Raw genomic sequence first — 144,179 nt, 5'->3', positions numbered from 1 at the left:
TCTAGGTATACTATGGGCAATTAAACATTTTTAATTAATTTAGCACTATTCACTGTTACTATTTTCTAGTACTGTTCATTAGTACCATTAATTTCATATTAATAAGACATTAGTCCCAATTTACATATTCATATCATTTTTAATATTTAATTTTCCTTATGAGTATTTTAATTATCATATATAGCATTTTTCCCATGAACCTTTTTTTAGGTTCATGTTATCTTTATCTAGGAATTTGACTAGGTTAGGATGTCTATTTAGTCACACTTTCTTCATAACAATTGCTCCTCTATGTTTAAACTTGAATTTCAGTTTTTGAATCACTGAATTTGGAGTTATAGAACTCAAGTTATGGTCAAAATACCATAACTGGTCCCTTTGCCTCTAAGCTGTCCAGAATTTACAATTCCTGGTCAATAAACTTTGACCAGTCATTTGATCATTTTATGGTCATTTTTAGACTTAGGTTCCTCCACAAGATATGTTCCTCTATGTCTTAGGGACTCCGAGGTACAATTTCATAATTTTTCAAGCTTGGTATAGTGAGTTATAGTCAGTGTATTAACCTGGACTCTCAGTCCTATAAGGGCAATAACCAACTTCAGGGCAGTATGTTTGACCCTCTTTTTAGGGTCTTTACACTTAGAATTTGGCAAAGGTGTCTAAATCAATATTGTAGCCCTAAGTATCATATTTCTAAATTATATTGGACATCTCAAATGGAATTTCCTAGTGGGAGTTATGGCCAAATGAACACACAGGTATCAAATGGCATTCTTGGTTCAACTTAACATTTTCTAGATTTCAATTCCTAACTTTGGCTAATATTTTCCCTAGGATGCAATGGTTTCTAAAGCTTGGTTAAAACATAAAAATTGTTGTGCTATGTCTTATAAAACTTTTGGCACTAGTTTCACTCAATTTTCAGCTTTGGAGACCAAGTTATGGCATTTTTGCCAAAACTGGTCAAGCATACCAAAGGAACAGTATTTTGGACAATTTCCGGGTTGGCAGTTTTAGTGACTCAACTTGTGCTAACAATTTTAATTGGTTAAAGGCAAAACTGGGTTAAGTGGTCTTCATGAAATGTGTAGCCCTATGTCTAAACTTTTCATGGGTAAAATTTTAGGTCATTTGGACAGTATAGAGAGAGTTATGACCAAATATACACGTACTGTTCATTTGGTCATTTTCTGGGATGGCAGTTTCAGTGACCCAATTTGTGCTAACAATTTGAATTTGTTAAAGGAAAAACTGGGTTTAGTGGTCTTCATGAAAAGTGTAGCCCTATGTCTAAACTTTCCATGGGTAAAATTTTAGGTCATTTGGACCAGTATAGAGAGAGTTATGACCAAATGAACACGTACTGTTTATTTGGTCATTTTCTGGGTTGGCAGTTTCAGTGACCCAACTTGTGCTAACAATTTGAATTTGTTAAAGGCAAAACTGGGTTTAGTGGTCTTCATGAAAAGTGCAGCCCTATGTCTAAAATTTCCATGGGTAAAAGTTTAGGTCATTTGGACTAGTATAGAGAGAGTTATGACCAAATGAACACGTACTGTTCATTTGGTCATTTTCTGGGTTGGGTTGCAGGGAAATCCGAATTTGGATAGTATTTAGGTCAAGTTTTGGACAGAATTTGAGCATGGTTTCTTCGTGGAAAATGGGCTATTTTGGGTCTAGTTTCACATCCAATTGGCCTGATACCAATTGGGATCACACAATTTTATTTATGGCCTAAAATGTACACTGCCCTCAACAAACACAACCTGCAGAAAATTTGACACTTCCAAAACTCAATCTCCTCCAACTTCCTTACTTCAATTTGCATGCAATACACTTCTATAAGCAACAATCTCATCCCAATAGATCAATTTCAACATTTTACACAAAGTCCTCAATATTTACACAAACCCTAGTTTTCAAAGTTTCAAATTTACACAAACACTATACAATCAAACACCCAAACATTTCCACTAATTACACATTCTCATGGAACCATTTTTCATCACTTAAAAGCAATAAACTTCAAGTTCCATGGCAGCCAAAAATTCAAGGGTCCTTTCCTCTAGATTTTCTTTTTGTTTTAATGGTATTTATGCTTAACTAAACATGCTTTTCATGTTTAATAAAGAGAAGAAGAGGGATTAATGCACTAACCTTACTTGAGCTTCCCAAACCTCAACTTTCTTGCTTCTTATGGGTATCTATGGCTTCCTTATGGAGTGGGGAGTATTTTTTGTGAAGGGTGCTAAAGGTTTTGATGGGTAGAAGCTTGGGAAATCAAGCTTGGAAGCTTGATAACAATGGTGGGGAGGGAGAGACCAAGGGAAACGGCAAGGAGAGAGAGGGAAGAGGAAGAAGAAGATGGTTGGTGGGGTTTTGTCTCTTGTGGTTATTTATATATATACATTTATGTGTACTTTATTATTTTTAAATTTCATAAATCTATTTCCTTTCTTTTCTTTTCTTTCCTTTTCTTTCCTTTTCTTCTCTTTTCTTTTCTTCTTCTTTCTCTTCTCATTTTTCAAATTCAAATTCATAAAATTAATTTATGGTAATTATTCTATTTCCAAATTTTAATTTGACATTTAAGTCAAAATTCACCTCTAGAGGTGAAATGACCAAAATGCCTTTCATAGTGCTCATCAGATTATTTTTATTTTTTATACCAATTAATAAATTCTCTAAATTTTATTTTATTTCTCAAAATTTTTCCTATATTTTTTTAATATTTATTTCATTAATTTATGCCTCCTCACTATAGTTTAAGTGTAGTTCCAAACATCCTGACTGTCCGAATAGATATTAGTCATCGGAACAGTAAAATGTACGGATTACCTGTGGTGAGGGCGTTACAATTATTCTCATGAAAAGGGTGGCAGTGTTTGGTTCATTGGCTAGGTAACAATGAGGGTTTTCAAGAAAATTTAGGTGTAATGTAGGCTTAAAGGGGTTTGCAAAGGTTAATTTTAAATGAAAGGAGAGCCAAAAGTTTAAAATAAGAAGGTTTTAATCAGAGGATGCCTAATTATTTCTCTTTCAAGTAAAAGCTGGTATTTTGCCTTGAAAGGTTTAGAAAACTTATTCTAAGATTGGTGAGACATCACTTGACTAACTTTTATCCTATAGCTCTCTCTAAACACTTCAATCTCTAAATAACTAATTGGGTGACTCTTTGACTAAGAAGATATAGGCAAAGGTAAACATTTCAAAACTTTGCACCTCTTAGGAACTTTCAATCCTCAAACCCAACTAGAGGTAGGCTAAATCACTCTACTAAGTAGCTCTCATTACTCAAGGGACCTGGCAAAAATTTTATTTCATGAATGCATGATTCCTAAAAATGAGCAATGCATTAACTAAATAAAAGAAATCTATATGCAAATTTCTATATCTTTACTGTATGATGTATGGTATGTATGTATATGTAAAATATTTACATTGTGAATATATGATATATGTATGGTAGGAAATGAAATGCACTTAAACTAAAATTCCTAAAAAAGACTTTTTAAGCTAAAATAAGAAAAAATCTTATATACACCCTCAAACTAAAAGCAGACGTTATCCCCAATGTCAAAATAAATACCAAGGTGGGATGGAATATAAGAAGTTGGTGCATAAAAGTGCAATAAATTTATGAAATACAAGTAAGTGCTAAAATAAATAATTCTAGAGAATGAGCAGTAAGGCTTACTTGTAATTGCAAGAATTGAAAAATGCATTGTATAAATAGAATAGAAAATTGTAAGGGTTTACCTTGAATGGAGAATGGATAATTTTGAGGTAATCGAAATAAAAAGATCCCTCAACAATACTATTAAAAAGAATGAATATCATAGAAAAAGTGGTGTTGTACAGGTTAGGATGCATAGGCAGTGAGGAGTTGCTGTGAAGAGCAAATTCTGCAGAATTTCTACAGAAATGTTCACTGTGAACAGTAAATTCTACAAAACTAGCTCTGCAGTAATAAAACTACATAAGCTATGCACCAAGCTGTGCAGTTTTTAGTAGAATGAACAAAAAGGCATAAACAGTGCCACAAACTTAAAAAGAAGTGCATTCCAAAAAAGATGTTGGTGCCTAAAACTCAATTGAAATGAAAAATATCAGTTGCATGAACTTCATTAACACCAAAATTAAGACTAAACATGAACAAATACATTATTTGTGGAAAGTAAAAACACCAAATTCTGTTGTGAACAATAATTTCTGAACAAATATGCATATGAATAATATCAATTTCTGCAAAATTACTCTGTGAACAGTAAATATGTATAATTCTACATATTCTCATTTTTTTTTATTGAGCAAATATCATTAACACATTAAGAACCATCTAAAAAAAATTTCAGCATACTCTCATTGAAAATATACACTCCAAAACGTAAAAAAAGAATCTCCATATAAGAATTTGCAATAGGAAATATCCATCTCCAAAAGCTAAATTCAAGCCCAACACATCAAAATCAAAATTCACACACCAACTCAATTCTCAATTGCATAATTAAACAAGCATTCAATTCTTCAATCCGAACACACCCTCTCACATGAAAAATCAATATTAAGGAAATAAACTTGCTATATCACCTCAACCACTTATCATAATAAAAAAACAAGAGATGAACTCCTTTAAATGTTATCCTAATGTAGAATGTAAGTTCTTGACAACAACTCTCCTTTTTGCTAATTTGACAAAATATGTTGCATAATAAGCACAAATTAAATTTAGAGTCAAATCAATTATGCAACCTAATAAGCAAATATTAAAAGAATAGAATACTTCCTCAAATTGCATTTTTGCATTTGCCATCTTATAAGCATTTGTACAAAGTAAAATTAGATAATTGTCAAAAATTGAATCTAAGGGTGATTGAAAACAAAGCAAAACAAAACAAATAAAGTAAAATTAACCAAAACAAAACAAAAGAACTTGGGGTGCCTCCCAAGAACGCTAAGTTAAGGTCATTAGCTTGACCCTTATCATGTTTCATGGTGGCTAAAATTAGAATTTGTTGCCTCTATTCCCAATAGGTGCTTCAATGAATCTATACTTCATTTTCTTTCCATTGCATTAGAAGATTCCTATCGATTTATCTAAAAGTCCAACCATTTCTTTCTTGACAATCTTTGGTGCATCTTTTTCTTTGAGAGATTGTTGCTTAACTGCGCTTTCTCCACTTGCTTAATTTGAAAAACCAGTGCCATTGGAAAAGGTGGATTACTCTTCAATTGTTGTGCAAAGGTTGCCACTTTTAGTTTTTCATCATTAATACTTCCTTCATGGACAAGACAATTTTCAAAGGGATCCTTCGGAACTCTTTTTAAAGTTATCTTTCACTAACTCGTCAACTATATGAATTCTCAGGTAAGAGTCTATATCTTGATGTTGCTTCTTCTTGGCATTGCCAATGTTGAAAACTAATCATCCTCTCCAACTCTAAGAATGAGCTCTTCACCTTTGATGTAACAACCCGAAATTTTAAATTATAAATAAAATAAAAAGAAATTATTATGTTATTAATATTATGGGATTTATTTGAATTGAATTTGAAATAAAAGAAGATAATTAAAAAAGAAAATAAATAAATAAAAAATAAAAATGAAAATATAATATATATATATATATATATATATATATATATATATATATATATATATATATATATATATATATATATAAAGATAGTTAGATTATATTATATTGTGGGTTATAGTATTTTAATATTAAATATTTTGAAAGTTTAATAATAATAATAATAATAATAATAATAATAAAAGAAAAAAAAGAGACATCTTTAAAGTCGTCTCATGTACAACCCCACACACACACACACTCTCTCTCTCTCTCTCTCTCTCTCTCTCTCTCTCTCTCTCTCTCTCTCTCTCTCTCTCTCCTTTTCATTTTCTTTTTTCTTCCTTTTCGTTTTCTAGCCATAACTTCTTCCTTCGATCATCGTTTTTAGCGTTCTTAGTATCAAAATATTCCTCCCTTCATGGCATCATATAGATATTAAGTTTGTGTGGTATCATTTCCTAGTTTGTGCGAATCAAGCTTCAGAAGTTTTAGCCCATTTTAACTTCTAGGCTAGATCTCTTTCAAACCATAAATTCTATCAAAAATCTGAGACCACCAGCATTCTCCACTTGTCGAGGGCTTCGCGATGACACTAATTTGAAATTTTTTCGACACCATTTTCTAATGGGTCTCATGGAACTTTGCAGTGTTTTTTCGGACATTAAATGAGCTTAATAAATTTCATAAAAATTATGTACTAACCCCCATATTATGGGCTTCACGTAGGTACATTAGATTTGTGGAAATGCGACTGTTGATCGGGTTTACATTTTCGAACTGAACAGACAAGAGACCGAAGCTAATTTAGAACCAGGTCAAAATTATAGGCTATCACATCATTTTCAGACGTCCCGAATACGTTTCTAGTATTAGAATTGGCGTAAGTAAGACAGAACCCTAAGTTTCCTTCATTATTTTATTTCGAGTTTAGATTAAAAATCCATAAAATATTCATGGGTAGTTAGAAAATTATAATTCCTTTTGTATTAGCGTATTAATATTGCTAAGGACCACGGCGCAAAATTTTAGAATTTTTAGAGCTCATTTGGATAGTTTTTTCAAAAATGGTTAGTTGTAGGGACTAAATGATAATTTTCCAAAATTGTGATGTTGACTGTTTAGGTGGCCCCATGAGGGGCCATGTGATATGATCGAGATATGGTTGTATGACTTGTGGATATAGAAGTGTATTTTGAGCCTTTTTGCAGGTTGGGTAGGTCATAGGTATAGGGTGAACTCTGCTAGATTTTCAGTACGACTTAGGGTGTCTTTGGTTCTTTTAAACTTGCATTGAGTCAGTTATATTAAATAATTATAATGTAATTGTCAGGTGAGCTGGGACAACCTTCCTCCTATACCCAGCCATCACAATGACCCCGATTTACGTCTGTGAGTAAAATATTAATTTTAATTATAATTTCAATATTATTATATATTCAGGCATGCCCATGCATCACTTACAAATATATATCTATATATTTAAATACTAGGTACATTTTATATTGCATTCTTAATTGATGAAATGCTATGGATGTTGTTTTATGATAATTTAGAGCAGTGTGCGTGTGTTAGCGTGTAACGCGCTCACCGTAGGTAGTCCGTACATTTTACTGTTCCGACGACTAATGTCTGTTCGGACAATCAGGATATCTGGAACTACACTTAAACTATAGTGAGGAGGCATAAATTAATGAAATAAATATTAAAAAAATATAGAAAATATTTTGAGAAATAAAATAAAATTTAGAAAATTTATTAATTGGTATAAAAAATAAAAATAATCCGATGAGCACCATGAAAGGCATTTTGGTCATTTCACCTCTAGAGGTGAATTTTGACTTAAATGTTAAATTAAAATTTGGAAATAGAATAATTAACATAAATTAATTTTATGAATTTGAATTTGAAAAATGAGAAGAGAAAGAAGAAGAAAAGAAAAGAAAAGAAAAGGAAAGAAAAGGAAAGAAAAGAAAAGAAAGGAAATAGATTTATGAATTTAAAAATAATAAAGTACACATAAATGTATATATATAAATAACCACAAGAGACAAAACCCCACCAACCATCTTCTTCTTCCTCTTCCCTCTCTCTCCTTGCCGTCTCCCTTGGTCTCTCCCTCCCCACCATTGTTATCAAGCTTAAAGCTTGATTTCCCAAGCTTTCACTCACCAAAACCCATAGTCCCCTTCATTAAAAATTTAGCCCACATCATAAGGAAGCTCTAGGTACCCATAGGAAGAAGGAAAGTTGAAGTTTTGGGAAAATTTCCAAGTTGGGTCACAAGAGGTTAGTGCTTTTCTCCCTTCCTTCTTCTTTAATACTTGAAAGTGACTTGAGATAAGTGGAAATTTCAAGAAATTAACAAGAAATTCATGAACCCATGATGTCCCCAAATTTTGGCAGCCATGAAATATGTTGGGCTTTATTGTGTTCAAATAATGTAAATGAGTTTAGAGATGATGATTGATATGATTATATGTATGAGAAGTGAAAAGGGATTGAATTGATTGAGTTTGAAACTTGGAAATTAGGGTTTGTGTACATGACTTGGAGATTTTGTGTAAATGCTTGAAATTTGACCTAATTGGGATGATATTGTTGCTTATAGAAGTGTAATGCATGCAAATTGAAGTAAGGAAGTTGGAGGAGATTGAGTTTTGGAAGTGTCAATTTTCTGCAGGTTGTGTTTGTTGAGAGCAATGTACATTTTAGGCCATAAATGAAATTGTGTGACCCCAATTGGTATGAGGCCAATTGAAGGTGAAACTAGACCCAAAATAGCCCATTTTCCGTGAAGAAACCATGCCTAAATTCTGTCCAAAACTTGACCTAAATACTGCCTAATATTCGGATTTCCCTGCACCCAACCCAGAAAATGACCAAATGAACAGTATGTGTTCATTTGGTCATAACTCTCTCTATACTGGTCCAAATGACATAAAATTTTGCCCATGGAAAGTTTAGACATAGGGCTACACTTTTCATGAAGACCACTTAACCCAGTTTTGCCTTTAACAAATTCAAATTGTTAGCACAAGTTGGGTCACTGAAACTGCCAACCCAGAAAATGACCAAATGAACAGTACGTGTTCATTTGGTCATAACTCTCTCTATACTGGTCCAAATGACCTAAACTTTTACCCATGGAAATTTTAGACATAGGGCTACACTTTTCATGAAGGACACTTAACCCAGTTTTGCCTTTAACCAATTCAAATTGTTAGCAAAAGTTGAGTCACGAAAACTGCCAACCCGGAAATTGTCCAAAATACTGTTCCTTTGGTATGCTTGACCAGTTTTGGCAAAAATGCCATAACTTGGTCTCCAAAGCTGAAAATTGACTGAAACTAGTGCCAAAAGTTTTATAAGACATAGCACAACAATTTTTATGTTTTGACCAAGCTCTAGAAACCATTGCATCCTAGGGAAAATATGAGCCAAAGTTAGGAATTGAAATCTAGAAAATGTTAAGTTGAACCCAAAATGTCATTTGATACCTGTGTGTTCATTTGGCCATAACTCCCACTAGGAAATTCCATTTGAGATGTCCAATATGATCTGGAAACATGACACTTAGGGCTACAACATTGATTTAAACACCTTTGCCAAGTTCTAAGTGTAAAGACCCTAAAAAGAGGGTCAAACATACTGCCCTGAAGTTGGTTATTGCCCTTATAGGACTGAGAGTCCAGGTTAATACACTGACTATAACTCACTATACCAAGCTTGAAAAATTATGAAATTGTACCTCGGAGTCCCTAAGACATAGAGAAACATATCTTATGAAGGAATATAAGTCTAAAAATGACCATAAAATGATCAAATGGCTGGTCAAAATTTATTAACCAGGAATTGTAAATTCTGGACAGCTTAGAGGCAAAGGGACCGGTTATGGTATTTTGACCATAACTTGAGTTCTATAACTCCAAATTCAGTGATTCAAAAACTGAAATTCAAGTTTAAACATAGAGGAGAAATTTTTATGAAGAAAGTGTGACTAAATAGACATCCTAACCTAGTCAAATTCCTAGATAAAGATAACACATCAACATGAACCTAAAGAAAGGTTCATGGGAAAAAAGCTATATATGATAATTAAAATACTCATAAGGAAAATTAAATATTAAAAATGATATGAATATATAAATTGGGACTAATGTCCTATTAATATGAAATTAATGGTACTAATGAACAGTACTAGAAAATAGTAACAGTGAATAGTGCTAAATTAATTAAAAATGTTTAATTGCCCATAGTATACCTAGACTTATTTATTTAGTTTGGATAAATTGGTATACCAATTAAGGACTTTAGATAGCAGTACTGCCTACCGAGAAAATCATGAACTGACAATATATGTCTGGTATGATTGTTCTACAGGCTATATGCCTACTTACTAGCCATTGTGCCTACTTTATTTCTGGCTTTACAAGCCTGACAGCGGGTCTCGTGCCCGACAGCTGGCCTCGTGCCTGACAGATGTATACAGGGTAGACATATGGCTGTCTAACCCATATACTCCCGTGTATCCAGCTTTTATAATTTGTTATAGGTTTCTTAGCCATTGATAATAATTAATTAATACTGAATATACAATAAGTAAATAGGAAAGATCCCAATAATTTTAATTGTTTCCAAAGTGTAATAAAAAAAAATATAAAAGACCCAGAATTTATGATTTGTAAATATTAATTCAATTGTTTAATTATTGTTATTATAAATTATGCACCACTAAGCGTTATGCTTAGCTCGTTGGTTTTCCATCGCGTAGGTACTGAAGATCAGCAGTCGCCACAGTAGTATTTGGACAGAGTTTCGACCAGATCTGCCACCGATCAGAATCACCTCACCAGTCTTTTGTATTTTAGTAGGGCCCATGTGTAGACTAGTAATTTGGTTCATTATGTCTAGTCATGATGTAATTACTAGTTTATGATGTATTTTATTTTGGACTTGAAATGAAAACTTATAATTTATTATCTATGAATTTCAATATGAATGCAATAGATGACACTTCATTTTGAGATCTCATAAATAGTTGCGAATGATATGATAAAAGAGAATATGATATGGAAATGTGTGAAATGAATATGGACATGTTAACAGGTGATTAGTGGAACCCGCCAGATGCTAATAAAATAAGGGAGGCTCTATCCGGGTCTCCACAGAAATAAGATATAAAAAAAAAAATTACACATAGAATACATGTTTTAAATAACATTAAAAGTTTACAATAGATATGATAAAACAAGATAGGGTGCTCCGGCACCGAATGTGGCACTTCTTGCTCAGCTATACGGTAGACGGGTAAGGGGTGTCACATAGCGTGTGTGTGGTGTGGCGTATTGGATATGGACAAGACGGGTAGACGAGGCTGAAGCTTTACTCGCTGGGACCCGATCCTTTTATGGATAAGTTGGGGTAGGCATGGTGAGAGATGATCTCACTGGCCCCCGCATTTGGTCTATTAAGCGAAAGTTCGGCTTGAGATGTACTCGCTGGCAGAGGTTGGATTAAGAGAGCTGTATAGAGGATCAGCTCTCATATATGTACTGTTTGAATATTATATGGGTGTGTGAGTGCTCCAAATTACCTTTTTGTTGTTTATGATGTGATTTGTATGAAAATTATGAAGGTGTTGCATTCCACTCTTCAGGATGTATTAGCCTTAGATAGCTATAGTGTAACAGCCCGATCCTTCTCCGGTTAGTATTGTTCGCTTTGGCCCATAGGCTTCACGGATTTGTCCCTTGGGAGGTTTCATTCCCAAAAGCGCGCTGACCAGGTGAGGAAGACTTCCACATATATGGCCCAAATCTTTTCTTCCCGTTTCCGATGTGGGACACGAAGTTTCCACCCCAGTGCGTAGCTGGTTGAACAAGCATGTCCCAACCCCATCCCTGGGTCATGACAAGCCCACCAGCTTCCGCCTGGTGCGTCCTCGCACCACACACCATACTAGAGGGAGTCCAGCTCTGATACCAACTTGTAACAGCCCGATCCTTCTCCGGTTAGTATTGTCCGTTTTGGCCCATAGGCCTCACGGATTTGTCCCTTGGGAGGTTTCATTCCCAAAAGCGCGCTGACCAGGTGAGGAAGACTCCCACATATATGGCCCAAATCTTTTCTTCCCGTTTCCGATGTGGGACATGAAGTTTCCACCCCAGTGCGTAGCTGGTTGAACAAGCATGTCCCAACCCCATCCCTGGGTCATGACATATAGAAATTGTACTTAAAATCAGTATTTTACTCTCTGAGTGGAACGTTCACTCCTGTTCACCTTATTTTTTCAGGATACAGGAGATTTTTTGTTGAGTTCTAACCTGTCTCTCTCCTTCACAGGTCATCTATTAATGTCTTTTATGTTTTGTATAATTTTACTAAATCCTAGAACTTCGCATGTATTAGAAGTATTTTATTTGATTTGGGTCTATAATATAATATCGTGTTGGATCTATAAATTTATTAGAGGCATGTATGATTGGATTGGATGAGGGAGCTAAGCTCCCATTTGATTTTATGACATGATTATTATGTGAAGGGGTAGAAAGAAAAGAAGGGGTAGAAAAATCCTTGATGAATCTATTGTAAAATCCAACATGCCCTAGTAAACTCCTCACTCCTTTCACAGATGTCAGGGGTGGCATTTTCTTAATAATTTGTACCTTTACTTTGTCCGCCTCAATACCCCTGTTTGACATAAGATGTCCCAAAACAATTCGTTCTTGTACTATAAAATGGCACTTTTCCCAATTCAAAACTAAATTAAACTCTTCACATCTCTGTAACATTTTAGACAAGTTAGATAAGCATTCATCGAAAGATTTACCATACACAGAAAAATCATCCATGAACACTTCCATAATATCCTCAATCATGTCAGAAAATATGGACATCATACATCTTTGAAATGTAGCTGGGGCATTACATAATCCAAATGGCATCCTTCGATATGCAAAGGTACCATAGGGACATGTGAATGTAGTTTTATCCTGATCATCTGGGTGAGTAGGGATCTGAAAGAATCCTGAATAGCCATCCAAATAGCAAAAATAAGAATGATGAGCTAATCTCTTAAGCATATGATCTATAAATGGTAATGGAAAATGGTCCTTTCTAGTTGCATTATTCAGCTTCCTATAGTCTATACACATTCTCCATCCAGTTACAGTCCTAGTAGGTATTAGTTTATCATTTTCATTTTTCACTAATGTAATGCCCCCCTTTTTGGGTACAACATGAACTGGACTTACCCAATTGCTATCAGAAACAGGGTAAATGATACCTACATCAAGCAATTTCAAGATTTCCTTTTTCATAACCTCTTTCATATTTGGATTCAATCTCCTCTGTGACTCTCTGGAGGCTTTATGATTATTTTCCAACAAAATTCTATGCATGCACACAGAAGGATGTATTCCTTTAATATCATCAATGGTATAACCAATTATCCTTCTATGCTTTCTAAGAACTCTTAATAATTTTTCAACTTCATAATCATTCAGTTTAGCACTAACAATCATAGGATATGTAGAATTTTGACCAAGAAAAGCATACCTGAGATTTGTTGGAAGAGGTTTCAACTCTACCTTCGATGCTTCACTTTTTTCAAGCATTGATGATGAAGTTGTATCTTGCTTCAAATCTCCAATCTTCTCAATACTAGCCATAGACAAAGGTGGATTTCCTTCCAAGATTTTAGCATATTCTGCAGCTTCTTCAATCTCATCCCCCTTTTTGATGTTGTAAACCAAACAAGCTTCTAAGGGATCTTTAGGATGTTGCTTTTTAAGCACTTCTTTGACCACTTCATCTATCACATCAATTCTCAAGCATGAATTTGAATCATCTTTCTTTTTCATTGCTTGAAACAAATTAAATTCAACTTTTTCTTCCCCAACTTCTAAAGTAAGCCTTCCATTTTTTACATCAATCACAGCCCCAGCAGTAGCAAGGAAAGTTCTACCAAGAATAATAGGAATGTGTACATCCTCCTCCATCTCCAATACTACAAAATCTACCGATATGAAAAATTTTCCAACTTTCAGAGGAACATTCTCAATTACCCCAATTGGAAATTTAATAGACCTATTAGCTAACTGTAGTGAAATGGTGGTAGGATTTATTTCTCCAATCTTCATTTTCTCATAGATAGACAATGGCATTAGACTAACACTAACTCCAAGATCACATAAAGCCTTATCTATACTGATATCCCCAATGTGACATGGTATGAAAAAACTACCAGGATCTTTCAGTTTGGGTGGAAGCGTATCTTATAAAATAGCACTGCTTTCTTCTGTGAGAGCTACGGTCTCAAATTCTTCCAACTTTTTCTTGTTAGAAAAAATCTCCTTCAAAAATTTAGCATATGAAGGCATTTGTGCTAAGGCATCAGTGAAAGGAATAGTCACATGCAAAGACTTCAATACCTCCAAAAACTTCCCAAATTGTTTATCCAACTTTACTTTCTGAAACCTTTGTGGGAATGGTAAAGATGGCATGTAGGCTTTAGGTGCTGCATATTTAGGTTCTTCCTCTTTACTCTTTCTCTCTCTTTACTTCCTTTTTCTTCCACTGAACTCTCTTTCTCAGCTTCAATTCTAACTTCAACTTCAATTTTTTCATCTCCTTCTCTGTTTTTCTCTTCTTCAATTTTCTCTTCAATCTTTTTATCTCCACTCTCCAATATTTTTCCACTTCTTAATTTAATAGCCTTGCAATGCTCCCTTGAATTTTCTAGTTGGCTAGGGAGCTTCCTAAATGCTTTGTTGTTTGAAGAGCTAGCTTATTGAGCTATTTGATTCTCTAACATCTTATTGTGTGTTACTATTTGATCTACTTTAGATGCTAATTGAGAAATCATATCTTGTTGACTTTGATGGCTCACAAGTAGAGTCTCAATCATAGCTTCCAATCTAGCTGTCTTGTCTGGTTGTACTTGTTGTGGTGGAGGTTGTTGTGGTTATGGTGGAGCAGGTGCATTTTGAGGTTCAGGAATTCCAAGAAGAGGACCTCTATTGTGCTGAAAATTCTGATGTTGTTGATACCCAGAAGGTTGCTGAAAATTTTGGTATTGTCCTTGTCTACCTCCCCAAGAGAAATTTGGGTGGTTTCTCCATGCTGGATGATAAGTTGCAGAAAATGGATTACCGCCTAGTCTTTGATTGTAGTGCCCCACATAATCCACTTGCTCACTTGAAAAATCTTGACTAAGTGCAGAAAAATCAGCTGTACAATTGACATTTGCAGCTCTAACTTCTACTGAATTACTAGAACCTCCAATTGAAGAATCTACTTTCATACTTAGCTTATCCATTTTCCTTGTCAAAGCATCAAACTTAGCATTAATCATATTCATGGCATCAAGCTCAAACATACCAGCTAGTTTCTTGATATCATTCCTCTCACAACTCCACTGGTAATTGTTATAAGCAATTTTATCAAGAGAAGAAAAAGCTTCATCTTCAGATTTCTCCATAAGATCACCTCTAGAAGATGCATCAATTGTACTTCTAATACCTGGTGAAACTCCATTGCAAAAGTATTGAATAAACATCCAATTAGGAATCCCATGATGTGGACATCTTCTTTGCAAATCCTTGTACCTCTCCCATGCTTTATATAAGCTCTCATCATCTCTAGGTTTAAAAGAAGTCAGCTCATTTCTTAGCTTAGCTGTCTTGCTTGGTGGAAAATATTGAGCTAAAAATGCTTGAGAAAGTTCATCCCATGTTGTGATAGAACTCGGTGGCAAAGAATATAACTGCTCCCTAGCTCGGTCCTTCAAAGAAAAAGGAAATAATCTTTGACAAAGAATGTAACTACTTGGCCTTTGCATCATCAGGCAATTCTCCATGCTTGTTCATGTTTAAAACACTTAATAAATTAATATTACATTCAATTTTGATAGGAATTGCTTCACTCATACTTCCTAGAGGGAGAACTGTGGCACATAGTACATTTGATATACTCAACACTAGGCCTTTGCAATATTATTAGACTTGTGGTAACACAATTAAGAAGGCACATCATTTAAGGAAATATAATCAACGGCAACAATAAGCTAGCAACAAACTATTAATTCCAATAATTAACATGACTTCCACTGAAACAAAATGGCCCTTCATTCCCAACAACCAATTCAAGCAAACTTATTGTTTTTCCTATGTATCCCTAGGATTATGGATTTAATGCAGCACATAATTGACAAGAAACAAATTTATGAAGTGACCATGAGTTGTCCAGAAGGTAAGGATGGAATGTACATAGTATTATGAGTTTCTTTGAGATAATTTGAATGAATTTGAAAGTTTACTAAAGGTGCAAATGCATGGATCTATAATCTCATTATGTGAAAAAGAATCTGATAGTAATTTTCACTTCTATTATATGAGCAATTGCAAGTTATCATTGAACTGGATTAAACAAGCGGAGGCGAATGAGTGGGTCGAGATAAGAATTTGTGAAGTGTGAGATACTGAGATGAGCTCACTTGGACTTAGACTAAGCATTGCTAATGTAACACCCTAGGCAAATCCCACATCGGCAAAACACAAGAGAGATGCTGGGTTCATAAGTTGGAGGTTCGTAACCCCTATTGACGCGTTTTAAAACCGTGAGGGTTTCGGCCTAGAGCGGACAATATCACTAATGGGCCAGGCCATTACATTGTGGTATCAGAGCCGCTCCGCGTGCAACCTTGAACGATGGTGGGGCAAACCTCAGTGAGGACGCTGAGTCCCATAAGGGGGGTGGATTGTAACACCCTAGGCAAATCCCACATCGATAAAACACGGGAGAGATGCTGGGTTTATAAGTTGGTGGTTCGTAACCCCTAGCGACGAGCGGACAAATCACTAGTGGGCTGGGCCGTTGCATTTGTGGTATCAGAGCCGCTCCACGTGTAACCTTGAGCGATGGTGGGGCAAACCTCAGCAAAGATGCTGTAACACCCTAGGCAAATCCCACATCGACAAAACACGGGAGAGATGCTGGGTTTATAAGTTGGTGGTTCATAACCCCTATTGACGCATTTTAAAACCGTGAGGGCTTCAGCGCAGAGTGGACAATATCACTAGTGGGCCAGGCCGTTACATTTGTGGTATCAGAGCCGCTTCGCGTGCAACCTTGAACGATGGTGGGGCAAACCTCAGCGAGGACGCTGAGTCCCATAAGGGGGGTGGATTGTAACACCCTAGGCAAATCCCACATCGACAAAACACGGGAGAGATGCTGGGTTTATAAGTTGGTGGTTCGTAACCCCTATTGACGCGTTTTAAAACTGTGAGGGCTTCAGCCCAGAGCGGACAATATCACTAGTGGGCCGGGCCATTACAGATGCTGAGTCCCATAAGGGGGGTGGATTGTAACACCCTAGGCAAATCCTACATCGGAAAAACACGGGAGAGATGCTGGGTTTATAAGTTGGCGGTTCGTAACCCCTATTGACGCGTTTTAAAACCGTGAGGGTTTCGGCCCAGAGCGGACAATATCACTAGTGGGCCGGGCCGTTATAGCTAAAATATTAGAACTAGCTATTAGTTGGCCATTCACCCTTGTAAGTGAACCTTGACACTTGAATTGAATTAAACAATACATATTCTGATACCATATTATTGAACTGAATTGAACAAGCGGAGGCGAATGAGTGGGTCGAGACAAGAATCCATGAAGTATGAGATGAGCTTACTTGGACTTGTAACAGCCATTGTAACACCCTAGGCAAATCCCACATCGACAAAACACGGGAGAGATGCTGGGTTTATAAGTTGATGGTTCGTAACCCCTATTGACGCGTTTTAAAACCGTGAGGGCTTCGGTCCAGAGCGGACAATATCACTAGTGGGCCGGGCCATTACATTTGTGGTATCAGAGCCGCTCCGCGTGCAACCTTGAACGATGGTGGGGCAAACCTCAGCGAGGACGCTGAGTCCCATAAGAGGGGTGGATTGTAACACCCTAGGCAAATCCCACATCGACAAAACACGGGAGAGATGCTGGGTTTATAAGTTGATGGTTCGTAACCCCTATTGACGAGTTTTAAAACCGTGAGGGCTTCAGTCCAGAGCGGAAAATATCACTAGTGGGCCGGGCTGAAGCCCTCACGGTTTTAAAACCCGTCAATAGGGGTTAGGAACCTCCATCTTATGAACCCAGCATCTCTCCCGTGTTTTGTCGATGTGGGATTTGCCTAGGGTGTTACAGCCATTGCTAAAAGGTTAGAACTAGCTAATTAGTTGGTCGCCCATCCTTATAAAGAAACCTTGACATTTGATTTGAATCAGGCTAGACCTGTTTTGATACCATATCACTGAACTGAATTATTAAACAAGTGGAGGCGAATAAGTGGGTTGAGATAAGAGTTTGTAAAGGGTAAGACTTAGGCTTGGACCAATCAGGTAATCATTATTAAAAGGTTAGAACTAACCAATTAGTTAACTGGCCATTCAACTTTATATAAGCCCTTTAAACCCCTTTAAACCTCTAACCAATTAGTCACAAGCATCGAAAAGAGGAAGCTCTATAAATCATATCAATTCAGCTCACAATACATGAATAATACTTAACTAGTATTATCAAAAAATCTAAAAACACTAAATTAAATAATAATTTTATTTTTTATTTTTTTATCATATCTATTCTATAAGATTGGTGTTAATAAAAAGAAAGTTTCATAAATTTATTATTTTTCTTTAATATGCTGTTAATTTTTTTTATCAATTAAATTTAAAAACATAATATATAACTAAAATTTAGAACATTGATTTTTTCGTTTTACAGTTTGTTTGTCTTAACTTATAAGTTAGTGAAACCAACTTACAAGCTCTAAAAATAAATTTATCTGTTTGCTTATAATATTTTTTAACAAGCTAAGCTTACAAGCTAAAAGAAAAAAAAAAAAAGTTGGCGAGGACTAACTTCCCATTTTGATACTTATATTTGACCAAGTATTTTAGTATATTATTTTTATTTAATTTTTAAAATTTCATTTCTAATCTCATTTAATATACTTTTTAGTTATTTTAATAATAAATATGCTTATAAGCTATACCAAATACATCAACTGTTTATCAATCACTTATAAGTAATTCAACCAAACACATAACTGTTTAAAATTTTAAATGCTTGTAAACTTGAATTAGCTTATAAGTATTAAGTATTTATAAATTAATCTTCATAAATTAAGTCAAATACTCTCTTAAACCCACATTGTAAGCCCCCACCCAAGCGGCAAGGCTATCTACTCATTGCCCAAGAGACTTCATACATAAATAATCTCTAAAAATATAAAGTAATATTAAAAGAATGAAAATATGAATTGAATGTGACAATATGAATTGAATTGAATTAAAAAAAAAAGTAAATTGATTTTATTTTGATTTATTGATTTACATTACATTCTGTAGGTTTGGAACTTCCTAATATTACAGATGTGGTCAGGAGGGGTACATGTCTAGGGAGTGTCCTAACATGGAAAGGATGGCTTCATAACAATAGACTGAGTCAAGTAGTATGGCTCAATCGGTAGCGAGACTGACTTCGGTGGGTCCCTCATCAAGAAGGGGATAGGTTGGGGGATGAGGTTCTTCTTCCTCTATGGCAGGCTCTCATGGAAAGGGTTCAACAGCACCAGCACGGATCTTTATCATGATAGGTGTCAGGTAACCATTGCATTGGATGTTTCGATGTACATGTTTTGATTGATCTTAGTGCATCCCATTCTTTTATTAACCCCGAAGCGGTTTTGAGATTGGGTTTAGTTGTTTTGTGTCTATAATGTCCATTGCTTATTAGTGGGCCTAAGTGGGATCCTTTGGTGACAAAGATGATCTGTATGCCTATCCAGTGATAGTAGATGATAAATGTTTTTCAGCGAACTTGGTGGTCCTATAATTGATAGATTTTGATGTCATTCTTGGGACGGATTGGCTCTCAGCCAATTATGCCACCTTAGACTATAGAAATAAAGTAGTAAAGTTCAAAGGACCAGATGGGTCAGAGATAGTTTTCTAGGGAGATTAGACATCATTAGTGAAGGGGATGATCTACGTAACACAAGCCAATAAGATGCTCCAAAAAGGATGTAGAGGGTTTCTAGCCCTTGTTAAAGAGGTTATGGAGAACAAAAGTGGACCAGAATAAGTTTTTATGGTAAGAGAGTTTTCAAATGTATTTCCTGAGGAACTATCCAGCCTGCCATGTGAAAGGAAGATAGATTTTGAAATTGATCTAGTGCCTAGTACTAGACCCATGTCTATTCCTCCTTATAGGATGGCTCTTGCAGAGTTAAAAGAATTAAAAGAATAGCTGCAAGAATTGGAGGATAAGGGATTCATCTGATCGAGTACTTCTCCTTGGGGTGCTCTAGTACTGTTTCTAAAGAAGAAGGATAGATCCTTGAGGCTGTGCATTGATTATAGACAGTCGAACAAGATAATTACCAAGAACAAGTACCCTCTGCCCCATATTGGTGACTTGTTTGATCAAATGGCTGGAACCAGTTGCTTTTCAAAGATAGATTTGAGGTTTGAATATCACTAGTTGGGGATTAAGGAGTCAGATATTCCAAAGACTGCCTTTCTGAATAGATACTGGCATTATTAGTTTTTTGTGATGTTGTTTGGTTTAACAAATGCCCCAGTTACATTCATGGATCTCATGAATAGTGTATTTGGACAGTCTTTGGATCACTTTGCAATTGTCTTTATTGATAATATTTTGGTATATTCCAAAAGTATAGAAGAGCATGCATAGTACCTAAGAATAGTTCTTCAGACACTGAAGGAGCATCAGTTGCATGCCAAGTTCTCCAAGTGTGAGTTCTGACTGAAGAATATATCTTTCTTAGGGCTTATAGTGTTAGAGAATAGAATCAAAGTGGATTCTAAGAAGTTAGAAGCAGTGGCGGATTGGCCAAAGCCAGCCACAGTGATAGAGATCAAGAGTCTCCTAGGTTTGGCTGGCTATTATAGGATATTTGTACCTAATTTCTCCAAGATAGCTACTCCAATAACTAAGTTAACTTATAAGAATAAGAAGTTTGAATAGAGTAATGAATATGAAAAGAGCTTTCAGAAGCTTATGTACACATTCAAGTGTTAAAAATTATAAAGCATTCATATTTTTTTTTGAATTATTTGTGTCAGATTTTTTTTATATAATATTTATTTGATATTACATCAACATATTATACGTATTTGTATATATTAAAAAAATATCAAAATTAAAAAACTTTTGATATATTTGATAAGTATGATTTTTATTTATATTAATTATATCTTATATGTACTACTTATAAAATAAATGATTAATTTTTTAAAAAATATATAGTTCTTTAATTTTATATATATATATATATATATATTAGATGTTAATATTTAGAAAATTAAATTTCAAAAATTTAATTAAATTCAGAATAATTGTTGAAAATTTAAAAATTAAAAATTTAATTGAGTTTAAAATTAATTTAAACGTAAAATTAAATATTAAAATAAAATTTAAAAGAGAAAAATATGCTATTATATTTTGATGAAGTTGAATCAAACCTGCATAAACTAAGATTAAGTAAATTGAATTTGTAATCCAATATAAGTATTATTATTTTAAAAAAATATATATAATTATAAAATACAATCAAATAAATTAAAGACAATTATATTTTAATAAAAATATAATACTCACAATTATAAATTTTTTAAAAAATAATTAAAACTAAAATTAATGTACAGGCAATGTATTTATATATACAAGTGGGAGGGAGGGACATTGAAACTGCCAAAAATACCCTTAATCATTTACATTATTTACAACATTATAAATTTTAATGCAACTCTAATATTAATCTATCCATAAAAATATAATTAACTGAAAAATGTATATTATTAGTTGTTGAAATAATAAGAGGGGAAAAAAAATAGAAGTTTTGCTTTAACTATAATTCTTTTCTTACATAGAAAGTAATGTAAAAGTATTTAAAAGTTTCTATTTGAAAATCTAAGTCTATTTTTTCAAATTGAATATTTCAATACTTATACTTTTAAACTAAGTAAAACTTTTTTTTTGTAAAAAATAAAATTTATTTTCGCACATTTAAACATGTTATTACTTAGTTTAACATTTTTTTTAAACTTAATTTAACATGTTATTAAGAAATAAACATGAGTAAACCATTAAAATGCTACTATAATTATTTATGTTAATTGCATTTTAATTGAAATACCGGACAACAATACTGAAATGGTGAAAAATGTAAAAAAGAAATTAAATAGAAATAATAAAATCGGAGAACTGTTAGATTTCATATAAGAAATTAAACTTTACTTTAATTGATATTATTTATATGTAAGAAAGACGGAATAATTTTAACATTATAAAATTATATGCTTCAAACTATTATTTTAATTTAGATATAAATATTAAATCTAATATGATATATATATATATATATATATATATATATATATATATATATATATATATATATATATATATATTAAACTAATAACATACAAGGACACAATATTAGATTAGTTAAACTTCAAATTCAGATAAATCTCTCTCATAATTAGATTTATTTCACATAATTAGATTTAAAAAAAGCTAAAAATTAAAGACTTCTTAATTTTTAATAAGAAAAACAAATAGAATTTAAACATTCATATTAATTACTATTAACAGAAGTTATTATTATTATTATTATTATTATTATTATTATTATTATTATTATAAAATCATCATGAATAAAAAATACGAAACATATATATATACTTTATAAATTAATATTTTATTTAAAAATATAAGTAAAAAATTATAAATCGGTAATAATAACAAAATTTATTATCTATAAGAGAAGACGATAAAGTAATAAAACACATAATTACATATTAATTTTTTTTATTGATAATTATAAAGTTCCTATACATATATAGAGTCTATATGAAAAATTAAAATCTAATTAATTTATAATTTTTCTAGAATATTTATTATTTATAAATAAAATTCCCCAGTATCATGCTCAAAATAGTTAGGATTTTCAAAAGAAAATGCCATTCTTTTGATGAGAAATAAAATGAAATATTTAATTGTATTTAATCTTTATTAGTATTTATTCATTCTTTATTTTTATTTATTTGATAGTAAAAAATACATTAACTAAATATTATATGTTAATAAATCATAAAGAATAATATATATTGTATGTGAGAAAAATATAAAATAAAATACTTCATATTATATATAAATAAAATTTTAATTTACATTTTATTAATCTATTTAGGCGTAAATTAATTACTGTTGATCAATATTAAATATTGATAATGTTCAATATATTTTACATTATAGTGAACTTAAATATTTTTATGTTAATAATAAATTATAAATGCACTTGAAACATGTGTATTAAAATAAATAGTTCATATAAATGTATTTATATAGCAGCATCCAATATATAAAACCCGAAGTTAAATCAAACTTGATATAAAAATTATTTTTTTAAGTGTTTTTTATTCTAATTTGGTTCTAGTTTCAATTTTGATTTCGATTCTGATTTGGCTCGATTATTTGTTTTTACATTTAAAATTGCAACTTGATTATATTCCTTTTAACAAAATAAAAACAATTATATATTTATAACATCAAATTATCAATAAAAAAATAATAATACCAAATCAAAATGACATAAAAATACTATTCAATTCTAATTAATTACATTATCCTAATTAATTGTCCCACATAAAATAAATCAATTGAACATAAAAGGCCAATTACTTTCGTTAATTGGTAATTATATTTAAATTTTTTAATTTTGGATCACATATCGTAATAGCCAAACTTCAAAATCAATTTTGAGGATATTTGAAACACAGCTCACTCAGTTTATATATATATATATATATAATTTATATATAATCTTATTAAAACTAATAAAATAAGGAAAAATTTAGCAAAATAAGCCAGACTAAACCATGGGCAATAGACCAACCCACTACGCCCAGACTAAGGGACAGCTCGCTCAGTTTATTTTGATGTTTCCTCCACAACACAACAAATGCAGTTCCTCAATCCATTCTTACATTGAAAATGGATCAACCAATAATTTTGTGGCATAATCTTTCACACTTGATGGGTTGGTGTAGAAATCAAGGAATTTGTAAAGAAATTCTGGCATGCGTCCAAAGTTGAGAAAATAATTGAGAATAACATTTGAGAGGAAAATTATTCAATAGATTTAGTGTGTCACTGGATAATGTGATACACTCAATCAATAATAATAATATGATGCATTATTTATATTATTTAATAAAAAATTTAATAAATAAAAATAATATATTTAATATTTTCATTCACTCCGTTAATATTAAAACTCTATCGGTAACTTAAAATTCACTTTCTTATTTAAAAAAATAAACAAAAGCTGATAGTTAGCTTTTACATTCTCTCATTTAGCACGACACATGTTTTTAAAACTTTTTCATAACAGCACATAACCTAAATATGCATAACAATAAAACAAAAAACATAGGGAACTAAAAATCTAACCACTGCAAAATCAGATTCTTAAGTGCAGGTGTTTTCTTATTAGTGGAAGCTTTCTCAAATCATAATATAGACAAACAAAAAGGCATGCCTCCATATAAACTTGTATATAAATTTTGATTATATATTAGCCGTCGGTATTAATTACATAAATGATCTCACTTTTATTGATTATTTATATGCTTACATTTTAAGAATTGAAACAAAAAAGAAGAGCTCTGTACTATGATGGTACTCTTAATATGAATATATAGTCAAAGAAAATAACATCTCAAAATATAATTTTGAAGTCCAAGCTATGTTTAATTAATGAATTAGAAATTTTGCATTAGGAGAAAGTGGAATTATGATGGTAATATCTGAAAAAATTTTAATAATAAAATGAAAATATACTCAATATGGTTTGGTGTGAATTAATTTTTTATTAATCCTCATGCCAATCTATTATAAATAATTAGTATATTTAGATTATGGTAATAATAGTATATATGGAATTAGTAATGTGAAAACATGTTGATATTTAATTCTTAGCATCTAAGAGATATCAAAATTGACAGTTAAGTGTTTGTGGGCTTTTGTTAGTTTTGTGCGATGCATGGAAAAGGAAAATCAACAAACATGTGCTTTGAGAAATTATTTTTTAGTATTATTTTTTAATTGCTTGTTTTAACAAGATTCAAAATTTGAATATAATCATTAATAATTTAGTTTTGTTTAGATCCATCTAAAGTTCTGATATTTCAAAATATATTTATAATTACTTGACTAACTCATTATTAATCCCTTTTAAAACTTAAATTATGTTGTCAATAGAGGATGTTTTCACTTGACTGCTGTTACTTTTTAAGTCTTCCTTTTTCAGTTTTGTCCTATGTAGAACTAATATATAGGCCTAGTCATGGATAATCATCATCATATTAGTATAGGCCTAGTTATGATTTATTTATTATAGAATTTGTATTAATATATTTATTATGATCTGATTATTATATGGATGCAGGTATAATTATTGAAAGTGATTGTGAAGTAGAAAAGGATAAGAATGATATTGTTAAAATTGATGAAGATCTTTTTATAAAACGACAAGTGAGCAATGATGATAATTTACTTGGAAGAGTGGTTTCTAATGAAAGGAAGTATTTGCTTTATACAACAATTTTGCATTGGGAATCGATTTCAGCATTCGTAAAGGGAAAGTTAGATATAGTGTTGGATCAAAGAATATGAAACAACATGAATATGTTTGCTCGAAACAAGGTTTTAAGTTAGATGATATTTCTTCAGAAAATAAAATGGTGAATAGGTTGGATACTAGAATTGGTTGTGAAGCTTTTATTCGTTTTACATGTAATGGTCAGGCTCCAGCAATGTAGACAATTAGTGACCTGTGGCCATGTCTTGTCAGTAAAATCCAATCAGGTAGATAAATACTGTGTAAAAAAGTAAATAATATTGATTAAAGTTCATAAGATTTTAACTACTTCTGTTACACAGGCCTTAAGGCAGTACCCCAGTGATTCCATTGGACGTGGCGAAGAAGCTCCTGAAAGATGGAAAATACGTCCCACATCAGAATGGGAGTGTAAAGAGAAGATATATAAAATGAGGTAACTAATCATTAGAAGCGCCTTTTGGTGGAATGGAATGGAGAGTTGAAAGAACTCCAGGGTTAAACGTGCTCGCTTGAGAGAAATCCTAGGATGGTTGACCTCTTGGAAAGATATGTGGAAGGTTACTCATTTTATCCCAAATTCTTGAGCTGTTGAATTTGAAATTTTGGGAGTTTCAGTTGAGCAGAATCTTTACCATTGCCGTGACTTATAAGAGGTCTCACAGGCAGTGGAATATTTTATTTGTAAATTTCATCAATAATTAATTTTATAAAAATTAAAAAAAAAATGAATAAATGCTTACTTTTGTATATATCAATCTATGCTGCATAAATTTGGAGAGGGAATGTTGCCTTTTCCTCTTTGGCATTCAATTTGATTATAATTATATTCTTTTATTTAAATTAATATTAAAATTTATATATATTTAAATTTTTAATTTTATAGAGTTTATATAAACTTAAAAGTTTTAGTTAAATTTATACTAATTTTAATTAAATATAAAATTTTATAAATAATAATTAATTAAGATAAGAAATTAATAAATAAAAAATAAAAATAAAATTACTATAATCCATATTTATTTATTTATTTATTTGTAATCTATAATATATATAAATGTGAGAAGGAGGACATTGATATTACTAAAAATGTTTGTGGTGATTAATAAAAGACAAAATTTAATTTTTTTTATTAAAAATTAATTTATTTTAAATTTTTTTATTTAAATCTATATTATTTTTATATAAAAATGTATGAAGGGTAGGGAGAATATTAATTTTATTCAAATTATTATTTATTTTTAAAATTAATTATAATTATATTTTTATTATTTAAATAATTAATTAAACTAAAAAAATAAAAAATAAAAATATTATTAATTTACCTATTATTTCGTAGCAAATAATATATATTAATAATAATAACCTATCGCTAAGTTAATATTATTTAGCAAGAAAAAATATATCACTAATTAGTAATTAGTGACTTCTTGCCCATTCAACAATATTCAATATTATAATAATAACTTTTAACAATAAAATATTTATCATTAAATATTTAATAATTTTAATTTTTATCATTTAATAATTAATTAAACTATAAGTATTATTAATTTATAAAAAAAATTATTTAATTTATTTTAATAAAAATAATAAAAAGCATTAAATATGAAATATTATTCTTATTAATTTTTTTAATTGTTTTAAATATCTATAAAATTATAATTTAAAAATTTTATTAATTTTCAATATATATATATATATATATATACACACACACACACTTAAAAGGAAGGAAAAATTTGGAAGAATAAAAATATCTTTAATATAATTATAAAAATATTATTAAAAAATAAATATTTAATTAAATAAAAATTTAAGGTTAACTAAATATTAAAATCAAGAACTTGAAATTTTAAATCAATTTAAATAGAACAACCACATTATTGATTATAAATTTATAATTTTTTTAAAATTATTTATATTGATAAAAATATAACTTTAATCAAACTTAAAATTTATTTTTATATATAAACAAATTTTCATTTATTTCATTTTTATTAAGAAAAAATAATAAATAATTTTATATTTTCAAATTATTGTTGAATATAATAAATTAAAAAATACTTTTATTAAAAATTTTAATGAAATTATTATAATTGCATTTCAATTTTTATAATAAAACTAACATTAATTTTACAATTTTAATAAAATCAATTAAAATTTTAAATAAAATTAGTGCTTAGAATTTTTTTTATTAATTAATCATATTTTTAAATTAATTTTATTCTTTACATCAACAAAATATTATAATTTATAAAGATATTAAAAAAATTTTACAAAATACTATTCATAAAAAAATAAATATAGTATTTATAATATTATAATAATATTATGTCATATATAAAAATAATAAAAAATTACATATGAAAAATTAAATCTTGAATTTGTATAGTGAACACATAACATGTGTTACACGTTAAAAATAATAATTAATTTTAAAGTTTATATAAATGTAAAATTTTTAATTTATTTGTATTTATATTTTATTTAATTAAAAATTTTAATTAAGAATGTAAATTTAATACATTATGTATTTGTATATACAATATCTCTTGACTGTGAGTAAGAAACACAAATGGTATACGACTTGTTATTGGATATGTGGTTGAGGCCGATTGAGTAGTTTGACATCATTTTCATATTTAACATACCTAGTAAATGACAATGATATTTATTAGGTTTATTTAAAAAAATTGTCACACCTTACCCTTTCGTAAGGCATAAAATTATTTCATACTTAATAAAAATTAACCTAAAATTACTTTATATATATATATATATATATATATATATATATATATATATATATATTTGTTTTCTAATTTTAATTAATTGTAAAAAATAAAAATATTTTTTTTATATTTTCAATTATAATTAATTATAAATTTTTAATTTTGTTTAATTATAAGAAAATATAAAATATATTTTTTGCATTTTTAATTTAAATAATTAAAATTAATTATAGTCATAATTTTTTAATTTTAATAATTTATATCAAAATATAAAATAATACTTTATATTTTTAATTATTATAATTATTTTTCATTTTAATTTTAATTTTTAATTAATTATATGAAAGAATAAAATAATATTTATTATTATTATTTCACTTTTTAATTTTAATTAATTATATAAAAATACAATATATTATTTTAATTAATGATATGAAAAATATCAAAATTGAAATATCTAATAATGGATGAAATTGAGCATTTAACTTTTAACATGATAATCAATTTCATTTCTCACTTTTGATTCCTAGATTAAAAATGGAAATGATGATTCTCTTAATTGTGAGAATTGAATTATCTAAATTGTGAGAATAAAAATGAAAAAAAAACAAATTCAAACATCTACAAAAGGAATGAAATTCATTCATTACCATTCTTGGATCATTTTTAGTAAACTAAACAAGCCTTAAAATTATCCTTTCTATAGGGGCAACGATGGATAAAAATATTGATTTAATTTGATACAGGAAAGGTTCAGCACCAATGTTCGTCCAATCCAACAAGTAGATTTAACTAGCAATTTTTATTTTTGGCATTTCTTCTTATTTAAGTAGAGTATTTTTTTTTTTTTCTTGTCTTGGCACTTATAAAGGCCAAATACTTTCATTAATTGATAATTATATCTAAATTTTTTAATATTGGACCATATATTCCGATGTTAAACTACAAAATCAATTTTGAAGAAATTTAAACTTTTTTTTTTAAGCTAAGAGAACAATTTATAGCTTGTAGACAACAAAATGAACCCTAAAATCTATATTTTATTGTTGTAAAATTTGAAATTTGGATATAATTGGTCTCGATTTTAAAGATTGTGCTTCAAAATTATTGAATAATGATTGTCCAATGGTTAATTTGAAACATTATTAATAAATAGATTTTTACATTACAGAATAAACACTAGGCCATTGAGCAATGGATGCCAATGGTTGCAAACATTCTTATTAATAAACAGAATCAGCATATCAACTATAAACAACATGCTTGAATTGAGAGACATTTCTCTTACTCAGTTGAAAGTGAACACACATGACACAGCTCACTCGGTTATTTTTTTTTTTAATTCATAATCTTATTAAAACTAATAAAACAAGAAAAAACTTAGCAAAATAAGCCAGACTAAACTATGGGCAATAGACTAACCCACAATACCCAGATTAAGGGACAGCTCTCTCAGTTTATTTTGATGTTTTCTCCACAACACAACAAATATAGTTCCTCAATCCATTCTTATATTGAAAATGGATCAACCAATAATTTTGTGACATAATCTTTCATACTTGATGGATTGGTGTAGAAATCAAGGAACTTGTAAAGAAATTCTGACATGCGTCCAGAGTTGAGAAAATACTTGAGAATAATCTTTGAAACACGTCTTGGCTGAAGAAGTAGTTCCTCATTTATGTCCTTCAATGCATTTACAAATATTTTATCAATCTCTTTAACAGCCTTCTCTTTTGACACACCAAATTCCTTCATGTAGCACTCCACACTTGAAGGAGAGTCTCCCCGCTTTTGCTCCTCCTTTATTATGCATATAATATTATTTCAGTTAAAAAAAAAATCAGATCAGGAGAATATGTTTTTTAGTGCTTAGATGCATGCTAGAATTTTCCTATATATATATATATATATATATATATGAAATTAATAATACCTCGTGGCCTGCTATGTCATTCTTCAAAGTTCCAAGTAACTTGGCAGAGTTAACAATTTTTGGGTTACTTCGTATCCATACCATTTCCTTAATCCCTACATCCTTCATTCCAAGGAGGAATGCTGAAGCAAGGACATCACAAGTGCTTACGATTAATCCATTCTGTACATAATCATCGAATGCTGGCACATACCCATTTTTGGCCCACTGTGCCTCAATTATGTAGCCTCTTGTCAGTTCTTTAAACTAATAACAGAAGGGGAAAAAGAAAGAAATCAGTTACATATGTTAAATGGGGAAAAAGAAAAATTAAAGCCATTCAACTTGAGAAAATTTTCTTTAAACAATGAAGGCAATTACGCAAACTCTTTTCCAATAAACATTAAACTAATTGCTCAAAATCAAGGGTCAACCAATGTCTATAAGCGTACTAGCCATCAAAAACTATCAAACTAATTAATTAAATGGAAAATAGTATCCAGCAAATCTTACCATCTCCTTGGCATAAGAGGTTTTCAAAGAGCTTCCTTCATTGCCATCATTCTCCGTCTCTTCAAAAAGTTTCAAAAAATCCTTGTAAAGATATTTCATGTACCCAGGTAGGTGATCATCAATGCCATCAACATTGCACCTGAAAATTTGCAGGAAAAAAATATGGTTGGGTTATATTCACTTTTGTATATATGGTGATTGAAATTTTGTTATGTATTCCAAGTCAAGTTCCTATAACCTTTCAAATGCAGCTGTAAAACGATAGAGCTCATCCAGTGTTCCATATGCGTCGTATGTGTCATCTAGCACTGTCACCATTTGCACATACTTAGCAATCTTCAACCGAGAAGCACCAAACTGAGGTTCGCAAATGCATCCAAGTGCCCATACATAGGCCTCCACAATTCTATCTCTTGTATAAGGATACTTGTGCATAACATTCAAGTCTCTCGACCACCTGATAATTTAACATAATTCAATTCATGTTAAATTAATTAATCTATACCCTGTGTGTGCATGTGAAACAAAATTTACCTTGAGAGAATGGCCATCTCTTGTCTATATAATAATTGAATTCGATTGTAGTCCAACTCTGCAAACTTCAGCAGAGTTTCATTGCGAGACTCCTCTTTTTCGTAAAAGGATATATATTGGTGAATCTTTAGTCTTTCCATGCTTTGATGGATTGGCCACACCAGAGAATTCTTTATATGTTCAGCAAGATGGGGGCTTGCCTGCTCAGCTAGAGTTTCCAGGTATGGCTTTGTAAAAGCAAGGGCTTCATCTAAAATATCTTCTCCATGCACACTTAGAAAGCTAGCTTCGTATAAGCCAAGGAGGCTTTTCACATCATTGGTGATGGATTTCTTGAACCCTCCATCATTGTCTTTGAATTTGTTAAAAACGTCTAATTCATGATGATCACCCACATCACATATTAATCTTCTTAATATTGACAATATTTATATACAGACACTTACCACAAGTCACTTTATGACCATGTTGTCTTAAGATCCGAAATAGAAGCGCCGCAACGTGAAGGTCATAGTCATTTTCATGGAGGAAAGTGGGAAGAGCAATGAAAATATGGTTTAATTGTTCTTCAATTTCATTCTCAAAATAATATGACACTCCAAGGCAGCATAATATATCAATAAATTCAATATTTTCGATTAATCCTCTTGTAGATTGCATTAATATATCTTTCACCTTTTCTTTAAATATTTCCACCTCTTTACAAAGTGATTCAAACTCCTGCACAGACAGTTGTTAAATGCCAATTTAACATCATGATTAAATAGAAAAATACTCAATTTAAAGAATTTTTAACATCAACATCAATAATAAATTTATCATGAACCCAAAACATAGATACCCGAATTCAGTCTATTTTACATATGTTATATCTTGGATACATAATATACTAGATCTAAATTAGAATTTTCCATATTATCTATTAATTATAAATATGATAGAGATATACCGAATCTTGGAAGGATAGGGAAGCAAAAGAGCAACCCCAAACGCTAGAGGGAAAGTTTGCCGATGGACGAAAATTGTCTTGCTCACTTTTGGCTTGAGTGGTCATTTTCCTGCAAAGCACCTGCTTGCTAATTAAAACAATTGATCTCTTGCTTGTACCTGCCCTAAACGGAGAAAAGCAAAGCTATTTATAGAGAGAATGCCAGCATTTTTAAGTCATTTGTCCGCCCATAGCTGTCATTGTCTGTTTTTAGTTTTTCTTTTCTTTTAATCGTTTTAAACATTATATATATATATATATATATATATATATTGAAATTGTGGGAATTAAACAATTAAGTTAAAAGGTTAAAGTGGAAATTACAAAAAAATATCATGTGGTTTCGCTCATTTTTACTTCAAGATCCATAGTTCATTTTATGACAAAGTGGTACCTTGAGGTTTTACACTATTAGCAAATCAAGTGAATTATTTAACTTTTTAAAATAATTAGTGTAACACCCCCGTTGTATAGCCTGGTATATTTCACTGTTCCGGTGACCGGTGTCGGTCCGGACAAATAAAGAGATTAGAGTCACACCTAAGACAACTTGAGAAGCCATAAACATAAATAATTAGTAATGTTTAATTAGTTAACTACAAATAAGAAAAACAGAACATAAGAGGTTAAACGAGCCGAGAGTCACAGCGATGAGTGACCTCCTGAACGCAGCTGAAGTCGTTTTAAACTCAAATTCGAACCGTAAAGTGACTGCGGTCCTTAGGACCCTTATGAACACAGTGGAAAAGAGAAAATCATGAAAAAGAACTGTTAAGTCAGTCAAATAATTAGGTCAGGGAGCCGGAAGAAATATTGGATTATTTGCAAACCGGGATGAACCGGCGAGGGGCAATTTGGTCAATTGACCCCGAGAGCTGACTCCTGACCTAACTGTCGAATAAAATCAGAGAAAAGAAAATTTCGGAATCGAGAATTAAATTAAAGAACTAATAGAAAAATAAAAAAAAAAAGAGAAAAGGAAAGAGGTTGGAAAAGTCAAAAGTTATGACATCATGCATGATGTCATAACTAAATTAATAAATTGAATTAATTAATTTGGATTTAGGGGTCTTCCATAAGCAAAAAAAAACGTGTAAAAGGAAAACAAAGGAAAAAAATTTAGGGTTTTCTTCTTCTTCACCTCTCTCTTTGCCATCCCATTTTCCCCAAAATCCTCCATGAATGGTTCTTCATTTAAGCTTACTTTAAGCTTGAATTTCTTCATCCAATCAACATCACTCCCCTAGAAACTTCATTAGACCTTGCAATCTCAACCTAGGAACAAGAAAGAAAGAGGAAAGGAAGAGAGAAAGTGAAGAATTGGCATTTAAAGTTAAGGTTAGTATGTTAAACTTCTTATTTCTTCACTTAAATGCATGATTAATGGTTGAAATGAACTTAGGATTAAGGAAATGAAATAAAAATATGGGGGAAGGACAAACTAGAATTTCAGCCAGCCATGGATGTGGGAGAGTTTGATGTATTTTGAATGAATTAAATGTGTTAGTAAGCTTGCATGAGAATGGTAGTAAGTTGGAAATGCATAAATGGGAGTAAATGCAACATTTTAGTGTAGTTAGGGTTTGAATATTAGGGTTTGTAAACCAAAAATTTGGAGAAATGCATAAATGATATTTTTGACCAATTGTGGACTGAAAAATGGTCAATAATGACCAAATGAATTGTGTGGGAATGGTGGAAAATTTAGCTAAATTCGTAGGTCAATGGTCATGCTGCTGGCAGCATGACCAAACCTACTTTGAAGGACCAAAACTCAAATTTTACAAGCCTAATGGATATGCCACCAATTGGAGATGAAAATAGACATAAAAGAGCACAATTTTCATTGAGGAACCATTGCCAAAAACTGACCAAAACTTGGTGAAACAATTGACCAAAGTGAGTTGATAGCAGGCTGCCACTGCACTAAACTGACCAAATGAACAGTAACTGTTCATTTGGTCATAACTCGAGCTAGGTAGGTCAAATTGACCTGAAATTTTACCAGCAATTAGATATGATATAGACCTAAAACTTTCATGAAGAACACCAACCCAAATTAGGCCATTAACTCATTCAAATCATTGAGCAAAGTTAAAATTTCTGTACTGAAATTCTGCAGATTTTTAGTTGAGCAGCAAAGTTTGGATAGCTATAACTCTCTCTAGAAAACTCGGATTTAGGCGACTCTTGAACCGATGGAAACCTAAGACATAGTACAACATTTCATATGAAGAAAGTGAGACCAATTATGAACTTAACTTGATCAAATAATTGACCAAAGTTGGACCAAAAACCTGTCAGCACCTAAATTGCAGTATGAACAGTGCACGTGAACAGTAAACTTATTTTGGCCATAACTTGAGCTACAAAACTCCGATTGAGGTGATCCAAAAATGAGAATACACTTAAGACAATAAGGAACATTTTCTATGAAGGAAGTTTTGTCAAATTCCAACAGTAGATCGACCAATGGAATAGTGCAACTTCGGAAAACCAAAACCGAAAATTGGCAATTTTGCCAAAATGACCTAAGCTTTAAACAAATGACCAAAACCAACAAGTTTGGTGACCAAAATGTGGTATGTGGGTGAAGTTGGAGTTCCCATACCTATTAAGTCTTAGAAAGTCAATAATTTGACTTGAATAGTGTAGTGAATAGTAACCCGAAACACAAAATTTCGAGAACGTCGAATTTAACACGTTAGAGTTAGGTAAATGTGAAGCTAAGTTTATTTTGAATTTATTTTAAGTTCTAGTACTGAAACATTGTAAAATTGTGTGTTTCAGTTGAAAAGAATATCGGGAAGGAACCCGAGGAACCGAGTCGAGGCTAAAGGACGACTCGTTTGAGGTTTGTGCACAATATTACTATGCTTTAAAAAAATTCATTGATTAAATGAATGAAATATGCATTTTATTGTCGCTTTGAATTGTTGAAAGTATTGTGACCTTACTTATGATGTTTTGATTCAAATTGTGAAATTTATTGTGTATATTTGAAATGACAATGTTTAGCAAATTGTTAAGATAAGTTTTAAAACCACAGTATCATGACCATATGTTTGAACACCTCACTAGCACGACTTGTGGGGGTAATTAGTTTCGAATTTTGATTCCTTCTCTGGAGAAGTGTTGAGGTGTGCTAGTAGAAGAGGATGTGAATGGATATCCATATATTTGAGCTAGCTAGCCTTGTGACATGTTTTCTCTTTAGCCTCTGGCTATCGAGATTCATGTGATTTCTCTTAGCCTCTGGCTATTGAGATTCTATTTGTTTCGAATGGCATGATTTAACTGTGGGTTTTATGAAATGTGTTTTGATACTTTGAAATAAACTTGGTTTACATGTAAAATCTTACAATGCATGATTGTATTTAATTTTCATGTTTAGTCAAATTTTTGAATGAATGTGCTTTAAGTTTTGCATAAAGATTATTTTAGTATATTGTGCACCACTGAGTCTTAGTACTCAGTGATAGCTTTTATTGCTATCGCAGATACAGAAATTAGAGGATCAGCAGACTGAGCTGCTGAGGTGTGTGAAGTCATCAGCTTGAAGTCTTCGGGTATAATTTATACCCTAACTATAAATATTTCTTTTGATGTATATATTGCACATAAATGTATGGACATGTACATGGGTCTTGAGCAGCTTGTACAAAGTTTGTATAAAAGTTGTAATAAATTTTAGTTTGGACTTCCTGAATGTAAATTTTAGTATGATGAATATATAAATTGTTTATCTTGAATGGAATATGAATAAATGATATTGATGGACAGTATTTTGAAGAAATTATTGAACTTGTGAATTTGAGAAATTGTTTGAGATTGAGTTTGAAATTGAAGTAGTGGTTGAGAAAAACTTTTAGAAGTGCTTTTTACAGGTATTCGAAGAACGGTTTTCTCAAAATACAGAGTAAACTCTGTCAAAATTTTTATAAAATTTGCGGAAAACTAAAATGGCCAAAAATATTAATTAGTTTTAATTTCAACTAAATGTTTTAAATACTTATTTGAAATGCTCACCACTTGTCAAAGATAAGAAAATTGTTTTAAAATCCCTTGCAAGGTACTTAATGAGTTATCGGTAGGTGAAGTTCGGTAGTTCATTAGGTATTCTACGGGATCATGTTATGCCTTACAGAGGGGTAAGGTGTGACATGTTTTAGTGGTATCAGAGCAAGTTTTTGAATTATGTTTTCAATTGTGAATTTGTGTCTTTTCTTTGTTAAGTACAACTGCTCAATGTCCATATTTGTTACATACAGTGCATTACATCATGAATATGAACTAACGGAGGGAAATCTCCTTGTGTTACTTGTTTAGGAGATACCCTAACTTCAGCCTGAAATGGAAGAATGGGATCGCTCAGTTGAGCAGTCTGTTGAAGCTGAGGCACAAGGGGAAGCCCCAGCTTTACCGAATGTCAGTGGGTCAGCAGCACCAGCCCCACAAATGCCGCAAATTCCTGCACAGTTCGCACAGCAGATAGCGGCAATGTTTCAACAAATGGCTGGGGGTATGTCTGCTCAAGCTCCACCCCAACCACCTGTGGCACAACCACTGCCTCCAGCCAGACAGTTTGATAAATTGCTAAAGTATGGGGCTGCAGAATTTAAGGGTACAGTGGACCCTTTAGAGGCAGAGCAATGGCTTGAAAGAATGGACAGAGTGTTTAAGAAACTGTACTGTCAAGATGAGCTGAAGTTGGAATATTCCGTGTCGCTACTGCAAGGGGATGCGTATGATTGGTGGAAGACCATCCCCCACAGCTTGGCTGAACCACCAGTGCTGACCTGGGATGACTTCATCAGAGAGTTCAGACAGAAATACATCCCAGATGCATATGTTGATCAAAAACTGCAAGAATTTTTGAGTTTGAAACAAGGGAACCGAACTGTAGCAGAGTATGAAAGAGATTTCTCAAGGCTAAGCCACTATGCTGGAAGCTTAGTCTCCACCCCCAGAGACAGATGCAAGAGGTTTGAGTCCGGGCTAAGACAGAGTCTGAGAATGCAAGTTGTGGGTTTCAGACATCAGAATTTTTCTGAATTGATCTCACAAGCCTTGGAATTAGAAAGGATAGAATCAGAAGGGGCAGTGAGGAAGGGTTCACAAGAGAAATCAGAAAAAGACAAGGGGGAAAAATCAGTTGAACAGAGTTCTGGTGCTACCTCTGGAAAGAGAAAGAAGTTTAGTGGACCCAGCAGGGGTCGGGGTGGAAGATTTAGTAGAGGCAGATTTTCAGGACAGAGACCCCTAGGTCCGCAGCGATCAGCGAGGGTTCACAGTCTACCCGCCCCTGTGAGACTTGTGGCAAGATTCATGGGGGGGAGTGTTATTGGGCCATTGGAGCCTGTTTTAACTGCGGAGGCAAGGGTCATTTAGCAAGAGACTGGACTAGTGCTCCGAGATATGGTCCAGCTCCTACTCGCCGAGGATCTATTGCAGTCCCGCTCCCGAGGTTCACGATCGGTTGGCAGAGGAAGAGGCAGAGGTAGAGGCACTGCTTCAGGCAGTCAGGGCATAATTGGTCAGTCAGGACAAGGAAGTGCTTCAACCAGAATCTACGCAATGAAACAGCGAGAAGAGGCTGAGACTTCTGATGTGGTAGCTGGTACATTCTCTATCTCTGATCAAGAAGTATTTGTATTGTTTGATCCGGGTTCAACCCATTCATATGTTAGTGCTAGCATAGTTTGTTCACTTGTCGCTCCATGTGTGCAAATGGGTTTTGAAGTGCTAGTAACTAGTCCGTTAGGACAAGAGGTCCGGGTCAACAGAATCTATAGAGACTGTCCTTTGGTGATCCAAGGACATGTTTTCCTGTCAGACTTGATTGAAAAGCCCTTCAGAGAGTATGATATTATCTTGGGCATGGATTGGTTTGCCAGGCATCATGCTATGATTGACTGTAGACTGAAGACAGTCACTTTTGGTCTCCCTTTGTACGGTGATGTGGTAATACACGGGGAGAGGCATTTACTGCCATCAAACATCATTTCGGCTGCACTAGCCAGAAGGATGATTAAAAAGGGGTGTGAAGCATACTTGGCACATGTGATAGACACCCAGGTGGGGAGTCCAGCATTAAGGGACATCCCTACGGTATGTGACTTTCCGGATGTATTTCCTGATGAATTACCAGGATTACCTCCAGAAAGAGAGGTGCAGTTTGAAATTGATGTTATGCCTGGTGTGGACCCAATCTCCATAACGCCATATAGAATGGCACCTGCAGAATTGAAAGAGTTGAAAGTGCAGTTGCAAGAGTTGCTTGACAAGGGCTTTATCCGCCCTAGTGTGTCACCTTGGGGAGCGCCAGTATTGTTTGTAAAGAAGAAGGATGGCACTCTCCGGTTATGCATTGATTATCGGCATTTGAATAAGGTGACAATAAAGAATAGATATCCATTACCCCGCATTGATGACTTGTTTGATCAGTTGAGGGGTGCAGCTGTGTTCTCCAAAATTGACCTGAGATCAGGTTATTATCAGCTGAAAGTACAAGAGCAGAGTATTTCTAAAACTGCCTTCAGAACCCGCTATGGCCATTATGAGTTCTTGGTCATGCCATTCGGGTTAACTAATGCTCCGGCTGCTTTTATGGATCTGATGAACACTATTTTCAGACCATACCTCGACCAGTTTGTTGTGGTATTCATAGATGATATATTGGTCTATTCGAGGAATGCAGAAGAGCATGATAGACATCTGCGGATTGTATCTGAGACTTGGAGAAAGCGACTATATGCCAAATTGTCGAAGAGTGAATTTTGGCTGAAAGAAATATCTTTTTGGGGCATGTAGTATCGAAGAGGGCATTAAGGTAGATCCAAGTAAGATTGAAGTCGTCTAATTGGAGGCCACCGAAATGTCACAGATTCGTAGTTTTAGGTTTAGCCGATACTACCGTAGATTTGTGAAGGATTTTCCATGTTGGCATCTCCATTGACCAAGCTTAGAAAAGATGTAAAATTTCAGTGGACGGATAAATGCCAGCAGAGTTTTGATGAATTGAAGAGATGTTTGACTGAAGCTCCAGTCCTAACTTTACCTACTCCGGGTAAAGAGTACACAGTTTATAGCGATGCTTCTCACAATGGGTTAGGTTGTGTGTTGATGCAAGATCGAAATGTTATTGCCTATGCATCACGCCAGCTAAAACCGCATGAGAGGAATTATCCGACACATGATTTGGAGCTTGCAGCCATTGTGTTTGCTCTTAAGATCTGGAGACATTATTTGTATGGGGAGAAGTGCTACATCTACACAGATCATAAGAGTTTAAAGTATTTGGGCACCCAGAAAGAGCTGAATTTGAGACAGAGGAGATGGTTAGAGTTGATAAAAGACTATGATTGTCTGATAGACTATCAGCCAGGGAAGGCTAATGTTGTGGCTGATGCCTTAAGTCGCAAGACTATGGCAAGTCTACGGGTTACTCCTTTGTCTTTGGTACATGAGTTGAGATCATTGCATGCCAGCTTAGAGATTAACGATGATGGGCGACGGTTGCATGGCATGTACAGCGGTGTTGATTGATCGATTAGAATGGCTGCTCAGAATGATCAGAAGTATCAGAAGTTGATGGAGGAAGTCCGACAGGGCAAGAAACCAGAATTCTCACTCAGAGATGATGGTCTATTGCTACACCAGGGCAGAATGTGTGTTCCTAATGATGTTGAATTGAGGAGGATCATTTTAAAGGAAGCACATGAGTCTCCTTTTACCATGCACCCTGGTGGTACAAAAATGTATAGAGGGCTAAAGGAGCATTACTGGTGGATGGGTATGAAGAGAGATGTGGTGGAATTTGTATCCAAATGCCTAACTTGTCAGCAAGTGAAGGCAGAGCATCAAGTACCCGCTGGGTTGTTACATCCACTACCGACTGCAGTGGAAATGGGAGAGAATAACGATGGATTTTGTGATGGGACTTCCGAGGACACAGAAGAGTCATGATGTAGTATGGGTCATTGTTGACAGATTGACTAAATCTGCTCATTTTCTGCCAGTCCGGATGGACTACAGTTTAGAAAGATTGGCCAAGTTATACATCGATGAGATTGTGAGATTGCATGGAGTGCCAGTATCTATCGTATCAGACAGAGATCCTAGGTTCACTTCTAGATTTTAGGGTAGTCTTCAGAGAGCCCTAGGAACTAGATTGAACTTCAGTACGGCATTCCACCCACAGACAGATGGCCAATCTGAGAGGGTAATTCAAATCTTGGAGGATATGCTACGGGCTTGTGTGATTGAGTTTGAGGGCAGTTGGGATACACACTTGCCTTTGATTGAGTTTGCTTACAACAACAGCTACCAATCAAGCATTGGGATGCCTCCATATGAAGCTTTGTATGGCAGAAAATGTAGAACCCCGTTGTGTTGGGATGACGTGGGTGAAAGAAAGATGATTGGACCCGAAATTGTTCAACAGACTGAAGAGAAAATCCGGGTGATCAGAGATCGACTTAAAGCTGCATCAGATCGTCAGAAGTCCTACATTGATTTGAAGAGAAGGGATATTGAGTATGCAGTGGGTGAGAAAGTTTTCCTCAAAGTTTCTCCTTGGAAGAGAATTATGAGATTCGGCAGAAAGGGGAAACTAAGTCCTCGTTTCATTGGGCCATATGAGGTTCGGAGAGAGTGGGTCCTTTGGCATATCGGTTGGCACTACCTCGAGTTGGAGAAGATACATAATGTCTTCCATGTGTCTATATTGAGGAGGTATCGATCAGACCCATCTCATGTACTACCATGAGGAAATTGAAGTAAATCCAGACCTCACATATGAAGAAGAACCCATAAAGATTCCGGCTTATGAGGTGAAGCGACTACGGAATAAGCAGATACCGTTGGTAAAAGTCTTTGTGGAACCATCATTCGGGCCAAGAAGCTACTTGGGAACGAGAGGAGGACATGAGGAGACAACACCCACTATTCAGAGATTGATACTGGTAAAATTTCGAGACGAAATTTATTTAAGGGGGAGAATTGTAACACCCCGTTGTATAGCTGGTATATTTCATCATTATGTGGTGTCGGTCGGACAAATAAAGAGATTAGAGTCACACCTAAGACAACTTGAGAAGCCATAAACATAAATAATTAGTAATGTTTAATTAGTTAACTACAAATAAGAAAAAGCAGAACATAAGAGGTTAAACGAGCCGAGTCACATGATGAGTGACCTCCTGAACGATCGCAAGTCGTTTTAAACTCAAATTTCAACCGTAAAGTGACGCTGCGGTCCTTAGGACCCTTATGAACACAGTGGAAAAGAGAAAATCATGAAAAAGAACTGTTAAGTCAGTCAAATAATTAGGTCAGGGAGCCGGAAGAAATATTGGATTATTTGCAAACCGGGATGAACCGGCGAGGGGCAATTTGGTCAATTGACCCCGAGAGCTGACTCCTGACCTAATTGTCGAATAAAATCAGAGAAAAGAAAATTTCAGAATCGAGAATTAAATTAAAGAACTAATAGAAAAATAAAAAAAAAAAAAGAGAAAAGGAAAGAGGTTGGAAAAGTCAAAAGTTATGACATCATGCATGATGTCATAACTAAATTAATAAATTGAATTAATTAATTTGGATTTAGGGGTCTTCCATAAGCAAAAAAAAAACGTGTAAAAGGAAAACAAAGGAAAAAAATTTAGGGTTTTCTTCTTCTTCACCTCTCTCTTTGCCATCCCATTTTCCCCAAAATCCTCCATGAATGGTTCTTCATTTAAGCTTACTTTAAGCTTGAATTTCTTCATCCAATCAACATCACTCCCCTAGAAACTTCATTAGACCTTGCAATCTCAACCTAGGAACAAGAAAGAAAGAGGAAAGGAAGAGAGAAAGTGAAGAATTGGCATTTAAAGTTAAGGTTAGTATGTTAAACTTCTTATTTCTTCACTTAAATGCATGATTAATGGTTGAAATGAACTTAGGATTAAGGAAATGAAATAAAAATATGGGGGAAGGACAAACTAGAATTTCAGCCAGCCATGGATGTGGGAGAGTTTGATGTATTTTGAATGAATTAAATGTGTTAGTAAGCTTGCATGAGAATGGTAGTAAGTTGGAAATGCATAAATGGGAGTAAATGCAACATTTTAGTGTAGTTAGGGTTTGAATATTAGGGTTTGTAAACCAAAAATTTGGAGAAATGCATAAATGATATTTTTGACCAATTGTGGACTGAAAAATGGTCAATAATGACCAAATGAATTGTGTGGGAATGGTGGAAAATTTAGCTAAATTCGTAGGTCAATGGTCATGCTGCTGGCAGCATGACCAAACCTACTTTGAAGGACCAAAACTCAAATTTTACAAGCCTAATGGATATGCCACCAATTGGAGATGAAAATAGACATAAAAGACCACAATTTTCATTAAGGAACCATTGCCAAAAACTGACCAAAACTTGGTGAAACAATTGACCAAAGTGAGTTGATAGCAGGCTGCCACTGCACTAAACTGACCAAATGAACAGTAACTGTTCATTTGGTCATAACTCGAGCTAGGTAGGTCAAATTGACCTGAAATTTTACCAGCAATTAGATATGATATAGACCTAAAACTTTCATGAAGAACACCAACCCAAATTAGGCCATTAACTCATTCAAATCATTGAGCAAAGTTAAAATTTCTGTACTGAAATTCTGCAGATTTTTAGTTGAGCAGCAAAGTTTGGATAGCTATAACTCTCTCTAGAAAACTCGGATTTAGGCGACTCTTGAACCGATGGAAACCTAAGACATAGTACAACATTTCATATGAAGAAAGTGAGACCAATTATGAACTTAACTTGATCAAATAATTGACCAAAGTTGGACCAAAAACCTGTCAGCACCTAAATTGCAGTATGAGCGATTGCACGTGAACAGTAAACTTATTTTGGCCATAACTTGAGCTACAAAACTCCGATTGAGGTGATCCAAAAATGAGAATACACTTAAGACAATAAGGAACATTTTCTATGAAGGAAGTTTTGTCAAATTCCAACAGTAGATCGACCAATGGAATAGTGCAACTTCGGAAAACCAAAACTGAAAATTGGCAATTTTGCCAAAATGACCTAAGCTTTAAACAAATGACCAAAACCAACAAGTTTGGTGACCAAAATGTGGTATGTGGGTGAAGTTGGAGTTCCCATACCTATTAAGCCTTAGAAAGTCAATAATTTGACTTGAATAGTGCAGTGAATAGTAACCCGAAACACAAAATTTTGAGAACGTCGAATTTAACACGTTAGAGTTAGGTAAATGTGAAGCTAAGTTTATTTTGAATTTATTTTAAGTTCTAGTACTGAAACATTGTAAAATTGTGTGTTTCAGTTGAAAAGAATATCGGGAAGGAACCCGAGGAGCCGAGTCGAGGCTAAAGGACGACTCGTTTGAGGTTTGTGCACAATATTACTATGCTTTAAAAAAATTCATTGATTAAATGAATGAAATATGCATTTTATTGTCGCTTTGAATTGTTGAAAGTATTGTGACCTTACTTATGATGTTTTGATTCAAATTGTGAAATTTATTATGTATATTTGAAATGACAATGTTAAGCAAATTGTTAAGATAAGTTTTAAAACCACAGTATCATGACCATATGTTTGAACACCTCACTAGCACGACTTGTGGGGGTAATTAGTTTCGAATTTTGATTCCTTCTCTGGAGAAGTGTTGAGGTGTGCCAGTAGAAGAGGATGTGAATGGATATCCATATATTTGAGCTAGCTAGCCTTGTGACATGATTTCTCTTTAGCCTCTGGCTATCGAGATTCATGTGATTTCTCTTAGCCTCTGGCTATTGAGATTCTATTTGTTTCGAATGGCATGATTTAACTGTGGGTTTTATGAAATGTGTTTTGATACTTTGAAATAAACTTGGTTTACTTGTAAAATCTTACAATGCATGATTGTATTTAATTTTCATGTTTAGTCAAATTTTTGAATGAATGTGCTTTAAGTTTTGCATAAAGATTATTTTAGTATATTGTGCACCACTGAGTCTTAGTACTCAGCGATAGCTTTTATTGATGTCGCAGATACAGAAATTAGAGGAGCAGCAGACTGAGCTGCTGAGGTGTGTGAAGTCATCAGCTTGAAGTCTTCGGGTATAATTTATACCCTAACTGTAAATATTTCTTTTGATGTATATATTGCACATAAATGTATGGACATGTACATGGGTCTTGAGCAGCTTGTACAAAGTTTGTATAAAAGTTGTAATAAATTTTAGTTTGGACTTCCTGAATGTAAATTTTAGTATGATGAATATATAAATTGTTTATCTTGAATAGAATATGAATAAATGATATTGATGGACAGTATTTTGAAGAAATTATTGAACTTGTGAATTTGAGAAATTGTTTGAGATTGAGTTTGAAATTGAAGTAGTGGTTGAGAAAAACTTTTAGAAGTGCTTTTTACAGGTATTCGAAGAACGGTTTTCTCAAAATACAGAGTAAACTCTGTCAAAATTTTTATAAAATTTGCGGAAAACTAAAATGGCCAAAAATATTAATTAGTTTTAATTTCAACTAAATGTTTTAAATACTTATTTGAAATGCTCACCACTTGTCAAAGATAAGAAAATTGTTTTAAAATCCCTTGTAGGGTACTTAATGAGTTATCGGTAGGTGAAGTTCGGTAGTTCATTAGGTATTCTACGGGATCATGTTATGCCTTACAGAGGGGTAAGGTGTGACAATTAGAATCTGAGATCCTTTTTCTTTCAAAATATTATAGAAAAAGTTATGCGTGTTCTCTTTGAAAAGCTCTATTTGTCAGTTTCAGTATTTTATAATGGCTGAGTCTCTAGGCTAGAAGAATTTGACATGGTGTCTAGAAGTGCTAGGGAGTTTGGGAGGAAATTTCAGCCGTGAACTTCTCAAGGTAGTTATGATGGAAGCTGTGCTTAAAGTGAAAAAAGGTATCAACCTGCCAAGAGCATCAGTTCAATCTAGCCGGCTAAGAGCACCGATTCAATCTTGCCGCTCCAACAATAAAACTGCTGCTTCTACCCAAATTCTTAGTAATACTAATCTAGTAATTCACCCGGGAGTTATCCTACATCAGCGATTCTTGATAGTGATACCAAAAGTGAATATGCAAATTCCAAGTTTAGAAATCTGTTGATAGTGATTCTGAAAGTTATGGTCTTTATGCAAAACTCCACATCAACATATCTAACTTTCGGAATCACTATGGCCAAAGTAAATAAAATCTCTTTCTTGCATGAAATATTGAGCAGTGTGTAAATTATTTTTTCTTTTTTTTATTATTAAAAATAATTGAAAATATTATTTTAATGCCACATTAGCAAAATTGAAAGCATTAAACTCATTATCCATTCTAGAGTGAAAATGAAAAAATATGGCCATGGATTTTGTTGTGGGGTTACCAGTCGCCTCTAACAGACATGACTCGATATGGGTTATAGTGAATAGGTTAACCAAGACTGCTTACTTCATTCCTGTTAGAGCTAACACCTTTATGGATAAGTTGGCTCAGGTGTACGTGGCAAAGAAAATAAGGTTGCATGGAGCTCCAGTGACAATAGTCTCTGACAGAGGACCGCAGTTCACATCAAGGTTTTGGCATTGTCTTCAAAATGAGCTAGGCATCAGGTTAGACTTTAGCATGGCCTTTCACCCTCAACAGATGGACAGTCAGAAAGGACCATACAAACTTTGGAGGATATGCTAAGAATGTGTGTACTTAACTTTTGGTGGATCATGGAAAAAGTATTTTCCCCTAGTTGAGTTTGCATACAACAATAGCTATCACTCTAGTGTCAAAATGGCACCATATAAAGCTTCGTATGAGAGGAAATGTATGCCTCCTGTGTGTTGGGAAGAAATTGGTGAAAGAGCCTTAGCAGGAACAGAGTTGGTAAAAGTTACCAATCAAGCTATGCCCTTAATTAAGGCAAGGTTGAAGACAATAGCCAGTAGATAAAAAAGTTATGCAAATCTCCATAGGAGAGAAGTGGTTTTTTAGGAGGGGAACATAGTGCTTTTAAAGGTATCTCCAATAAAGGGCGTCATCTGGTTTGGAAAAAGAGGCAAGCTAGCTCCAATATACATTAGATCGTATGAAGTGCTACAAAGGGTTAGAAATGTGTCTTATAAGTTAGCTTTGCCATCAGAAATGAAGAGGATGCATCCGATGTTCCATGTTTCTATGTTGAGGAAGTTCGTGTCAAATCTGAACAAGGTTATAGATGAACTAGACATCAAAATTTCAGAAGATCTTTCTTATATTGAACAACCTGTCTGGATTGTAGACACTCAAATAAGGAAGCTGAAAACAAGGAGATACCAATGGCCAAAGTGTTATAGAACTGCCATAACATGGAAGAATGCATGTGAAAAACTCGTGATTCCATGTTACAACAATATCACCACCTTTTCTAGGTATTCTCGGATGTTAAAATATCTGTTCTTGATGGAATATTCTAGTAAAAAATGAGACTTTACTAATAAAATAGTGGTAGTTAAATGTGAAAATATGTTCATCTATATGTGTTTAAAATGTTCAAAATGTATTTAAAAATGAAAAAAAAAATGTTTTAAGGTTTTTATTCTTTAAAAGTTTTAAAGTGGTTGTTTTAGGTAGAAGGAGTTTCGGCAGTCGAAGGATAGACTTTCGGCAGCTGAAAGATAGACTTTTAGTAGCAAAGTCCTTTTATGGTTTAAATGCCCATTTGGGTAGAACTGACTCCAACAGCCGAAAGTTCCCTAATAGAGAGGGTATAAAAGGGAACTCAATTCATTTCCTGCTTAAAACGCTTAGGATTTTCTTATTTCCTTTCTCTTTCAACTTTGGGGCATACAAGGGGCTCTTTAAAGAGATACCTTTGAGTTTTTGAAGATCTAGAGGTGGATTCTTTCATTTAGAAGCGTGGAAGAGTATATTTAAGTTTTGGTTCTCCCACCTTCAAGCTCTAAGAAAGGAGGTAACCTTCTTTTTTTCTTGATCTAATAGATAGATTTAAGAGAGTTGATGAGGAATTAGGTTTCTAAAGCTTTAATTTCATGAAAAATTATTTCAAGTTTAGTTTTGGAAGTTTATGCTATGTTGGGTTTGGGAAAAACTTAAGATTTAAGTTTTGATGAATGTATGTGGGTGTTTAGCATGTTTTCTAGTTGTTCTAGGCCCTAGAGATGTGTATATGTGATGGGTTGTGTTTTAGAACTTTAGAATGAGTTTGGGTGTTGATAGGAGAAGGGATCTGCAGGTTTTCAACTTGGAAATTTTAGAAATTCTAAGGTTCGATAGCCGAAAGCCAGAGGTTTAACGGTCGAAGCTTGCATTTTCTCAAAAAATCTAGAAATTTTTCAGGGCCAACAGCTGAAGTCCCAGACTTCGACAGCTGCAGTGGCTACTACCCAAAATGGGCACCTAACATTCCAAGGTTTGACAGTTGAACTTGGTTCTGTCCACTTATTTTCTTCTTTGATTCCAAAGTTTCAAAACATTATTTCATGGTTCCTAAAGGCCTAGAATAGGATGTTTGTATTATGTATAGAGTTTTAGAGCCTTTTATAACACTATAGGGTCCAACTTTATAGGATCGGGCTTAGGGGACTCAGAAGAGTAAGGATCCGAGGATAGCTCCCATTAGAGTAAGGAGGTTGATAAGCTATAAGAGGTGAGTAACTCTAACCTTAATAAAATGAAAACTATTAACAGGTAATTAATGAGCATCCTCATGCATCATGTCATATTTATTTAGGGTGTATATATCTAGAACATGAAAATGTTCATAAATTGCTATCAGTGCATTAATGGATATTGAATGACCCATTACTCCCCCCATGTTATGTTGTGTAATGTTACGTATGTTATGGATCCATAAATAAATCCTAAGGGGAGATCTGACGTTGCCTTTTAAGGGAGATCTAATAGTTGCCCTTGGATACATGGCACAAGTCATGTTTTAAAGGAAAGTTTAGGGAGTTATTGGTGATAATTTCCATCTTACGTGAAATGTTTATGATGTGAAAATCTACGTGAATGATGCATTACACATGTATGAATGAATAATAATGGTAATGATGGTTAGTTTACTCACTGAGCTTGTGTAAGCTTACCCTATTCCCCTAACCCCTAGGTGCAGGATTGCAGGACTAGAAGAATTCCTTAGAGGGAGTGCATCAATGGTAGCTTTAACCTTTCCCTTTATGTGTGATGTATGGATAGATGGACATATAATTTATGAATGGATAGTACTGTGCTAGTGATTAAAGAAAATATGTAATATTTGTTTAAATATAATGATGTATAGGTTGTGCAAACCCCTTTTTGAGGGTATGCATGTAGAACCATTACACTTTAGATCTTATATTTGTTAAGGTTAAAATTATGAACCATTATTATGTTTATGTATAAATGAAAAGACTAAGGTGTAATGGTTGGATGTATGTTTAAATCGTAAGTTATAGGAATGTATGTAAGTTTTATAAGTTTTAGGCTTCCTACGGGTTCTGGCAGTATTAAGCTGACTTGATCCCTAGCGTCAGTAATGGGCCCTAGCCTAGGTCATTACAAAGTGGATATCAAAGCTCTAGGTTAGATGAGTGGACCAAGAAGCTAGTAAGAGTATAAAAGAAAGGTGAAAGGACGTTTGTTGACAAGCACAGTTAGGGAAATACATGTCTAATAGGGTTGAGTCACTATATGTTACGTGATGAATATATGTGCATGTTATGTTTGATTATGTGCTGTGTGTTCATGTGAATGCACATGAAATTTTTATGTGCTCAACACTTTTTATTTGTTTTTAAAAATGTGAGGTTTAAGACGGTCCACTAGGTGGACCAGCGCTCCACCCGAGAATGAGGGTATGAGAGCACTACCCGCCAACCCTGTTGTCAAGCAGAGGTGGAAGGGAGAATCTTCAAGAGGTCCTAGAAGGTCCTTTGAAGTCAATAGGGGCACAGGCTGTCATGACCCAGGGATGGGGTTGGGACATGCTTGTTCAACCAGCTACGCACTGGGGTGGAAACTTCGTGTCCCACATCGGAAACGGGAAGAAAAGATTTGGGCCATATATGTGGGAGTCTTCCTCACCTGGTCAGCGCGCTTTTGGGAATGAAACCTCCCAAGGGACAAATCCGTGAGGCCTATGGGCCAAAGCGGACAATACTAACCGGAGAAGGATCGGGCTGTTACAAGTTGGTATCAGAGCTGGACTCCCTCTAGTACGGTGTGTGGTGCGAGGACGCACCAGGCGGAAGCTGGTGGGCTTGTCATGACCCAGGGATGGGGTTGGGACATGCTTGTTCAACCAGCTACGCACTGGGGTGGAAACTTCATGTCCCACATCGGAAACGGGAAGAAAAGATTTGGGCCATATATGTGGGAGTCTTCCTCACCTGGTCAGCGCACTTTTGGGAATGAAACCTCCCAAGGGACAAATCCGTGAGGCGTATGGGCCAAAGCGGACAATACTAACCGGAGAAGGATCGGGCTGTTACACAGGCACCTTAAATGTCTACAGATGCAAGAAGGAGTTCTTATGGCTTTTCCCAACAACATGTGTGTAACTCCCTCACATTAGGTAGTTCCGAACATTCTACTATTTTAGTAATTAATGTCTATTTGGATAGTTAGAATGTCTGGAACCATACTTAAATCATAGAGAGAAGTTATAAATTAAACTAATAACGATCAAATGAGGTTGGAGAAAAATAAAAGAAATGGAGTACAAATAGGTTAAATGAGCCTAGGTTCCCCGTGATTGGTGACCGACACGGGAAGTGACTGTGAGTTTAGTTGCTATCATAAATTTGTGTGGAACCCTATAGAGTCCTTAATTAAGGATTAATTTAGAAATTATTAGGAATTTGAAAATCAAAGAAATAAAAAGGGAATAAGCACAAATAAGTGAATCAAAACCAAGGACTCATCGAGTATTACTGAAAAAGATAAACTATAACTCGATGAGGGGCATTTTAGTTAATTCACTTCAAGAGTTGACTTTTAACCTAAATATCCATTGAAATGAGTGAGAAGAATACATTGAAATAGGAATTAAATAAGTAATTGGTGTAGGAAAATGTAATTGGGACATATAAGGAATTAATAAAATTGTATGAAAATAATGATAATTAAAATTATAATTTAAATATTTAATTTGAGATAATTATAAATAAAACAAATTACATTAAAAATCAAACAAAACTCATCATCTTCTTCTTCTCCATAAGCCGATCTCCCTCCCTCTCTCTTCCACCTCTATTTTTGCTTATCCCAAGCTTTGAATCCACCATTTTCTTTCATAAATCCCATACCAAATTAGTAGAAAACTTGAAATTAGCCATGGATTGGAAGATTGGAAATCAAGTGATCTTGAAGAAATTTGAAAGATTGAAAATCACCATTTGAGGTAAGTGACATTCAAGCTTAGCTAATAGTATATTCTTTGAATTTAAGTTAAATTGGGTAGAAATTACATGAGAAATAATGAAAATCATGCATGAAAAGGGGAGTATGAATTTTGGCCAAGGTTAGGGGAGTTAGGGTTTTGGAGTTTTTGATTCAATTAAACATAAATTCAAGCTTAGGTGAAGTTGTATATATGATTTATATGCATGAAATTGCTTGGAATTGAAAGTGGAGTAATTAGGGTTTTGAGAAATTAGGGTTTTGTGGTATGAAGTTCAATTAATGTTTTTGATGTTATATGATGACCATTTGATGTGCAATTAGTAAGAAATGAAGTTAGTTTGGTGAAGGAATTAATGAAAATGAATTTGAACCTTAGGCTTTGAATCTGAACAGCTTGAGTCCAGTGTGTTTAGACGCTCATAAGTTGAGTTACATATCTCCAATTGGTGTGAAACCAATGGGAAATGAAACCCTTCCAAAACTTTTATGTTGGACACTTGCCCAGAAAATAACCATAGGATACCTCAATTAGGGCTTGAATTCGGAATTGCAATTATGGACCTGAGAAAAATGATCGAATAAACAGTACCTAATCAATTAAGCATAACTCACTCTAGGAAACTCCAAATTGAGTAATTCTTGAACCTGTGTAATCTTGAGACATAGGGGAACAATTCCTATGAAGACCATGAAGCCAAATTATGATCATAACTTACCTAAATTGCTTGAACAAAGTGAGTCCAAATATCTGCCCTAATTCTGGACTGGATCTGAATTCTGGGAAATTTAGACATCCGACCAGTTTTGGGAAAATTGCCATAACTCAAGCTACATAATAGTAAACTTAGTGATTCCAAAGCCAAAATACTCATAAGACATAGAACTACAAATGTTCTGTTTGGACTTAGACTCAGTTCTTAGGGCAAAGTAGGGAAAATGTTAGAGCAAGTTAGGAATTCAAAGTCTGAAAATCCTGCAACTCAGTAATTTTGCCCTATGACCTCTAGGTAGTAATCAAGGTATAACTTCCACTACAAAACTCCAATTCAAGTGATTCAAAATGATTTAAAAACTTAAGACAAAGACCTAAAACCTTGTTTTAGGGACTAAGGTCAAATTCTGAGCATAAGGTGCTCAGATATTGAATACAAGTTTAAGGAGAAAATCTGGAAAACTTGAAACTATAGGATAAGGCACCTGGAATAGTGTCTAGTATTTTGACCATAACTAGAGATCCAGAAATCCAAAATTGAGTGATTCAAAAAGTAAATTAAAGCTAAAACATAGGGGAACAACTTTCATGAAGATTACCTTATCAAATTATGACTGAAACTAAGTTGAAATTGGGTTCTAAAGTCAGGTCCCAAAACTCTCTAGAACCCAGAATCAACTATAACTTTAGAATTCATTAGAAATTTGTTTGATTAGCTATGTGTCTAGTATTTTAACCATAACTAGAGATCCAGAAATCTAAATTGAGTGATTCAAAAAGTAAATTAAAGCTAATACATAGGAGAACAACTTTCATGAAGATTACCTTATCAAATTATAACTGAAACTAGGTTGAAATTGGGTTCTAAAGTCAGGTCCCAAAACTCTTTAGAACCCAGAATCAACTATAACTTTAGAATTCATTAGAAATTTGTTTGATTAGCTATGAGTGGAACTTAGAATGATATTAAAGCTTTGAATTTGTAAATTTTCAGTGGGTAAGGAGACTTCCAAGGAAGGGAAGAATTGAAACAAGAAAAGGGAATTGAAATAAGGTTTGTGCACAACTCAATTTCTTTTTGCTTTAGAATTTGTAAATGGATTTAATAGACTTTGTCTAAGCCAATTATGCTTTTCTTTTACATTTGAGAATTATTTACATTGTTTTGAGAATTTTGAATGTGAAATGAATTTATAATTATGGAAAGGCGGATGTGGGCTATTGAATTTATTGTAGCAAAGGGGTGAGCTGGTGTGAATGCATTTTGAAGTGTTTTGAGAAATTGATGTGTTTCCAATTTGCATGTAGATTTGTGACAATTAAATATGAATTTGGTTTGTTTAAAATCCCTTGTAGTGACAATGTGAATTCTGAGCCTTCAGGTTTGGGAAGGATGGGAGAAGACAGCTTTGAGGAAGGAAGAGATAAGTCAGAGTTTGTATCTCCTCCACAGATAGGATCGGAGCATGGGTTTGGCTATCAATACCTGCAATAGGGGAGTTTTGGAAACCCTAGGTTTATGGGTTACCCCTAATATCCTCCTTTTATGCCCTATGCACCTTACTTCCCACTGTATAACCTATATCTTATGTATTCTGTACAGCAATACCTCAAAGTTCTTATTTACCATGGGAACTCAAAATCCCATGGAGAGAGTTACAAAAAAGCAAGTACCACCACCACCCCTACTCTCCCGTGTTTTGTCGATGTGGGATTTGCCTAGGGTGTTACACCTGCAGCTCTAACAATTCCTACACAAGCGATCGTAGCAAGTAGTTGAAATAAAGCAAAGATGACAGACTACTTAAAGTTGGATGCTCCTAAGTACAAGGAAGGAGATGATCCTTTCAAGTACATTAGGGTAGCCAAAATTATAGCTAATGAGTTGGACGATTATAATAGTAGGGCCATTTAGATGGCCGACTTTACCTTAAAATGTAAGAAAGTAAAGGAATGATGCAAGTCCTATGTTGAAGACAAAAGTTGACAATATGACCTGGTCTTAGTTTGTGATAGAGTTTATAAATTAGGCTTTTTCAGAAAGCTATAAAGAATAAATTAGGCTTTTTCAGAAAGCTATAAAGAACTGAAGGTGGTGGAGTTTGAACAGTTGAGATAAACTACTGATATGAGTGTGGATGAGTACACGAACAAGTTTGTTGAGCTTTTGTAGTATGTGGGTCATGGGCATGATACAAATAAGAAGAAAGTAAAGAGGTACACTCAAAGGTTGCACTCCAGATACTCTTCATTGATTTTTGCTACAGAAACCCATAGCTTCCATTTCATAGTGGATGCTATAAGGAAGATGGAGGCTGGGGCTGTCATTGAAAAGAGTCTGAAGTTAAAAAGTACAAAAGCCGAGCAATCTACGATTCCTAAGGCTACTAATGTAGGGAGTTTTGATCATTTAACCTAGACTGTTTCTTCATTCGAAACTAAGAAAGATAAAGGGGGAAAAGCAAAAAGCAAAAGAAGAATAAGTTCTAAAACAGAATCAAGTTAGGCCTTGGGATGGGAGGCGGCTCTAGTTTGGGTTCGGATATCTCTGATTGTGTCAAATGTGGGAAGCCTCATCGAGGAGTTTGTAGGTTTGGAACTTCCTAATATTACAGATGTGGTCAAAAGGGGTACATGTCTAGGGAGTGTCCTAACATGGAAAGGGTGGCTTTATAGCAGCAGACTGAGTCAAGCAGTATGGCTCAATCGGTAGCAAGACAGACTTCGATGGGTCCCTCATCAAGAAGGGGATAGGTTGGGGGATGAGTTTCTTCTTCCTCTCTGGCAGGCTCTCAAGGAAGGTGTTCAACAGCACCGGCACGGATCTTTATCATGACAGGTGTCAAGTAACCATTGCATTGGATGTTTCAATGTACATGTTTTGATTGATCCTAGTGCATCCCATTCTTTTATTAACCCCAAAGCGGTTTTGAGATTAGGTTTAGTTGTTTTGTGTCTACAATGTCCATTGCTTATTAGTGGGCCTAAGTGGGATCCTTTGGTGACAAAGATGATCTGTATGCCTATCCAGTGATAGTAGAGGATAAATGTTTTTCAGCCAACCTGGTGGTCCTAGAATTGATGGATTTTAATGTCATTTTAGGGATGGATTGGCTCTCAGCCAATTATGCCACCTTAGACTATAGAAATAAAGTAGTAAAGTTCTGAGGACCGGATGGGTCAGAGATAGTTTTCTAGGGAGATTAGACATCAGTAGTGAAGGGGATGATCTCCACAACACAAGCCAGTAAGATGCTCCAAAAAGGATGTAGAGGGTTTCTAGCCTGTGTTAAAGAGGTTATGGAGAACAAAAGTGGACCGGAATCAGTTTTTATGATAAGAGAGTTTTCAAATGTGTTTCCTGAGGAACTAACCAGTCTACCATATAAAAGGAAGATAGATTTTGAAATTGATCTAGTGCCTAGTACCAAACCCATGTCTATTCCTCCTTATAGGATGGCTCCTGCAGAGTTAAAAGAATTAAAAGAATAGCTGCAAGAATTGGTGGATAAGGGATTCATCTGATCGAGTACTTCTCCTTGGAGTGCTCTAGTACTGTTTATAAAGAGGGTTGCTCTAGTACTATTTATAAAGAAGAATGATAGATCCTTGAGGCTGTGCATTGATTATAGACAGTAGAACAAGATAACTAGGAAGAACAAGTACCCTCTGCCCCATATTAGTGACTTGTTTGATCAAATAGTTGGAACCATTTGCTTTTCAAAGATAGATTTGAGGTTTGAATATCACTAGTTGGGGATTAAGGAGTCAGATATTCCGAAGACTGCCTTTCTAAACAGATACTGGCATGGAGTTTCTTGTGATGTTGTTTGGGTTAACAAATGCCCCAGCTACATTCATGGATCTCATGAACAGTGTATTCAGATAGTATTTGGATCAGTTTGTAATCGTCTTTATTAATAATATTTTAGTATATTCTAGAAGTGTAGAAGAGCATGCACAGTACCTAAGAATAGTTCTTCACACACTGAGGGAGCATTAGTTGTATGCCAAGTTTTCCAAGTGTGAGTTCTGGCTGAAGAATATATCTTTCTTAGGACATATGGTGTTAGAGAATAGAATCGAAGTGGATTCTAAGAAGGTAGAAGCAGTGGCGGATTGGCCAAAGCAAGCCACAGTGACAGAGATCAAGAGTCCAAAGCCAGCCACAGTGACAGAGATCAAGAGTCTCCTAGGTTTGGCTGGCTATTATAGGATATTTGTATCTAATTTCTCCAATATAGCTGCTCCAATAACTAAGTTAACTCATATGAATAAAAAGTTTGAATAGAGTAATGAATATGAAGAGAGCTTTCAGAAGCTTATGTATACATTCAAGTGTTAAAAATTATAAAGCACTCAAATTTTTTTTTGAATTATTTGCGTCAGAATTTTTTTTATATAATATTTATTTGATATTACATCAACATAATATATGTATTTGTATATATTAAAAAAATATCAAAATTCAAAAACTTTTGATATATATGATAAGTATAATTTTTATTTATATTAATTATATCTTATATGTACTACTTATAAAATAAATGATTAATTTTTTAAAAAATATATAGTTCTTTAATTATATATATACATATATATATATGTGTGTGTGTGTGTGTTATAATAGTTAGAAAATTAAATTTCAAAAATTTAATTAAATTCAGACTAATTGTTGAAAATTTAAAAATTAAAAATTTAATTGAGTTTAAAATTAATTTAAATGTAAAATTAAATATTAAAATAAAATTTAAAAGTGACAAATATGCCATTTTATTTTGATGAAGTTGAATCAAACCTGCAAAAACTAAGATTAAGTAAATTGAATTTGTAATCCAACATAAGTATTATTATTTTTTTAAAAAATATAATTATAAAATACAATCAAATAAATTAAAGACAATTATATTTTAATAAAAATATAATACTCACAATTATAAATTTTTTAAAAAATAATTAAAACTAAAATTAATGTACAGGCAATGTATTTATATATATAAGTGGGAGGGAGGGATATTGAAACTGCCAAAAATACCCTTAATCATTTACACTATTTACAACATTATAAATTTTAATGCAACTCTAATATTAATCTATCCCTAAAAATATAATTAACTGAAAAATGTATATTATTAGTTGTTGAAATAATAAGAGGGGAAAAAAAATAGAAGTTTTGCTTTAACTATAATTCTTTTCTTACTTAGAAAGTAATGTAAAAGTATTTAAAAGTTTCTATTTAAAAATCTAAGTCTATTTTTTCAAATTGAATATTTCAATACTTATACTTTTAAACTAAGTAAAACTTTTTTTTGTAAAAAATAAAATTTATTTTCACACATTTTTTAAACTTAATTTAACATGTTATTAAGAAATAAACATGAGTAAACCATTAAAATGCTACTATAATTATTTATTTTAATTGCATTTTAATTGAAATACCGGACAACAATACTGAAATGATGAAAAATGTAAAAAAGAAATTAAATAGAAATAATAAAATCGGAGAACTGTTAGCTTTCATAGAAGAAATTAAACTTTACTTTAATTGATATTATTTATATATAAGAAAGAGGGAATAATTTTAACATTATAAAATTATATGCTTCAAACTATTATTTTAATTTAGATATAAATATTAAATCTAATATGATATATATATATATATATATATATATATATATATATATATATATTAATCTAATAACATACAAGGACACAATATTAGATTAGTTAAACTTCAAATTCAGATAAATCTCTCTCATAATTAGATTAATTTCACATAATTAGATTTAAAAGAAGCTAAAAATTAAAGACTTCTTAATTTTTAATAAGAAAAACAAATAGAATTTAAACATTCATATGAATTACTATTAACAGAAGTTATTATTATTATTATTATTATTATTATTATTATTATTATTATTATTATTATTATTATTATTATTATTATTATTATTATTATTATTATTATTATTATAAAATCATCATGAATTAAAAAATACGAAACATATATATATATACTTTATAAATTAAAATTTTATTTAAAAATATAAGTGAAAAATTATAAATCGGTAAAAATAACAAAATTTATTATCTATAAGAGAAGACAATAAAGTAATAAAACACATAATTACATATTAATTTTTTTTATTGATAATTATAAAGTTCCTATACATATATAGAGTCTATATGAAAAATTAAAATCTAATTAATTTATAATTTTTCTAGAATATTTATTATTTATAAATAAAATTCCCCAGTATCATGCTCAAAATAGTTAGGATTTTCAAAAGAAAATGCCATTCTTTTGATGAGAAATAAAATGAAATATTTAATTGTATTTAATCTTTATTGGTATTTATTCATTCTTTATTTTTATTTATCTGATAGTAAAAAATACATTAACTAAATATTATATGTTAATAAATCATAAAGAATAATATATATTATATGTGAGAAAAATATAAAATAAAATATTTCATATTATATATAAATAAAATTTTAATTTACATTTTATTAATCTATTTAGGCGTAAATTAATTACTGTTGATCAATATTAAATATTGATTATGTTCAATATATTTTACATTATAGTGAACTTAAATATTTTTATGTTAATAATAAATTATAAATGCACTTGCAACATGTGTTTTAAAATAAATAGTTCATATAAATGTATTTAGATAGTAGCATTCAATATATAAAACCCGAAGTTAAATCAAACTTGATATAAAAATTATTTTTTAAGTGTTTTCGATTCTAATTTGGTTCTAGTTTCAATTTTGATTTCGATTCTAATTTGACTCGATTATTTGTTCCTACATTTAAAATTGCAACTTGATTACATTCCTTTTAACAAAATAAAAACAATTATATATTTATAACATCAAATTATCAATAAAAAAAATAATAATACCAAATCAAAATGACATAAAAATACTATTCAATTCTAATTAATTACATTATCCTAATTAATTGTCCCACATAAAATAAATCAATTGAACATAAAAGGCCAATTACTTTTGGTAATTGGTAATTATATTTAAATTTTTAAATTTTGGATCACATATCGTAATAGCCAAACTTCAAAATCAATTTTGAGGATATTTGAAACACAGCTCACTCAGTTTATATATATATATATATATAATCTTATTAAAACTAATAAAATAAGGAAAAATTTAGCAAAATAAGCCAGACTAAACCATGGGCAATAGACCAACCCACTACGCCCAGACTAAGGGACAGCTCGCTCAGTTTATTTTGATGTTTCCTTTACAACACAACAAATGCAGTTCCTCAATCCATTCTTACATTGAAAATGGATCAACCAATAATTTTGTGACATAATCTTTCGCACTTGATGGGTTGGTGTGGAAATCAAGGAATTTGTAAAGAAATTCTGACATGCGTCCAAAGTTGAGAAAATAATTGAGAATAACATTTGAGTGGAAAATTTTTCAACAGATTTAGTGTGTCACTGAATGATGTAATACACTCAATCAATAATAATAATATGATACATTATTTATATTATTTAATAAATAAAATTAATATATTTAATATTTTTATTCACTCCGTTAATATTAAAACTTTATCGGTAACTTAAAATTCACTTTCTTATTCAGAAAAATAAATAAAAGCTGATAGTTAGCTTTTACATTCTCTCATTCAGCACGACACATATTTTTTAAACTTTTTCATAACAGCACGTAACCTAAATATGCATAACAAAAAAACAAAAAAATATAGGGAACTAAAAATCTAACCACTGCAAAATCAAATTCTTAAGTGCAGGTTTTTTCTTATTAGTGGAAGCTTTCTCAAATCATACTATGGACAAACAAAAAGGCATGCCTCCATATAAACTTGTATATAAATTTTGATTATATATTAGCCGTCGGTATTAATTACATAAATGATCTCACTTTTATTGATTATTTATATACTTACATTTTAAGAATTGAAACAAAAAAGAAGACCTTTGTACTATGATGGTACTCTTAATATGAATACATAGTCAAAGAAAATAACATCTCAAAATATAATTTTGAAGTCCAAGCTATGTTTAATTAATGAATTAGAAATTTTGCATTAGGAGAAAGTGGAATTATGATGGTAATATCTGAAAAAATTTTAATAATAAACTGAAAATGTATTCAACATGGTTTGGCAAGAATTAATTTTTTATTAATCCTCATGCCAATCTGTTATAAATAATTAGTATATTTGGATTATGGTAATAATAGTATATATCGAATTAGTAATGTGAAAACATGTTGATATTTAATTCTTAGCATCTAAGAGATATCAAAATTGCGATTAAGTGTTTGTGGGCTTTTGTTAGTTTTGTGCGCATGGAAAAGGAAAATCAATAAGCATGTGCTTTGATAAATTATTTTTTAGTATTATTTTTTAATTGTTTGTTTTAACAAGATTCAAAATTTGAATATAATCATTAATAATTTAGTTTTGTTTTGATCCATCTAAAGTTCTGATATTTCAAAATATATTTATAATAACTTGACTAACTCATTATTAATCCCTTCTAACATCTAAATTATGTTGTCAGTAGAGGATGTTTTCACTTGGCTGCTGTTACCTTTTAAGTCTTCTTTTTTGTGTTTTGTCCTATGTAGAACTAATATATAGGCCTAGTCATGGATAATCATCATCATATTAGTATAGGCCTAGTTACGATTTATTTATTATAGAATTTGTATTAATATATTTATTATGAGCTGATTATTATATGAATACAGGTATAATTATTGAAAGTGATTGTGAAGTAGAAAAGGATAAGAATGATATTGTTAAAATTGATGAAGATCTTTTTATAAAACGACAAGTGAGTAATGATGATAATTTACTTGGAAGAGTGGTTTCTAATGAAGAGGAAGCATTTGCTTTATACAACAATTTTGCATTGGGAATCGGTTTCAACATTCATAAAGGGAAAGTTAGATATAGTGTTGGATCAAAGAATATGAAACAACATGAATATGTTTGCTCGAAACAAGGTTTTAAGTTAGATGATATTTCTTCAGAAAATAAAATGGTGAATAGGTTGGATACTCGAATTGGTTGTGAAGCTTTTATTCATTTTACATGTAATGGTCAGGCTCCAGCTGTAACGGCCCGGCCCACTAGTGATATTGTCCGCTCTGGGCCGAAGCCCTCACGGTTTTAAAACGCGTCAATAGGGGTTATGAACCATCAACTTATAAACCCAGCATCTCTCCCGTGTTTTGTCGATGTGGGATTTGCCTAGGGTGTTACAATCCACCCCCCTTATGGGACTCAGAGTCCTCGCTGAGGTTTGCCCCACCATCGTTCAAGGTTGCACGCGGAGCGGTTCTGATACCACAAATGTAATGGCCCAGCCCACTAGTGATATTGTCCGCTCTGGGCTGAAGCCCTCACGGTTTTAAAATGCGTCAATAGGGGTTATGAACCATCAACTTATAAACCCAGCATCTCTCCCGTGTTTTGTCGATGTGGGATTTGCTTAGGGTGTTACACCAGCAATGTAGACAATTAGTGACCTGTGGCCATGTCTTGTCAGTAAAATGCAATCAGGTAGATAAATACTGTGTAAAAAAGTAAATAATATTGATTCAAGTTCATAAGATTTTAACTACTTCTGTTACACAGGCCCTAAGGCAGTGCCCCAGTGATTCCATTGGACATGGCGAAGAAGCTCCTGAAAGATGGAAAACACGTCCCTCATCGGAATGGGAGTGGAAAGAGAAGATATATAAAATGAGGTAACTAATCATTAGAAGCACCTTTTAGTGCAATGGAATGGAGAGTTGAAAGAACTCCAGGGTTAAGCGTGCTCGCTTGAGAGAAATCCTAGGATGGTTGATCTCCTGGAAAGTTCTCTACTCCACCTATGAGACAAAACCGTGAGGCCTACGGTCAAAGCGGACAATTCCTCTAGCGATTGGAGCCTGACCATTACATTACAGTTGAAAAAGATATGTGGAAGGTTACTCATTTTATCCCAACACACAATCATGAGTTAGCATTAGTAAGAGAAAGGCATTTGTTAAGGTTAGGACAAATTATTTCAAATGCTAAAGCTGCTATTATTAATACAATGATAAATGCAGGTATACGTACAAATAATGCATTTTCTTTTTTAAGGGAAGAACATGGAGGGTTTGAAAATATTGGATTCGCAAAAAGAGAATGTTATAATCATGTAAATAAGCAGAAATTGATGAAAATTGATGTAGGGGATGCTCAAAGTTTGATGAACTATTTCAAGCGAAAAAAAAGGCTGAAGATCCCATGTTTTTTTATGCAGTGCAAGTTGATCAAAAAAATTGCATGACTAATTTTTTTTTGGAGAGATGGGCTAGTAAGAATTGATTATGATTGTTTTGGAGATGTTGTGAGTTTTGACACTACATATAGGACTAATAAATATAATCTCATTTGTGCTCCTTTTGTAGGTGTTAACCATCATTAGCAAAATGTGTTGTTTAGTTGCGGTTTTTTACTAGATGAGAAGATTGATTCCTTCAAGTGGTTATTTCAATCATTTTTAGAGTCAATGGGAAATCGACCTCTGATGACTATCTTTACAGATCAAGATTTTGCAATGTCAAATGCGATTAAGGTATTGTTTCCAACTACACATCATCGTTTATGTTTATGGCACATTAGCAAAAATGCTCCTTCCCATTTTGGAAGTCTCAATTCCAATCCTGAATTTCAAAAATTATGGAAGAAATGTTGTACTGGTTGTGAATCTGTGATAGAATTTCAAGAGACTTGGGATGAAATGATCAGAAGATATGATATTTCAGATAATAATTGGTTCAATCTTATGTACACAGTTCGTGAAAAGTGGAGTACCGTATTCACTAAAGGTAGTTTCACTGCTGGGATAAAATCATCTCAAAGAAGTGAAAGTACTAACAATCTTTTGACTGGTATAGCAAATATAACAACAAGCCTTACTCATTTTTCACTTGCATATGAGAACATAGTTGCAGGTTTGCGTTCAAAGGAGTTAGATGAAGATTTTCGTTGCAAGCAAGGTAAACCTGTTACTGCAGTCAAGTATAGTGGTATTTTAGAGCATGCAGTCAAAATTTATACATGCAAAATGTACATGTTATTTGAAAAAGAGTTTCTTCATAGCCTTGCAACCTTATGGAGAGAAGTAACTAATGATGGATTATTTTGCACTTATGAAGTGAAAGAAGAGGCTAATGAACGAGTGCACATGGTTCATTTTAATATATTTAATCATCAAATTTCATGTACTTGTAAAAAGTTTGAGTCGAAAGGGATATTATGCTCTCATGCTTTACGAGTTTTTAGTGTGAGAAATGTGACTAGCATTCCAAATCAGTATATTTTAAAGAGGTGGACAAAAGAAGCTAAGAGGGGAATGATGTTGTATGAGAAAAATATTCATTTTCCTGGGAATAAAGAAGAGGTGGAGCTAGTGTGGCGCCATTCAATGATGCGTATAGCTAGCAATTTGATATATAAGTGCCAAGGAAATGATAGTACTAGACAAATGTGCCAAGAAGGTTTAATGAACCTTGAAGTCAAACTTGATCATCAATTAGCAAGGTTAAAATTGGGTGAAGCTCATGTTGATGACAATGATGACCATGGTAATGTATACGACTTAAATTATTTTATTTTTATGGTAAATTTCTGACTTGGTACACCGAGACTATTGAATAATTTCCCTGTTTGAGACACTTCTTGGCTTAAGAAGTAGTTCCTTATTTGTGTCCTTCCATGCATTTACAAATATTTTATCAATATCCCTAACAGCCTCCTCTCTTGACACACCAAATTCTTTCATGTAGCACTCCACACTTGAAGGAGAGTATCCCCGCTTTTGCTCCTCCTTTATTGTGCATGATATATTATTTCAGTTTAAAAAACAAAGAAATCAGATCAGGAGAATATATTTTTTAGTGCTTATATGCATGCTAGAATTTTCATATATATATATATATATATATACACGTGTGTGTGAAATTAATGATACCTCGTGGCCTGCTATGTCATTCTTCAAAGTTCCAAGTAACTCGGGAGAGTTAACAATTTTTGGGTTATCCATACCATTTCCTTGATCCCTATATCCTTCATTCCAAGGAGGAATGCTGAAGCAAGGACATCACAAGTGCTTACGATTAATCCATTCTGTACATAATCATCGAATGCTGGCACATAACCATTTTTTGCCCATTGTGCCTCAATTATGTAGCCTCTTGTCAATTTTTTAAACTAATAACAGAGGGGAAAAAAAGAAAGAAATCAGTTACACATGTTAAATGGGGGGAAAAAAAAAATAAAGCCATTCAACTTGAGAATTTTTTTTTTTAAACTATGCGGGGCAATTACGCAAACTCTTTTCCATGAAATATTAAACTAATTGCTCAAAATCAAGGGTCATCCAATGTCTATAAGCGTACTATCCATCAAAAACTATCAAACTAATTAATTAAATGGAAAGTATTATCCAGCAAATCCTACCATCTCCTTGGCATAAGAGGTTTTGGAAGAGCTTCCTTCATTGCCATCATTCTCCGTCTCTTCAAAAAGTTTCAAAAAATTCTTGTAAAGATTTTTCATGTACCCGGGTAGTTAATCATCAATACCATCAACATTGCACCTGAAAATTTGCAGGAAAAAAAATGGTTGGGCTATATTCACTTTTGTATATATGCTGATTGAAATTTTGTTATGTATTCCATGTCAAGTTCCTATAACCTTTCAAATGCAGCTGTAAAACGATAGAGCTCATCCAGTGTTCCATATGCGTCGTATGTGTCATCTAGCACTGTCTCCACTTGCACATACTTAGCAATCATCAACCGAGAAGCACCAAACTGAGGCTCGCAAATGCTTCCAAGTGCCCATACATAGGCCTCCACAATTCTATCTCTTGTATAAGGATACTTGTGCGTAACATTAAAGTCTCTCGACCACCTGATAATATAACATAATTCAATTTATGTTAAATTTATTAATCTATACCCTGTGTGTGCATGTGAAACAAAATTTACCTTGAGAGAAAGGCTAGCTCTTGTCTATATAATAATTGAATTCGATTGTAGTCCAACTTCGCAAACTTCAGCAGGGTTTCATTGCGAGACTCCTCTTTTTCGTAAAAGGATATATATTGGTGAATCTTTAGTCTTTCCATGCTTTGATGGATTGGCCACACCAGAGAATTCTTTATATGTTCAGCAAGATGGGGGCTTGCCTGCTCAGCTAGAGTTTCCAGGTATTGCTTTGTAAAAGCAAGGGCTTCATCTAAAATATCTTCTCCATGCACACATAGAAAGCTAGCTTCGTATAAGCCAAGGAGGCTTTTCACATCATTGGTGATGGCTTTCTTGAACCCTCCATCATTGTCTTTGAATTTGCTAAAAACATCTGATTCATGATGATCACCCACATCACATATTAATCTTCCTAATATTGACAGTATTTATATACAGACACTCACCACAAGTCACTTTATGACCATGTGGTCCTAAGATCCGAAATAGAAGCCCCGCAACGTGAAGGTCATAGTCATTTTCATGGAGGAAAGTGGGAAGAGCAATGAAAATATGGTTTCATTGTTCTTCAATTTCATTCTCAAAATAATATGACACTCCAAGGCAGCATAATATATCAATAAATTCAATATTTTCGATTAATCCTCCTGTAGATTGCATTAATATATCTTTCACCTTTTCTTTAAATATTTCCACCTCTTTAGTAAGCGATTCAAACTCCTGCACGAACATTAGTTGAATGCCAATTTAACATCATGATTAAAAAGAAAAATATTATCTATTAATTATAAATATGATAGAGAAATGCCGAATCTTGGAAGGATAAGGAAGCAAAAGAGCAGTACCAAACGCTGGAGGGAAAGTTTGCCGATGGACGAAAATGGTCTTGCTCAATTTTGGCTTGAGTGGCCATTTTCCTGCAAAGCACCTGCTTGCTAATTAAAACAATTGATCATTTGCTTGTGCCTGCCCTAAACGGAGAAAAGCAACGCTATTTATAGAGAGAATGCCAACATTTTTTAGTCATTTGTCCGCCCATAGCTGTCATTGTCAGTTCTTAGTTTTTTTTTTCTTTTAATTTTTTAAACATTATATATATATATATATATATATATATATATATATATATATATATATATATATGATTATATATGTAAATATGAAAATACAATCACAAGGAGAAAATGTATTGAAATTGTGGGAATTAAATAATTAGGTTAAAAGCTTAAAGTGGAAATTATAAAAAATATCATGTGGTTTCACTTGTTTTCAGTTCAAGATCCATAGTTCATTTTGTGATAAAATGGTACCTTGAGGTTTTACACCATTAGCAAACTAAGTGAATTATTTAACTCTTGAAAATAGTCAGAATCTGAGATCCATTCGTTTCAGAATACAATGGAAAAACTTATGCATTTTCTCTTTGGAAAGGTCTATTTGTTAGTTCTAGTATTTTATGATGGCCAAGTCTCTAGGCTAGAAGAATTTGACACGATGTCTAGAAGTGCTAGGGAGTTTGGGGGGGAATTTCAGTGATGTTGACTACCGCAAGTGCACGAGTCATTCAAATAGTGTAAAAAATGATATCATTCCCATGAAGAGTTGTGTTTTCAATTCAATTTTTTGATGTGAAATGAACAATGTTAAAATTGTATTTTAATAAAAAAAAATATAAGAAATTTGGGAGTTTGAAGTTTAGGGTATAAAAATGTAAGACTCAATTCAAACAACGACTAATTTAATAATTGGCTAAATAAAGAAATTGAGAATATTAATGATGAAAATTAATAAAATGAGATTAAACTAAGCACTAAAAAGTAAAATTCAATGCAACAATTGTAAAAAGACGATTTCGGAGTTAAGAGTTCATATTCAAGTCAATTTGGAATTTTCTTAGCTAGCCTAATCTATGAAATTTATGGATTTAAATGGGACTAATTCTAAAATCCTTTAAAATCTCTTTCGAGTGAATCAAAGAGTGCCTTGGTTAATTAAATCATACTTTTGTGGAGTTTAAAATTAACCAAGACCCATAAGGTTCTTTAATCAATCTATTAAGCCCTCTTAATCCTTAGTTTATTTCTAGATCTAAGCTAATTAAGTCTAATTTCTTGATTATGTATCACTTAGTCTTCTCCTTTCAGTCCTTCAACCAAAGATTAAGAACATAACTTAATAGAGCCCTACTAAGCATGTAAATAAGCACACAAGAAATGGATTAAACCCAATAAATTTTATTAAATTGGGACTAACCCAGTTCAGTCCTCAAAAATAACTCAAATATTGCATCCCTAACTCCAAAATCAAAGAAAACTAATCACAATTTATGTTTAGTACAAGAGATTTTGTGTAGAAGAAGGAATAAAACATAAAAAATAAACTAAAACTGAAAAACTTGATGTTTGGTATGAAAAAACTGTGAAGAAGAGCCAAAATCTCAACTGGTGCGAGAAAAATGGGGTTCTTCCTCTTTTTGTCTCTTTCTTTCTCAAAAAATTTCTTCTTATTCTTCTTCTTCTTCTTCTTTTTGCAAAAAATGATGTAAGGATACTTAAATACCCCTTAACAAAAACCCTAGATAGGCTAAAAATTGGCTGCAATAAAGTCATTACATATGTAAGAATATTTGCTTCTTCAGCCAATTAATGAGGAAGTGCACAGATTGTGCATTGTCTGTGTAACATCTTATGCGCATTTCGGCAAGCTCCAAAGATTTTCTGTAACACCCTCACTGTAGCAATTTTGTACATTCTACTGTTCCGGTGACCGATGTCAATCCAGACAGCTAGAACGTCTAGAAAAATATTTAGACTAAAGTGAGGAGACGATGAGGCAACAGTTCCCTCAACTGTTTGCATCAGCTAAGAAACTGTCCACGTAAAACTGCTACAGCTGCTCCAGCATAAGCAGATAGACCTGCCCCTGCACCTCAAAGGGGTATAAAGTCTGGTAAATCTAAGGCAGCTGGTCCATCATAGAGACCTGCATCTGAGACAGCCGAGAGACCAGAGGCCAGAGTACCTGCCAGGGCTTATGCCATGAGAGCTTAGGAGGAGCAAGATGTCCCAGATGTCATCAGGAGTATGTTTTCCCTCTATAACATCTCTGTACATGCATTGGTGGATCCAAGATCTACCCATTCATATATCTGCATCAAGCTACACTGTAAACGGATAAGGGGTGTCACATTTTCCATGATGCTACATGGTTGTGCAAGTTTCAGCATGTTCTTGTAATTTTCTGTGAAGGTGCATAGGCTATGCAATAGGTTGTGCAAGTTTCGGCAAGTTCAAATTGTCTACTGTGAAGGTGCACAAGCAAGTTGAATAAGCTGTGTGACATCCTGTGCAGGTCTCAGCAAGTTCAAGCTTTCTTCCGTGAAGGTGCACAGGCTATGTAGCACTCTGTGCAAGTTTCGACAATTATCAAAATTCTTTCTAATTTCTGTACACAAACTGCACGGGCTATCCAGATTTCGGTAAACTTTAAAACCTTAAATTTTCAAGCTTTATTTTTGGTACTTTTGGACTTAGAATTTACTTCTCACTTGCACAATTACCTTTTAGTCCCTCAAGAACACCATTTTATCTATAAAACAAAAATAAAATTACAAATTAATCTAAAAATTGATAATTATGAAAATTAACTAAATAAATAATAAAATTAACTAAAAATGACTACCAAACAAATAAAGTGACTATGAAATTCAATCTAAATGACTATATAAAATGCATATATCAAATACCTCTAAACTCAAATATTTGCTTGTCCTCAAGTAAACCTTAAAATACAATGCAATTTTTAGGTGTCTTGTCCATGGAGTTATGAAAATCACCTATTAGAGTAATCTAACTCACCTCTAGCCATACCAATAATCCATAAACCAATCCTTCAAGATGCAAAGTATCTAATGCTTACTAAGGCTTTCACCGCTTAGCCTCAAGTCAATTAATCATCCAAAAATCCCAAAACAACCAATCAAAAGAGAAGGTTATTCTCAAAAAGAACTCTAGAACAATCAATAGCTAAAGTGCCTCTAAATAGAGTGATGGAATTTGATGAATGAATGAATAAATTCCCAATCCCATAAGAAAACTTCCTATCCCTATATCCACTAATGTAGCAAGTACAATCAAGAGATCAAAGGTCTTTTTAGGGATGTAATAGGGCAATAAGGTTCAAAATGAAGCTAACAAGAAAAGTAGTAAAAAGGATTCAGAGCATGAGAATATTTTCAATATTGAAAACATAAGGTACAGATCTTTTTTTTTTTTTCTTTTCCTTTTTGTTAACCTTTTTTTTTTAAAGAGGACAAAATACACAATGAGAATTTTCAAGTGCTAGCATATTTTACAAAGTGCATAAAATAAAGGGACCATTTTGATATTTTAAGTTTTTATCTTGTATTTTCTCTTAATGATTGTCTCAAAAAATACCACCCCTAACTCATTTTCTTTAATTGCTTTGGGTGGATTTCCTTCAATTTGAATAATAATAATGAAACGCACATATATACAAGCACTTTTACATAAGATAGGCATCTTTTCTCCCTTTTATTTTTTTTCTCTTATTCTTTTTTTTTTTTTTGGATAGTGTACCAAATATTATGCATAATTATTCTCATGAAAAGGGTGGTAGTGTTTGGTTCATTGGCTAGGTAACAATAAGGGTTTTCAAGAAAATTTAGGCGTAATGTAGGCTTAAAGGGGTTTGCAAAGGTTAATTTTAAATGAAAGGAGAGTCAAAAGTTTAAAATAAGAAGGTTTTAATCAAAGGATGCCTAATCATTTCTCTTTCAAGTACAAGCTGGTATTTTACCTTGAAAGGTTTAGAAAGCTTATTCTAAGATTGGTGAGACATCACTTGACTACCTTTTATCCTATAGCTCTCTCTAAACATTTCAATCTCTAAATAACTAGTTGAGTGGCTCTTTGACTAAGAAGATATAGGCAAAGGTAAACATTTCAAAACTTTGCACCTCTTAGAAACTTTCAATCCTCAAACCCAACTAGAGGTAGGCTAAATCACTCTACTAAGTAGCTCTCATTACTCAAGGGACCTGGCAAAAATTTTATTTCATGAATGCATGATTCCTAAAAATGAGCAATGCATTAACTAAATAAAAGACATCTATATGCAAATTTATATGTCTTTACTATTTGATGTATGGTATGTATGTATATGTAAAATATTAATATTTGATATATGTATAGTATGAAATGAAATGCACTTAAACTAAAATTCCTAAAAAAGACTTTTTAAGCTAAAATAAGAAAAAAAATCTTATATACACCCTCAAACTCAAAGCAGATATTATCCCCAATGTCAAAATAAATACCAAGGTGGGATGGAATATAAGAAGTTAGTGCATAAAAGTGCAATAAATTTATGAAATACAAGTAAGTGCTAAAATAAATAATTCTAGAGAATGAGCAGTAAGGCTTACTTGTAATTGCAAGAATTGAAAAATGCATCGTATAAATATAATAGAAAATTGTAAGGGTTTACCTTGAATGGAGAATGGATAATTTTGAGGTAATTGAAATAAAAAAAGTTCCCTCAACAATACTATTAAAGAGAATGAATATCATAGAAAAAGTGGTGTTGTACAGGTTAGGTTGCACAGGCAGTGAGGAGTTGCTGTAAAGAGCAAATTCTACAGAATTTCTACAGAAATGTTCACTGTGAACAGTAAATTCTACAAAACTAGCTCTGCAGTAATAAAACTACATAAGCTATGCACCAAGCTGTGCAGTTTTTAGTAGAATAAACAAAAAGGCATAAACAGTGCCACAAAGTTAAAAAAAAGTGCATTCCAAAAAAGCTGTTGGTGCCTAAAACTCAATTGAAATGAAAAATATCAGTTGCATGAACTTCATTAACACCAAAATTAAGACTAAACATGAACAAATACATTATTTGTGGAAAGTAAAAACAACAAATTCTGTTGTGAACAATAATTTCTGAACAAATATGCATATGAACAATATCAATTTCTACAAAATTACTCTGTGAACAGTAAATATGTATAATTCTACATATTCTCATTTTTTTTATTAAGCAAATATCATTAACACATTAAGAACCATCTAAAAAAAATTTCAGCATACTCTCATTGAAAATATACACTCCAAAACCTAAAAAAAAAATCTCCATATAAGAATTTGCAATAGGAAATATCCATCTCCAAAAGCTAAATTCAAGCCCAACACATCAAAATCAAAATTCACACACCAACTCAATTCTCAATTGCATAATTAAACAAGCATTCAATTCTTCAATCCGAACACACCCTCTCACATGAAAAATCAATATTAAGGAAATAAATTTGCTATATCACCTCAACCACTTAAAGTTGTCTGCATGCCAAACCCCGCCCCCCCCCTACACACACACACACTCTCTCTCTCTCTCTCTCTTTCTCTCTCTCTCTCTCTCTCTCTCTCTCTCTCTCTCTCCTTTTCATTTTCTTTTTTCTTCCTTTTCGTTTTCTAGCCACAACTTCTTCCTCCGATCATCATTTTTAGCATTCTTGGTATCAAAATATTCCTCCCTTCATGGGCATCATATAGATACTAAGTTTGTGTGGTATCATTTCCTAGTTTGTGCAAATCAAGCTTCAGAAGTTTTAGCCCATTTTAACTTCTGGGCTAGATCTCTTTCAAACCATAAATTCTATCAAAAATCTGAGACCACCAGCATTCTCCACTTGTTAAGGGCTTCGCGATGATACTAATTTGAAATTTTTTTGACACCGTTTTCTAGTGGGTCTCATGGAACTTCACAGTGTTTTTTCGGGCATTAAATGAGCTTAATAAATTCCATAAAAATTATGTACTAACCCCCATATTATGGGCTTCACGTAGGTACATTAGATTCGTGGAAATGCGACTATCGATCAGGTTTACATTTTTGAACTGAACAGACAAGCGACCGAAGCTACTTTAGAACCAGGTCAAAATTATAGGCTATCACATCATTTTCAGACGTCTTAGATACGTTTCTAGTATTAGAATTGGTGTAAGTAAGATCGAACCCTAAGTTTCCTTCATTATTTTATTTTGAGTTTAGATTAAAAATCTATAAAATATTCGTGGGCAATTAGAAAATTATAATTCCTTTTGTATTAGTGTATTAATATTGCTAAGGACCACGGCGCAAAATTTTAGAATTTTTAGAGCTCATTTGGATAGTTTTTTCAAAAAGGGTTAGTTGTAGGGACTAAATGATAATTTTTCAAAATTGTGATGTTGACTGTTTAGGTGGCCCCATGAGGGGCCATGTGATATGATCGAGATATGGTTGTGTGACTTGTGGATATAGAAGTGTATTTTGAGCCATTTTGTAGGTTGGGGAGGTCATAGGTATAAGGTGAATTCTGCCAGATTTTCAGTATGACTTAGGGTGTCTTTGGTTCTTTTAAACTTGCATTGAGTCATTTATATTAAATAATTATAATGTAATTTTCAGGTGAGCTGGGACAACATTCCTCCTATACCCAGCCATCACAATGACCTCAATTTACGTCTGTGAGTAAAATATTAATTTTAATTATAATTTCAATATTATTATATATTCAGGCATGCCCATGCATCACTTATAAATATATATCTATATAGTTAAATACTAGGCACATTTTATATTGCATTCTTAATTGATGAAATGCTATGGATGTTGTTTTATGATAATTTAGAGCAGTGTGCGTGTGTTAGCGTGTGTGTGGTGTGGCGTATTGGATATGGACAGGACGGGTAGACGAGGCTGAAGCTTGACTCGCTGGGACCCAATCCTTTTATGGATAAGTTGGGGTAGGCACGGCGCGAGATGATCTCACTGGCCCCCGCATTTGGTCTATTAAGCGAAAGTTCGGCTTGAGATGTACTCGCTGGCAGAGGTTGGATTAAGAGAGCTGTATAGGGGATCAGCTCTCATATATGTACTATTTGAATATTATATGGGTGTATGAGTGCTCCAAATTACCTTTTTGTTGTTTATGATGTGATTTGTATGAAAATTATGAAGGTGTTGCATTCCACTCTTCAGGATGCATTAGCCTTAGATAACTATAGAAATTGTACTTAAAATCAATATTTTACTCCCTGAGTCGAATTTTCACTCTTGTTCACCTTATTTTTTCAGGATACAGGAGATTTTTTGTTGAGTTCTAACCTGTCTCTCTCCTTCACAGGTGTCGACACCATATTTTGGTCGATCCCCGAAAACAATAAACTTTGAAATCGATCCCCATCACCAAGTCTCCATTCATTTCCGATCTCTCTTCATAGGGATCTAAACCGACACCAAGTCTCCTTGCCAGACGATCACATTTCTGATCTCTCTCCAAAGAAACCGAACAAATACCAAGTTTCCGTATCGCTCAAATCCCTACCGATCTCTTGAATCAATTATTAAGTCTCTTGGCCAGTTAATCACATTTCCGATCTCTCATCAAATGAAATCAAACCAACATTAGGTCTTCGTGCCATCCAGTTTTATTCTCGATCTCCCTTTTAAAATTTTATGGATAATCGTTTAATAAAGTTAAGGTTTTAATCCGGTTTAATGATGCTTCCGATCTTAAGTATTCAAATCAGGTTTCCAATTTTAATAATCTTAAGTCCCGTTCGGTGTTTGTCCTCAGCCGATCTCATGCTTACAATGTTTTTCCGACCTCTTATACTTGGATTAATAATCAGTTTTAAGTTTGACATTCTAATTGGTTCAGACAGTCAGGCGCTTGTACAATTTAGATTCTTTCCGATCTCATCAAGTCATTAAACAAAAGAAAGAACTTCATTTCATTTCAAAATAAAAAATACAAGTCATTCGGCTGGAGGATCACCCCCAGCCTGTTCTACATTTTGTTCACCCTCTCTATCACCCTCAGCCTCCTCCTCGCTATCCTCTTCGTCTTGGGGAGCCAGGTCCACCATCCAGGAAAAGTCCTCCTCGGGATAACGCTTCTTGAACTCAGCCAAAAGGTCCCCGTGGGCGTTCACATAAGCACTGGCCTTCCTCGTCACTGCTCTTCTTCTTTCACTCTAAGTTCTGCAGTGAGGCGAGAGACATTAGCAGCTCGGAGCGCCCGAGCATCTTCAAGAACATGAGCCTGCTCGGCCAATTTATCGTCATAGAATTTCATCCGCCCCTCAATTTCAGCTATATATTCTCGGGCGGAAGCCGCTTCCTGACCCACCTTTTGGATCTCCTGCTTTAAATGATGAGCCTTTTCCCAGACGATATGTTGGTTCACCAAACTCTCCACGCTCAGGCTCATAGTCTGGGTCAGGATATCGTCGAGACTGTTCGTGGTCAGCCTATTTTGATCCTCCTGAAGGCAAATGGAGGCCCCCAAAACCTTAGCCAAACCCGGATTCTCTCGAGCAGTTCGATTCTTCTCTAGGGAGTGAATCAGGACTTGAGCGCCGCGGGAAAGGGTCCTTGTAGGAGGTTGGGAAGGACCCCCTTCTGCACTCGGAGCAACTGTTGGAGGTAGGGGTTCTTCTTATTGAGGAGGAGACCGGATCACTTCTACTTCAGAGATCGGCAGTCCCGAGGGTCAGGTTGAGCCTCCCTGCATCTCCTCTGGATCGTGCCTTGGTGTCTGAGAGGCCTCGGCGCGCTTCATCTCCCGCACTTTTCTGGAGACCTCTCTCTTCCGCTTTTGGCTCTCCTTAGAAGCCTCGCCGCTCGCCATGACTGTACAAAGAAAAAGTCAGTGAGTTCGCTAAAGCCCAAAGATAAGAGATATAGAAAGTACCGAGGCCGAGGTCAGAGAGCTGAAGCCCGCGTTCTTCGCCGGTAATCAGCTGCATTGTCCAATGATGCAGTTCAGCCGTCACCGCATCTAAACAGGAAAACTTCTGAGTGGCCGCCTGATCTTTTAGCTCCATCACCATTATGCCCTCTTCCCTATTCAGGGTGATGCGCTTCGGAAGTGAGGGGCCCAGATGCAGCCAGCTACATGGGAAACCCTCAAAACCGTTCGAAATTTTGCTCCTCAGGATAAAGAAGCGATTCTTCCAATTTTTCAGTGAGGAGGGCAGATCGGTAAAGAGCCCACAATGCGGTTTCGCTTGAAAGAACCAGTACTCGTCGTCCTTTCTATGAGTTAGCCTATGTAGCTTGGTGAGCACCTTCGCTGTAGGACTGAGTCCCTTAGCTCGGCAGAGGTCTCTGAATGCTACTAGGATCCACCATGAGTTCGGATGTACTTGGGCTATACATACTTGGTGAAATTTCAGAACTTCCTTGAAGAAGTCATCAAGGGGAAACCGCAGCCCGACTTTTAATTGCTCTTCGTATACCATGATCATATCATTTTCTTCGAAGAAGTGATCGGCTCGGAGGTCGCCATGACACCTGATAAGTTCGTATGAATCGGGCCGAAGATTATATTCTTGGCTAAACGTTTGCAGATCGGTTTCTTGAAGGATTGACGGCAACTCATCCACGGGAAGGTTTTCTCTCCTTGAGGGATGCGTCCGTCTTGAGGGTCCTGCTTGACCACGAGCTGAAAAGGAGGTCATGGGAGGATCAGATCGCTCACTTAGCCCGACCACCTCAACTTCATCTGACGACCACAAGACGTGAACGGAAGGGGGGCTCGCCGCCCTCTGACCCTCGGCGCAGCTCATTTTCAAAGAAAAGAGAAAATTTAACTAAAAGAAATATCAAAACCCTTACCGGAGTGTGATCGGTGTCGGAAGAACTTGAAGAAATGAGAGAATTTTGGAATCGCTCGCGAAATGCTGAAAATGACATAAGAGAGCAACTAGCTGACTCATCCCCTATTTATACCAGTCTGAGCATTTAATGCTCACAGTGCCCCAAGCGGCACATCGGTTAATGGGATTCGCCAGCTTTTTCTGACACGTCTCACGAATATTCCTGAAACTCCATAATTAAATAAGGAGACATTGGCTGGTTAAAGACCGACAGATTAAGGTAGATGTTTAGAAATTACAGATCGACTAAGGGCTATTCAGTTAGGAATCGGATCGGATAAACACATCAGAGATCGAAAAATAACCAATGCAATAATAATAAAATAAGAATTCATTTCCAAAAGGTCGGATTACATCATTTGGGCGATCTCAAGAGATCGGATTACATTAAAGGTCATATCACATCATTTGGGCGATCTCTGGAGATCGAATTACATTAAAGGTCAGATTACATCATTTGGGTGATCTCTAGAGATCAGCGGTACATCCTACTTGGTAAAGACCTATGTCAAAGCCTAGTCTCATGGCTAAATCAAAAGATGTGTTTGATCAGGAAATCAGCCATCGACATCGGATAAATGTACAGCTCAGATGGGGTGACTATGACTCTAATGAAGATAAGAGAGGTCGTCGTCAATGTTATCGCGCAGAATCGAGCCGCGGTCGGGACACCCAATGTGGTGAGGAGCCAAGTAAACTTTGAAGGGCAGTCACCAATGATAAGAGGGAAATTAGCAGTCTTCTCGCCCAAAATCAGTTCACCGATTAGATCGGTCGGCCGACTCGAGATCAACACGATCGACATTCTCGATCTGGATCGGTAAATTAGTCCGGTTCTCTCTCTGTCATCAGAGGTGGCCATCATGATTTTCTGATCATCAGGTCATAAATTTTCAGTCGATAAACAAAAGGAACAGTCAGAAAAAGATCAAAAACAGCTACCATGGCCAAATTGTGGCTGGAGCGGCTAGAACAGGAAAAGTGAGAAAGAAATAGGAGAAAATGAAATGCAGAAGGATTTCCCATTAAAGGTATATATAGAGAAGGTCTGAGCATTTATTGCTAGCAGAAAACGAAGTGGACGCCTCGGAAACCGAAGGAATAAATGCTTTGATTGAACCGGCCTGGATAAAGGAGAAGACTCAGGAATGGGAGTGTAACGCCCTCACCGTAGGTAGTCCGTACATTTTACTGTTCCGACAACTAATGTCTGTTCGGACAGTCAAGATGTCTGGAACTACACTTAAACTATAGTGAGGAGGCATAAATTAATGAAATAAATATTAAAAAATATAGGAAAAATTTTGAGAAATAAAATAAAATTTAGAGAATTTATTAATTGGTATAAAAAATAAAAATAATCCGATGAGCACCATGAAAGGCATTTTGGTCATTTCACCCCTAGAGGTGAATTTTGACTTAAATGTCAAATGAAAATTTGGAAATAGAATAATTAACATAAATTAAATTTATGAATTTGAATTTGGAAAATGAGAAGAAAAGAAAAGAAAAGAAAAGGAAAGAAAAGAAAAGAAAGGAAGTAGACTTATGGCATTAAAAAAAAAAAAATTTTACACATAGAATACATGTTTTAAATGACATCAAAAGTTTACAATAGATATGATAAAACAAGATAGGGTACTCCGGCACTGAATGTGGCACTTCTTGCTCGGCTATACGGTAGACGGGTAAGGGGCGTCACATTTATTTGGTATCAGAGCTAGACTCCCTCTAGTACAGTGTGTGGTGCGAGGACGCACCAGGCGGAAGCTGGTGGGCTTGTCATGACCCAGGGATGGGGTTGGGACGTGCTTGTTCAACCAGCTACGCACTGAGGTGAAAACTTCGTGTCCCACATCGGAAACGGGAAGAAAAGATTTGGGCCATTTATGTGGGAGCCTTCCTCACCTGGTCAGCGCGCTTTTGGGAATGAAACCTCCCAAGGGACAAATCCGTGAGGCCCATGGGCCAAAGCGGACAATACTAACTGGAGAAGGATCAGGCTGTTACAATTCCCATAAGGGGGGTGGATTGTAACACCCTAGGCAAATCCCACATCGACAAAACACGGGAGAGATGCTGGGTTTATAAGTTGATGGTTCGTAACCCATAGCGACGCGTTTTAAAACCGTGAGGGCTTCGGCCCAGAGCGGACAATATCACTAGTGGGCCGGGCCATTACATTTAGTGGTATCAGAGCAAAGGTTTAGGCGGTCCTAGACCTAGATAGATAGAAAGAAATAGTTGCATCACATGCATGGGCCTTTAGATAGAGTCGAGGTGACATTAATGCAGATCTGTTCTTTGTCTGTTTCATAGGATCGATGGCGTTCGATCCGTCAGAGCACGGGTCTCCAAAATCGATAAAGGAAGAGGTAGAGAGTTACGCACCTGCACCTGCACCTGCATCTAGTCATGGGTGCAGTAGCAGTAAAGCAGAACCATCGTTGGGTACTTTATTAAGGACACAGTAGGCCTTCCTAGAGCAAATAACTCAATTGCTCCGTCAGGTCACCAGAGCTATGCCACCACCTCCCTAGCCAGTATATAGGACCCCAATAAAGAGAGTTAGAAATGATGAGCAGTTTAGGAGAGACAGGCAGTGCAAGAGAGGGTCTGGACTGCCACCCAAATGAGTCAAGCATAGAGAGCAAGAGACCTAGGGGGTCTCAGGGTTAGATTCAGAGTAGAGAACAGAGGCAAAGGTTCCGATTTGCCCCGAGGAGAGGAGGTCAGATGAGTGTATCAATTGACAATTCTGTGGGTCCTATAGCACGGAGATCAATCTCGATGCTAGTTTGTACACATTATAGGAAGAACCACAGAGGAAAGTGTAGATTACTAACAGGTGGATGTTTCAGATGTGGGTCCATAGAGCATTTTTTTTTAAGAGATTGCCCATGGAGGAGTGCTCCCACAGCTCCACCACAGACTCAGAAGTCTGCCCCGACAGTACACAGGGGTAGAAAACCGATGAGATCAGAGGTAGCCGGTACATCATAGAGAGCTTCTAAGACTATAGAACACCCCGAGGCTGAAGTAGCATCCCGCGTGTACGCTATGGCTCAAGAGGAGCCAAATCCGGTAGATGTTATCAGAGGTACATTTCCTAATTATAATACCTTTAAGTATGTATTGATAGACCCTAACTATGTTCACCCCTATATATGCATTGTACCTCCTATTGAAAGAGGATACTGATAGATGGGTCAGAAGATGACATACTTGTCACCAACCCTTTAGGTCACCAGGTGATTGTAGATTATCAACCAAAAAGGATCGTGTTAAAGATAATAGATGGAAATGAGAAGGAGGCTATATATGAGATGAAAGAAGATGAGTACAGAACTGGTTGAAAAAAAAAAAAGAGTTAGTTTATTGGGATATACCGTAGTAACTATGCAATGCTCTTGATGTTTGTGTTGTAAGCTGCAGATTACAGTACCGACTTGGGACTATTGTGAAGAGCTACGTATTTCCAATAGTAAATCGAGATAAGGATAAGATTGTAGAACTAGGATTAATAAGACAGACTAAAGAAAAAGTAAAGTATTATAACATAAAAAGGTGAAAAGACAAGGAGATAGCGGTCCCTCGATTAATTACACTGTGTAAATTTCGAGGACGAAATTTCTATTAGAGGGGAAGAATTGTAACGCCCTCACCGTAGGTAGTCCGTACATTTTACTGTTCCGACGACTAATGTCTGTTCGGACAGTCAAGATGTCTGGAACTACACTTAAACTATAGTGAGAAGGCATAAATTAATGAAATAAATATTAAAAAAATATAGGAAAAATTTTGAGAAATAAAATAAAATTTAGAGAATTTATTAATTGGTATAAAAAATAAAAATAATCCGATGAGCACCATGAAAGGAATTTTGGTCATTTCACCCCTAGAGGTGAATTTTGACTTAAATGTCAAATGAAAATTTGGAAATAGAATAATTAACATAAATTAAATTTATGAATTTGAATTTGGAAAATGAGAAGAAAAGAAAAGAAAAGAAAAGGAAAGAAAAGAAAAGAAAGGAAATAGACTTATGGCATTAAAAAAAAAAATTCTACACATAGAATACATGTTTTAAATGACATCAAAAGTTTACAATAGATATGATAAAACAAGATAGGGTGCTCCGGCACTGAATGTGACACTTCTTGCTTGGCTATACGGTAGACGGGTAAGGGGCGTCACAGGGAGAGAGGGCTCGGCATGAGAGATTGGAAAAAGATCGTATTAGGAAGGTCGGAAGGAATGGGAGATTGAAAAGCAAGGAGAGAATAAGACAACTTCCAATAACTGTCGTCATAATCAGAGCCGAGATAGTTAAAGCATTGCATATGAGATCAAATCTCCACCGCACGCCTCCTTTGCAGAATCGCCCACATTACTGACAGGCACCAGGATGTGTCATGGCAGTCCTCTACATCTCGATCTCCACCGTTGATCTTACTTGTAAGGACAAGTCCGGAGCCCTTGGATCAAAGAAGAAGACGACAAGACCGGCGCTTTTTATTCCCAGCCCTCGGATCTGTCTTGATAAGAAAATTTTGAGCCGTCAGATTAGAAAAGAGAAAGGACAAATATTCTGAAAAGGATCTCAGCCATTCATTTTGATTCTCTTTAATTCCCAAGCATCAGATCATGTCCTTTAAAATCCAAACCTTCCATCTCCCTCAAAGAAAAATCCTGACCCTTCATTAGGAGCACCCGGTCCCTATAAATACCTGCATGAAAACTATTGAAGGGGACGAAAGAAAAAAAGGTGGTGATTATAGTGGAAAGGCTCTGAAAATCGATTCAGTTTTGCTACTCTACTATTTTTAATCTTTTAACATAGAAAAGAACTTCAGAAACCAGTTTTCTAAAGTATTTTCTCTGAAGGAGTATTGGACACTGGAACTCTTTATTTTCAGTTTGTTCATTGCTCTGCGATACCCCCCCCCCCTCCCTCTCTTAGTTTTAGTTCCGTTGTCATCACTTTTATATCCACTTTTATTTTCCAAGCTCAATCTCATTTGAACCTGGTTATTGTCATTCCGGCTCGACTACACTCTAACTTGGTATTCTTCATTTCAAAGCAAGCATTAGTCCCCAGACTATTAGCACGGAACTCTACAACATTCGTGACTCCATAGTTAGTTCAATAGGTTCAACTCCCTATAGGTGAGTGTCTGAACCATTGCCCTATCCAGTGCTTGTTTTTATTTTCTTTATTTTCATGCTCGTAATTTTCGTCAAGTTTATCTTATGTTAAAAGGCCCCTACGTCGGTGTTTATTCTCTTGAGTTTATCTTTTGATACATCAGTTCATGTTATTTATTTGTTCTTAGTCTTTATTATCTCCTAATATAGGCGTTCTGGTTATGGGTAACGTGTAGATAGTTTGATAAAACGTTGGTAGCTTTATCTTAACATGAAAGTTTCCTTAAAACAATTAAAGTTTGGATAATAAATCGGAGAAAAAATTATGAAGTCAAACCACTAAACACGTTCTGGAGATAGCCTGGTATAGTGGGGAACCGAGATAAGATCGGATCCCAGACTAGTAAGCGGAAGAGATCGAATGTTGCCTATCAAAAGGTATTGGTAAGGCGATCACATAAGAGATCAGTAAAAATTTAGTCCGCATCCCCTACCTAGTTATAAGGTACCAACGGGATAAGAGAAGCCTTATTCGGGTTCTCAGCATCTGCGGATGCCATAACCTTTAGTCTAAGGTCTTTATGATATACGATCGCAATTAAATCTCAAGAGATCGGAAGAGAGTTCTTATCCGATTCTCAATAAAAAATTCTAACAAATTATTTAAAGAGATCGGAGGAGAGTTCTTATCCGATCTTCAATCAAAATTTTAAATAAATATTAAAAGAGATCGGAGGAGAGTTCTTATCCGATTCTCAATCAAAAGTTTTAATAAACATTTAAAGAGATCGGAGGAGAGTTCTTATCCGATCTTCAATCAAAATTTTTAATAATTATTTAAAGAAATCGGAGGAGAGTTCTTATCCGATCTTCAATCAAAATTTTTAATAAACATTTAAAGAGATCAGAGGAGAGTTCTTATCCGATTCTCAATCAAAATTTTTAATAAACATTTAAAGAGATCGGAGGAGAGTTCTTATCCGATCTTCAATCAAAATTTTTAATAATTATTTAAAGAAATTAGAGGAGAGTTCTTATCCGATCTTCAATCAAAATTTTTAATAAATATTAAAAGAGATCGGAGGAGAGTTCTTATCCGATTCTCAACCAAAATTTTAATAAATATTAAAAGAGATAGGAGGAGAGTTCTTATCCGATTCTCAATCAAAATTTTAAGGAATATTAAAAAGAGATCGGAGGAGAGTTCTTATCCGATTCTCAACCAAAATTTTAATAAATATGTGGAGATCGGAGGAGAGTTCTTATCCGAGATCCTTCATTTAAACTTTAAATAAATTATCCCCAGAGATCGGGAAAAGCCTTTACCCGGATTTTCTCAAATCCAAACTAAAATAGCACAATACGCAAAGTAACCCCCCTAAACAAAAACTGATATGCAACACCAACTTACTAAGGGTCATCTCATTTATTTATGTATCTGGGTAACCCGAACCAGTGAAAAATTAAATATTCTCTTTTATCAAAGGGATTAACATCTTCATTCTAACCCCCCTAACTATCGATTTTAATTTATAAAGGGCATAATGTCAAATCTGTTTGCCCTCATAGAGGGACGAGGCGGGGTGCCTAACACCTTCCCCGCCTGTATACGGACCCCGAACCTAGAATCTTTGTTTTCGAAGTGGTTTCATTTTAATTTATTTTCACAAATGGTTTTCTTTAATTTCCTTCAAAATTAAAGTAGCGACTCCTTACTCTTTCCCACTTCGGTGAGTGTTCGTCCAGGCGACCGCAAAATACCTTGCGACAACAGGTCATCTATTAATATCTGTTGTGTTTTGTATAATTTTACTAAATCCTAGAACTTCGCATGTATTAGAAGTATTTTATTTGATTTGGGTATGTAATATAATATCGTGTTGCATCTATAAATTTATTAGAGGCATGTATGATTGGATTGGATGAGGGAGCTAAGCTCCCATTTGATTTTATGATATGATTATTATGTGAAGGGGTAGAAAAAAAAGAAGGGGTAGAAAAATCCTTGATGAATCTATTGTAAAATCCAGCATGCCCCAGTAAACTCCTCACTCCTTTCACAGATGTCGGGGGTGGCATTTTCTTAATAATTTCTACCTTTACTTTGTCCACCTCTATACCCCTGTTTGACACAAGATGTCCCAAAACAATTCCTTCTTGTACTATAAAATGGCACTTTTCCCAATTCAAAACTAAATTAAACTCTTCACATCTCTGCAAAACTTTAGACAAGTTAGATAAGCATTCATTGAAAGATTTACCATACACAGAAAAATCATCCATGAACACTTCCATAATATCCTCAATCATGTCAGACAATATGGACATCATACATCTTTGAAATGTAGCTAGGGCATTACATAATCCAAATGGCGTCCTTCGATATGCAAAGGTACCATAGGGACATGTGAGTGTAGTTTTATCCTGATCATCTGGGTGAATAGGGATCTAAAAGAACCCTGAATAGCCATCCAAATAGCAAAAATAAGAATGATGAGCTAATCTCTTAAGCATATGATCTATAAATGGTAATGGAAAATGGTCCTTTCTAGTTGCATTATTCAACTTCCTATAGTCTATACACATTCTCCATCCAGTTACAGTCCTAGTAGGTATTAGTTCATCATTTTCATTTTTCACTACTATGATGCCACCCTTTTTGGGTACGACATGAACTGGACTTACCCAATTGCTATCAGAAACAGGGTAAATGATACCTGCATCAAGCAATTTCAAGATTTCCTTTTTCATAACCTCTTTCATATTTGGATTCAATCTCCTCTATGACTCTTTGGAGGCTTTATGATTATTTTCCAACAAAATTCTATGCATGCACACAGAAGGATGGCCCACTAGTGATATTGTCCGCTCTGGGTCGAAGCCCTCACAGTTTTAAAACGCGTTACTAAGGGTTACGAACCACCAACTTATAAACCCAGCATCTCTCCCGTGTTTTGCTGATGTGGGATTTGCCTAGGGTGTTACAATCCACCCCCCTTATGGGACTCAGCGTCCTCGCTGAGGTTTGCCCCACCATCACTCAAGGTTGCACGCGGAGCGGCTCTGATACCACAAATGCAATGGCCCAGCCCACTGGTGATATTGTCCGCTCTGGGCCGAAGCCCTCATGGTTTTAAAACGCGTCACTAAGGGTTACGAACCACCAACTTATAAACCCAGCATCTCTCCCATGTTTTGAAGATGTGGGATTTGCCTAGGGTGTTACAATAACCAATTATCCTTCTATGCTTTCTAAGAACTCTTAATAATTTTTCAACTTCACAATCATTCAGTTTAGCACTAACAATCACAGGATATGAAGAATTTTGACCAAGAAAAGCATACCTGAGATTTGTTGGAAGAGGTTTCAACTCTACCTTCAGTGCTTCACTTTTTTCAAGCATTGATGATGAAGTTGTATCTTGCTTCAAATCTCCAATCTTCTCAATACTAGCCATAGACAAAGGTGGATTTCCTTCCAAGATTTTAGCATATACTGCAGCTTCTTCAATCTTTTCCCCCTTTTTGATGTTGTAAACCAAACAAGCTTCTAAGGGATTTTTAGGATGTTGCTTTTTAAGCACTTCTTTGACCACTTCATCTATCACATCAATTCTCAAGCATGAATTTGAATCATCTTTCTTTTTCATTGCTTGAAACAAATTAAATTCAACTTTTTCTTCCCCAACTTCTAAAGTAAGCCTTCCATTTTTTACATCAATCATAGCCGCAACAGTAGCAAGGAAAGGTCTACCAAGAATAATAGGAATGTGTACATCCTCCTCCATCTCCAATACTACAAAATCTACCGGTATGAAAAATTTTCCAACTTTTAGAGGAACATTCTCAATAACCCCAATTGGAAATTTAATAAACCTATCTACTAACTGTAGTGAAATGGTGGTAGGCTTAATTTCTCCAATCTTCATTTTCTCATAGATAGACAATGGCATTAGACTAACAGTAACTCCAAGATCACATAAAGCCTTATCTATACTGATATCCCCAATGTGACATGGTATGGAAAAACTACCAGGATCTTTCAGTTTGGGTGGAAGCGTATTTTACAAAATAGCACTGCTTTCTTCTGTGAGAGCTACGGTCTCAAATTCTTCCAACTTCTTCTTGTTAGAAAAAATATCCTTCAAAAATTTAGCATATGAAGGCATTTGTGCTAAGGCATCAGTGAAAGGAATAGTCACATGCAAAGACTTCAATACCTCCAAAAACTTCCCAAATTGTTTATCCAACTTTACTTTTTGGAACCTTTGTGGGAATGGTAAAGATGGCATGTAGGCTTTAGGTGCTACATATTTAGGTTCTTTCTCTTTACTCTTTCTCTCTCTTTACTTCCTTTTTCTTCCACTGAACTCTCTTTCTCAGCTTCAATTCTAACTTCAACTTAAATTTTTTCATCTCTTTCTCTGTTTTTCTCTTCTTCAATTTTCTCTTCAATCTTTTTATCTCCACTCTCCAATATTTTTCTGTTTTTCTCTTCTTCAATTTTCTCTTCAATCTTTTTATCTCCACTCTCCAATATTTTTCCACTTCTTAATTTAATAGCCTTGCAATGCTCCCTTGAATTTTCTAGTTGGCTAGGGAGCTTCCTAAATGCTTTGTTGTTTGAAGAGCTAGCTTATTGAGCTATTTGATTCTCTAACATCTTATTGTGTGTTGCAATTTTATCTACTTTAGATGCTAATTGAGAAATCATATCTTATTAACTTTGATGGCTCACAAGTAGAGTCTTAATCATAGCTTCCAATCTAGCTGTCTTGTCTGGTTGTGCTTGTTGTGGTAGAGGTTATTATGGTTGTGGTGGAGCAGGTGCATTTTGAGGTTTAGGAATTCCAGGAAGAGGACCTCTATTGTGCTGAAAATTCTAATGTTGTTGATACCTAGAAGGTTGCTGAAAATTTTGGTGTTGTCCTTGTCTACCTCCCCAAGAGAAATTTGGCTGGTTTCTCCATGCTGGATCATAAGTTGCAGAAAATGGGTTACCGCCTGGTCTTTAATTGTAGTTCCCCACATAATCCACTTGCTCACTTGAAAATTCTTGACTAAGTGCAGAAAAATCAGCTGCACAATTGACATTTGCAGCTCCAACTTCTACTGAATTACTAGAACCTCCAACTGAAGAATCTACTTTCATGGTTAGCTTATCCATTTTCCTTGTCAAAGCATCAAACTTAGCATTAATCATATTCATGGCATCAAGCTCAAACATACCAGCTAGTTTCTTGATATCATTCCTCTCACAACTCCACTGGTAATTGTTATAAGCAATTTTATCAAGAGCAGAAAAAGCTTCATCTTCAGATTTCTCCATAAGATCACCTCCAGAAGATGCATCAATTGTACTTCTAATACCTGGTGAAACTCCATTGTAAAAGTGTTGAACAAGCATCCACTTAAGAATCCCATGATGTGGACATCTTCTTTGCAAATCCTTGTACCTCTCCCATGCTTCATATAAGCTCTCATCATCTCTAGGTTTAAAAGAAGTCAGCTCATTTCTTAGCTTAGCTGTCTTGCTTGGTGGAAAATATTGAGCTAAAAATGCTTGAGAAAGTTCATCCCATGTTGTGATAGAACCCGGTGGCAAAGAATGTAACTACTCTCTAGCTCGGTCCTTTAAAGAAAAAGGAAATAATCTTTGACAAAGAATGTAACTACTTGGCCTTTGCATCATCAGGCAATTCTCCATGCTTGTTCAAGTTTAAAACACTTAATAAATTAATATTACATTCAATTTTGATAGGAATTGCTTCACTCATACTTCTTAGAGGGAGAACCATGACACATAGTACATTTGATATGCTCAACACTAGGCCTTTGCAATATTACTAGACTTGTGGTAACACAATTAAGAAGGCACATCATTTAAGGAAATATAATCAACGGCAACAATAAGCTAGCAACAAACTATTAATTCCAATAATTATCATGACTTCCACTGAAACAAAATGGCCCTTCATTCCCAACAACCAATTTAAGCAAACTTATTGTTTTTCCTATGTATCCCCAGGATTGTGGATTTAATGCAGCACATAATTGATAAGAAATAAATTTATGAAGTGACCATGAGTTGTCCAGAAGGTAAGGATGGAATGTACATAGTATTATGAGTTTCTTTGAGATAATTTGAATGAATTTGAAAGTTTACTAAAGGTGCTAATGCATGGATCTATAATCTCATTGTGTGAAAAAGAATCTGATAGTAATTTTCACTTCTATTGTATGAGCAATTGCAAGTTATCATTGAACTGGATTAAACAAGCGGAGGCGAATGAGTGGGTCGAGATAAGAATTTGTGAAGTGTGAGATACTGAGATGAGCTCACTTGGACTTAGACTAAGCATTGCTAAAATATTAGAACTAGCTATTAGTTGGCCATTCACCCTTGTAAGTGAACCTTGACACTTGAATTGAATTGAACAATACCTATTCTGATATCATATCATTGAACTGAATTGAACAAGCGGAGGCGAATGAGTGGGTCGAGATAAGAATCCATGAAGTATGAGATAAGCTTACTTGGACTTGTAACAGCCATTGCTAAAAGGTTAGAACTAGCTAATTAGTTGGTCGCCCATCCTTATAAAGAAACCTTGACATTTGATTTGAATCAGGCTAGACCTGTTTTGATACCATATCACTGAACTGAATTATTGAACAAGTGGAGGCGAATAAGTGGGTTGAGATAAGAGTTTGTAAAGGGTCAAACTTAGGCTTGGACCAATTAGGTAATCATTATTAAAAGGTTAAAACTAACTAATTAGTTAACTGGCCATTCACCTTTATATAAGCCCTTTAAACTTCTTATAATTTTTAGAGGTAGAACTCGTCACAAGCATCGAAAAGAGGAAGCGCTGTAAATCATATCAATTCAGTTCACAATACATGAATAATACTTAACTAGTATTATCGAAAAATCTAAAAACACTAAATTAAATAATAATTTAATTTTTTTTTTATCATATCTATTCTATAAGATTGGTGTTAATAAAAAGAAAGTTTCATAAATTTATTATTTTTCTTTAATATGCTGTTAATTTTTTTTATCAATTAAATTTAAAAACATAATATATAACTAAAATTTAGAACATTGATTTTTTTGTTTTACAGTTTGTTTGTCTTAACTTATAAGTTAGTGAAACCAGCTTATAAGCTCTAAAAATAAATTTATCTGTTTGCTTATAATATTTTTTAACAAGCTAAGCTTACAAGCTAAAAGAAAAAAAAAAAAAAGTTGGCGAGGACTAACTTCCCATTTTGATACTTATATTTGACCAAGTATTTTAGTATATTATTTTTATTTAATTTTTAAAATTTTATTTCTAATCTCATTTAATATACTTTTTAGTTATTTTAATAATAAATATGCTTATAAGCTATACCAAATACATCAACTGTTTATCAATCACTTATAAGTAATTCAACCAAACACATAACTGTTTAAAATTTTGAATGCTTATAAACTTGAATTAGCATATAAGCATTGAGTACTTATAAATTAATCTTCATAAATTAAGTCAAATACTCTCTTAAACCCACATTATAAGCCCCCACCCAAGCGGCAAGGCTATTTACTCATTGCCCAAAAGACTTCATACATAAATAATCTCTAAAAATATAAAGTAATATTAAAAGAATGAAAATATGAATTGAATATGACAATATGAATTGAATTGAATTATAAAAAATAAATTGATTTTATTTTGATTTATTGATTTACATTACATTCTGTAGGTTTGGAACTTTCTAATATTACAGATGTGGTCAGGAGGGGTACATGTCTAGGGAGTGTCCTAACATGGAAAGGGTGGCTTCTTAGCAGCAGATTGAGTCAAGTAGTATGGCTCAATCGGTAGCGAAACAGACTTCGGTGGGTCCCTCATCAAAAAGGGGATAGGTTGGGGGATGAGGTTCTTCTTCCTCTATAGCAGGCTCTCATGGAAAGGGTTCAACAGCACCGGCACAGATCTTTATCATGACAGGTGTTAGGTAACCATTGCATTGGATGTTTCGATGTACATGTTTTGATTGATCTTAGTGCATCCCATTCTTTTATTAACCCCAAAGCGGTTTTGAGATTGGGTTTAGTTGTTTTATGTCTACAATGTCCATTGCTTATTAGTGGGCTTAAGTGGGATCCTTTGGTGACAAAGATGATCTGTATGCCTATCCAGTGATAGTAGAGGATAACTGTTTTTCAGCGAACTTGGTGGTCCTATAATTGATGGATTTTGATGTCATTCTTGGGACGGATTGGCTCTCAGCCAATTATGCCACCTTAGACTGTAGAAATAAAGTAGTAAAGTTCAAAGGACCAGATGGGTCAGAGATAGTTTTCTAGGGAGATTAAACATCATTAGTGAAGGGGATGATCTCCGCAACACAAGCTAGTAAGATGCTCCAAAAAGGATGTAGAGGGTTTCTAGCCCTTGTTAAAGAGGTTATGGAGAACAAAAGTGGACCAAAATCAGTTTTTATGGTAAGAGAGTTTTCAAATGTGTTTCCTAAGGAACTATCCAGCCTACCATGTGAAAGGAAGATAGATTTTGAAATTGATCTAGTGCTTAGTACCAGACCCATGTCTATTCCTCCTTATAGGATAGCTCTTGCAGAGTTAAAAGAATTAAAAGAATAGCTGCAAGAATTGGTGGATAAGGGATTCATCTGATCGAGTACTTCTCCTTGGGGTGCTCTAGTACTGTTTATAAAGAAGAAGGATAGATCCTTGAGGCTGTGCATTGATTATAGACAGTCGAACAAGATAATTACGAAGAACAAGTACCCTCTGCCCCATATTAGTGACTTGTTTGATTAAATGGCTGGAACCAGTTGCTTTTCAAAGATAGATTTGAGGTTTGAATATCACTAGTTGGGGATTAAGGAGTCAGATATTCCGAAGACTGCCTTTCTGAACAGATACTGGCATTATGAGTTTCTTGTGATGTTGTTTGGGTTAAAAAATGCCCTAGTTACATTCATGGATCTCACGAATAGTGTATTCAGACAGTCATTGGATCACTTTGCAATTGTCTTTATTGATAATATTTTGGTATATTCCAGAAGTATAGAAGAGCATGCACAGTACCTAAGAATAGTTCTTCAGACACTGAGGAAGCATCAGTTGCATGCCAAGTTCTCCAAGTGTGAGTTCTGACTAAAGAATATATCTTTCTTAGGGCATATAGTGTTAGAGAATAGAATCGAAGTGGATTCTAAGAAGTTAGAAGCAGTGGCGGATTGGCCAAAGCTAGCCACAGTGATAGAGATCAAGAGTCTCCTAGGTTTCGCTGGCTATTATAGGAGATTTGTACCTAATTTCTCCAAGATAGCTGCTCCAATAACTAAGTTAACTCATAAGAATAAGAAGTTTAAATAGAGTAATGAATATGAAAAAAAGTTTTCTACATTCAAGTGTTAAAAATTATAAAGCACTCATTTTTTTTTTGTAATTATTTGTGTCAGATTTTTTTTATATAATATTTATTTGATATTACATCAACATATTATACGTATTTGTATATATTAAAAAAATATCAAAATTCAAAAACTTTTGATATATTTGATAAGTATAATTTTTATTTATATTAATTATATCTTATATGTACTACTTATAAAATAAATGATTAATTTTTAAAAAAATATATAGTTCTTTAATTATATATATATATATATATATATATATATATATATATATATATATATATTAGATGTTAATATTTAGAAAATTGAATTTCAAAAATTTAATTAAATTCAGACTAATTGTTGAAAATTTAAAAATTAAAAATTTAATTGAGTTTAAAATTAATTTAAACGTAAAATTAAATATTAAAATAAAATTTAAAAGAGAAAAATATGCCATTATATTTTGATGAAGTTGAATCAAACCTGCATAAACTAAGATTAAGTAAATTGAATTTGTAATCCAATATAAGTATTATTATTTTTTTTTTAAAATATAATTATAAAATACGATCAAATAAATTAAAGATAATTATATTTTAATAAAAATATAATACTCACAATTATAAATTTTTTAAAAAATAATTAAAACTAAAATTGATGTACAGGCAATGTATTTATATATATAAGTGGGAGGGAGGGATATTGAAACTGCCAAAAATACCCTTAATCATTTACACTATTTACAACATTATAAATTTTAATGCAACTCTAATATTAATCTATCCCTAAAAATATAATTAACTGAAAAATGTATATTATTAGTTGTTGAAATAATAAGAGGGGAAAAAAAATAGAAGTTTTGCTTTAACTATAATTCTTTTCTTACTTAGAAAGTAATGTAAAAGTATTTAAAAGTTTCTATTTAAAAATCTAAGTCTATTTTTTCAAATTGAATATTTCAATACTTATACTTTTAAACTAAGTAAAACTTTTTTTTGTAAAAAATAAAATTTATTTTCACACATTTAAACATGTTATTACTTAGTTTAACATTTTTTTTAAACTTAATTTAACATGTTATTAAGAAATAAACATGATTAAGCCATTAAAATGCTACTATAATTATTTATTTTAATTGCATTTTAATTGAAATACCGGACAACAATACTGAAATGATGAAAAATGTAAAAAAGAAATTAAATAGAAATAATAAAATCGGAGAACTGTTAGCTTTCATATAAGAAATTAAACTTTACTTTAATTGATATTATTTATATATAAGAAAGAGGGAATAATTTTAACATTATAAAATTATATGCTTCAAACTATTATTTTAATTTAGATATAAATATTAAATCTAATATGATATATATATATATATATATATATATATATTAATCTAATAACATACAAGGACACAATATTAGATTAGTTAAACTTCAAATTCAGATAAATCTCTCTCATAATTAGATTTATTTCACATAATTAGATTTAAAAGAAGCTAAAAATTAAAGACTTCTTAATTTTTAATAAGAAAAACAAATAGAATTTAAACATTCATATGAATTACTATTAACAGAAGTTATTATTATTATTATTATTATTATTATTATTATTATTATTATTATTATTATAAAATCATCATGAATTAAAAAATACGAAACATATATATATATACTTTATAAATTAAAATTTTATTTAAAAATATAAGTGAAAAATTATAAATCGGTAAAAATAACAAAATTTATTATCTATAAGAGAAGACGATAAAGTAATAAAACACATAATTACATATTAATTTTTTTTATTGATAATTATAAAGTTCCTATACATATATAGAGTCTATATGAAAAATTAAAATCTAATTAATTTATAATTTTTCTAGAATATTTATTATTTATAAATAAAATTCCCCAGTATCATGGTCAAAATAGTTAGGATTTTCAAAAGAAAATGCCATTCTTTTGATGAGAAATAAAATGAAATATTTAATTGTATTTAATCTCTATTGGTATTTATTCATTCTTTATTTTTATTTATTTGATAGTAAAAAATACATTAAATAAATATTATATGTTAATAAATCGTAAAGAATAATATATATTATATGTGAGAAAAATATAAAATAAAATACTTCATATTATATATAAATAAAATTTTAATTTTCATTTTATTAATCTATTTAGGCGTAAATTAATTACTGTTGATCAATATTAAATATTGATTATGTTCAATATATTTTACATTATAGTGAACTTAAATATTTTTATGTTAATAATAAATTAGAAATGCACTTGCAACATGTGTATTAAAATAAATAGTTCATATAAATGGATTTAGATAGTAGCATCCAATATATAAAACTCGGAGTTAATTCAAACTTGATATAAAAATTATTTTTTAAGTGTTTTTTATTCTAATTTGATTCTAGTTTTAATTTTGATTTCGATTCTAATTTGGTTCGATTATCTGTTCCTACATTTAAAATTGCAACTTGATTATATTCTTTTTAACAAAATAAAACTAATTATATATTTATAACATCAAATTATCAATAAAAAAAATAATAATATCAATATCAAGATGACATAAAAATACTATTTAATTCTAATTAATCACACTATCTTAATTAATTGTCCTACATAAAATAAATCAATTGAATATAAAAGGCCAATTACTTTCGCTAATTTATAATTATATTTAAATTTTTTAATTTTGAATCACATATCGTAATAGCCAAATTTCAAAATCAATTTTGAGGATATTTGAATTTTTTTTTTTCCACTTAAATACATGACACAGCTCACTCAGTTTTTTTTATATATATAATTTATATATAATCTTATTAAAATTAATAAAATAAGAAAAAATTTAGCAAAATAAGCCAGACTAAACCATGGGCAATAGACCAACCCACTACGCCCAGACTGAGGGACAGCTTGCTCAGTTTATTTTGATATTTCCTCCACAACACAACAAATACAGTTGCTCAATCCATTATTGCATTGAAAATGGATCAACCAATAATTTTGTGACATAATCTTTCACAATTGATGGGTTGGTGTAGAAATCAAGGAATTTGTAAAGAAATTCTGACATGCGTCCAAAGTTGAGAAAATAAGTGAGAATAATATTTGAGAGGAAAATTATTCAATAGATTTTGTGTCACTGTATGATGTGATACACTCAATTAATAATAATATGATACATTATTTACATTATTTAATAAAAAAATTAATAAATAAAATTAATATATTTAATATTTTTATTCACTCCGTTAATATTAAAACCCTATAGTTAACTTAAAATTTACTTTCTTATTTAGAAAAATAAACAAGAGCTGATAGTTAGCTTTTATATTCTCTCATTCAACACGACACATTGATAAACTCATTTTATATAAGTATTTTAGGGTAGTTTTGCATCTAGTTTGTCTTTTTAGTTTAGTAATTTTATGCTTTTAATGTTTATTTTAGTTAATTTGTTAATTTTAGTTTCATTATATTTGATTTTCGAAATTTTAATGTTTTTGATAGGTTTTAATAAGGTTTAAAGGTAAAAAAGTCCATATAGAAGAAATTCAAAGTGATTTAGAAGTCTAAAGTGGTGTGAAAAATGAAGAAAATTCGCTTAAAGAAGTCCAACTGAGACTTTCAAGGGCTTCAACATGCCCCGTGTTGAGGGTCGTGTGAAAATAAGAGTCAGCCAGCAGGAATCCACATAAGGCATGTAAATTCAGATTAGGTCGTGTAAACAAAGATTTCGGAACAAAACACGCTGAAAGTTTCAAGGGCTTCAACAAGCCCTGTGTAGCTGGTCGTGCAGAATCTAAAGGCTCCTCCTCCGAATCAACATGAGGCATGTGGAAAACAACTTAAATTTGTTAGTAGTATGCCCTAGAGCATATCATTTAATATGTATCTTGTACATATTTTTTATAATAAAAGGCATTTCTACTTTTCCGTTTACATAATATATTTATGTGTAATAGAAAAGGTCCATTGATATTTTGTTAGAAATATTATTCTTAAGTTGTTAAGAATATGAGTGACAATATTTCTAGCACAAAGTATCATAAATAGGTTCACAATCGAGGATACTTCATAATAAGGACATGACTTATCCAGAAAGATTGTATTCATGTTTGTTCCCAAGTTATTTATATGAGATATAAATAAGATGGAATGGTGAGTCTCATACCATATAACAAACATGATAGACACTTATAAATGATAAGTAGGCCGAACCAGTGACACTTATGATAAGCACATGGAGTTTACTTTTGTCAATGTTTTGTCATAAATCATATCAGTGTATATAATCTTTAGACCTGAGATAGCACAGTTATCTTGTATATAGGTAGTTTGAGTTTGATACTGCTTTCATACTTGTACTATGTATGGGTATATGGACATGTGTTGGCTCCTACTAGTTATATATGGAGGTAGGTCTTGATCAAGATGGAATCTGTTCCTCTAAGTAAATAAAGATAAAATCTTATGTTCATTTAATTGTTCTTGATGTTTCAAGTTCCTGGCCAGGACAGATAGATTTATTCATAAAAGAGTTTCTGATGAGAAAATCTTTTAATCAAGAACTGGAATTAAAAGAGAACATAATATTCATAGCAAATGGAGTTTGACATAAACCATGACTCCAGCTTGAGTTGGGATTTTGTAACAGAGAGATTCTAGTGCATGGTAACATATGATTATAGGTTCATTTAAAGTAAATCTTATTACTAATTGGGTGGCCATGACATGCTATGCTAGGTGTTAACCATGGTCTATGAGGTGCATAAAGTGATTTAGAGAAATCATTTATGGTAAGAAAGAGTTCTGATGATATTAAGAGTTGATATCATGTCTCATTGCCAATTAGTGATGAGCCTAGTAAGTCACACACATACACAAGTTATCACCTATTTAAATATGATTTAATTAATTAATTAAAGAGTTTAATTGATTAATTAAATAGTTTTGATTTGCAATTAAATTGCAAAGTCCCTAGCATGACTTGAAACCAAATCTAGATTATTGGATGTGTAGTATAAATTAAATTTATATTTAAAGTGTTTAAATATGAATTTAATTAGTGAGAAATTAATTAATAGAGATTAATTAATTAATTTATATTTGATATAAATTAATTAGAAGAAGAAAAATAATTATTTTGGGTTAAGAACTCAAAATTAAGACACAGGGGCATTTTGGTCATTTCACAGTGTGACACGTGGCACCATGAGATGGTGATACATGGGATTACACATAAGCTTGTCAAATGTTTTTTTTTAATCATGTAAGATGATTAAAATCAAGATTAAATATAGGTTTGACACTTGGCACAATGTGATTGGGTCACTTAAACCTAGAGCTAATCAAATGGTGACATGTGGCAACGGTTTAATGTGTTAACCTAGCTATTTAAGTGTGGTTATGAAAAGAAAAAATAACCAGCAGCCACTCCTCTCCTTTGTCACACCACTTTGAGGCTTTTCATCTATTCTTCTTCATCTCTCATCAATTCAAAGAGATTAGCCATCAATCTCTTGAATTAAGAACGCTAGAAATTGTTTCTAGTGTCCTGTTTACATCTCTAATCTCTTAAAAGGCAGAACTTGAATTTCTAATTAATAGAAAAAGCTTTAGAAGTTGTTCAAGGGCTGCCATAGGTGTTCTTGGTGTGGACAAGCTAGAGGGACAACATCTGGTGTCCTGAAGATGAATCTCAAAGGCACAGACACGCTGCAGTGCATCAAGAGGTTGATGTAATCGTTCTTGATTTAATCTAGGGTTCTAAAATTAATCTGATTAATTTTAAAATTTTAAATGGCAAATACAGATCCAAAAACATATTAAAAGAGTTTTAATATGTTGTTTATCATTGAAATCAAATAGATAAAAATAAATCTTGCATGATGCATGTGACCCTAGGTGAAAATTTTTGAATTCAATGGTATAAACTTGTGTTTTTCACGCTTCCGTTCCTTTAATTGGTATCAGAGCCACTATATTTGCCATTTAGATTGTTGATTATATGATTTAATTGTGTGATTTGATATTGAGATGATTGATCCATTGCTGGTTGCAATGGATGTGTGGCGGCACACAAGGTGAAGCCACCATTGGTGGCGGCAACAATGGTTCTTCAAGGTGGTGCAAGGTTTGCTTTTAATTTACAATTGTTGTATGATCTAAAAGCTCATCCTATGTCTAATTAAATTGTTTAATTAGAATTTTAATCACACAATTAAATTATGATTCAAATCTGAATTTTAAAAGTTGTTTGAATGTGATTCAAATCTGAATTTTTAAAGTTGTTTGAATCATATTTAAATCTGATTTTTTAAAATTATTTGAATAAAATTCAGATCTGATTTTTTAAAAAATGTTTGAATATGATTCAAATATGATTTTTTTAAAAATATTTGAATGTGATTCAAATCTGAATTTTTAAAGTTGTTTGAATGTGATTCAAATCTGAATTTTTAAATTTGTTTGAATGAGATTCAAATATGAATTTTTAAATTTATTTGAATCATATTCAAATCTGGATTTTTAAGTTGAATATGAGATATTCAATTTAATTTATGTATGTTTTATTTAATTATTAAATAGTGATATGCATGATGGATGATCATGGACTATAAAAGACCAATGTGATTGGATTTATTTCTTTTATGTTTCTTTGGGATTGTAAATTAATTAATTTATTTTAATTTATTTTTGGCATGTATTATTAAGTTTGTAATAATTTTTGGGTTGTAATTTCATTTATTTAAGTTCTTGTAAATTCACCTTGGTATGCCAAGGATTACCATGTAATATTGGATTGCAAGAAGTTCAAGGAGGTCAAGAGCATTGGTGGGACCAGTGGGAGGAATTCAAGATCAAGTATTGATTATGTACTCCTTCAGCAACTTTTGTAAAATGAATGAATGAATGAAATACACCTAGGAATGCCCTGATTCAATTCTTGGTGGCTCAGAATTGAATCCCTTAGAAAGTCCATGATCATACCATATTTATTGCTTATCCATAAATGCATGAGATATATGGGAATATATGCTATTATATGATATATGCATGCTAATTGGATAATGTGCAAAGTGAGACCTTAATAGTAATTAGAATGACCATAAAATCTTCCAAACAAATGATTAAGTTGGAAATGCTATAATTAAAGTAATTATAACATAGGCCCTCCATTGGGGCAATTATTTTAAGAAATTTTAAATAGTTGCATAAGATGCAATTAATTTAAGAGATTTTCTTAAGAATAATTGTTAAGCATGAGATGTTGTAAATATGTAAATGGTTTAGTGGCCAATATTTGATGTACTTGAGGACATTAAAATTATTTGCATAATTACTGGCTCAATGGGATCAACTTAACTAATGCAAGATAAGTCAATAATGGATGTACCTGAGATTTTGAGCATTAGGGACTAGGTAAAGGATTGAACCTCACATGAGATGTGAATAATGGATGTACCTGAGGATGATCAATAGAATTATAAGAATTCAATTACCCACTAGAAATCCATCCAACTAGGATTTCCGTTTTCTACTTTGGAAGTGTAGGATTCGCTAAGTTAGTGGGAGGACCAATTTGATTAAAAGACCATAATCATTTTGGTTAATTACATGATACATTTACTAATTAATCTGGTTATTTTCTACAGTTAATTTTCTGATAAAAATGAGCACAAAACAACCACCACCATCCAATATCCTTGCAAGCATACTTGATCATAATAGGTTGACAGGACCTAATCTGTCTGATTGGCTAAGAAATTTGAAACTTGTCCTGAACCTTGAACATATAGGATATGTTCTAGATTCAAATGTTCCTAGTCCCTTACCTCCAGAGGCCACACAAGAGGAACATGAAACTTTGGACAAGTGGAAGGAGCATGATATGAGAGCTAAGTGTTATATGCTTGCTTCCATGAGTAATGAGTTACAGAAGCAACATGAGAACATGTAGAATGCGAGTGAGATCCTCCTTCACCTACAAGAGTTGTATGGTGAGCACAGCAGGAATGCTAGGTATGAGATATCTGGACAGCTGTTCCGTATGAGGATGTCTAAGGGACAGAATGTTGGGGATTATGTCCACAAGATGATTCGGCTGATTGAGCAGTTGGAACATCTTGACTTCAACATGGATTTCCAACTACAAACGGATTTGATCCTTCAGTCCCTTCCTGAGTCTTTTGGGAATTTTGTGACAAATTTCCATATGACTAAACAGGAATGCACCTTAGCTGGTTTACTCAACATGCTGGTTATTGCCCAAAAGAATATGCCAAGCAATAAAGGAAAAGAGGTAGCTTTGGTTGCATCTTCTTCTCCTGGAAAGTCCAACAAGAAGAAGGGCAATAAGAAAAAGAAATCTCAGATTCCTGGTCCTTCCAAGAAAATAGCTAAACAGAAAAGGAAGATTAAAGCTGATGGAGGCAAAGGAAAGTGTTTCCACTGCAAAAAGGATGGGCACTGGAAAAGGAACTGCCCAGAGTATCTTGCTTCTCTGAAGGACAAGAAGGATACACCTTCGGAAGGTATGTCCATATCTTGTTATTTAGATTCTGATGATACTCATAGTTCATCTACAGCTTGGGTTTTAGATAATGGTGCCAGTTCTCACATTTCTAATGATATGCAGGAACTAACAAACAGTAGCATCTTGCGTTCTCAAGATATTAGAGTCTGGATTGGCAATGGCTCAACTGTTGAAGCTTTAGCCATAGGATCTAAATCTTTTTACATGTTTGGACATGTTTTGTGTTTGGATAATATTTTATATGTACCTGATGCTTTTAAGAACATCATTTCTATATCTAGTTTGACTAGAAATGGCTATGAATTTCAGTTCACAGATGATGTTTGCAATATTTATTTTGGAAATAAATATGTTGGTTCAGGTTATATGAATGATGGTCTTTATTATTTGGATAATAATGACAAACACAAATTGAATGCAAGTGATCTAAAAGAATGCAATGCCATGGTGAAAACCAACTCAAGTTCAAAATATATTTGGCACTTAAGGTTATGTCATGTTGCAGAAGATAGGATTGCAAAACTGGAGAAAATGGGGATTCTATCCTCATTGGGCTCTGAGCCTACTCCAACTTGTGAATCTTGCCTTCAGGGCAAAATGACTAGATCACCCTTTGTTGGACAAGGGCTAAGAGCTGAAAATATTTTGGAGCTAATACATAGTGATGTATGTGGTCCATTTAAAGAAATGGTTAGAGGGGGGTTTTCATTATTTTATTACCTTTACTGATGATAAATCAAGGTTTGGGTATTTGTATTTTATGAAATACAAACATGAATCTTTTGAAAAGTTCAAAGAATTTAAATCTGAAGTAGAAAATCAAACAGGAAAGAGTATTAAAGCTCTTCGATCAGATCGTGGAAGTGAATATTTGAGTACTGAATTTGATGAATACTTGAGAGAGCATGGCATTATTTCTTAGCTGACTCCTCCAGGAACGCCACAACTGAATGGTGTATCTGAAAGGAGAAATCGTACCCTATTGGATATGTTACGTAGTATGATGAGCTATACTGATATGCCAATCTTCTTTTGGGGATTTGCATTAGAATCAGCTTTGTATATTCTGAATAGGATTCCATCAAAATCAGTTTCTTCCACACCTTATGAGATATGGCATGGAAGAAAACCAAGTCTTAAGCATGTTAAGATTTGGGGTTGTCCAGCTTATATCAAAAAGCTAAACAGTGATAAATTGGAGACCAGATCAGAAAAAGGTCGATTTGTTGGATATCCAAAAGATAGTTTTGGATATTATTTTATTTGCCTACTTCACAAAAGGTTGTGATAAGTAGAGATGCCACATTTCTTGAACAACAGTTTGTTCAAGAAGGAGGCAAAGGAAGGCAAATAGAGTTAGAATTGGAGAATTCTGACCAACCAATGCATCGATGGATATAGATCCATCTAGTCAACCTATACCCGTTGATGAAACATCTACAGCTGTTCCTCATAGAACAACCAGGGTATCTCACCCACCAATGAGATATGGTTTTCTTCATGAAGAAGAATAAGAGTTGTCTACTCATGAAGAAGTAGATCATGGAGATGATCCACTTACTTATGAAGAAGCTATATCAGATATAGACTCTTCAAAATGGATTGATGCTATGAAATCTGAGATTGATTCCATGTCTAAGAATCAAGTTTGGAATCTTATTGACCCACCTGAAGGTATTGTACCTATAGGGAACAAATGGGTTTTCAAGAAGAAAATTGGTTCTGATGGAAAGGTAGAGACCTATAAGGCAAGGCTAGTAGCAAAAGGGTTTTGCCAAAGGCAAGGAATCGACTTTCGCCAAAGGCAAGGAATCGACTATGAGGAGACTTTCTCGCCTATTGCCATGCTTAAATCAATTAGGATTTTATTAGCAATAGCTGCATACTATGATTATGAGATTTGGCAGATGGATGTCAAAACAGCTTTTCTCAATGGATACATTGAAGAAAACATTTTCATGGAACAACCTAGGGGTTTTGAATCCCAAGATGGTTCCAAGGTATGCAAGCTAAAACGATCCATTTATGGGTTGAAACAAGCTTCGAGGAGTTGGAACATCCATTTTGATGAAGCCATTAAATCCTTTGGTTTTATAAAAAATGAGGATGAGCCATGTGTATATAAGAAGGTTAGTGACAGTGCTATCACTTTCCTTGTCTTATATGTGGATGACATACTGTTGATGGGTAATGACACAGGTATGTTGACAACTATAAAGGTATAGTTGTCAAATACATTCTCCATGAAAGACTTAGGGGAGGCAACTTATATTCTTGGGATTCACATCTATAGAGATAGAGCGAAAAGAATAATTGGTTTATCTCAAAGTCTATACTTGGAAAAGGTGTTAAAGAGGTTTAATATGCTTGATTCCAAGAGAGGATTGTTACCAGTAAGACATGGTATCTACCTTTCTAAAGAGATGTCTCCAAAGACACCTGAAGAAAGAGATAAGATGGCCAGGATTCCATATGCTTCGGCTATTGGAAGTTTAATGTATGCAATGTTGTGTACTAGGCCGGATATCACATATGATGTTAGTTTGACTAGCAGGTATCAATCCAATCTAGGTTTGGAACACTGGATAGCTGTCAAGAATATCCTTAAGTACTTGAGAAGAACTAAGGATTTATTCTTGATTTATGGAGGTGGAGACTTGCAATTGGATGGTTATACTGATTCTGATTTCCAATCAGATATCGATGATAGAAAGTCTACCTCTAGATATGTGTTCATTTGTAATGGAGGTGCGATCGGTTGGAAGAGTTCCAAGCAGAGCACGATTGCAGATTCCACTACAGAGGTGAGTATATTCTTTGCATCGATGTCGCAAAGGAAGCTGTTTGGATAAAGAAGTTCATGACAGAACTTACAGTAGTTCCTTCCATTGAGTCAGTAGTTCCACTACACTGTGACAATAATGGAGCAGTCATACAGGCTAAGGAACCAAGGTCTCACCAGAAATCCAAACACATAGAAAGGCGCTACCACATTATCAGAGAAATAGTTGGGCGAGGCGATGTAACCATGTAGAAAATAGCATCAGCTGAAAATCCAGCTGATCCATTCGCTAAGCCTATGTCACAGACTCAGTTAGACCGACATCTTGAGAAGATAGGTCTAAGATATTGTAATGAATGGCTCTAGTGCTAGTAGGAGATTGTTAGTAGTATGCCCTATAGCATATCATTTAGTATGTATCTTGTACATATTTTTATTAATAAAAGGCATTTCCACTTTTCCGTTTACATAATATATTTATGTGTAATAGAAAAGGTCCATTGATATTTTGTTAGAAATATTATTCTTAAGTTGTTAAGAATATGAGTGACAATATTTCTAGCACAAAGTATCATAAATAGGTTCACAATCGAGGATACTTCATAATAAGGACATGACTTATCTAGAAAGATTGTATTCATGTTTGTTCCCAAGTTATTTATATGAGATATAAATAAGATGGAATAGTGAGTCTCATGCCATATAACAAACATGATAGGCACTTATAAATGATAAGTAGGCCGAACCAGTGACACTTATGACAAGCACATGGAGTTTACTCTTGTCAATGTTTTGTCATAAATCATATCAGTGCATATAATCTTTAGACCTGAGATAGCACAGTTATCTTGTATATAGGTAGTTTGAGTTTGATACTGCTTTCATACTTCTACTATGTATGGGTATATGGGCATGTGTTGGCTCCTACTAGTTATATATGGAGGTAGGTGTTGATCAAGATGGAATCTGTTCCTCTAAGTAAATAGAGATAAAATCTTATGTTCATTTAATTGTTCTTGATGTTTCAAGTTCCTGGCCAGGACAGATAGATTTATTCATAAAAGAGTTTCTGATGAGAAAATCTTTTAATCAAGAACTGGAATTAAAAGAGAACATAATATTCATAGCAAATAGTTTGACATAAACCATGACTCCAGCTTGAGTTGGGATTTTGTAACAGAGAGATTCTAATGCATGGTAACATATGATTATAGGTTCATTTAAGGTAAACCTTATTACTAATTGGGTGGCCATGGCATGCTATGCTAGGTGTTAACCATGGTCTATGAGGTGCATGAAATGATTTAGAGAAATCATTTATGGTAAGAAAGAGTTCTGATGATATTAAGAGTTGATATCATGTCTCATTGCCAATTAGTGATGAGCCTAGTAAGTCACACATATACACAAGTTATCACCTATTTAAATATGATTTAATTAATTAATTAAAGAGTTTAATTGATTAATTAAATAGTTTTGGTTTGCAATTAAATTGCAAAGTCCCTAGCATGACTTGAAACCAAATCTAGATTATTGGATGTGTAGTATAAATTAAATTTATAATTATAGTGTTTAAATATGAATTTAATTAATGAGAAATTAATTAATAGAGATTAATTAATTAATTTATATTTGATATAAATTAATTAGAAGAAGAAAAATAATTATTTTGGGTTAAGAACTCAAAATTAAAACATAGGGGCATTTTGGTCATTTCACAGTGTGACATGTGGCACCATGAGATGGTGATACATGGGATTACACATAAGCTTGCCAAATGTTTTTTTTTTATCATGTAAGATGATTAAAATCAAGATTAAATGTAGGTTTGACACTTGGCACAATGTGATTGGGTCACTTAAACCTAGAGCTAATCAAAGGGTGACATGTGGCAAGGGTTTAATGTGTTAACCTAGCTATTTAAGTGTGGTTATGAAAAGAAAAAATAACCAGCAGCTACTCCTCTCCTTTGTCACGCCACTTTGAGGCTTTTCATCTATTCTTCTTCATCTCTCATCAATTCAAAGAGATTAGCTATCAATCTCTAGAATTAAAAACGCTAGAAATTGTTTCTAGTGTCCTGTTTACATCTCTAATCTCTTAAAATGCAGAACTTGAATTTCTAATTAATAGAAAAAGCTTTAGAAGCTGTTCAAGGGCTGCCATAGGTGTTCTTGGTGTGGACAAGCTAGAGGGACAATATTTGGTGTCCTAAAGATGAATCTCAAAGGCACAGACACGCTGCAGTGCATCAAGAGGTTAGTGTAATCATTCTTGATTTAATCTAGGGTTCTAAAATTAATCTGATTAATTTTAAAATCTTAAATGGCAAATACAGATCCAAAAACATATTAAAAGAGTTTTAATATGTTGTTTATCATTGAAATCAAATAGATAAAAATAAATCTTGCATGATGCATGTGACCCTAGGTGAAAATTTTTGAATTCAATGGTATAAACTTGTGTTTTTCACGCTTCCGTTCCTTCAAAATTAATATGAGGATGTGGGATGGCGTTAGCAGATTTGCTGACATAAAAAAGTTTTATCTTTTCACACCTTTTACACCTTTTGTCTTTATCCCTTTAGAGACTATTTTTAGGGCAAACCTTGAGGGGATATATAAGCATCATATTCTCATTTTTACGATAAGGAGAAAGAGAGAGAAAAATCAAAAGAGAAAGGAAAGAGGGAATCACGCCATTTCTAGGAGGAAAAATGCCTACAGAGTGATGTTTTTCCAACTTTCATTTTTAGAGATTTAGATTCTCTTCTTCTGGGATCTTTTATTTTTAGTTTTATTTTCATATTTTCTTACTCTATTTCACATTTTCTACTTGTAAATATAAGCATGAGTGAGTAGATACTTAAAATTTTAGAATTGGGTGTAATGATTTAAGTTTTATTTGTGGATTTGGACTGATTTTAACCAGATTTTAGTATATATAAGCTTTGATTCTTATCTTGTGTGCTTATTTACATACCTATTGTTGGTACCCTTTGGGTTTTATTCTTAATCTTAGATTGAAGGACCAAGAGGTGAAAATATATGATAGATAATCAAGATAATAAACTTAATCACCTAGTGTTAGAAATAAACTAGTGGGTTAAGAGAAATTTCAAGTTGATTAAAATGCTTAAAGGGTTTTGGGTAATTAAACATCGCATGAGAATGGGGTTTAGTTTCCTTTAAAACACTCTTTAGTTTGCTTGAAAGAAAAACTAAAGGAAATCATAATCAACTTCCTTCAAACTTGTATTTCCCTTAATCTTGGCTTTACCTATCCAAATCTCAATGAAATTTACTTCATTAACCTCAACTCTGGAATTAATTTTTACCATTAATTAATTAAATCTTTTGTCACTTGTTAAAATTTTAGAAAATTAGTATAGTGCTTAGAATTTTAATTGCTTAATTTATTATAATTTCCTTATTTTCTCAATTTAATTTGCTGCATTTCTTACTCCATTTTTGGCACAAATTATCGATAGCCCAAATAATCATAACTTTTATAATTTGGTACTCAAACAATAAATCTATGTGGGACGATATCTTTTCTTTACTACTTGAATGACCCGTATACTTGCGGAGTACGCAATAAAGTTTTTGGCGCCATTGCCAGGGATTTGTTTTGTTTGATATTAGACGATTGATTGTTTGGTTAATTTGGGCATTTTATTTTTTATTTTAATTTCTTTTCTTTATCATTTTACTTTGAGATTTTTTTTATTTTGGTTTTTCAAGTACATATCTTTTATATGAGAAGAACAAAAAGTGCAGAAATTGATTTAATTTTTGATCCTGAGATTGAAAAGACAGCTAAAGCTTTAAGAGCAGTGTCACACCCTACCCCTCTGTAAGGCATAACATGATCCCGTAGTATACCTAATGAATTACCAACTCCGTCTACTGATAACCCATTAAATACACTACAAGGGATTTTCAAAACTTTTCTTACTTCTTTTACAGTGGTGAGCACTATTTACAGGTGTTAAAAAAACTTTTTGAATCAAGTGATAAAGCGACACATTTGACTTAATTGGAGTTTCAGAAAATTTTGGCAGAGTGCCATCGTATTTTGGATAAAACAGTTCTTCAGAAAACCTGTAAAAAGCACTTCAATATGTATTTGCAAATCTCATCTCCAATATATTTCTCAACACAACATATTTCTCAATTCAAATCCATAGTGATTTTTCAAAGACTGAGATACAAGAAATATAATACAAAACTATTTAAGTAAATGAAATCTCAGATTTACATTCACGATAATTTACATTTAATTACATACCAAAATATTTTACAAGAGTTTCTATACAACTGCTCAAATAATTTACATACATATTATTACATGCATACATCAAAACCTATGTACATGGGTATACCTATGATATACCCGACGATATGAAAATGTCCTCAAAGAAACTTACTCATCGCTCTATGCTCTTCTTACTCATGACAAAGATGCAAAGCTATCATTGAGTGGTGAACTCGAGGTGCACAACTATAATTTAAAACATAGTACAATATACATTGACAAATTTTACAAGAAATAATTTGAGAATCGAATCGATCAAATTCCAAAACTCAAATTATTCATTGCCAATAATGTAAATCATTTGTATAAATGACTTGAAGCACAAAATTCAATTTATCAAATCATGACTATCCATTTAAGTAATTCCAACAAAATCAATTACACACAAACCATAATTGAAATCACCATTTCTTACCATTCAAAAGCCATTACAGATCTCAAAAATCATTATGTATCTCAAAAATCATAATCAGATCTCAAAAATCATATCAGATCTCAAAAATCAATCTTTATCTCACTAATATGCAAGACTAATCCGAAAGGGCCATATTCGATGTGATTCTAACTCCCTATGGTCGAGGAGGTCGAATCTGATTCTAACTCCCTATGGTCGGGGAGGTCGAATCTGATTCTAACTCCCTATGGTCGGGGAGGTCGAATCATCGCACGCATACCATCACAATAATGAATCTTCCGCAAGGGCCATAACGATAAAATAAACTTAGATCTAACCTCAAATCAGAGGAGAATCTAAGCCTGTGCACGTACCATGGTAATCAAAACACAACTCACTCCATTGTCTTCTCAACAAATGAGAGAGACGGGTAATAACCTAGTCAAGCATCTATAGTGAGATATAAAACAATATCACAATCCTTTTAGCGAGCATAAATCACAATATAATTCGATTCAAAGTCAATTCCAATATCCAATAATTTTTATGCTCATCACAATTCAAATAATAAAGTTTTCATTTTTTCCATGAATATTACCATCACAATTCAAAACATATTCTATCAAAATTTTCCAAAACATAATTTACTTAATCCATAACAATGCTTAATATATATGGAAATACCATTTCACAAAGCCAAATTCATACATACAATAACAATTTTCAATAATCATGGAATTAAATCCAATGCTTGTTAAACATAATTCATAAGAAAAATATATCATTTAATCATATGAAATATTCAAAACAAAATCGATTAAAAACTAGTTGTGCACAAACCTCGATGACTGTCTCCGATCCGACTCAGTGTTTCCTTCCCTTTTCCCGAGTCTTTGATAACCGAGAAACACAATTTGAAGTGTTTCAAGACTAATTTAAACCGCTCTATCGATGGTGTTTGGTAAATAATGCAATGAACTCAATTATTCACTTAATCACCTAATATACCGACCCTCGCTATGCTTAGGTAAATTAGGTCTTAGTGTCATTAATATGTCATATTCAATAGGGTTTTAGGTTTGGTATGTTTTACCAAAGTCATTTCCTTGTTTAGTGCATTTTAATGCAAATTCTCGATTCAGGACACCGGTTTGACCTAACCGACGATCTAGTTTCCTCGTTTTGGTCTCGGTCGAAACTACAAACTTGTAGATCTAGGTCTTATTGCACGCGGTGCAAAATTTCAGGTCAATCCGAGTTAAGTAGACCAAGTTATGGTCATTACACTATTGCTGGTCAAGTGGTACCATTTTAGGTCAATTTTAGGTCAAATTGGTCAATTCTGGTTCGGCCAGGTGTTGGACCCGAACTTGTGCAAGTTGTTTGACTTGCTTATGGTCATTTCTGGGCTTTGGTGTCTTCATAAGACTTGTAGGTATGGGTCTTAACTATTCTTGGTCAAAATTTCAGGTCAATTGGGCCTGGTTTGAGTGAGTTATGGCCTAAACACTCACTGCTGCCCAATTGGTCATTTTTCAGGTCCTAATTGCACCTAATCCGAATTGGTCAAATTATTAGGTCACCTTGCAAGCAGAATTTTGGCATGGTTTCTCAATGAAAGTTGGCACATTTTGTGCCTAGTTTCACCTCAAATTGGTCTCATACCAATTGAGGTTACACATTCAAGGTTATAGGCTAAAATATACACTACCCTCAATATGCATTTCACACCCCAACTTCAAACACACACTTACCTTTGCCATTTGTTTACTTACCTACCAAACTGTTTTGGCACATTACTAAAAGCATTTTCTACATTACATTAGCATTATTTTGGGCAGATTCCAATCACCCTCAACACACCAAATATCATTCACAATTACAATTTCTAAGTACCATTACAAACACACCTAAACATTACAAACTTTACATACACTTTACAATGTTAATTTACATACATATCATCAATCCTTCTAGGTCAATATTCTGCCCACACTTCCTTCAATATATACCATTCCTCAAGTGTCCACAAGCTGCCACAAACCATTCTTCAACATCACATTGCCGTCCCATATACCAATTTCCATCAAAGTGCATAATTCACCATATAAACATGAAATAATTCACTAAGTTACTAAATCACCATGATTAACATTATTTCTCATCAATTATGTGCACAAATACCTCATCAAAAACGTGACTCATGGCTGTCCAAAATGAAAACAACAATAACCCTTCAAACTCAAAATTTTCCTTCACCAAACTAACACCCATAACATGAACATAAACTTTAACAAAGAAATTCTCAAAAAATGTAAACTTACCTTTGATTGTAACTTGCTAAACCTTCACCAAGCTTCTCAAAATTGGTATCAATATCTTCCTTGTGATGTGTAGACCATTTTTTGTGAAGGAACCTAAGAGCTTGGAGTTGAAAATGGAGGATGGATCAAGCTTTACCCAAAATGGCCATGGAGGTTTTTGTGTTCTTCAATTCGGCATTCTTGAGAGAATATGAGGAAGATGATATTTCAGCTGGTTAGTGGACTTACTTCAGCCATATTTATGTGTTTATTTTATGCATTAGTGGTCCACTCATAAATTTAATCATATTATAAACTTAACTCCCACTTATTCCACATTTAACCCATGATTTCCACTATTTATTTTAGGTACCACTAAACTAATTTTTCATTTTATTTTCTAAGTGTAATACTATTTATTTTTAATGGACATTTAGGTCAAAAGACAATTCGGGGTGTCAAATGACCATAATGCCCCTGTTCGGGTTACGTTCCCGATTTTTCGATAAAACCGTATTTTGTCTGTTTTTCGATTTCTCACTTTTCTTTGTACTAATTATTTAATTTTTCTTTAATCTTTCTAATGAGATTTATACTTCAATAAGGTTCTATTTAAGTCCTAAAAATATTTTCCAGGGTTCCCCGCAGTCCAGGGCTAGTCAACGGTCCACGCCGTGACTTCCCGGTGCGGTCACCCATCGCTAGGTTTCCCGGCTCGCTTAACTTGATCACATTTCTTTGCTATTATTTTTCCTTTGTTTTTCTTGTATTTTCTTTTCTTGTATTTCATTATTTTATGTCTCCTCCCTCGTGTCAAAGTGTAGTTCTAGGCATCCTAGCTGTCCGGACAGCACTGGTCACCGGAACAGCAGAACGCACTATCGAACTTTGGGGTGTTACAATTCTCCCCCCCTTAAATAAATTTCGTCTCGAAATTTTACCTGGCATTAGTCTCTGAACAGCTGTGGGTGCTGTCTCCTCATATCCTCTTCACGTTCCCAAGTAGCTTCTCGCCCGAATGATGGTTCCACAAAGACTTTAACCAGGGTATCTGCTTGTTCTCACCGCTTCACCTCATAAGCCGTAATTTTTATGGGTTCTTCCTCATATGAGAGGTCCGATTTACTTCAATCTCTTCAACTGATAGTACATGAGATGGGTCTGATCTGTACCTCCTTAATATGGACACATGGAAGACATTGTGTATCCTTGCTAACTCTGGAGGTAATGCCAACCGATATGCCAAAGGACCCACTCTTTCCAAAACCTCATATGATCCGATGAAACGAGGACTCAGTTTCCCCTTTCTGCCAAATCTCATAATCCTCTTCCAAGGAGAAACTTTGAGGACTACCTTATCACCCATTGCATACTCAATATCTCTTCTCTTCAGATCAACATAGGACTTCTGACGGTCTGACGCAGCCTTGAGTCTATCTCTGATCAATTTGATCTTTTCCTATGTCTGCTGAACAATTTCTGGCCCAATCATCTTTCTTTCACCAATTTCATCCCAACATAGGGGAGTTCTGCACTTTCTGCCATACAAAGCTTCATATGGAGGCATCCCAATGCTTGATTGGTAGCTGTTGTTATAAGCAAACTCAATCAAAGGCAAGTGTGTATCCCAACTACCTTCAAACTCAATCACACAAGCCCGTAGCATATCCTCTAATATCTGAATAACTCTTTCAGGTTGGCCATCTGTCTGTGGGTGGAATGCTGTGCTGAAGTTCAATCTAGTTCCTAGGGCTCTCTGAAGACTACCCCAGAATCTAGAAGTGAACCTAGGATCTCTGTCAGACACAATTGATACTGGCACTCCATGCAATTTTACAATTTAATATATGTACAATCTGGCCAATCTTTCCAGGCTATAGTCCATCCGAACTGGCAAAAAGTGAGCAGACTTGGTTAGTCTATCAATTATAACCCATACTGCATCATGACTATTCTGTGTCCTCGGAAGTCTCATCACAAAATCCATAGTTATCTATTCCCTTATAATGTTTTCATAGGGTGCCACTTGTATGCTAGCTTGACACTTATTAATGTATACAAATTCTATTAGTGGGATTTATCTGTCCCATCTCCCCTCGGATTCAACGACACAAGTTCTCAGTATATTCTCGAGGGCTTATCACGTATTACAGGTTATTATTATCATTTCATTTCATTATTTATAGAAACTCAATGAGTTTTAAAATTTACCTGAATCACTTGTTTCGACTGTCCATCCATCTGAGGATGATAAGTCGTATTGATATCTCTAAGCTTATAGCAATTACTGTGGTACAGGTAATTCACATTAATATAACTGAGTCACTGACTCTAGTTACCTTACAAGTGTAGTCGTTTGATAGGCTAGTTCTGAAGTCTTAAATTTCTGACTAAAATTTTCACATTTATTTCCCGTAATAGTACTTTATTCGGGCGCAACTGTGTCGATTATAGATTACTTACAAATTTTCTTAATTTATTGTACTACGAGGAAGCACGTAGCTCTACACAATAATCCCGTGTCGGTACTGTAATCTGCAGCTTACAATACAAATATTGAGAACATTATATAGTCACTACGTTATAACCTCATGGACTAGGTTTCCTAACATCTTATCTTTCTCGAATCCACTAATATCCTAAACCGATTCTGATTACAATATCCCAATTCTTTTAGTTAACAATTCTTCCAAAATTAGTGTCAATCATACTTGTTATTGTAGTTTTGATCCTGAAAGACTAGTCACTAACGCATCAAATTTATTCTCATGTAAGGGAATAGCAACAGAACATATAGTTCTGACACTAACACACAATTAAGTAGTGCTGGGATCAAATAATAACTAATTGTTTCTTTCAAAAATTAAGAACTTACCACAGCCTACATCCAAGTTTCTGCTCTTTCTCCTTGGCGCATAGTGGACGCTCTGACTGGTGTGCTACCATATTCGGGTTGATTCACTGTGTTATAGTGGTGAGGAGTACCAACTCTATTTCTATCTTGACTCTGACTGACGGTCTGTGAAATCCAGAGAGCAGATCGAGGTGGTTTAGTACAATCTTTAGTAAAGTGTCCAAGTTTTCCACAATTGTAGCAGGCTCCAGACGCCTTATAGCATATCCCACCATGATATCTTCTACAAGTTTCACATTGGCGGGAAGGGTAGGAACTTCTAGTTGTTCGACGACTGGACCTTGATGGTCTCTGTCTTACTGATCCACCTCTATCATATCCTTGAGCTCGGAGTTCCTCAAATTCTTTTCTCTTTCTCAAATTACTGTTCGAGCTCTGACCCATAAGTTTCTCCCTCTTTTCCATTTCACACTGCCCTTGTGGGGGTTGGGTCTGTACTTGGGCTTGGGCTGACAGATTATCAGCCATTTGTTGGAAGAAAATGGCCATTTGCTAGGCCATTTGTGCAGTAATTTGTACCGGTAAAACTGGTATAGTCGGGCCTTCGACACTTTGTGGAGCTGGGGCCTCAGCTTGTTCTTCTGCCATCACAGACTGTTCTATTGTCTCATTCTTCTCTTCCATTCTTTTCACAGAATTTTATATTCCTGTACAACCAACATAAGGAGATTCCTCTCCATTAGTTCATATTTATGATGTAAATATACTATATGTATCAAACATTTGAGCAGTTGTAGTTACCGACAAAAAGATTTCAAATTCACAGTTCAAAATTTACTTAAAAACCTTTGCTCTGATACCACTAAAACATGTCACACCCTACCCCTCTGTAAGGCATAACATGATCCCGTAGTATACCTAATGAATTACCAACTCCGTCTACTGATAACCCATTAAATACACTACAAGGGATTTTCAAAACTTTTCTTACTTCTTTTACAGTGGTGAGCACTATTTACAGGTGTTAAAAAAAAACTTTTTGAACTGAAGTGATAAAACTGACACATTTGACTTAATTGGAGTTTCTGTAAAAATTTTGGCAGAGTGCCATCTGTATTTTGGATAAAACAGTTCTTCAGAAAACCTGTAAAAAGCACTTCAATATGTATTTGCAAATCTCATCTCCAATATATTTCTCAACACAACATATTTCTCAATTCAAATCCATAGTGATTTTTCAAAGACTGAGATACAAGAAATATAATACAAAACTATTTAAGTAAATGAAATCTCAGATTTACATTCACGATAATTTACATTTAATTACATACCAAAATATTTTACAAGAGTTTCTATACAACTGCTCAAATAATTTACATACATATTATTACATGCATACATCAAAACCTATGTACATGGGTATACCTATGATATACCTGGAGCTGATATGAAAATGTCCTCAAAGAAACTTACTCACTGCTCTATGCTCTTCTTACCTGCGACAGCATGCAAAGCTATCGCTGAGTGGTGAACTCAGTGGTGCACAACTATAATTTAAAACATAGTACAATATACATTGACAAATTTCTGATAAATAATTTGAGAATCTGAATACTGATCAAATTCCAAAACTTAAAATATTCATTGCCAATAATGTAAATCATTTGTATAAATGACTTGGAGCACAAAATTCAATTTATCAAATCATGACTATCCATTTAAGTAATTCCAACAAAATCAATTATACATAAACCATAATTGAAATCACAATTTCTTACCATTCAAAAGCCATTCTGTATCTCAAAAATCATTATGTATCTCAAAAATCATACTGTATCTCAAAAATCATACTGTATCTCAAAAATCAATCTTTATCTCACTAATATGCAAGACTAATCCGAAAGGGCCATATTCGATGTGATTCTAACTCCCTATGGTCGAGGAGGTCGAATCTGATTCTAACTCCCTATGGTCGGGGAGGTCGAATCTGATTCTAACTCCCTATGGTCGGGGAGGTCGAATCATCGTGCACAGTACCATCACAATAATGAATCTTCCGCAAGGGCCATAACGATAAAATAAACTTAGATCTAACCTCAAATCAGAGGAGAATCTAAGCCTGTGCACGTACCATGGTAATCAAAACACAACTCACTCCATTGTCTTCTCAACAAATGAGAGACGGGTAATAACCTAGTCAAGCATCTATAGTGAGATATAAAACAATATCACAATCCTTTTAGCGAGCATAAATCACAATATAATTCGATTCAAAGTCAATTCCAATATCCAATAATTTTTATGCTCATCACAATTCAAATAATAAAGTTTTCATTTTTTCCATGAATATTACCATCACAATTCAAAACATATTCTATCAAAATTTTCCAAAACATAATTTACTTAATCCATAACAATGCTTAATATATATGGAAATACCATTTCACAAAGCCAAATTCATACATACAATAACAATTTTCAATAATCATGGAATTAAATCCAATGCTTGTTAAACATAATTCATAAGAAAAATATATCATTTAATCATATGAAATATTCAAAACAAAATCAGTTAAAAACTAGTTGTGCACAAACCTCTGATGACTGTCTCCCTGATCTGGACTCAGTGTTTCCTTCCCTTTTCCTGAGTCTTTGATAACTGAGAAACACAATTTGAAGTGTTTCAGTACTAATTTAAACTGTCTCTATCGATGGTGTTTGGTAAATAATGCACTGAACTCAATTATTCACTTAATCACCTAATATACCGACCCTCGTTGCGTTTTAGGTAAATTAGGTCTTAGTGTCATTAATATGTCATATTCAATAGGGTTTTAGGTTTGGTATGTTTTACCAAAGTCATTTCCTTGTTTAGTGCATTTTAATGCAAATTGCTGGATTCCGGGACACTGGTTTGACCTAACCGGACGATCTAGTTTCCTCAGTTTTCGGGTCTCGGTCGAAACTACAAACTTGTAGATCTAGGTCTTATTGCACGCGGTGCAAAATTTCAGGTCAATCCGAGTTAAGTAGACCAAGTTATGGTCATTACACTATTGCTGGTCAAGTGGTACCATTTTAGGTCAATTTTAGGTCAAATTGGTCAATTCTGGTTCGGCCAGTTTTTGGACCCGAACTTGTGCAAGTTGTTTGACTTGCTTATGGTCATTTCTGGGCTTTGGTGTCTTCATAAGACTTGTAGGTATGGGTCTTAACTATTCTTGGTCAAAATTTCAGGTCAATTGGGCCTGGTTTGAGTGAGTTATGGCCTAAACACTCACTGCTGCCCAATTGGTCATTTTTCAGGTCCTAATTGCACCTAATCCGAATTGGTCATTTTTTTAGGTCACCTTGCAAGCAGAATTTTGGCATGGTTTCTCAATGAAAGTTGGCACATTTTGTGCCTAGTTTCACCTCAAATTGGTCTCATACCAATTGAGGTTACACATTCAAGGTTATAGGCTAAAATATACACTACCCTCAATATGCATTTCACACCCCAACTTCAAACACACACTTACCTTTGCCATTTGTTTACTTACCTACCAAACTGTTTTGGCACATTACTAAAAGCATTTTCTACATTACATTAGCATTATTTTGGGCAGATTCCAATCACCCTCAACACACCAAATATCATTCACAATTACAATTTCTAAGTACCATTACAAACACACCTAAACATTACAAACTTTACATACACTTTACAATGTTAATTTACATACATATCATCAATCCTTCTAGGTCAATATTCTGCCCACACTTCCTTCAATATATACCATTCCTCAAGTGTCCACAAGCTGCCACAAACCATTCTTCAACATCACATTGCCGTCCCATATACCAATTTCCATCAAAGTGCATAATTCACCATATAAACATGAAATAATTCACTAAGTTACTAAATCACCATGATTAACATTATTTCTCATCAATTATGTGCACAAATACCTCATCAAAAACGTGACTCATGGCTATCCAAAATGAAAACAACAATAACCCTTCAAACTCAAAATTTTCCTTCACCAAACTAACACCCATAACATGAACATAAACTTTAACAAAGAAATTCTCAAAAAATGTAAACTTACCTTTGATTGTAACTTGCTAAACCTTCACCAAGCTTCTCAAAATTGGTATCAATATCTTCCTTGTGATGTGTAGACCATTTTTTGTGAAGGAACCTAAGAGCTTGGAGTTGAAAATGGAGGATGGATCAAGCTTTACCCAAAATGGCCATGGAGGTTTTTGTGTTCTTCAATTCGGCATTCTTGAGAGAATATGAGGAAGATGATATTTCAGCTGGTTAGTGGACTTACTTCAGCCATATTTATGTGTTTATTTTATGCATTAGTGGTCCACTCATAAATTTAATCATATTATAAACTTAACTCCCACTTATTCCACATTTAACCCATGATTTCCACTATTTATTTTAGGTACCACTAAACTAATTTTTCATTTTATTTTCTAAGTGTAATACTATTTATTTTTAATGGACATTTAGGTCAAAAGACAATTCGGGGTGTCAAATGACCATAATGCCCTGTTAGATTACGTTCGATTTTTCGATAAACCGTATTTTATGCTTTTTCGATTTCTCACTTTTCTTTGTACTAATTATTTAATTTTTCTTTAATCTTTCTAATGAGATTTATACTTCAATAAGGTTCTATTTAAGTCCTAAAATATTTTCCGTGGTTCCCCGATCCGAGCTAGTCAACGGTCCACGCCGTGACTTCCCTGATCACCCATCGCTAGGTTTCTACGCTTAACTTGATCACATTTCTTTGCTATTATTTTTCCTTTGTTTTTCTTGTATTTTCTTTTCTTGTATTTCATTATTTTATGTCTCCTCCCTCGTGTCAAAGTGTAGTTCTAGGCATCCTAGCTGTCCGGACAGCACTGGTCACCGGAACAGCAGAACGCACTATCGAACTTTGGGGTGTTACAAGCAGAGTCTAAAAGAAGAAAAGATGAACTCAGAATTCAAAGACGAACTCAGAATTCAAAGACAGCAAGAGAAACATCAAGAGTAATAGGTGATAGAAGCTATGGAAAACAACAACAACCGACAATTAAGGATCATACTTTTCCTAGTTTTAGAGATTTTAGACCGAGTATTACAAGGGCTAGAGTGGAAGCAAAAAACTTTGAGTTAAAGCCCTCACTTTGTCAAATGGTTCAACAATCAAAGTTTGGGGGAGGTCCTACTGAGAGTCCACATGTGCACCTTGCACATTTTCTTGAGATTAGTGACATGCTAAAGATAAATGGAGTGTCAGATGATGCCATCCAACTGAGATTATTTCCTTTTTCTTTGAAAGATCGTGCTAAGGAGTGGTTGCATTCATCACCTCCGGGTTCAATAACTACTTGGGATGAGTTATTACAAGCTTTCTTGGCTCAATATTTTCCTCCTAGCAAGACTGCAAAATTGAGAAATGAATTAACTTTTTTTAGACCAAGGGATGATGAGAGTCTCTATGAAGCTTGGGAGAGATATAAGGATCTTCAAAGGAGATGTCCGCATCATGGAATCCCTAAATGGATTCTAGTTTAACATTTCTATAATGGTGTTTCTCCAGCAATTAGAAGTATAATTGATGCATCTTCAGGAGGTGATCTTATGGAAAAGTCAGAAGATGAAGCTTATTCAGCATTGGATAAAATTGCTTACAACAATTATCAATGGAGCTGTGAAAGAAATGAAATGAAGAAGCCACCAGCTGGTGTATATGAATTAGATGCCATGAGCATGTTCGATGCCAAATTTGATGCTTTGAAGAGAAAAATGGATAAGTTAAGCATGAAGGTTGACTCATCAATTGGAGGATCTAGTCATACAGAAGATGTTAGTGTGGGAAATATGCATTGTATCAACGATTTTCCTTCCTATGGGCAAGAGTTTGGAAATGAGCAAGTTGATTTTGTTGGGAATTACAATCAGAAACCAATTAGTAATCCTTTTTCTATTACATATAATCCAGCATAGAGGAACCACCCTAACTTTTCTTGGGGAGGTCGATAAGGGCAGCAATAGAATTATTAACAACCTCCTAATTTTTAGCAACAACAGCAAAATTTTTAGCAAAATAGAGTACCACCTGGATTTCCACCACAAAGGAATCAAAATGCACTTATTCCACAACCACCAGTTCAGTCTTCAGACCAAGATTCAATTTTTAAGTCTATGACGGAGAATTTCTTAACTGCTCAACAAAAATAAGGAGAAATGATTCAATAATTAACTTTAAGGATAGACTAGCTTGCCACTCATAACAAGATGTTGGAAACCAAATAGCTCAACAAGTAAGTTCTTCTAGTAAAGCACAAGGAAAACTTCCAAGTCAACCAGAGAATCCTAGAGAACATTGCAAGGCAGTGATCCTGTAATGGCCCGGCCCACTAGTGATATTGTCCGCTCTGGGCTGAAGCCCTCACGGTTTTAAAACGCGTCAATAGGGGTTAGGAACCTCCATCTTATGAACCCAGCATCTCTCCCGTGTTTTGTCGATGTGGGATTTGCCTAGGGTGTTACAATCCACCCCCCTTATGGGATTCAGCGTCCTCGCTGAGGTTTGTCCCACCATCGTTCAAGGTTGCACACGGAGCGGCTCTGATACCACAAATGTAATGGCCCGGCCCACTAGTGATATTGTTCGCTCTGGGCTGAAGCCCTCACGGTTTTAAAACGCGTCAATAGGGGTTAGGAACCTCCATCTTATGAACCCAGCATCTCTCCCGTGTTTTGTCGATGTGGGATTTGCCTAGGGTGTTACAGATCTTAAGGAGTGGGAAAATTTTGGGAAATGAAAAGAAATATGAGGTAGAAGAGGAAAAGAAGAAAGAAGATGAAGACAAAAATGAATCTATTTCAAATCGTGATGAAGTTAATGAGGAAGCAAACAAAAAGAAGGAAGTTGAAAAAGAAGAAGAGGAAAAGTATTTGCCTCAACCACCATACAAGCCACCATTGCCATATCCTCAGAGGTTTCAGAAAGGAAAGCTAGATAAACAGTTTGGTAAATTTTTGGAAGTTTTGAAGAAATTATACATCAACATTCCATTTACAGATGCAATTTCTCAAATGCCCTCATATGCTAAGTTCCTGAAAGAAATTTTATCAAACAAGAGGAGATTAGAAGATTATGAAACTGTGGCATTAATAGAAGAGTGCAGTGCTCTCTTACAGAATAAACTTCCACCAAAATTGAAGGATCCAGGAAGTTTCTCTATTCCTTGTCATATTGGGGACACTAGTATTGAAAAGTCATTGTGTGATCTTGGAGCTAGTGTAAGTTTGATGCCACTCTCCATTTGTGAAAAGCTAAAGGTAGGAGATTTGAAGCCCACCACCATTTCTTTGCAACTAGCTAATAGATCCATCAAATATCCTATGGGAATTTTGGAGAATGTGCCCTTAAAAGTTAGAAAATTTTTCATTCCTGTGGATTTTGTGGTTCTTGAAATGGAAGAGGATATTCACATACCTATCATCTTGGGAAGGCCATTTTTGGCCACAGCAGGGGCTATAATTGATGTAAAGAATGGTAGATTGACATTAAGTTAGAGAAGAGGAGGTGGAATTTAATTTGAATTAGACTTTGAAAAAACGTCATGGAGTTGATCCTTGTTTAAGGGTGGATGTTATTAATGAGATTGTGGAAGTAGAATTTAAGAAAAGATATCTTAAGGACCCTTTGGAGAATTGTTTGGTACATATTAGAACAACAAAGGATGAAAATCCTGAAGTTGCAGCTTTTGCTCAAATTTTGGAAGCTACTCAAGCAGTTATAGGAGATCAAGTTTTGCAAGTTGAAGAAATGAAATATGAAGTTGCACACCCATCTTTGCTAGATGAGAAGGATGCACCACAGGTAGACCTCAAACCACTTCCTTCTACATTAAGGTATGCTTTTCTTGGACCTAATTCAACTTATCCTGTCATTATTAATGCAAGTTTGAGTGATGTACAAGTTGAAAAATTGCTGAGAGAGTTAAGAGCACATAGGAAAGTCATTGGTTACACCATTGATGACATAAAGGGTATAAACCCTACCTTGTGCATGCATAGGATTCTTTTAGAGGATAATTTTAAAGCCACCATAGAACATCAAAGAAGGTTAAATCCTAATATGAAAGAGGTGGTGAAGAAAGAAGTCTTGAAACTGCTTGAAGCTAGGATCATTTATCTTATTTCTGATAGTAGTTGGGTTAACCCGGTTCATGTAGTTCCTAAGAAAGGAGGTATGAACATTGTGAAAAATGAAAATAATGAGTTGATACCTACTAGAATTGTCACAGGGTGGAGGATGTGTATAGATTACAAGAAGCTTAATAGTGCCACTAGGAAAGACCATTTTCCTTTGCCTTTTATTGATCAAATGCTAAAGAGGTTAGCAAAACATTCATATTTTTGTTATTTGGATGGGTATTCTGGTTTTTTCCAAATCTCAATACATCCTAGTAATCAAGAGAAAACCACATTCACATGTCCATATGGCACATTTGCATATAGAATGATGCCTTTTGGCTTATGTAATGCACCAGCTGCTTTTCAGCGGTGTATGAGGGCCATTTTCTCTGATTTTATTGAGGAAATTATGGAAGTTTTCATGAATGATTTTTCTATATATGGTTTTTCTTTCGATAATTGTCTATCTAACCTCTCTAAAGTGCTTAAAAGATGTAAAGAAACAGATTTGGTGCTAAATTGGAATAAATGTTATTTTATGGTGCAAGAAGGCATTGTTCTTGGACATTTGGTATCACATACAGGAATTGAAGTGGACAAGGCCAAAGTAGAAGTGATTGAGAAGATGCCTCCACCAACTTCAGTGAAAGGAATTAGAAGTTTTCTTGGGCATGCTGGGTTCTACCTGCGATTTATAAAGGATTTTTCAAAAATTGCTAAACCTCTTACAAATTTGTTAAATCATGATATTCCTTTTAATTTTGACCACGCTTGTTTTGATTGTTGTAATAGGTTAAAGGAAGCTCTAACAACAGCCCTTATTATGCAACCTCCGGATTGGTCATTGCCATTTGAGATTATGCGTAATGCTAGTGACTTTGCTGTGGGAGCTATACTTGGTCAGAAAAAAGAGAAGAGGCCTTATGCAATCTATTATGCCAGCAAAACTCTAGATGATACTCAAGTAAATTATGCCACCACTGTGAAAGAATTTTTAGCTGTGGTATTTGCTATGAAAAAGTTCAGATCATACCTGGTTGGATCAAAAGTGATTTTCTATACAGACCATGCCGCCATAAGATATTTGATGAATAAAAAAGAAGCAAAACCAAGACTGATAAGATGGGTTATATTGCTACAGGAGTTTGACTTACAAATTAAAGACAAAAAGGGAGCTGAAAATATTGTGGCGGACCATCTATCAAGGATTAAGTATGAGAGTAAGGATGGAAATGAAGAGGAATTGCCAATTGGTGAGTTTTTCTCGAATGAGCAATTGCTAGTTGTTGTTGCTGCATTGCCATGGTTTGCATATTTTTTCAATTACCTGTCATGTGGAGTTCTCCCACCAGATTTGAGCTATCAACAGAAAAATAAATTTTTGCAAGTTGTGAAATTTTATACATGGGAGGATCCATTTTTATTCAAGAGATGTAATGATGGCCTAGTTAGAAGGTGCGTGCCTGAAGAGGAAATAGGAAACATTTTAGAGCACTGTCATTCTTCTGACTATGGAGGTCATTTTAGTATGGATAAAACAGTGGCTAAAATACTTCAAGCTAGATTTTATTGGCCACACATGTTTAAAATTGTGAGAGAATTTATTTTCAGATGTGATAGATGTCAAAAAGTGGGGAATATTTTAAGGAAAAATGAAATGCCACAATAAGGAATTTTAGAGATTGAGTTATTTAATGTTTGGGCCATAGATTTCATGGGACCATTCCCATCATCTTTTGGGAATAAGTACATTTTGGTAGGTGTGGATTATGTGTCTAAATGGGTTGAGGCCATTGCTTCCCCAACAAATGATGCAAGGGTAGTAGTGAAATTTTTGAAAAAGTTTATTTTCACTATATTTAGAGCTCCAAGAGCTATAATCAGTGATGGTGGATCTCATTTCTGCAATAAACAGTTTGAAAATCTTTTGAAGAAATATAGAGTTACTCATAAGGTATCTACACCTTATCATCCTTAGACTAGTGGGCAAGTTGAAGTATCTAATAGGATATTGAAGAGAATTCTGCAAAAAATTGTTAATCATTCAAGGAAGGATTGGTCATTGAGGCTAGATGATGCATTATGGGCGTACAGGACAGCTTACAAGACACCGATTGGAACCACACCTTTTAAGCTAGTCTATGGGAAATTATGTCATTTGCCAGTTGAGTTGGAACACAAAGCATATTTGCAATTCGAACTTTGAATTTTGACTTAAACAGTGCTGGAGAGAAAAGGTTACTTCAATTAAATGAACTTGAAGAGATAAGGTTGGATGCATATGAGAATGCTAAGATTTTTAAGGAAAGGACTAGATTTTGGCATGATAAGTATATTAAAAGAAAGGAGTTTAAAGAGGGTGACCTGGTTTTATTGTATAATTCTAGATTTAGACTCTTTCCTGGGAAGTTGAAATCAAGATGGTCTGGTCCTTTCAAGGTCGTCAAAGTTTATCCACATGGAGTTGTGGATATTTGAAGTGAAAATTATGATTTTTTTAAAGTTAATGGTTAAAGGCTCAAGATTTATATCACAGGCCAGCCCATTGAGAAGGGAAAAAGTTGTTTCCTTGATGATCTACCAATTCACTAAATTAAGGAGGGTCAAGCTAATGACCTAAAATTAGCGCTCTTTGGGAGGCACCCCCAAAAATTTTTCCTTATACTTAATTTTTCTTTTATTTTGTTTCATCTTATATCCTATTGAACTCAAATTTGACATTAAAATTTCTTTCTGCAGGTTGGTGGAGATTTTCAAGCAAATGTGTATGCTGAATTGAAAGAATTAATGCCTGGGAAATTGTTGAACCTTATATTTGTCTTCCATGATGCATATTGTTTTTAACAAAGTCAAATTTGAACTAATTTGAGCTTTATGTCTTATTGCAGCAACATGGTGGAGTGAAAGGCCATTTTAGTTGCAGTATTTTGAGGAAATTGGTGAGAAATATAGGAACTTTCATGCTAATCAATGGTAACATGCTTTTGATTTTACTTTTTGGGTAATTAATTTTGATGTAGTGCACTGAGATCGACATATTTGCCATTGTATATTTTGTGAAATTTCATGATATAATTCTGCAGAAATTTAATCATGTGAACAGTGTCTGCAGTAGAATTTTATTCCTTATTCATGAATTTTTAATGATGAGTTTGGGGTTGAATTTGGGTGTTATTCCTTGTGATGTGATTGTTAATGTGAATATTACTTGAATAATATTTTAGTTTGTGTTTGGTGGATTGATAGATTTTAATTGTTCTTAGTGATTAATTAGGTTTCAATTGAATTTTGAGTGAAATTTCTGTGCAAATTGTGTTTTGGGTTTAGTTTTAATGTGTTTAGGATCACATTTTTGGGTTTTATATCAGGTCATTTAACACTAGGTTTAACATGATGTATGCTGGGGGTGTCACCACCAAAACCTGTTCTTGGCACTTAAAATTGCAAAAAATGTAAAACCTGCCGAGAGTTTCAAGGGGTCTCACATGCCTCATGTAGCACTTCATGTACAATAACACGGGGCATGTCATTTTTCCCTTTTATTCCAACATGCCTCATGTTATTCATATTACACTAAATCACACAGGGTATGTCACCCCTCACTATTCTCAACATGCCTCATGTTAGACACTAGGTATATCACCACTTAAACTTTTACCCTAGCCATTTTATCATATTTCATCTCATCAGCCGCACGACCTAAACTTTCACTGTTCCTTCCATGGTGTGCACCAAATAGCTTTCCACCCACATACCCAAGCTGCAAGCCATAAAAATGGCTACTAATAGTAATTCTTCAACCCCAATACCAAACCCTACACCACCCAATGCTCAACCCGAAACACCCATTTTGTCCCCAAATCCCCAAATTGCCAATACGAACCCTAATTCTCTACCTCGCCAATCCTCTCATTCCACCCCTAATCCTGACAATGCCACCCAAGACGTAACACCTCCCTCCTTAAAACTCACCAAATCTGCCCCTTCAGCTATGTATGAGACACGAAAAAGAAAGAAATCAGTTCTCCACTCCTCTGCTTCACCGAAACAGCCTAGAGTTGTTTCCCTAAGACCCGTTAGTGCCAGAACCCACTCTGCTGCCCAAAATCCTATTTCACCGCAGGTTTCTTCTGCTCTAATTAGGGTCCAATCACCCCTGCATCATTCACTAACAGTGTCTCAAACTGCTCCAGTTATCCCTCAATCTGGAAATTAGGTAAACTCATCTTACCCATGGACTTTTAGGGACTTTGAAATGAGGAAAAATTATGAGGCCCTTGCTAAAAAGAAAATTTTAGCCACCAAGTACATTGATGAACACAGTCTCAGGGAGATAGGGCTTTACAAATCTATTAGTGAATATTTGGAAAATATAGGTTGGAGTGATTTTGCTAAGATTCAAGAACCTGCTTCTAAGGAATTGACAATTGAGTTTTTAAGCTCATTGCAATTAGACTTCCAGCCCATGCAAAGTAACCATAAGGACATCATTTCCTTTAGGTGTTTGGGTCAGGACAGAGAACTTAACACTGTTCAAGTGAATGCCTTATTTGGTTTTTGTAATGATGGAACAAAAGTGATAGAGTGGCAAAGGACTATTTATGACCCCCCTACATTTTGGAAGTCCATTGCACCATATGGAAAATACTACAACCCTAGTTCTGCTAAGGCCTCAGCCATCCAAGACCCTACTCTGAGATACTTGCAAAGATTCATGTCTTACACTATACTAGGTAGAGGGCACAGTAATGTGGTTATAGGAAAGAATGATTTATTGTAACACCCTAGGCAAATCCCATATCGACAAAACACGGGAGAGATGCTGGGTTTTTAAGTTGGTGGTTCGTAACCCCTAGTGATGCGTTTTAAAACAGTGAGGGCTTCGGCCCAGAGCGAACAATATCACTAGTGGGCCGGGCCATTACATTTGTGGTATCAGAGCCGCTCCGCGTGCAACCTTAAACGAGGTGGGGCAAACCTCAGCGAGGACGCTGAGTCCTATAAGGGGGGTGGATTGTAACACCCTAGGCAAATCCCACATCGACAAAACATGGGAGAGATGCTGGGTTTATAAGTTGGTGGTTCGTAACCCTTAGTGACGCATTTTAAAACCGTGAGGGCTTTGGCCTAGAGCGGACAATATCACTAGTGGGCCGGGCCATTACACAAGCTATCATTTATTGATTTCATTGACATTTTTGCTACTTCGATTAAGCCAATGAGGACATTGTCTAATTTGAGTTTGGGGGAGGGGGCACATGTTTCTAAAACTTTTTCAGAACAGCACGTTACCTAAATATGCATAACAATAAAACAAAAAACATAGGGAACTAAAAATCTAACCACTGCAAAATCAGATTCTTAAGTGCAGGTGTTTTCTTATTAATGGAAGCTGTCTCAAATCATACTATGGATAAACAAAAAGGTATGCCTCCATATAAACTTGTATATAAATTTTGATTATATATTAGCCGTCGGTACCAATTACATAATTGATCTCACTTTTATTGATTATTTATATATTTACATTTTAAGAATTGAAACAAAAAAGAAGAGCTCTGTACTATGATGGTACTCTTAATATGAATATATAGTCAAAGAAAATAACATCTCAAAATATAATTTTGAAGTCCAAGCTATGTTTAATTAATGAATTATAACTTTTGCATTAGGAGAAAGTGGAATTATGATGGTGATATCTGAAAAAATTTTAATAATAAACTGAAAATATATACAACATTGTTTGGTGAGAATTAATTTTTTATTAATCCTCATGTCAATCTGTTATAAATAATTAGTATATTTGGATTATGGTAATTGTAACACCCCAGGCAAATCCCACATCGGCAAAACACGGGAGAGATGCTGGGTTTATAAGTTGGCGGTTCGTAACCCCTAGTGATGCATTTTAAAACCGTGAGGGCTTCAGCCCAGAGCGGACAATATCACTAGTGGGCTGGGCCATTACAGTAATAATAGTATATATCGAATTGGTAATGTGAAAACATGTTGATATTTAATTCTTAGCATCTAAGAGATATCAAAATTGGCAGTTAAGTGTTTGTGGGCTTTTGTTAGTTTTGTGTGCATGGAAAAGGAAAATCAATAAGCATGTGCTTTGATAAATTATTTTTTAGTATTATTTTTTAATTGCTTGTTTTAACAAGATTCAAAGTTTGAATATAATCATTAAAAATTTAGTTTTGTTTAGATCCATCTAAAGTTCTGATATTTCAAAATATATTTATAATAACTTGACTAACTTATTATTAATCCCTTTTAACACTTAAATTATGTTGTCAGTAGAGGATGTTTTCACTTGGCTGCTGTTACCTTTTAAGTCTTCTTTTTTCAGTTTTGTCCTATGTAGAAATAATATGTAGGCCTAGTCATGGATAATCATCATCATATTAGTATAGGCCTAGTTACAATTTATTTATTATAGAATTTATAATAATATATTTATTATGAGCTGATTATTATATGAATACAGGTATAATTATTGAAAGTGATTGTGAAGTAGAAAAAGATAAGAATGATATTGTTGAAATTGATGAAGATCTTTTTATGAAACGACAAGTGAGCAATAATGATAATTTACTTGGAAGAGTGGTTTCTAATGCAGAGGAAGCATTTGCTTTATACAACAATTATGCATTGGGAATCGATTTCAATGTTCGTAAAGGGAAAGTTAGATATAGTGTTGGATCAAAGAATGTGAAATAACGTGAATATGTTTGCTCTAAACAAGGTTTTAAATTAGATGATATTTGTTCAGAAAATAAAATGGAGAATAGGTTGGATACTCGAACTGGTTGTGAAGTTTTTATTCGTTTTACAGTTGAAAAAGATGTGTGGAAGGTTACTCATGTTATCCCAACACACAATCATGAGTTAGCATCAGTAAGAGAAAGGCATTTGTTAAGGCCAGGACGAAATATTTCAAATGTTAAAGCTGTTGTTATTAATACAATGGTAAATGCAGGTATGCGCACAAAGGATGCATTTTCTTTTTTAAGTGAAGAACATGGAGGGTTTAAAAATATTAGATTCGCAAAAAGAGATTGTTATAATCATGTAAATAAGCAGAAATTGATGAAAATTTATGTAGAGGATGCTCAAAGTTTGATGAACTATTTGAAGCGAAAAAAAGGCTGAAGACCCCTTTTTTTTATGCAGTGCAAGTTAATCAAAAAAATCGCATGACTAATTTTTTTTTGAGAGATGGGCGAGCAAGAATTGATTATGATTGTTTTAGAGATGTTGTGAGTTTTGACAGTACATATAGGATTAACAAATATAATCTCATTTGTGCTCCTTTTATAGGTGTTAACCATCATTAGCAAAATGTGATGTTTAGTTGTGCTTTTTTACTAGATGAGAAGATTGATTCCTTCAAGTTGTTATTTCAATCATTTTTAGAGTCAATGGGAAATCAACCTCCAATCACTATCTTTACAGATCAAGATTCTGCAATGTCAAATGCGATTAAGGTAGTGTTTCCAGCTACACATCATCGTTTATGTTTATGGCACATTAGCAAAAATGCTCCTTTCCATTTTGGAAGTCTCAATTCCAATCCTGAATTTCAGAAATTATGGAAGAAATGTTGTACTGGTTGTGAATCTGTAATAGATTTTTAAGAGACTTGGGATGAAATGATCAGAAGATATAATATTTCAGATAATAATTGGTTCAATCTTATGCATACAGTTCATGAAAAATGGAATACCGTGTTCACTAAAGGTAGTTTTACTACTGGGATAAAATCATCTCAAAGAAGTGAAAGTACTAACAATCTTTTGACTGGTATAGCAAATATAACAACAAGCCTTACTCATTTTCACTTGCATATGAGAACATAGTTGCAGGTTTGTGTTCAAAGGAGTTAGATGAAGATTTTCTTTGCAAGCAAGGTAAACCTGTTACTGCAGTGAAGTATAATGGTATTTTAGAGCATGCAGTCAAAATTTATACATGCAAAATGTACATGTTATTTGAAAAAGAGTTTCTTCATAGCCTTGCAACCTTGTGGAGAGAAGTAACTAATGATGGATTATTTTGCACTTATGAAGTGAAAGAAGAGGCTAATGAATGAGAGCACATGGTTCATTTTAATATACTTAATCATCACATTTCATGTACTTGTAAAAAGTTTGAGTCGAAAGGGATTTTATGCTCTCATGCTTTGCGACTTTTTAGTGTGAGAAATGTGATTAGCATTCCAAATCAGTATATTTTAAAGAGGTAGACAAAAGAAGCTAAGAGAGGAATGATGTTGTATGAGAAAAATATTCATTTTCCTGGGAATAAAGAAGAGGTGGAGCTAGTATGACACCATTCAATGATGCATATAGCTAGCAATTTGATATATAAGTGTCAAGGAAATGATAGTACTAGACAAATGTGCCAAGAAGGTTTAATGAACCTTGAAGTCAAACTTGATTGTCAATTAGCAAGGTTAAAATTAGGTGAAGCTCATGTTGATGACAATGATGACCATGGTAATGTATATGACTTAAATTATTTTATTTTTATGGTAAATTTCTGACTCACTTTTTATAATTGATATGTTGTTATTTGTTTGATCTAGTGCACCAAGTCATACCTATAACTTGGTGCACCGAGACTATTGAATAATTTCCCTATTTGAGACACGTCTTGGCTTAAGAAGTAGTTCCTCATTTATGTCCTTCCATGCATTTACAAATATTTTATCAATATCTCTAACAGCCTTCTCTTTTGACACACCAAATTCCTTCATGTAGCACTCCACACTTGAAGGAGAGTATCCCCGCTTTTGCTCCTCCTTTATTGTGCATGATATATTATTTCCGTTTAAAAAACACAGAAATCAGATCAGGAGAATATATTTTTTAGTGCTTATATGCATGCTAGAATTTTCATATATATATATGTGTGTGTGTGTGTGTGTGTGTGAAATTAATGATACCTCCTGGCCTGCTATGTCATTCTTCAAAGTTCCAAGTAACTTGGGAGAGTTAACAATTTTTAGGTTACTTCGTATCCATAACATTTCCTTGATCCCTACATCCTTCATTCTAAGGAGGAATACTGAAGCAAGGACATCACAAGTGCTTACGATTAATTCATTCTGTTCATAATCATCGAATGCTGGCACATACCCATTTTTTGCCCATTGTGCTCAATTATGTAGCCTCTTGTCAGTTCTTTAAACTAATAACAGGGGGGAAAAATGAAAGAAATCAGTTACACATGATAAATGGGAAGAAAAAAAAAAATTAAAGCCATTCAACTCGAGAAAAATTTCTTCAAACTATGCGGGCAATTACGCAAACTCTTTTCCATGAAACATTAAACTAATTGCTCAAAATCAAGGGTCATCCAATGTCTATAAGAGAACTATCCATCAAAAACTATCAAACTAATTACTTAAATGGAAAGTATTATCCAGCAAATCTTACCATCTCCTTGGCATAAGAGGTTTTGAAAGAGCTTCCTTCATTGCCATCATTCTCCGTCTCTTCAAAAAGTTTCAAAAAACCCTTGTAACGATTTTTCATGTACCCGGGTAGTTGATCATCAATGCCATCAACATTGCACCTGAAAATTTGCAGGAAAAAAAATGGTTGGGCTATATTCACTTTTGTATATATGGTGATTGAAATTTTGTTATGTATTCCATGTCAAGTTCCTATAACCTTTCAAATGCAGCTATAAAACGATAGAGCTCATCCAGTGTTCCATATGCGTCGTATGTGTTATCTAGCACTGTCTCCACTTGCACATACTTAGCAATCATCAACTGAGAAGCACCAAACTGAGGCTCGCAAATGCTTCCAAGTGCCCATACATAGGTCTCCACAATTCTATCTCTTGTATAAGGATACTTGTGCGTAACATTCAAGTCTCTCGACCACCTGATAATATAACATAATTCAATTCATGTTAAATTAATTAATCTATATACCCTGTGTGTGCATGTGAAACAAAATTTACCTTGAGAGAATGGCTAGCTCTTGTCTATATAATAATTGAATTCGATTGTAGTCCAACTTTGCAAACTTCAGCAGGGTTTCATTGCGAGACTCCTCTTTTTGGTAAAAGGATATATATTGGTGAATCTTTAGTCTTTCCATGCTTTGATGGATTGGCCACACCAGAGAATTCTTTATATGTTCAGCAAGATGGGGGCTTGCCTGCTCAGCTAGAGTTTCCAGGTATTGCTTTGTAAAAGCAAGGGCTTCATCTAAAATATCTTCTCCATGCACACATAGAAAGCTAGCTTCATATAAGCCAAGGAGGCTTTTCACATCATTGGTGATGGCTTTCTTGAACCCTCCATCATTGTCTTTGAATTTGTTAAAAACATCTGATTCATGATGATCACCCACATCACATATTAATCTTCTTAATATTGACAATGTTTATATACAGACACTCACCACAAGTCACTTTATGACCATGTTGTCCTAAGATCCGAAATAGAAGTCCCGCAACGTGAAGGTCATATTCATTTTCATGGAGGAAAATGGGAAGAGCAATGAAAATATAGTTTAATTGTTCTTCAATTTCATTCTCAAAATAATGACAATCCAAGGCAGCATAATATATCAATAAATTCAATATTTTCGATTAATCCTCCTGTAGATTGCATTAGTATATCTTTCACCTTTTCTTTAAATATTTCCACCTCTTTAGTAGGCGATTCAAACTCCTGCACGGACATTAGTTGAATGCCAATTTAACATCATGATTAAAAAGAAAAATATTATCTATTAATTATAAATATGATAGAGATATGCCGAATCTTGGAAGGATAAGGAAGCAAAAGAGCAGCCCCAAACGCTGGGGGGAAAGTTTGCCGATGGACGAAAATAATGGTCTTGCTCAATTTTTGCTTTGAGTGGCCATTTTCCTGCAAAGCACCTGCTTGCTAATTAAAACAATTGATCACTTGCTTGTGCCTGCCCTAAACGGAGAAAAGCAACGCTATTTATAGAGAGAATGCCAACATTTTTTAGTCATTTGTCCGCCCATAGCTGTCATTGTCAGTTCTTAGTTTTTTTTTTTCTTTTAATTTTTTAAACATTATATATATATATATATATATATATATATATGATTATATATGTAAATATGAAAATACAATCACAAGGAGAAAATGTATTGAAATTAGGTTAAAAGCTTAAAGTGGAAATTACAAAAAAATATCATGAGGTTTCACTCGTTTTCATTTCAAGATCCATAATTCATTTTGTGATAAAATGGTACCTTGAGGTTTAACACTATTAGCAAATTAAGTGAATTATTTAACTCTCGAAAATAGTCAGAATCTGAGATCCATTCCTTTCCGAATACTATGGAAAAACTTATGCATTTTCTCTTTGAAAAGGTCTATTTGTTAGTTCTAGTATTTTATGATGACCAAATCTCTAGGCTAGAAGAATTTGACAGGGTGTCTAGAAGTGCTAGGGAGTTTGGGGGGAAATTTTAGTGATGTTGACTACCGCAAATGCATGAGTCGTTCAAATATTGTAAAAAAAGATATCGTTCCCATAAAGAATTATATTTTCAATTGAATTTTTGATGTAAAATGAACTATGTTAAAGTTGTATTTTGATCAAAAAAATATAAGAAATTTGGAAATTTGAAGTTTAGGGTATAAAATGTAAGACTCAATTCAAACAACGACTAATTTAATAATTGGCTAAATAAAGAAATTGAGAATATTAATGATGAAAATTAATAAAATGAGATTAAACTAAGCACTAAAAAGTAAAATTCAAAGCAACAAATGTAAAAAGACGATTTCAGAGTTAAGGGTTCATATTCAAGTCAATTTGAGATTTTCCTAACTAGCCCAATTTATGAAATTTATGGATATAAAGGAGACTAATTCTAAAATCCTTTAAAATCTCTTTCGAGTGAATCAAAGAGTGCCTTGGTTAAGTAAATCCTACTTTTGTGGAGTTTAAAATTAACCAAGACCCATAAGGTTCTTTAATTAATCTATTAAGCCCTCTTAATCCTTAGTCTATTTCTAGATCTAAGCTAATTATGTCCAATTTCATGATTATCTATCACTTAGTCTTCTCCTTCCGGTCCTTCAACCAAAGATTAAGAACATAACTTAATAGGGCCCTACTACGCATGTAAATAAGCACACAAGAAATGGATTAAACCTAATAAATTTCATTAAATTGGGACTAACCCAGTTCAGTCCTCAAAAATAACTCAAATATTGCATTCCTAACTCCAAAATCAAAGAAAACTACTCAAAATTTATGTTTAATACAAGAGATTTTGTGTAGAAGAAGAAATAAAACATAAAAAATAAACTAAAACTGAAAAACTTGATGTTTGGCATGAAGAAACAATGAAGAAGAGCCAAAATCTCAACTGGTGCGTGAAAAATGGGTTTCTTCCTCTTTTTGTCTCTTTCTTTCTCGAAAAATTTCTTCTTCTTCTTCTTCTTCTTCTTCTTTTTGCAAAAAATGATGTAAGGATACTTAAATGCCCCTTGACAAAAACCCTAGATAGGCTAAAAATTGGTTGGAATAAAGTCATTATATATGTAAAAATATTTGCTTCTTCAGCCAATTAATGAGAAAGTGCACAGTTGTGCATTGCCTGTGCAACATCTTGTGCGCATCTTGGCAGCCTCCAAAGATTTTCCATGATGTTACATGGCTATGTAGGTTTCAACATGTTCTTGTAATTTTCTGTGAAGATGCATAAGCGAGTTGCATAGGCTGTGCAGTAGGTTGTGCAAGTTTCGGCAGGTTTAGATTGTCTGCCGTGAAGGTGCACAAGCAAGTTGAATAGGTTGTGTGACATCTTGTGCAGGTCTCAGCAAGTTCAGGCTTTCTCCCATGAAGGTGCATAGGCTATGTAGCACCCTATGCAAATTTTGGCAATTCTTAAAATTCTTTCTAATTTCTGTACACAAACTGCACAGGCTATGCAGATTTTGGTAAACTTCAAAACCTTAAATTTTCAAGCTTCATTTTTGGTATTTTTGGACCTAGAATTTACTCCTCACTTGCACAATTACCTTTTAATCTCTCAAGAACACCATTTTATCTATGAAACAAAAATAAAATAACAAATTAATCCAAAAATTAATAATTATAAAAAATTAACTAATAACTAATAAAATTAACTAAAAATGACTACCAAACGAATAAAATAACTATGAAATTTAACTTAAATAACTATATAAAATACATTTATCATTCAGCCATGAACTTCTCAAACCAGTTATGATGAACTTCTCAAGGCATGCTCCAAATATATATGTAGACACCATATTTTGGCCGACCTCCGAAGGCAAGGGTTTTTTAAAATCAAAATTTTATTATCCGTTCTCTACTGATGTCCCAATCACATGTAGCTTTTCTGAACTTATCGATTGCTCGTCCTTGGAACAAATTGATCTCACGTTCAAGTTAGATTGTTTTTCGATCTCTTGGTCTTTATCAGATGAGTTCGAGTCAACATTGGGTCTCCGGACCGTCCAATCTTGCCTATTGATATTCTCCGATCTCTTTGTACAAATATTGCAGAACTTCATTTGGCTAATGTTGTGATCAGGCTTCTCGCTTGAATGCCCCAAATATTCCTTAAAATGAAGTTAAGGTTTCTATCTGGTCTAATAATGGTTTCGATCTTAAAAGTTCAAGTCAGTGTCAAATCTTTGCAATTCTAATATTTTAAAAGTTTCATCCGGTATTTAGCCATGGCTTTGTCCGATCTCATATTCGCGTATAATGTTTTTCCGATCTCTTATCTTCTGCTTAATAGTCACTCTCAGGTTTAATATTCAAACACATTCAATCAACTAAGTACTCAGACAATTTGGTTTGGACGCTTTCCGATCTCATCAAGAAATTGAACAAAAACTTCAATTCATTTCAAGATAAAATGTACAAGTCATTCGACAGGAGGATCTCCCCCAGCCTGCTTCCTGGTTACATTATTAGTTCTCTCATCCTTTCCCTCTCTCTCAGGCTCCTCCTCGCTCTCCTCCTCACCCCTAGGGACAAGATCCACCATCCAGGAGAAGTCTTCCTCAAGATAGCGCCTTACAAGCTTAGCCAGAAGATCGCCATGTGCATTCACATAAGCACCAGCTTCCCTTGTCATAGCCTCTTCTTCTTTCACTCTGATCTCCTCAGTAAGGCGAGTGACAACGGCAGTTCGGCAGGCCAGAGCTTCTTTAAGTTCTCGCTCTAGTTCGGCTATCCTATCCTCATAAGATTTCGTCCAACCCTCAATCTCGGCAATGTAGTCCTGAGCAGACGAAAGTTGGGATTTAGAGGAAGCCGCATCCTGGACCGCCTTCAGAATTTCCTGTCTCAAGAGATGAGCCTTTTCTCTGATTATATGTTGATTCACAAGGCCCTCTACACTCAAGCTCATTGTCTGAGCCAGGAGATCGTCAATGCTATCCGGAGTCAGCCGATTCCGATCGTCCTGGAAGCAGATGGTGGAACCCAAAACTTTGGCCAAGCTAGGATTCTCCTGAACTGAGCAATTCTTCTCTAGCGAGTGAATGAGGGCCTAGGCACCATGAGAAAGGGTCCTCACAGCAAGTTGGGAAAACTCTCCCTCTGCACTTGAAAAAACTGGTGGAGGTGGCGGTTCATCTTGTCGAGGAGGGGAAGGAGCGATCTCTACCTCAGGGATCGGCTGTTCCGAAGGTCGGGACAAAGAGCCCGGCACTTCTCCCAAGTCTCGCCTTAGCGTCTGAGATATAGTAGCAATCTTCATTTCATGTACTTTTTTCGCGACCTCCCTTTTTAGTTTACGGCTCTCCTTCGTGCCCTCGCCTCTAGCCATACCTGCATGGAAAACAAGTTAGTGAGATCACATAAGTCAGGAGGCTAAAGATTTAAGTTATACCGATCCCGGGTCTGAGGTCAGAGAGTTGCAACTCATAATCTTCATTGGCGATCATCTAGATTAGCCACCACTTCAGTTCGGCCATAACTGCATCTAGGCATGAATACTTATGAGTGGCCGCCTGATCCTTCCATTCCTTTACCATCATGTCCTCGTCTCTATTTAGGGTGATCTTCTTTGGAACTGAAGGAACCAGGTACTGCCAACTATGTGGGATACCCTCAAAGCCGTTCGAAATCTTACTCCTCAATATAAATAACCGATTCTTCTAATTCTTCAATGAAGAAGGTAGATTGGTAACAAGCCCACAGTGCAGCTTGGCTTGAAAGAACCAATACTCGTCGTCCTTTCATCGAGTGAGCCTATACAACTCAGCAAAAACCTTTGCTGTAGGCTCGAGCTTTTTGGCTCGGCACAAGCCTCTGAAAGCCACCGGAATCTGCCATGAGTTTGGGTGCACTTGGGCTACACATACATGGTGGAACTTCATAACAGCTTTAAAGAAGTCGTCCAGGGGAAATCAAAGCCCAGCTTTCAATTGTTCTTCATATACCATGATCACGTCATTTTCATCAAAGAAATGATCAGCTCAGAGATCGACATGACATCTGATAAGCTCGAAAGAGTCAGTTCGAAGGTTGTACTTTTGGATAATGGACTGCAAATCGGTTTCCTTGAGGACTGACAGTAACTCATCCACGAGTAAGTTTTCTTTCCCTGAAGAAGATGCCTGTTTTGATTGGGCCACCCGACCGTGGGCCAAAATAGAGGTGGTAGAAGGTTCAGGTCGCCCACTCGGCCTAACCACCTCAACTTCGTCTGATGTCCATGAGATACGAACTGAGGGAGGACTAGCAGCTCTCTGACCATTGGTACTGCTCATTTTCAGAAAATAAAAAGAAATTAATCGAGAAAAGATTGAAACCCTTATCGGAGTATAAATCGGTGCCTGAAAACTTTAGAAAACGAGAGGAAGTACTGAGATTGCTAGGGGAAGGTCTAAAAATGACATAAGGAAATAAATGAATCACCTCTCCCCTATTTATACTCGTCTGAGAATTAAATGCTCACGAAGTCTCAAGTGACGCATCGATTAGCGGGACTGGGCCACCTCTTTGACACGTCGCAAGAAGGTTCCAGAAACATAATAAAAAATCAGATAAATGAGATCAGTTAATTAAGGTCATCGGATTGAACAAAGTTCCAAACCCACGGATTGGCGAATGGCGATTCGTCTAGGGATCAGATCAAGTACACTTATCAGAGATCGGAAAAATAACTAATGCAATAACAAAACCAAAAAACATTCAAATTTCATTTCCAAAAGATTGGATTACATCATTTGGGCGATCTCAATTACATCATTTGGGCGATCTTAAAAGATCGAATTACATCATATCGGTGATCTCAAAAGATTGAATTACATCATTTGGGTGATCTCTCAAAATCAGCACTACATTCTACCTAGCTCAAGACTACTCCGAGGCCCAGAATGTTGGCCTATGTCAAAGCCTAGTCTTGTGGTTGAATCAAAAGATATGTTTGATCAGAAAGCCAACTACAAATATTAGATAGATGTGTAGCTCAGATAGGGTGACTATGACTCTCATGATATTGAACAGAGTCATCGCCGATGTCATTGACCAGAACCAAGCTGCAGTCGGGATGCTCGATATGGTTGGAAGCCAAATGAACTTCAAGAGGCAGTCACTACATCAAGATTGAAATTAGCAGTCCTCTTGTCCAAGATAGGTCTACCGATTGTACCGATAGACCAATTCGAGATCAGCACGGCCATCACTTTCGATCTTGATCGGTAAATTAGTTTGGTTCCCTCACTGCCATTAGATGACATTCTCATAGCTCTCCGATCACTGGGGTCATAAATTTTCAGGCGAGGGGTAAAACACAGTCGAAAAAAGATCAAAATGGCCATCATAATTAGAATTATCACCGGAAAAGCTAGAATTAGGGAAGGGGTGCATTGAAAATAAACTAAAAAAGGAAAAGTGAGGTGTGAAGATGATTTCCCATTGCTGCATATATATAGGGCCTTGGCATTTATTGCATACAGAACCCGAAGCGGATGCATCAGTAACTGAAGAATTTATTGCTTTGACCAATGCAAGTTAGATAGAGAGGAAAGATTAGGATGAGAGAGATCGGGAAATAAGAAGGGACCCGATGCAAGAGATAGAGATTAGAATAGTGACCCTAAAAGGGGATGGTCATAATGGGAAGATCGAAAGAAACAAGATGTAACACCGTAGGCAAATCCCACATCGGCAAAACACGGAAGAGATGCTGGGTTTATAAATTGGTGGTTCGTAATCCCTAGTAACGCGTTTTAAAATCGTGAGGGCTTCAGCCCAGAGCGAACAATATCACTAGTGGGCCAGGCCATTACATTTGTGGTATCAGAGCCGCTCCATGTGCAACCTAGGTCGATGGTGGGGCAAACCTCAGCGAGGACGCTGAGTCCCATAAGGGGGGTGGATTGTAACACCCTAGGCAAATCCCACATCGGCAAAACACGGGAGAGATGCTGGGTTTATAAATTGATGGTTCGTAACCCCTATTGATGCGTTTTAAAACCGTGAGGGCTTCGGCCTAGAGTGAACAATATCACTAGTGGGCCAGGCCATTATATTTGAAATGGCCCGGCCTGTAACAGCCCGATCCTTCTCCAGTTAGTATTGTCCGCTTTGGCCCATGGGCCTCACGGATTTGTCCCTTGGGAGGTTTCATTCCCAAAAGCACGCTGACCAGGTGAGGAAGGCTCCCACATATATGGCCCAGATCTTTTCTTCCCGTTTCTGATGTGGGACACGAAGTTTTCACCCGGTCGTGGCGGTTGAACAAGCTCGTCCCATCGCCATCCCTGGGTCGTGACAAGCCCACCAGCTTCCGCCTGGTGCGTCCTCGCACCACACACCGTACTAGAGGGAGTCCAGCTCTGATACCAAATTGTAACAGCCCGATCCTTCTCCAGTTAGTATTGTCCGCTTTGGCCCATGACAGCCCGATCCTTCTCCAGTTAGTATTGTCCGCTTTGGCCCATGGGCCTCACGGATTTGTCCCTTGGAAGGTTTCATTCCCAAAAGCGCGCTGACCAGGTGAGGAAGGCTCCCACATATATGGCCCAAATCTTTTCTTCCGTTTAGATTTGGGACACGAAGTTTTCACCCGGTCGTAGCTGGTTGAACAAGCACGTCCCAACCCCATCCACAGGTCGTGACAAGCCCACGACTTCCGCCTTGTGCGTCCTCGCACCACACACCGTACTAGAGGGAGTCCAGCTCTGATACCAAATTATAACAGCCCGATCCTTCTCTAGTTAGTATTGTCCGCTTTGGCCCATGACAGCCCAATCCTTCTCCAGTTAGTATTGTCCGCTTTGGCCCATGGGCCAAAGCGGACAATACTAACTGGAGAAGGATCGGGCTGTTACAATTTGCATCGAGCCGACTCCTCTAGTACGGTGTGTGGTGCGAGGACGCACCAGGCGGAAGCTGGTGGGCTTGTCACGACCCAGGGATGTGGTTGGGACGTGCTTGTTCAACCAGCTATGCACTGGGGTGAAAACTTCGTGTCCCACATCTAAACGGAAGAAAAGATTTGGGCCATATATGTGGGAGCCTTCCTCACCTGGTCCGCGCGCTTTTGGGAATGAAACCTCCCAAGGGACAAATCCGTGAGGCCCATGGGCCAAAGCGGACAATACTAACTGGAGAAGGATCGGGCTGTTACACGGCCCACTAGTGTTATTGTCCGCTCTAGGCCGAAGCCCTCACAGTTTTAAAACGAGTCAATAGGGGTTACGAACCACCAACTTATAAACCGAGCATCTCTCCCGTGTTTTGCCGATGTGGGATTTGCCTAGGGTGTTACAATCCACCCCCCCTTACGGGACTTAGCGTCCTCGCTGAGGTTTACCCCACCATCCCCCAAGGTTGCACACGGAGCGGCTCTGATACCACAAATGTAATGGCCCGGCCCACTAGTGATATTGTCCGCTCTGGGCTGAAGCCCTCACGGTTTTAAAACGCGTCACTAGGGGTTACGGGCCACCAATTTATAAACCCAGCATCTCTCTCATGTTTTGCCGATGTGGGATTTGCCTAGGGTGTTACAATCCACCCAGTTAGTATTGTCCACTTTGGCCGAAGCCCTCATGGTTTTAAAAAAGTGTCAATAGGGGTTACGAACCACCAACTTATAAACCCAGCATCTCTCCCATGTTTTGTCGATGTGGGATTTGCCTAGGATGTTACAATCCACCCCCCTTATGGGACTCAGCATCCTCGCTGAGGTTTGCCCCACCATCGCCCAAGGTTGCATGCGGAGCGGCTCTGATACCACAAAAATAATGGCCCAGCCCACTAGTGATATTGTCCGCTCGAGGCCGAAGCCCTCACAGTTTTAAAACACGTCAATAGCGGTTACAAACCACCAACTTATAAACCCAGCATCCCTCTCGTGTTTTGCCGATATGGGATTTGCCTAGGGTGTTACAATCCAACCCCCTTATGGGACTCAACGAGTTTTGCCGATGTGGGATTTGCCTAGGGTGTTACAATCCACCCCCCTTATGGGACTCAGCGTCCTCACTGAGGTTTGCCCCACCATCGCCCAAGGTTGCACGCGGAGCGGCTCTAATACCACAAACATAATGGCCCAGCCCACTAGTGATATTGTTCGTTCTAGGCCGAAGCCCTCACGATTTTAAAACGCATCAATAGGGGTTACGAACTACCAACTTATAAACCCAGCATCTCTCCCTTGTTTTGCCGATGCGGGATTTGCCTAGGGTGTTACAATCCACCCCCCTTATGGGACTCAGCGTCCTCGCTGAGGTTTGCCCCACCATCACCCAAGGTTGCACGCGGAGCGGCTCTGATACCACAAACATAATGGCCCAGCCCACTAGTGATATTGTTCGTTCTAGGCCGAAGCCCTCACGGTTTTAAAACGCGTCAATAGGGGTTATGAACCACCAACTTATAAACCCAGCATCTCTCCCGTGTTTTGCCGATGTGGGATTTGCCTAGGGTGTTACAATCCACCCCCCTTATGGGACTCAGCGTCCTCGCTGAGGTTTACCCCGCCATTGCCCAAGGTCACACGCGAAGCGGCTCTGATACCACAAATGTAACAGCCCGGCCCACTAGTGATATTGTCCGCTCTGGGCTGAAGCCCTCACGGTTTTAAAATGCGTCACTAGGGGTTACGAACCACCAATTTATAAACCCAGCATCTCTCTCGTGTTTTGCCGATGTGGGATTTGCCTAGGGTATTACAATCCACCCAGTTAGTATTGTCTGCTTTGGCCGAAGCCCTCACGGTTTGAAAACGCGTCAATAGGGGTTACGAACCACCAACTTATAAACCCAGCATCTCTCCCATGTTTTACCGATGTGGGATTTGCCTAGGGTGTTACAATCCACCCCCCTTATGGGACTCAGCGTCCTCGCTGAGGTTTGCCCCACCATCGACCAAGGTTGCACGCGGAGCGGCTCTGATACCATAAGTATAATGGCCTGGCCCACTAGTGATATTGTCTGCTCTAGGCCGAAGCCCTCACGGTTTTAAAACGCGTTAATAGGGGTTACGAACCACCAACTTATAAACCCAGCATCTCTCCCGTGTTACGAACCACCAATTTATAAACCCAGCATCTCTCCCGTGTTTTGCCGATGTGGGATTTGCCTAGGGTGTTACAATCCACCCCCCTTATGGGACTCAGCGTCCTCGCTGAGGTTTGCCCCACCATCGTTCAAGGTTGCACGCGGAGCGGCTCTGATACCACAAATGTAATGGCCCGGCCCACTAGTGATATTGTCCGCTCTAGGCTGAAGCCCTCACGGTTTTAAAACGCGTCAATAGGGGTTACGAACCACCAACTTATAAACCCAGCATCTCTCCCATGCTTTGCTGATGTGGGATTTGCCTAGGGTGTTACAATCCACCCCCCTTATGGGACTCAGTGTCCTCACTGAGGTTTGCCCCACCATCACCCAAGGTTGCACCCGGAGCGGCTCTGATACCACAAATGTAACGGCCCGACCCACTAGTGATATTGTCCGCTCTAGGCCGAAGCCCTCATGTTTTTAAAACGCGTCAATAGGGTTTACGAACCACCAACTTATAAACCCAACATCTCTCCCGTGTTTTGCCGATGTGGGATTTGCCTAGGGTGTTACAATCCACCCCCCTTATGGGACTCAGCGTCCTAGCTGAGGTTTGCCCCACCATCGCCCAAGGTTGCATGCGGAGCGGCTCTGATAAAACAAATGTAACAGCCCGGCCCACTTGTGATATTGTCCGCTCTGGGCTGAAGCCCTCACGGTTTTAAAACGCGTCACTAGGGGTTACGAACCACCAACTTATAAACCCAGCATCTCTCCCGTGTTTTGCCGATGTGGGATTTGCATAGGGTGTTACAATCCACCCCCCTTATGGGACTCAGCATCCTCGCTGAGGTTTGCCCCACCATCGCCCAAGGTTGCACGCGGAGCGGCTCTGATACCACAAATGTAATGGACCGACCCACTAATGCTATTGTCCGCTCTAGGCAAAAGCCCTCACGATTTTAAAATGCGTCAATAGGGGTTACGAACCACCAACTTGTAAACTCAGTATCTCTCCCGTGTTTTGCCGATGTGGGATTTGCCTAGGGTGTTACAATCCAACCCCCTTATGGGACTCAGCGTCCTCGCTGAGGTTTGCCCCACCATCGCCCAAGGTTGCATGCGGAGCGGCTCTGATACCACAAATGTAACAACCCGGCCCACTAGTGATATTGTCCACTCTGGGCTGAAGCCCTCACGGTTTTAAAACGCGTCACTAGGGGTTACGAACCACCAATTTATAAACCCAGCATCTCTCTCGTGTTTTGCCGATGTGGGATTTGCCTAGGGTGTTACACAAGAGATGACCTATAGAGATTGGAGAGTGTAGAGGGGTTAAATAACTTCCAATTAACTCTCATCATCGTCAAATCCGAGTTAGTTAAAGCATTTGCAGGCATGATCAGATCCTCACCACGCATCTCATTTGCAAGGATGCCCTCCTAGCCGCCAGATGCTAAAATAGTTAAAGCAGCCTGCACATCCCGATCTACACCGTTGATTATAATTGTAAGGATGGATTTAGATCCCTCGGATCAAAAACAGATGATAGATTTAGCACTTTTTATTCCCAGCCTTTGGATCTATTTCGTAAGGCAAGACCCTGGACCGTTGGATTAAGAGGAGAAAGGATGGATATTCTAAACAGAATCTCGACCCTCTATTTTGATTCTCTTTAATTCTCAGACATCAGATTATATCCTTTTGAATCCAAGCCCTCTGTCTCCCCCTGGCAAGATCCTGACCCTTCATTATGGGCACCCATTCCCTATAAATACCTGCATGCATTACTGCAGAAGGGAGGGAAAAAAAAGAAGGCAGTGATTATTGTGGAAAGAATTTGGATTTTGATTCAATCTTGCCATTTGAGCTTTCGAAGTATTGAGAAACTTTAGAAACTAGTTTTCTGAAGTATTTCACTAAAAGGAGCTCTAAACCCTGAGTTTTTCATTTTCAGTGCCTATACACCACCCTCTGAAACCATTTTCATTCTGCGTCATTCCTACTGCTCTAGTATCTGTGCATTATCTTCCGAGTTCAACTTCATTCCAACCTATTCCCATTATCTCAGGTAAGTTCGAGTCCTTCGGCCGTCAGCTTTCACTTCTGCAAGATTTGTGGATACCAGAGTCAGCTCATCTGTCTCCTCAACTTTCCACAGGTAAGCGTCTACATTGTCGTTTTGTTAAATACCCTTGGTTTGTTTTCTCAAGTTTTCTTTTAAAGTTTCTTTTATACCCAGTCATATTAAGTCTTAGAATAGGCCTGAAGTTATTTCCTGTGTCTCATTTTTTTTCTATTCACTCGCAAACTCCATTTATCATTGTCGCAAGGTGTTTTGCGGTCGCCTGAACGAACCCTCACCGAAGTGGGAAAGAGTGAGGAGTCGCCACTTTAATTTTGAGGGAAATTAAAGAAAATCGTTTATGAAGATAAATTGAGATGAAACCACTTCTAGGCAGAGATTCTAGGTTCGGGGTCCGTAAACGGGTGGGGAAGGTGTTAGGCACCCCACCTCGTCCCTTAATAAGGGTAAGTAGATTTAACTTTGCATTAGTTAGGAGGGCTTGAGCGGACATGTTAATCCTTTTGACTAAAGGAACATTTGATTTTTCACTAAATTTGGATCACCCAGATACATAAGTAAATGAGACAACCTTAGTGAGTTACTGTTGTATGTTAATTTTATTTGAAAGAAATATTTTATTAAAATTTAATTTAAGAATCGGATAAGAACTCTTCTCCGAACTCCTTAATATTTATTAAAATTCTGAGTTGAGACCGGATAAGAACTCTCCTCCGATCTCTATTTAATATTTACTAAAATTTTGAGTTGAGACCGGATAAGAACTCTCCTCCGATCTCTATTTAATATTTATTAAAATTTTGAGTTGAGACCGGATAAGAACTCTCTTCCGATCTCTATTAAATATTTATTAAAATTTTGAGTTGAGACCGGATAAGAACTCTCCTCCGATACTCGTTAGATTAAAATTGAATTAAGACCGGATAAGAACTCTCCTCCGATCTCTATTAAGTATTTATTAAAATTTTGAGTTGAGACCAGATAAGAACTCTCCTCCGATCTCTTCGAAATTTGATCACAGCTATATATCTCAAGAGCCTAAGTTTAAGAGTTCTAGTATTTAAAGATACCAAGGGTCGTAATAAGGCTTCCTTTAACTTATTGGTACTTTGTGACTAAATAAGGGATGCCGGACTGAATTTTACCGACCTCCCATGTGGTCGCCTTACCAGTATTCCCTCTGTTCCATTTTACTCATATGAGATTTGATCTTTATTCCGTCTTATGGTGTTATGCCGGCCTATCTTCTACGTCAGCCTAGTGATTCAATTTAGCTATTTCCCTTGACGTGTTATTTAGACCCTCTTTTCTTCAAAGAGACCCCTAAAATACAGTTACCTATTTTTATCCTAACCACTTATATATTATTCAGGACTAGATGACTTGCGTTCCAAAATAATAAAGGTCAACAAAAATATAATTTGGCCGACACAGAAGCCAACTGAAGCACGACCTACCTTTGCATTTTCAAGTGTGATATGACCTTAAAGAAAATAACATGCATGAAAAAGAAAAAAAAAGGAAATACGTAAAACAAGAACTAAATAAAATGGCAATATGAACACTGACCTGTAAGAAGTCGGATTTAGTGAGCTAATTACAGAATCATAGAAAGTAATAAAATCGCAAGTCAGTAGCCAGGAGACTAAGGTCCGCCTTGAAACAAAGAGTACTTCACTAAATGCAATCGAGTTAGAATTATACCCGAGTTTAAATGAGATGGAACGGAAATAAAAATACAGGTAACCAGGAAAAAAAATGGGAATGCTACTGGATAATGAACGAGCCGAAAATGAAAAGTTCCAGTGTTCAAAATCTTTTAAGAAAACACTTCAGGAAACTGGTTCCAAAAGCTCTTCTTATGAAAGCAGAGTAACAATCTGAATTAAATTTCAGAGTTCTTCCACTATAGTAACAACCTTCTTTCTCTTTTTTTCGTCTTTTTTCCCCGTCCTTTTCTCTCTTTTTTTTTTTGAACAGTTTTCATGCAGGTATTTATAGGAACCGGGTGCTCCCCATGAAGGGTCAGGATCTATTTTGAGGGAGATAGAGGGTCAGGATTTCGAAGGACATGATCTGAGGCTCAAGAATTAAAGAGGATCCAAACGGACGGCTGAGATCCTCTTTAGAAAATTTGTCATTTTCTTCTTCTAATCTGACGGTCCTAAATTCTCTTGTCCGGGGGGATCTGAGGGCTAGGAGTGAAAGGCGCTGGTTTTGTCGTCTTCTTCTTTGATCCAAGGGCTCTGAGCTCGTCCTTACAAGTTGGATCAACGGTGGAGATTAGGATGTACAGCATGTCGAAACGTGGCGATTCAGGGGCGGTTGAGATTTTACCTGACAATGCTTTAACTACCTCGGTTCTGATTATGGTGATAGCAGTAGGCGCCCTTTCGTTTTCTGTTCTCTCTTGCTTTTCGATCTTCTCAACATGGTCTTTCTCCGATCTTTCATGCCGATCTTCCCTCTTCCGATCTTTATTATTCCAATACTTCCCTTAATCAGGCCCGGTCCGGTCAAAGCATTAATTCCTCACCCCGGCGTCCGCCGTTGCTCAGCAATAAATGCTTGATTTCCCCCTATATATACCCCCTGACCCAAAACTTTCTCCATATGATTTTCTTCTTTTCTTCTTTACTTTCCTATTCTAGTTATTCCGGCAGTCGTTCCGGCCGTTGTTCCGGCAGGATTGTGGTTTTTGATCTTTTCGATGGACCTTTTTATTCCCCGACTGAAA

At 34.7% G+C, this 144,179-nt stretch overlaps 1 protein-coding gene, 3 non-coding genes and 2 pseudogenes across 4 annotated transcripts; 2 read left to right on the top strand and 4 right to left on the bottom strand.

The window, feature by feature from the left end:
- The first annotated feature begins 15,150 nt into the window (after nucleotides 1-15,150).
- Nucleotides 15,151-15,257, top strand: LOC131175040 (small nucleolar RNA R71). The gene has a single exon (XR_009145199.1). It is a non-coding gene; the product is annotated as a small nucleolar RNA R71 (small nucleolar RNA).
- A 13,964-nt stretch (nucleotides 15,258-29,221) lies between these two features.
- Nucleotides 29,222-32,107, bottom strand: LOC131174411 (probable terpene synthase 8). Its single transcript, XM_058137531.1, has 7 exons — nucleotides 31,936-32,107; nucleotides 31,433-31,706; nucleotides 30,987-31,359; nucleotides 30,691-30,909; nucleotides 30,453-30,591; nucleotides 29,961-30,206; nucleotides 29,222-29,827 (listed from the first exon to the last, which is right to left on the bottom strand). Exons 1-7 carry the CDS (start codon nucleotides 32,038-32,040, stop codon nucleotides 29,534-29,536), a joined length of 1,650 nt encoding a protein of 549 aa, XP_057993514.1. The 5' UTR covers nucleotides 32,041-32,107; the 3' UTR covers nucleotides 29,222-29,533.
- Nucleotides 32,108-62,898: 30,791 nt separating this feature from the next.
- LOC110662793 (probable terpene synthase 8) lies at nucleotides 62,899-128,400 on the bottom strand (annotated as a pseudogene).
- Nucleotides 85,423-85,529, top strand: LOC131175035 (small nucleolar RNA R71). Its single transcript, XR_009145194.1, has one exon. It is a non-coding gene; the product is annotated as a small nucleolar RNA R71 (small nucleolar RNA).
- On the bottom strand, nucleotides 116,075-116,181 carry LOC131175065 (small nucleolar RNA R71). Its single transcript, XR_009145225.1, has one exon. It is a non-coding gene; the product is annotated as a small nucleolar RNA R71 (small nucleolar RNA).
- A 20-nt stretch (nucleotides 128,401-128,420) lies between the features above and the next one.
- LOC110634214 (terpene synthase 5-like) lies at nucleotides 128,421-129,648 on the bottom strand (annotated as a pseudogene).
- Between the last annotated feature and the right edge of the window lie 14,531 nt (nucleotides 129,649-144,179).

Source organism: Hevea brasiliensis, chromosome 16 (genome assembly GCF_030052815.1).
Source record: "Hevea brasiliensis isolate MT/VB/25A 57/8 chromosome 16, ASM3005281v1, whole genome shotgun sequence".
In the NCBI taxonomy this organism is placed as follows: domain Eukaryota; kingdom Viridiplantae; phylum Streptophyta; class Magnoliopsida; order Malpighiales; family Euphorbiaceae; genus Hevea; species Hevea brasiliensis.
Note: the sequence above shows the minus strand (reverse complement) of the source record. Positions and strands in the feature narration are given on the sequence as shown.

What these genes read in the sequence shown, in the direction of transcription:
- LOC131174411 (XM_058137531.1), bottom strand. Translation starts at nt 32,040, where the DNA reads ATGACCACTCAAGCCAAAAGTGAGCAAGACAATTTTCGTCCATCGGCA. An exon ending in TGGTCATAAAGTGACTTGTG is followed by an intron (nt 31,360 to 31,432) that starts GTAAGTGTCTGT and finishes ATCATGAATTAG; the next exon opens with ACGTTTTTAACAAATTCAAA. An exon ending in TTTACAGCTGCATTTGAAAG is followed by an intron (nt 30,592 to 30,690) that starts GTTATAGGAACT and finishes GCAAATTTTCAG; the next exon opens with GTGCAATGTTGATGGCATTG.